The 143,779-nt window shown below is 45.0% G+C and overlaps 3 protein-coding genes and 1 long non-coding RNA gene across 22 annotated transcripts; 2 read left to right on the top strand and 2 right to left on the bottom strand.

Moving 5' to 3' along the window:
* Window positions 1–13,066: 13,066 nt before the first annotated feature.
* Window positions 13,067–51,160, bottom strand: TMEM44 (transmembrane protein 44). 19 transcript variants are annotated; one of them, XR_006732673.1, is made up of 12 exons: window positions 50,781–51,156; window positions 48,132–48,258; window positions 46,527–46,620; window positions 45,289–45,455; window positions 45,026–45,112; window positions 43,194–43,364; window positions 41,423–41,569; window positions 38,881–38,985; window positions 33,628–33,786; window positions 25,464–25,496; window positions 20,864–22,035; window positions 13,067–13,926 (listed from the first exon to the last, which is right to left on the bottom strand). XR_006732673.1 is itself a non-coding variant. In XM_045539973.1 (11 exons), the coding sequence occupies exons 1-11, from the start codon at window positions 50,915–50,917 to the stop codon at window positions 21,925–21,927; spliced, it is 1,305 nt and encodes a 434-aa protein (XP_045395929.1). In that variant the 5' UTR covers window positions 50,918–51,160; the 3' UTR covers window positions 20,773–21,924. The 19 variants fall into 19 exon arrangements, 18 of the variants coding, with proteins under 18 accessions (XP_045395929.1, XP_045395926.1, XP_045395925.1 ...); XM_045539973.1 differs by lacking the exon at window positions 13,067–13,926 and having other exon boundaries at window positions 20,773–22,035; window positions 33,628–33,782; window positions 41,423–41,540; window positions 50,781–51,160; XM_045539970.1 differs by lacking the exon at window positions 13,067–13,926 and having other exon boundaries at window positions 20,773–22,035; window positions 25,464–25,493; window positions 50,781–51,157.
* An 80-nt stretch (window positions 51,161–51,240) lies between these two features.
* LOC123630410 lies at window positions 51,241–68,788 on the top strand. The gene is made up of 3 exons (XR_006732674.1): window positions 51,241–51,471; window positions 51,568–51,668; window positions 67,609–68,788. It is a non-coding gene; the product is annotated as an uncharacterized LOC123630410 (long non-coding RNA).
* Window positions 64,514–88,162, bottom strand: LSG1 (large 60S subunit nuclear export GTPase 1). Its single transcript, XM_045539968.1, has 14 exons — window positions 87,999–88,162; window positions 86,363–86,489; window positions 84,529–84,649; window positions 83,971–84,057; window positions 83,333–83,419; window positions 80,352–80,412; window positions 79,401–79,577; window positions 74,972–75,376; window positions 73,733–73,834; window positions 73,499–73,642; window positions 71,346–71,469; window positions 69,009–69,088; window positions 67,507–67,680; window positions 64,514–65,034 (listed from the first exon to the last, which is right to left on the bottom strand). Exons 1-14 carry the CDS (start codon window positions 88,095–88,097, stop codon window positions 64,855–64,857), a joined length of 1,968 nt encoding a protein of 655 aa, XP_045395924.1. The 5' UTR covers window positions 88,098–88,162; the 3' UTR covers window positions 64,514–64,854.
* A 14,795-nt stretch (window positions 88,163–102,957) lies between these two features.
* On the top strand, window positions 102,958–106,180 carry FAM43A (family with sequence similarity 43 member A). The gene has a single exon (XM_045539989.1). It carries the CDS (start codon window positions 103,976–103,978, stop codon window positions 105,245–105,247), a length of 1,272 nt encoding a protein of 423 aa, XP_045395945.1. The 5' UTR covers window positions 102,958–103,975; the 3' UTR covers window positions 105,248–106,180.
* Window positions 106,181–143,779: the final 37,599 nt, after the last annotated feature.

Genomic DNA, 143,779 nt, shown 5'->3' on the forward strand with positions numbered 1-143,779 from the left:
TTTGTCCCCTTCACTGCAGCCCTGGCAGCCTCAGTGATGGTCTTTCCAATTCCTGACACTGATCTTGGAGGACGGGTCTTCCTCTCCCTATTTTAGACCTCAGAACCTGAGCAAGGGTAAGCAGTTCTTTTCTCAAAGCTCTAGTGATGACCGCAAACCCTGTAGAGTTGGAAGTGTGGAAAGTCATGCATGTGTCCCTTGCCTCCAGACTTTGTTCTTTTGCCCTGAGTAGAAGTCTGGGCCTCCCTACCCTACAATCATGTGGATGTCCCTTCCTTTTCTAACATTACCCTTTTCTCCCTTCTCACATTCCCTCTTTCTTTTTCAAGCCCTCTGGAATCCCTGCATCTCCCAACCACACTTTTATGAGTTACCAACATCCATATTAGAAATCTGCACGTCCAAGTCCCCTGTTGTGCCTGTAAACTGTGCAGCCTCCAGCATCTCTCTTTTCTGTCCCCACTTTCTGCCACTGGGTACAGGGAAGAGGTGGTTCTGGGACCCAACAGTGGACATAAAGGACATTCGGGATAAAAGGGACTCCCATTTCAGAGTATAGTTGGCTCTCACCCAAATGTGTCAGAAAAAAAATTAGGCACATCTTGCACCTCAAGGATTAAACTTTCAGAGGGTCTACATAAGTACTTCATATTCCTTTCGTCAACATAGCTTTAATCTTTCATTTTGCAGAGGAGCAGAGGTCCCGCTGTCTTCCCAACTGTAGGTTTTCGTTACACTGTGCTTCTCCATTAACTTGAGGAAATTATGCCCAGGTGCTCCTGTCTAATTCTTGGGCTTCTCCAGTGGATGGGAAGGTGGGAAAGGAGAGGGGCTCTGGAGAGAAAGGTTTTTATGTCTGTATGTCAGGATTCAACCAGAGAAACAGAACAAGTAGGAGATATATGTTGATGTATTAAGAGATTCATTACAAAGAACTGGCTTGCGCAGTCGTGGAGGCTGGCTAGGTAAGTCTGGAATCCACAGCCCGGGCCATCAGGAAGGTCAGGCAAACCCTCAAGTGGAATTTCTTTTTCCTTGGGGAAACTTTAGCTATGCTCTTAAGGTCTTTCACCTAATGAAATTACCTGATTATTTGGGAAAACTTTCCTTATCTGGTTATTTGGGGAAATGTTCGTTACTTAAAGTCAACTATTATAGACTTTACTCACATCTGTAAAATACAGTACCTTCACTGCGACATCTAGAATAGTGTTTGATTAAATAACTGGGGAATGTAGCCTAGCCAAGTGGACACATAAAAAAGACCATGACATCCCTTAAATACTTATCTTGGAACTTTGGAAATAACTCATTTTATACATAGACACACACACTTATTTTTCTTTTTCTTTTTCTTTTTTTTTTTTTGGTTTCTTACAAGAAGGACTGATAGAAAATGTACCCTATGTATCAGGTTTCTTTAGCAATGTTCTTATTCTTTGCCCAGGACAGTAACCCCCTCTTTGCCAGTTAATACAGAGGCATAAGGAGCCTAAAGTGGTTGGATGTCAGTCTTAACTTCCAGTCCAGGGGAATCATTGCTGTGTTCCCTGGTGGAAGCATTTCTCCCTTTAAAGCTAAGACTTCCGGACTTTTAGACTTCTAGCAAAAAAGATTTGGCAGAATTTAGGGCTTCAGTGTTCCCAACTTTATCAGGATTTGCCCATATGTCCCAATTCCAATTTTTAGGATCCTGCTCCTTCCCAATGGATACCGTTGCTTTAACAAAAGTTCCTGCAAAGTTGGGAATTGAATTTACATTGTAATTTAGCCACTTGGAGGAAGAGACTCCGTTTTGTTTTCAGAAATCGCAGCCCTGAAGCTACAGAGATAAGGCTTTTCTTCAGGGCAGATATGGAAGCTTGCAGATCATTTATACAAAACTTGAGCAGGGAATTTGAAGCCCTGAGCTCATTCTTTTCTTTTCCCACTTTATTCAGTGCAGTTAGGGACAACTGTTCAATTCCGTTATAAAAGTAGTTTGACTAAAATGTTCTAAGGTAGCAAACACATGGTCATTCAGGATCTTGCCTCCTATGGGAATTTGATTAAGAGCACCCTATGGCGGTATTTTGCGTATCTCTATTGCCATATCATACCACGGATTTTCAGTGCCTTTGCTACCACTGGAAACAGAGTCATTAATACCTTTAAATCTAATCAGATTAGAAAACCAATTCCAGAAAGCACAGAACCAAATTTTAAAAACTCATCTTTAAGATTCTGTTCTAAGGCCAGAAATGGTGGCTCACACCTGTAATCCCAGCACTTCGGGAGGCAGAGGTGAGAGGAATTGCTTGAGGCCAGGAGTTGGAGACCAGTCTGGACAACATAGTGAGACCCCTTTTCTACAAAAATTTTTTTTTTTTGAGACAGAGTCTTACTCTGTTGTCCTGGGTAGAGTGCTGTGGCATCGTTGTAGCTCACTGCAACCTCAAACTCCTGGGCTCAAGTGAACCTTCTGCCTCAGCCTCCCAAGTAACTGGGATCATGGGTACGCACCACCACTTCCATCTAATTTTTTCTATTTCTGGTAGAATTGGGGTCTCACTCTTGCTCAGGCTGGTCTCCAACACCTGATCTCAAGTGATCCTCCCACCTTGATTACAGGTGTGAGCCACAGCACCCGACCTTCAAAAAGTTTTTATTTTTATTTATTTATTTATATTTTATTTTCTTTTTTTTTATGAGACAGAGTCTCTCTCTGTTGCCTGGGCTAGAGTGCCGTGGCATCAAGCTCACAGCAACCTCAAACTCCTGGGCTCAAGCAATCCTTCTGCCTCAGCCTCCCTAGTAGCTGGGACTACAGGCATGTGCCACCATGCCCGGCTAATTTTTTCTATATATATATTTTTAGCTGTCCATATAGCTTCTTTCTATTTTTAGTAGAGATGAGGTCTCGCTCTTGCTCAGGCTGGTCTTGAATTCCTGACCTCAAGCGATCCTCCCGCCTCGGCCTCCCAGAGTGCTAGGAACACAGGCATGAGCCACCGGATCTGGCCGGTGCTCTTGGTCTATCAGATTTTCCATCAGCCCAAATAGCCTTCCACAGGGGGGAGAGTTTATAGTTTCCCTAAAGGGAAGCATCTGCTGCACCTTCAAAGCAAAGCCACACAAAGACCCGTTGCTGGGCTGGACACACTCTTTGCTTGTTGCACATCTATTAGATGCATTTTCCGGATGTACATTGTCTGTGGCTGCAAGTGGACTTAGAGATGATCGGGAAGGGGTAGTGAAACCACTGCAGGGCTTTAGCAATGATTTTTCACTGAGTAAAGCTAAAAAGAAGTCTACAGGACACAGGGGATTTGGATTAAAATAGTCTTCCTACCCTTTGTAAACAGAAAGCTGTAAGAGTGTGTGTGTGCGCCCGCGCATGTGTGTGTGCTCATGTGTGCGTGTGTGGTGATGTGAAATGCTCTGTAGGAACCGGCAGGAGTTTCCACTTTGGCATTGTGGTTGACTGTGGGAGCACCTCTGCAGCTGTTCCACTGACCCACAGAGCAAATGGAAGCCTAACATTTTTCCCTTTCATCACCTCCCCCACCCCCTGGTGAAAACCTTCCTGCTACTTTGCCTTTCCGGATGAAATTGTGCAGCTGGGGACACCCAAGATAGCTAGAGTCAGAACACGGGGAACACAGCGGATGGTTCCCAGAACACAGGGAAACCAGCGGATGAGCCGTGAAAGGACTTGGTAAACATGAGAGAGAGATTGAAGTGCCCAGAGCACAGACACAGAGCTGCCCGGCTAGAGAGGAAGTGTCGCCTAGAGTGCACTCTCCCTTCTCCTTCCTGGGACCACAAGAGGGCAGGAGCCACCACTGACAGGTGTGCTCCTGTGCCTCAGGGAGCTCACCAGAGCTGAGACCTGCTGCTTCTGAACAGCTAAGTCATGGTGAAAAAGAAGAAATTTTCCTCCAGGAAAACAGGACCTCTGTTTCCATTACACAGCCTCTGCTATTATCACACTGTGTGACCTGGGTAAACCTCAGCCTTCAACCTGTGTAGATAATTCATCTGTAGATAATAATACCTGCCTCTCTGGGGCTTGGACACATAGTTACCAAGTGCAGAAGGAATGATAAATATTCACCAAACTCCAAAACACCATTAGATGAAAGTTTTATGGGGGAAACTTAAGGCAAAAGTATTATTTTGCTCACCCGTAACTCCCCTGACATGGCATCATGGCAGGGGCACTGGCTTAAGAGCTGGGAGGCTGGACACTTGCTTGCTCTGCCTTGCTGGGTGACCTGGGACACGTCACTCCCCAGGGGACCTGCCACTATAAGATAAGGAATTTGACCTCTACAGTCCGTCCACTCTAGTCTTTTTGGTCTTGAGTCTAAAGGCTAGAGAGGCCACACAGTGCATTGTGGAATGCAGACCAGATGGAAACTTGGGTTGTGCCCAGCTCTCCAGGAGAGCTCAGAGATTGTCCTATCCTGAGTTTACAGTAAATCACCTGGGGGAGTGTCACCTGCCTTACCCAGGCCAGTTGATTAAGAGTCTGATGGTGAGGCCCTTGCTTGGGTATTTTTTAAAAAGGTCCCCAGGTGATTTGAATGTGCATTCGGAGCTGAGAATCACCTTCATAATTTACAGCTCTCAGCAGAGAGAGGCTGAGGTCCAGCCACTGACCCAAACATACTGTTAGTTGGTATCAGAGCTGGGACTGAACCTCAAGCTTGTGAACCCCAATCCTTGAAAAGTACCTCCAAGTGACTTCCGGAAATCTCTATCTTCCCCATCTATGGAAACAGATGGGTTTCCTCAATAAAAGCAACCTTCTATCCTAAAGGTAGTACTGGAGCCATCTCCACGTGGAGGGGTTGGGGCAGCTCGGATACACCCTGGCTCCTGTTTCCTGAGAACAACCTTCTCCTTGGCAATCCCAATTTATTACAGGTGCTAATACCAAGCTGGAAAGTGGGTCCCTAATTCCTAGCTAAATATAGCTTTGCTAAAAATTGAGGAACAACTGATGGGAAGTTGTCACAGAAAGTCACATCTATCAAGAAAATCTGCTCCCACTCCAGCTCATTTGTCTTCACAGAGGGACGCCTGTGGTCTGCCTCCTTGCCAAGGCCCATGTGGCAGAGGCCATTTGCTCTCCCAGTAGACAGGCAGCTCCGTGCAGTCTACAGAGTTCAGAGCAAGGGGAAGACCAGGAGACAGTCTATGGTGCATCTTCTAAGATGCAGCTTCCTCTCCGGCTAACTGAGTGTCAACTCAGAAGGGCCACCTTCCTCCCATCCCAGGTGACCCACAGCTGCGGGACCTCATCCCTGCTCTTCTTGCAGGAAACCCACTGAGAGTGAGTAGCAGGGGGATTGCTTTAATATCCTGCTTGATCGTTTCCTAGCCAAGAGATCCAAAATCCTGTAATGGCCGAAAAGGTTGATAGATCAAGATTCTGTAGGGCTGGATTCTGGTTTTGAGTGTTTGATTTACCTGCTATAAGACCTTGGATAGATCTTTTAATTCCTGAGCTTCTGGTATCTCAACTTCCAAATGGGGATCTGGAACCCTACCCTGTCTACCTTTCAGGGTTATGACAAAAATCAGTCTCATTAGCATGTGTGAAAGATCTTTGTAAGCTGGAAAGACTGCTTGAATGAGGGTCTTTATTATTGGGAAATTGAGGCTTGGATAGGAGCACCAATACTCAAAAGGATTAATTTTGCAGGGAACTGGAATATCTGCCCAAACCACTTGAAAGTAGGAAATACAGTATATACTCCCACAGATAAGAGGCAATCTGTTTCAAGGCCCTGGTGGATGCCTGAAACCGAGGACAGCACAGGACCTTAGTATACAGTCTATACCGTGTTTTTTTCCGGTACATACATACCTATGATAAAGTTTTATCCATAAACTAGGCATGGTATGAGATTAGCAACAATTAATAATAAAACAATTATAACAATGTACTGTAATAAAAGTTATATGAATGTGGTCTCTCTAAAAATATCTTACTGTACTGTACTTACTCTTCTTGTGATCTGTCCATCTGATAACCTTAATGAATAGTAAATATATTTTCTCTTCCTTACGTTTTTCTTAACAACATTTTCTTTTTTGTAACTTACTTTGTTGTAAGGATATGGTCTATAATCCATATAACATACAAAATAGGTGTTAATTAACTGTGTTATCAGTAAGACTTCCAGTCAACAGTAGGCTATTAGTAATTAAGTTTTGGGAAAGTCAAAAATTATACACAGATTTTCAACTGTGTGGGGAGTCAGTATCCCTAACCCGTGTATTATTCAGGGGCTAACTATAATACAAATTTATTTCTCACAGTTCCGGAGGCTGGGAAATCCAAAACCAAAGTGCTAGAAGGTTCAGTGTCTGGCGAAGGCCCATTCCTCACAGATGAGGCTAGGTGTCCTCATGTGGTGGAAGGGATGTAATAGCAAAAGTGGTGAACAAATGCTGTGTTCTCATGTGGCAGAAAGATGGAAAGGCAATAAAAGGGCCTAGTTCCCTCCAGTCCCTTTATCAGGTTGCTAATCTCATTCAAGAGGGCAGAGCCCTCAAAGCCCCACCTCCTAAGCCCCACCTCTTAATACTGTTGCATTGGGGATTAAATGTGAATATGAATTTTGGAGGGGTCACAAGTATTCAAACTACAGCAACACATATATTCATTGTAGCTAAGGAATAGATATTATACGTATGTTATATACACCCACAACAAAAAGAACTAAGAATGCAATTCAATTTCATAAAATTTTACTAGTAAATATTATTAATATGTGCCCAAAACTATGTTGGGCATTGCTGGAGGCAGAGTATAGAAAGAAATCATCCTCAATATTATAATCGAGGTAAAAAATTGGATGGCGCTTGGGGGGATTAGGAAGAGTTTGAGCAAGAGGTGGCAGAGAAAGAGTACTGAGAGCATTGTCCAAGCAGGGATCATGTGAGCAAATGGAAACTCTAGGGCATGCCATGGTTAAGTTGCAATAGCTACGGCTCACTGAGCATTTACTACACAAAAGCATTGTGCTAAATGCTTTACGTACACTGTCTCATTTGCACCCACGAGATAGGTATTCTTATTCCCTTTCTACGTATGAAGGAAATGGAGTTCAGATGATCGCGAAGCTAGTAAATAGCAGAAACAGATGCAGATGCTCGTCTGACTCCCAAGTCCTTGCTGTTATGTAGTCAAGCATGGGTGGGATTAACTGCTTATGAGCAACATGGTGGGAGAGTACACAGGGTGGAGAAAGTTATAGAATACTTTGTTTATGTATTCTGAGGAGTCTTAATTTGCAGGCGGGGTGGGGGGGACACAGAAGATTTTGAGGGAGAAGAATGTAATTAGAATTGTGCCTAGAGATCACTCTTGCGGCAATAGGGACTGGCACTCAGTTAGGAGGCTGTAGCCACAGTACAGGCTCAGGGTAAGCAAATCACCACTTGCCATCAAGCTTTGATACATGAAAGTGTGGTCCAAGGACCAGCAGCTCTGCTTTACCTTGAGCTTGTCAGAAAAGAGCACTGTTGAGCCTCTCCCAGACCTACTGAATCAGAATCTACATTTTACCTTGAAACCTGGATGATTCTAAGGCACACTGGAATTCGACCAGCATTGTCATAAAGGACTGAAGTTCTGCTTGGGGGAGACACTCCTTCTAGAGATTCATACCTTTCCTGAATCACAGAGCCCTTTGAGAATCAGAGGAAAGCCAAGGAATGCCCAGAAAAAAAGTGTAGATGCATACGAATATCACCCCACAACTTGAGGGGATTCACAGGGCCCTGAAGAGCCTTAAGAATCACTGCAGGGTCCCTGAATCTTTTTTTTTTTTTTTTTGGAGACAGAGTCTTCTCTGTCACCCTGGGTAGAGTACAGTGTCATCATCACAGCTCACTGCAACCTCAAACTCCTGGGCTTAAGCCATCCTCCTGCCTCAGCCTCCCAAGTAGCTAGGACTACAGGCTCATGCCACCACACCTGGCTAATATTTTCTATTTTTGGTGGAGACGAGGTCTCACTTTTGCTCAGGCTGGTCTCGAACTCCTGAACTCAAGCTATCCCCCCACCTCCGCCTCCCAGAGAGCTAGGATTACAGGCATGAGCCACCACGCCCGGCTAGAATCCCTGAATCTTAATTTGTTAATAATTTATTTGGGAGGGGTGGTAAGTTTGCAGTTAAAAAAACAATTTTTTTAACAGTCTAAAGCCATAGCTGTCATTTTAGAGATCTCTTCAGAGCCCAGGCAAGGCTTGGGTCACTGCAACCAGAGCCAGGTCTCTGTTCCCATCTCCCCTCACCCTCCTGGCATTGTTCTCCAAATCCCTTGGTGATCTGAGCAGATACCCTGGAGGGACCAAACAGGGCCCACCCTGGCTTCCTTGAGCAGGACAGGGCCTGCCTATGTGCTTTTCTTTAGTCTCTGAAAAGCCAAAATTAGCCTCACTTTTGTTTCTTTTCTCAGGAGCCTCTAAATTGTATCTCAGGAAAGGATTATTGTGCTCTGGGGACCCTATCTTATCGTGGGGTGTGGGGGAGGTGAGGAGTGAAAGGAAAATGGTCTTTGACAAATTGGTTCAATTCGGACAATCACATGACTTTCCAGTAATTGCCCACCGCTGCTTTAGCGAGGCTATTGTTTCAGCGCCTGCCTGAATATTTAGCCAAGTAGAGGCCTGGGAGGGTTGGGGAGCGGTCAGAGCTCTGAGAGCATGACCCTGTGGGGAAAGGGCCGTTTCTGGTGGTCTCTCTGCATTTGGTTGCGAATGCTGATACCCAAGAGACCCTGTCCACAACTTTCGTTCTTTTCCACTAACTTGGAAGGACTGATGACACTCTGGGAGTGAGGGGACACCTTAGGGCCACTCACTGCCAGAATGCAAGGAAAAGGGGGAGATTCCTCTTGTGGGGTGGGCTCTGCAGGTGGTAGCATTTGAGCAGAGTTTGCTCTTCCTGGCTTTGCAGCTATTCAGGCTGCCTTGCTGATCCCTCTGAAAGGAGATATGGAAATATTCTTTTACCTCTCCTGGTAAACACTGCTCAGAAAAACAAAATCATACACAGTGAGCCAGGGGACAAAGGAGACCTGAGCTGCCAGAGCTAAAAGTTTCATGCAAAGAATTCAAGGCATGACCATGCATTTGCCCTTATGCAACTTTTCAAAAATTCCTGGGTCTCTGGGGAAAGAGAACACGAGCTCCAGGCTGACCTCACTCTGCCTTGCTCAGCCTGACATCATGGGACATTCAGGGGAAGGGGGGCGGCAGCCACGGCAGCACGTGAGAATGTGTGTTATCGATGGGGAACACTTTTCCCTGTGCTCATGTGGTCATCGGTCTGATATGCCTGTGGGTGGAGGTGGGCAGAGGGGAAGGGAGTGTCCAGTCACCGGCGACAGAAAAGAGCCATGAGGTCATTGGAGCCTGAGGTTTCCCCCGATGACCATTGGCAGCAATTGTCTTCCCAGCTTCCATTCCCAAGGGTTCACCTCCTTTCCCACAGAGTGTTCTGACATTGGGATTCCTGCTTTGGACGTATGTTTTCTTCCATCTGAAAATATGCCCTGACAGCCAGACAGGGGTTTTATTATTTGGCAAGAGATTTGAGATTTAACTGAGAAGTGTGATTTGTCTCCAGCTTCTGATGACAATTTCCTCACACCTGATCCAATGCAAGGTGCTACCTTGCCTCTCCCAACCCCCTGCCCAGGCACCCCCCAACTCCCTGCCCACCTTGCCACACCACCCCCCAGCATCCCTCACTGCACATCGCACTAGGATTTGGGATTCCACCCACCCATCCACCCCCAACCTATTGAATCAGCATCTCTGATCAGGAGCTGAGACCTGAGAATCTGTATTATAAGCAGAACACCCCGGTGACTGTGCACTGAGTCTGAGAATCATTGAACCAGCTGATCTCTAAGAACCGATTTAGCTCCTATGTTCTAGGATCGAAATGTTCTGAGGGATGGCAGCCTCAAAGGAATACGCACACAGCCTCCCACTTGTGCAGGTGAGTGTTAATAACCATTAGGACTCAGGCTTCGTACCTCAGCAATTCTCTCTACCTTGGCTGCATATTAGAATCATGCCCGGGGTTTTAGAAAATTACACATAATACCATTTCCAAGCAGAGATTAGACATGTGGGCTTCCCATCCCCTTTCACTAAGAAAGCAAAAAAATAGCTTTGGAAACCATGGCAATGGTTTCACCAGAAGCGTAGTTATCGAGTCCTGGTAATCTCTTGGGGTATCTCTCTAGGATGGCAAATCACTTGGAGCCACAGAGGACAGCCTTCTGAACAGAGTGGGGTATGGGGATTCCAGGATTTATTGTGATAATTTCCTTTAAAAGGATAGCCTCTCTGTCTGGGGAAAAGAGTGCACTTGGTCCCTTTAGGCCCAAAGTTGGCCAAAGAAAAGCTTCGGATAGTAGGGTGGACCTCTGGGGAGGAGAGGGCAGGAGAGTGGAGCTGGAAGCGGGTCTGACAGCATTCTGGGGCCAGCTGTCCTGAAAGGAGGCTGTGTAGGTGAACTGCTATATTGGGAGCCCAGGTGGGGCTTCTCTTGGCCAAGATTAGCAAAGGGGGTGAGGGTGGTCTCTTCTTGAAGGGCCATAGCTGGTCTAAGAGGCTGCTAAGAGCAGCTGGTGGGCACCAGCTTAGGACAGGGCAGGACCAGTGTCCGACAGTGACACCATGAGGCAGTGAGAAGTCACAGCAGAGGTAATCATAACTGCTAGTATTTCTTTGATGTTGTTTGCCCAGCATTGATCAAAGTGCCTTACACTTAGCCATTCATTTAATAATATTTAATAATAGTTCTAAGAGGCAGTCATTATCACCCCCATTGTACAGAGAGGGAAACTGAGGCATGGAGGTTACACAATTAGAGTGGCTGCCAGGCCATGAACCCAGGCAGTCTAGCTCCACAGCCTATATCCCTAACCACTAGCCCTATTGCCTCATAGCAGTAGCCCTCATTTATTGAGTACTTACTATGTGCTATTATGTTCTCTGTGCTCTTTTAGCCTTTACCACAATCTTATGAGGTAGGAAATATTTCTATTCCCATTTCACAGATGAGGAAAGTGAGGCACAGGGAAGAAAAGTAGTAGACTGCTCATCATCCATTCTCTCCCCTCCGGGTATGGAAGCTGGACTAATTCCATTGTAGCTTCTTCAGTTTTTGGAATTTCATAGGCCTTTAGGGTTCTCAGAAAATTCAAGGTAGGTGGGAAGTTTCACGGGGGGATTCTGGACTTCCTGCGATAAAACATGTGCCCTCTTTAGTGCGGAACTGGAAAAACAAAGATGATGTGACACTATTTCTACCCCCGAATTTGTGACAGCAGATCATACCAATTACAGCCCCACCCCAGATTCACTGAATCAGAATACATGAAGGGTGGGGCCAGGAAATCTGAATTAAATCAAAACGAAAAACAAACCACAGGTGATGCTGGTGCACAGCCAGGGTTGAAAATGACTGCTTTATTTCACAGTCATAGTCACAGCCCCCACCGAGCAGGCAGCAGCGTTTCCAAAAACTGCTAGTTTTCAAATGCTCTTGCTTGGAAAGAAGCTGCATGTAGGACCTGGCCAGACGCCCCTTCTGTCATAAAGGGGGTGCGCTCAGCAGGCGGGACAACGAGCAGAGGAAGGAGCTGGCTAAGGACAGAGCAAACGAGCAAAGCCCACGGGCCCAAGACACACACCAGGCACTCTGTTCCTGCCCTCCTCTGCTTTCTCTACTTGGAAGTCACTGTTCTTAGAAGCCAGGCCCAAGCAGCCACATCTTCTTCTGGGGGAACACTTCCCCATCCAGCCTCTGCCTCTTCCCAGCCTCTCTCCCCACCAGGCTGAGACACATTTGGGTGTTTTTTACATGCTCCTCAGCCCAGCAGGGTCCCCTGGACATAGTGACCCCTCAGAAAGTATCAGTTGAATGAACATAAGGGAAAGGAAAAGAGGAGGAATGAAGATAGAGGGACAGGGAAGACAAAAAGGGCAAAGGGGTAACATGTTTGGAGGATGGTTAGTGAAATCCGATTTAATGCTGGCCCCTAGAGTAAATGTGACTTTTGCCCTGACTCATGGGACAGTCAGTCCAGGCACTCACCTGGTCACCCTTGAATTGTGGGTCACAGGCTACTGAGAGAAAGGTGAGAACAACATGCATAGTTTTACCAGGAATCATTTATTATCTCTGTTGATCCTTATTTCAATCCTATGAGATAGTCCCATTTTATAGCTGAGAAAACTTAGGCTCAGAAAGGCAATAAGCATGTCCAAGGTCACATGTCTACTAAGCAGAGGATCGGTTAATACAAACTCAGTGTTACACAAGAATAGCTCAGATTCTTAAGATTGAAAAAGCGCTGATGTATTCGATCCAACTCTCTGGTCAATGGTGCATCCTCCCCAAGCCATCTTACAGGAGGAGTGATGGGCCGTGTTGGAATTACTCTGGTAACAGGGAGCTCTCTGCAACCATGGCAGCTTGGACACAGCCAAATGAAAGCTCTCCCTTACACTGAGTTAAAATCTTTCTCTTTATCAAAACCCCATTAGCTCAATCCTCTCCTCCTGAAGACCAGTCCAAAGGCACCAGCTCCCTTTCCACTCTGGGTTCTGCTCTGATGCCCTGATACACCAGGGCCACATCCAGGACTGAGCTAGGCCCTGCTTCCCGGCCCTGGAAGCAGAGCACTGCCAGCACTCCCTCGGAGGGGACACTGACTCACTGGGACAGCGTGGGTGAGTCACCGCTTGCCTACGGGATCCACTTCCCGGTGAAGGGGCAAAGGGGCAACATCCTCTGCCACTCCCTGCTCACTCAGGAGACAGGGCAGCCTTTCCACGTGTCCTAGGCCTGCCTCCTCGGAAGTTCCCAGGGCTTTACTTATATGATCTCATAATAAAAACGTACTTGGGGAAACTAAAAGACATCCAGGTGAGTTTTGAGGAAATCTGGAACTAACCTAAAAAGGGGGGAACCAGCTGGGCGCAGTGGTCGCACCTGTAGTCCCAGCTACGGCAGTGGGAGGACTGCTTGAGCCCAGGAGTCTGAGGCCAGCCTGGGCAAAATAACGAGACCCCATCTCTTTAAAAAAAAAAAAAAGAAAGAAAGAAAGACAGAAACGTACAAAATGAATTGCTTCATGCTGAGGAAGTAATGATAATAACTGGTATCTTTCTGGCATTTAGGACTTGAAAGGCCCTTTCATGGTTCGTTTTCAGTTTTCACAGCCACCATCCAGTAAGGCAGGTAAAAGAGGGGTAAATCTTTTTTTTTCCCAAACAAGAATACTGGGAATCGGTGAGTGGTGGGAGTGAGGACTTGCCCCCTACCCCAGCTCTCTGGAGACCACCCGGTGCAGACAGCGGACAGCGCTAGACATTCCCGTGCTTGGGCTCAGGCCTGAGTGCAGGCTGCTTCCCCTGGGACTGGCGGCAGCACTTCTGAGCCTGGCGCTTTATTGTGTGCTATCTTATCTCAATAGGAAAAGGCAATTCAGGGGAAGAATTTCCTTGTCACGGTGCTCCAGACTTTCCATTGTCCAGCTTTCTTAGCCCCGGTTCATCCCCTGGGTCTGACCATTACTCATATCCACCGAGGCACCTTATCAGGGCTGGCTAAGATATGGGGCCTATTTTTTTCTCACTACCATACAAACTGGAATCTGTCCACCCTTTGCAGCCTGACAAAGTTAGTCAGCTCAGATTGCAGCCACACTTAGGGAAGCTGTTTGAAAGGCAGTTCCAAGTAATCCAGCTCTTTCCTTCACAAAGGCTTAGAATTTCAGGGTCTTCTACTGGCAGGTGTCATGGAGATCCTCAGAGAGCCATTCATGATGGAGCTGATTGTGAGAGTCTTTCTTTATTCCTATACTTTCTCCCTCAACCGTCTTTGAAAAACTTCCAACCTGTGGAAAAGATGAAAGAATAATACAATGAACATGTTTATATGATTCACCTAGATTCACCAATTGTTCCCATTTTGTCACATTTGCTTTCTCTCTATCCATGTACATATATATTCCTGAAAAATATACTTTTTTTCTGTTGAAACATTTAAAAGTAAGTTGAAAAATCATAATGCTTCCCTCCTAAACAGTTCAGCATGTATATCCTAAGGGGCATTCTCCTATGCAACCATAATAATACTATCACTCTCAAGAAATGAAATGATTAAGTTAGCTAACATACTGCACATATTCACATTTCCCTCATTGTCCCAATAATTTCATATAGCTCCTCCCACCCTACCCCCACTTTAGACTCTTATTTTATTTTTTTTGAGCAGGGTGTTGCTCCGTCACCCAGGCTGGAGGACAGTGGCGTCATCATAGGTCACTGCAGCCTAGAACTCCCAGGCTCAAGTGATCCTCCTGCCTCAACCTCCCAAATAGGTGGGACTATAGGCATGTGCCACCAGGCCTGGCTAATTTTCCTATTTTTGTAGAGACAGAGTCTTGCTCTTGCTCAGGCTGGTCTTGAACTCCTACCTCAAATGATTCTCCCACCTTAGCCTCTCGAAGTACTAGGATTATAGGCATCAGCCACTGTGCTCGGCCTTTAGACTTATTTAAAGTAAAATAGTTCTCTTCCTTTTTTCCGTCTTTCATGACATTAATGTTTAAAAAAATACAAGCTGGTTGTTTCGTAGAATGTCCCACAATATGGATTTATATGGTTGTTGCCACAAAAATACATTCAGATTAAAATATTTTGGCAAGAACACTTCATAGGTGATGATGCATCCTGCTCCAGATTTTACATCAGGAGACACGTGATGTCATTTTATCCCACTTTTGATGATATGAATATGATTACTTAGCTGATATCCTTATTAAGAAGATTTCATCATTATTAAAAAAACCATTTCCTTTTGTAATTCATAATATAATCTGTGGGGTGATAAGTTTGAGACCCTGTGAATATCCCATTCTCAATAACCTTTCACCCAGTGATTTTAGCAACTACTGAAGTCCTTGCCTGTTGATTATTATTATGGTAGTTGCCAAATGGTGGACTGATTTTCCAGTTTGTTTTTATCTATTTTAAAAAGAAATTATATATTCATTATGGAAAATGTGTAAAATACTGAAAAACACAAAGAAAACATCATTTCTATGTATACACAGAGAGCAAGATAAAAATACGTGCATTATTGTACAGCACAATTATTTATGAATTTACCCTTTCCTAATATGTATGTGGATTTTATTTGGGAGAGCATATATGTACTTATAACTTTCTTTTGTTTGTCTTATTATAAATAGATATATACTAATTGAAAAAGTTTATAAGGCATTATTTTTAAATTTATTTTAACTTTATTCTTTATTTCTTTTTTTTAACCTGTAAGGAATTGAGGGAATATAAGGCATCAAAAAGGGTAAACTTCATAATCATATCCATGACAAGTTTATTTTATTTTTCACAGGCTCTTTTCCTTATTCAGACTAAGGCCTCTAGAAAAATTCTGTCCTTTTTCTTCCCTGCCCTGACAGCAACTTGGCTATCATATTTTCCCAGGGGTCTCTCTTGCATATTTTCTCTGTTTTGGGCGTAGTTTCTATCAGGTCTCCTTGGCAATGAGCTGAAACTACAGCAGCTGCTTGAACCAATGGGCTTCTCTTGGAATAAAAGGTGTTTATACTGCAAACTTTAAAGGAAAGGGAATTTCAGGGAGAGGTTATTTTAATTGGAGGATGTACTTAAGTGCTTCCATATTTAACAAACGTCTACTCTAAGAATCCACATAATCTGGCTGGGTGCGGTGGCTCACGCCTGTAATCCTAGCACTCTGGGAGGCCGAGGTAGGAGGACTGTTCGAGCTCAGGAGTTCGAGACCAGCCTGAGCAAGAGCAAGACCCCGTCTCTACTAAAAATAGAAAGACATCATACGGACAGCTAAAAACATATATAGAAAAATTAGCCGGCCATGGTGGCACATGCCTGTAGTCCCAACTACTCGGGAGGCTGAGGCAGAAGGACTGCTTGGGCCCAGGAGTCTGAGGTTGCTGTGATCTAGGCTGACACCATAGCACTCTAGCCTGGGCAACAAAGTGAGACTGTCTCAAAAAAAAAAAAGGAGAATCCACATAATCCCTTTACAACCAAACTTAATGACTTAAAAGACTTTTCTGGTCTTATTATTAAAAATGTTTTTCTTACAATTTCGAATAGTGGCACATGCTCTCTTGTGTTCTATTTTATTACCTGACATTTTCTTGTGTAAACTTTTTTACCATGTGAGAACTCGAATTCATGTTGTGAGAATAGGCAAGGCACTCAGGCACTGCCCTAGATGATTGCAAGGTAATTGAGGTCTGTTCTTCAGTTAGTGGTCCTACGCTCTTTTAGGTTTAATGGCAAAATATTTCTTCATTAAAGTATAATGTTTAATATTTCCTATCAGTGTGGTTTGGGGGCTTTATCACTTTTTTTTTTTTTTTTTACTATTCTAAGTAGTTTTACAAGAACATCTCATACAAATAGATCAGTTATAAAAGTAATTTCCCAAGTATTTCTCAAAGAGTGGTAAATCCTCTGTAACAGAATCACTTGAGGAGCTTGCTTAGATTCCTCAGCCCTGTCCAGACCTAAGAAATCCTCCAGGGTGGAGTCTAAGAGTCTATATTTGAATATCAGAGCTTTAGGATATACATATCCCACAGTGTGATGGCTAGTGAGAAGGTAAGGCCTATAAAATGGCTCTTTTCATCTGTGGCCAGGCTGTCCTTGGGAAAGGTTGTGGTGGCTGCAGTGTATGAGGGCCCTTGCTCCAGTTGTGGGTTTAGAAAAATCCCTCAGACATGCACTGGAGACTCCCAGTGCTAAGACACCTGTAGGAGGAGAGGTGGAGGGGTGAAGGGAAAGTTCCAGTCCAGAGCGCAGGAATGGAACTCACCAGGACGCCCTGAGGGTAGATGTGAGTTGAACTTGGCTGGACTCAGAAGGTGGGTTCAAGCTCAGGAACAACAGGGTGGCCAGGGAAGCCCTGGAACGAGAACCCACAGACGTGAAGTCTTCTTAATGTGCAGTTCTCAATAGACCAGTGGGCCTGTCCTAGCTGCTGTGCCTCATTAGCCTGTCCTTAACGGAAGCTGGGGATAATCTAGCTCAGGGGGAAAAATATATATAATCTTAGAGCCTTATAGCTGGTTCGAAATCAAACATAATAGAGAAAGCCACTAAAACAAGCAAAACAGTTAAAACTGGTCATCTCAAAACTAAAAACATTAAAAAAAAAAAAAGCAAGCGGCTGCCTGGCAAGCAGGACTGGCAGGGCACTGTTGTTTTACTTTCTTTCTTTTTTGAGACAGGGTTTTACTGTCACCGAGGCTGGAGTGCAGCAGCTGGATCATAGCTCATTGCAGCCTCCAACTTCTCCGCACCAACGATCCTCCTGCCTCAGCCTCTGGAGTAGCTGGGACTACGGGCGCACACCACTACGTCTGGCTTTTGTTGAAACGAGATCTTGCTATGTTGCCCATGCTGGTCTTTTTTTCTTTTTCTTTTTTAATTTTTACAGCACCCCCTCCCCCAAGCCCCCTCCAGGCTGGTCTTGAACGCGTGGCCTCAAGCCACCTCCCATAGTGCTGGGATTACAGGTGTGACCCGCGGAGCCCGGCCTGTTTTTCTTCATAAACCTTTTGGCACAATCTTATTTTTTTTTTTTTAAACCCTGTACCTGAACTACTTTTATTTCAAAAAATATTTTTAATGTACTTAAAAACAAAGAGAATGGTTTACAGCACACCGTTGGGCTGTTGGGAGGTCTCATATACGCTCCGAACCGTAAGATAAGCTTGTAATTATCTCCTTAAAAGCCAGCGACGCGAACCACACACTGCCGAGCCGCCCTCGGACTCCGCGGGGCCGCGGCCGCCGCCGGGCAGAACCCGGATCCCGCGGCGCGGCGGGGCGGGGCGGGGCTCGTGGGACTCGCGCTCCCCGCGGGCGGCGGCGACGGCGACGGCTGCAGAGTGCGCACGCGCCAAGCCGCGCATTTCCTTTCTTCCCGGAAGTATCTGGGCGGTAGTTTGAAGGGACCGCAAGATGTCGGCAGTTGCGGCTTCTCCGAAAAGGAGGTGGGCTGTGGGAGTCGGGATTCAGTTCTGACGAGTGCCGACAGTGGGTCTCCCCGTGCCCTCAGTTAGAGGAGACCATTTGCTGTCCCGCTCGTGGATGAGCCCCGGCAATTGAAAAGGGTCGGGCAAGCACCCCTACCCCGGAGGACTAAACCCCGTCGCAATCACAGCGGCAGACCCTAAGGACAAGGAAGAGAAGACCCAAACCCTCTGCCAACAATACCGACAGCTGATGGACAATTTCCGACAAAATTGGGAGGAATCTGAGTTCTCCAAAAGACAGATTAACGAAGGTTCCTAAGGAAGTTAACGCAGTTTAATGACGTGTCCTGCTCAAAAGCAGCAGTTCTGAATGCCCGGTGCCTTATTTGGCTTTCAGAGTTAGGTAAAAAGAAAAAGCAAGTTAGATGCTAAGTCACTTGATTTAGCACCATTCCTTGGATTTCTTTCTTATCTTAAGATCTTCCCTCTCACCTTTGGAATATCCTACAGGCATATGTAAACTTCTTGAAGACATCTTCCTCAACAATGCACTATACCTTGGGTCCCTTCAAAGCAGAGCCCCCTCTGCCAAAGCATCGACCTGAATGTCGGGAAAAACAATGTAAAGTTGAAGAGAGAGCAAATATCTGCACAGTTGGAGAATGCGGAAGCTCAATCTTGGAAGTGTTGCAAAGTGAATACTATCTAAGACTCCTTTATCCTTTTTTTCGTTAATGATACAGATTTTTTTTATCTTAAATGAATAAAATCAAACAGAAGTATATATTACATAATGAAACCTATTTTTAAAGTATATCTGAAATTTGGCTTTTTAATGTCTCTTGAGAGTTTATACGGATGTCAGTTTTACATGGGAAACAAGTAGACTGGCATATTCACAAAAGAGAAAAAAGGAAAGAAATCTGGCCTAACTTTCATTTTAGAGAGAAGAAACTGACTCAGAAAGGGAAATGACTTGACAAAGATCACACTGAATCAGACCTGGGAACTGGAACCCAGCCATGTTCCTTGGCCTTGGCACCTCTCCTTACTGTAGGAGCTCATACCCCATTGTAACAAACATTTTATGAGTGTGTCATCAGGTGACGCTCATAAGTCTTTTCATACTAAAGTGCTGGAGGGAGATAGGGATTAGTTCTTCAGGATCTAGATAGGCTTTTAAGAAAATCTTAGTGATCAGAGCTCTCCCTAAATGATAAAGGCTTCTTTGGCAGCTGAAATAGGTGAAATCCTCCTTTTTAGAGAAGCTTAAGTAGGGGCTGGATAATCACTAACTGGGGTTGCTGTTAAGGGGATTCTTACCTCTGAAATCCCTTCCATCTGTAGGTCAGATTCATTGGTTACTGTCTCAGCACAAGTGCAGGAAGTATAGGGAGGAAGAAAACTAACCCCTCTTTAAAGTCTCCTTTGAGTCAGGTATTGTGTGATGCATTTGCATATGTTAATTAACTTAGTCTTCATCACAAGCTTTCTAGATTGGCATTATTCTCAGTCTCCCTCAGGAGTTCACAAAGGTTAGGTAACATGCTCCAAGCCATGCAGGTGATAGCACAACCAGACTATATTACACATCTCCAGATGGGTGGGCAGGAGAGGATGATTACATGGTTTGTTCCCCAGCCCCTCCCTTGCACCACTCAGTGGGTCATCAGGGAAAGTAAGTCCCATTGCCTTCCCAGCCAGTTCACTGGCTAGAGATCAAGCTGCAACAGAGGCCCACTCCTACTAGGAGAAAGGCATTTTGATTGGCACCTCTTCACAAAGGCTACACTGTTGCAGAGCTTTGCATACATGCAGATTCTCATTGAACAATGAAGCCAAACTGCTTTCAAAATTTCCAGTTTAGTGTTTCACGGTGGATGAAGAGACTTGAGTCTCAGCTTTGAGACAAGCTGAGACCACAATGATAAGAACGAGCTTGTGCAGGATGTAGGGTGGGATGATGGGATCTAGGGAGATAACATCTGGAACTCAAATAGTTTGTGCTACTCAAAGTCAGCAAGATTATTTGATATTCTTGGGTGGAGAGCCACTTCCACCAGGGTCCAACTGATTTCTGGTGCCCCAGGAAGCATGATCCAACCTTCCCTTGAAAGAGGGGATGTGCTAAAGGCAAACTCCAGAGATGTCATCCTAGCTCCATGACTTCTGCCTTTCTAAAGATAAGTCCTCCCTCCCTGCTGTTACCAATATACTCTTTAGATTAAATGTGTTACTCATGTTTGCTGTGTACCCATGACTTGTACATTTCTGCTTCCTGAAAAGTTGTAGACATAGAGATGAAAAATTCACCAGTTAGCTGTGGCCTCCCGGAGACAAGTCAGTCATCTTCCTACTCTGATAACTTCCATGGCTACCAACTGGCCACAGAATCAAGCACAACTCCCTAGCCTCCAGTCTGGTTCCTTTCCAGCCTCTTCTCTCACCCTCTCAGCCCACAGGGCACCACCCGTTCTAGCCACATCAGAGTCTCCTTGTCTAGATTCCACCTTTCCCTGCCTCCAATCCTCCCTACGATTCCATCTGCAGGAATGCTCCCCCCTTCCCCACCCCCATTCAAATCCTACTCTTTCCTCAAAGTACAGCTTCAGTGGTTAAGATCACAAAGCAAAGCTGACTTTAGCCAACTTTCCCTTCAAAGACAACCAGGGACCAACACAGTTCGGGTAAAGGGGATAAATAAGGTAGCTTTAAGTTCTCTTATAGTTCAGAAGTCACCCATGGGGTTTGGGTCTGTGCAGAGCACTGGAGAACCAACCTGCTTCCCCGAGGCACCCCCTTCGTGCTGCTTGCACTACTCCTCAGGAGGAACTGGGCAGCTGCAGCTGAGTCACACAGACGGTTGTGGGTCAGCCAGGAGCAGAGCTGTTTCTTGGCATTTCTCCCGGCTTCCCTCGTGGCAGACTTCTATGACTGTGCTGGGAGTCATACTGTACTCCACCGTGGGATACTTCATTCAGTCAGAATGTATTCACCCCAGTGTTACTCCCACCTTAGCCCCATTCCTTGCACCCTTCCCATCACTCATCACAGCATCAAAATGGTCCAAAAATGGGATTGTTGTGCTTGAATTTAACACCTCCCATCATGCCTCTTATCCTCTGCATGCATTTAGTTACCTCCTGAAGCACACAGTCCCCCTCACCTGCAAACCCTGCCTCAGTGCACACCTTGCCAGTTTGGAGGAAGTCCTGGTACCCAGAGCAGTTTGTTTTGTGTGTCCTTGCAATACCAGTGAGCTCACAAACGCTTGACCGAGCAGTTCTATCTGTAACTGCCAGCAGCTAACTCGAGTGGGTGACTGGAGGGCAGAAGCCAGAACTGTCAGTTCCTGTGTGCCCCAGACACCCCAGCATGTGAGTCTACCCCTCTCATTTCCTGGGCTTAGCCAGGTCTTGAAGAATGGACTCTGCTGAGATCCAAACACATTAGCTATTTGCTAGGTGAGCTCATTCCTGGCATCTAGCAGGTATTGAGTTTGTGGTTGAATCTCAAGGGAATAAAGGGAAAAGGTCCAATGTCCTTTGGATGAAGGCTTATCTTTACAAAGCAAGAGCCGTCTGTGAACTTCTAATCTTCAGAGCAAACTCTGGGCCTATCCCAGTCTGTCCACAGGACCCAAAGTCTTAGCTCCATGCTAAGCCATGATGTAGGTGAGCCCAGTTCAGTGACAGCTCCTGATTCCTCACTCTCCTGGGCAGCTTCTGCAGCAGCTTAAATTCCTGCCACGGGTGTTGGAGCAGATTGATCCGTGCTCAGTTACTGACAAACACCTGACTGGGCTCACAGCTGATGGGCCGGCTCCAAAAGGTGTTAGTGTTAATCATCAGAGGTCAAGTCTACTGCCCTCAAAGAGCCCCTGTGCACCTGGGATCCGAGCATCTCCATGCTGTCTTTGTGTCTTTCAAGGTTCACATCTTCAGGGTCCCACTGTGGAGAAAAGACACAAAGGGTACCTGGGTGGAACAGATCCTTCCCATCTATTACAATTCCCCACCCCAGGCAACAGCTCCAGTCCTGCTTCTCACGACACGACCTGGGCACAGACAAGGACAAATAGGTAAGGACGAGTGACCCAGGCCTGTGTTTATAGGACCTAAGGGAGCAAGTGTAACTTTAAATGAAGGAATTAATGAACAGCCATCCTAAGCAGCCCAGCCCCACTTGCCTTCCCACCCTCTTTTTCCACTGTTCCCTGCCTTTACCAGGTCCTTATCTGGTGAGATCGGGTCATGTACCCTTTATCCTGAGAATTCTTACCTCCACACATCACTCATTCCTGGAAAAGATCAGGCAAACTCAACCCATTCTTTATGGCCCAGGTAATACCTCTTCTTCCAAGCCTACCCTGACTGCTTTAGCCCATTGAGCTCTCGCTCCTTCTCTCTTTGTATGACCTGTACCACTCATTTGCACCTGAGTGTGGACTGCCTGGCCCTTTGGACATCTGCCTTGTTCTCTCAGGTGACGAGCTCCTCAGGAGCAGGGCACAGGTGTTTCCTGCCCCCATGGTGTTTCCTCCATACTTGAGACGCAGCAGACTTGTCAAAACCCAATTCAGAGTGATGAATATTTCATCACTCTTAGAGCAAGTATGGAAAATTGAAATTTGCTGGGGTAAGAGGAAAAGTGGGCACATAAACATTGATGAAGCTGTTTTCAAAATTCTATTGTTCTACTATGATGGATTAGTGAGAGAACTTTGCACCTGGGTCAAGATTAAGCGGATTAGTGCTACCTTTTATCCCAATTTTTTTTTTTTGCTATTTTTTTTTTTTTTTTTGAGACAGAGTCTCACTCTGTTGCCCAGGCTAGAGTGCTCACTCACAGCAACCTCAAACTCCTGGGCTCAAGCAATCCTTCTGCCTCAGCCTCCCAAGTAGCTGGGACTACAGGCATGTGCCACCATGCTTGGATAATTTTTTCTATATATTTTTAGTTGGCCCGCTAATTTCTTTCTATTTTTAGTAGAAACGGGGTCTCGCTCTTGCTCAGGCTGGTATCGAACTCCTGACCTCAAGTGATCCACCCGCCTCGGCCTCCCAGAGTGCTAGGATTACAGGCATGAGCCACCGTGCCCGGCCAGTGCTACCTTTGAAGTTCCAGCCACAGAGGCAAATGGGGATTGGGCTTGAGTCCTCCTCCTGTCACTAACCTGCTGCTTTTGCTTTGGGCCTTGGTCTCCTTATGTATAAGCTGTGGTGTTGGATCAGCAACTAGATAATAACATCTCTCCCATTTGATCTTCTGTGACTGATGATTCTAAGGCACAAGTCACATTTGACAGTATCAGGAGACGCGGGGAAAAAACAAGCAAGGTGACACAGCATGTGTCAGTCTGGGCCAGGTGATCTATTTGGGCAAGATAACAGAGCCAAGCATGGCCACGCACTCCAAGACAGACACTCCACCAGCTGCTCAAACTTAAGCTGAATCAAACAGTCCAGTCCTTGGCAGCCCCAGATAAGGTCTTCAAGGCTCCCGGAGCCACTGCAGATAATGGCTATGCCATGCCAGTTATAAAACACAAACTGTGGCTTTGTTTTTGAACAGAAATTAAAAGCCCAATTCAATTAGTGATTTACCAACAATAACTAAGCTGAGTTCTAATACTTAGTGATTAAAAAAACCATCATGTTAAAAAGACCACCTCATCCCCAGTGACCCTGCAGGCCAGGGACTAAGATGACTTTGTTCGTGCAGCTCAGCCCCCTGTACGTGTTCAGGGCTGTGCCAGCCACTGCCAGGGTGAACATCTCACATTGGAGTTGCAGACTTGGCTGGACACCTTTAACCACATTCCCTCCTGACATTATCAAAGACCCCAAGTAAAGGAGCTCACCAGGCCCCTCAGGCTATGTGACCCATGTGCCCAGTAGCGGAAGTAGGGGCCCGTTCTGTTTGAGGAATGGCTGTGTGCTCTTTGATGAATGCTGTTTTCAAGCTGAGGCCCAAGGCCTAGATCATTGTCATGAGAGTGTGTCCCGGACCAGCCACACCAGAAGCACTCAGGCTGCTGGAGAAAAAAACTGATGCTGGGGGCCCACCCTCACCCCTATCTGTGGATTTAGACCTAAGATTTGGCATTTTAACAAGCTCCTAGGGTGACTCTTAGATGCCCTGATGATTGAGAACCACTGCTCCAGCTTCTTAAATAGCTTCCTAAGAGTTATTCTTGTGAATCCGGAAGCCGCCTGCAAATAGAAACAACTTGCCACTTTAATCAAGTGAATTCTTTAAAGTGGCACAAGCCTTAGAAAATATTAAAATCTCTTTCTTCAGAATCCCCATAATAATGTGTTTTAAAACCTCATTTTAAGTAATCAAAAGCATTGCTGGAAACCAGGCATAAAGAGAATTTGAGCAAAAGATGATCTATTTTTGGCCAGGCGCAGTGGCTCACGCCTATAATCCTAGCACTCTGGGAGGCCGAGGCGGGAGGATCGCTCGAGGTCAGGAGTTCAAGACCAGCCTGAACAAGAGCAAGACCCCATCTCTACTAAAAATATAAAGAAATTAAGCTGGACAACTAAAAATATATATACACATATAGAAAAAATTAGCTGAGCATGGTGGCACATGCCTGTAGTCTCAGCTACTTGGAAGGTTGAGGCAGAAGGATGGCTTGAGCCCAGGACTTTGAGGTTGCTGTGAGCCAGGTTGACACCATGGCATTCTAGCCCGGGCAACAGAGTGAGGCTGTCTCAAAAAAAAAAAAAGATGATCTATTTTCATATCGGAAATAATCTTGGGAGACAACAGGCACAGATAGTTGTCAGAAAAAATGCTCATCTGTCACTTGGAGGCAAGGGTGGCATGGAGACAGCTGCCTGAGGTTTGAGAATGAAAATGTGTGGAATTGTTTATTCCAACAGCCACTGCAGCCACACCCAGCACTGTTACCATTAGTGACCTGCAGCTATTCTGCTTGCTCATAGACCCTTGTTCCAAACTGTTTCTTCATGTTACACACCTCTGAGACCCTACTAGATAGTTTGGGGTTACCTGAATATGCCCCCAAAGCAGAAAGAACTCTGAACTGAGAGAGCCCTGAAAATCCACTGATCCTCAGACTTGCCTCTCGTTTTTACATTCTTTTATTTTTGTTACAGACGGGGGTCTTGGTATTTTACCCAGGCTGGTCTTGAACTCTTGGCCTCCAGTGCTCCTTCTGCCTTGGCCTCCCAAAGAGCTGGGATTATAGGCGTGAACCACCATGCCTGGCCTTTTACATTCTTTTCTTACTAAAGGAATTTGTCATGGGCCCAGCCATCCCAGGAGGTCTAACAAAAACAGGAACTGAAATCAAGCCATCAGAAGTCCCTCCTGGAAGAGAGAGAGAGCATGATTGTCCATACCTGCTCCGAGTTTAGGGCCTCCCAATACTTCTGCTGCAGAATAGAAAGAGATAGAGAAAGCGTTGGACAGATTTTGCCACCATCACAGAGCAGAGCAGAGCTCAGTGCCAGCCCGTCTGCTCAGTGAGCCAGAAGACAGGCCCTCAGATGGTTGGGGGACGAAGGGACAGCTGACTTCAGCAAGCAGCAAGGCAGCAGCTATTAGCAGTTACAATTTAGTTAAATGATCAATAGCATAATTGCGATAATTATGAGGGGCTGCAGGTCCTGGGAAAAATTATAATCTATAGAGATTTAAAAATTACTATTATTAGAAATGATTACTATTAGGAGTAGCAGTAATAATAATAAATCACCCATTTATGAACCACATGGCTGAGATGATTCATCTCAAACCCATAAAACTAAGAAAGAGAGTTGCCAATAAAATCCCCACCTTGCAAATATGGGGTATTTGTTACCAGCCAAGTCTCATTTGTAATCAGCATTTACTGCATGGTTGGTTCCTCTCCAAACCTCAAAAATGTCTGACTCAAGTTCTTGAAGGGCAGGCACCAGTGTCTGCTGTCATTGCTCCAGCACCTCATGCGATGCCTGGGAGACGTGGATTTCTGACATAGAGCTATGAATCTTCAAATGTCTGTTCTCTTGATTTGTGAATGTCTATTCAGTTGAATAGCTGCCAATCTGAACAGGCCACATGGTTACGGGTTATCACTACATTAAAACAAAGCCTCTACTGTTCAACTCTTTTAAATTTTCATTTTAAATGACTCTTCAGTTATAGGATTTTCCATCATACACAAAAGCAAAAGAATGATCTAATGAATACCAAGGGATGTATCCTGTTTTATTGATCTAGCTCCCCAATTATTTTATTTGCTGAAGTATTTAAAGTCAATCATTTCATCTGTAAATATTTCAGAATGTATCTTTAAAAAGGATCCTAAGCACAATGTCGCTATTACACCTAATAAAATTAGTGACAATTCCTTAGCATTCATCTTTTAATAACATCCCACTGGGGGAACATAAACTGAAAAAAAAAAATCAGAAGAGATACAAGTTACTAAAAATGATGGTTCCACACACACTGCAAAAAGCAGAAATGTAGATGACATAAAGTAGGGGTTGAAAAGTTAAATAACTTACACATGTAATGGAAATAAATGAAGAGATTAAAGGAAAAATGCTAACTTTCACCTTTTTAGAAAATATAGATCTTCATGCACAATATAAATTGTAATTTGAGGTTATTATAGTTAGTGGGTTTTTGTTTAAAAAAATTGCTAAATGCAACGTGGTCTCCTGGATTGTATCCTAGAACAGAAAAAAATTAATGAAAAAACTGGTGAAATCCAAATAAAGTCTACAGTTTAGTTAATAGTAATGTACTCATGTTAATTTCTTAGTTTTGATAAATGTAGCATGGTTATGTAAGCTATGAAGCTTAAGGAAATGGGCAAAGTTCATATAGGAACTCTGTACTATTAATACTTTTGCAACTCTTTTGTAAATCTAAAATTATCCCAAAACAAAAAGTTTATTTAAAGGCAGGCAAACAAATAGGCTTGGGTCCCCCAACTGCATTGAAATGAAACCTCGCCTTTCCAAATCTTCAGCCTCACAGGAGTCTAAAACTTAAGAAGAGTGCCCTCTAGTGGAAGCAGTAGTCAATTATTTTTTTAAGTTACTTTTTAAACCACTAATGATAATGTGCCTAAGGAGTACAATTAACCCAGATCTTTGCAAGTGAGGCCTCCCCGCCCAAAATAAAAGTAAGTAAAATGTTATAGTCTTTTCCCTGTTTCATGAGGAAAATGTATTCATTATAGAAAATTTTTCAAAAAACAAAATAAAAATCTCCCATAATTCTATCCCTAAAAGCCTCTACAGTTATTGATAGTCCTCTGAAGCATATATAATATATATATATAATATAATCAAATTGTGCAAATGGCTTTTCTCCCTCAACATACAGTGAGTATTTTCACATATCCTTAAATTGTTTTCAGGACCATGATTCTACCACCTCTGTGAACTACTGCTTGTAGCATTTTATTAGTAATCCATCTCATTTCTAAAAGCACACTTTTCTATCCTTCTGAAATCAAGAAGCACCCTATAGCCCTTGTCTATTTGGCATGTAATAACATTTCCTTCATTTCTGAAGAGTTTGGGTCATTGAGCAAATAGGGTCAGTAGGATTACAGGCGTGAGCCACTGTACCCAGCCCTTGCTCTGGGGGGTTTAACTACTCAAACCTCTCTCTGTTCAGGTCTGAACAGGCCCGTTGTGAACTGGATCAATGAGAGAAAAGTTCTGACCCACGGTGGATTGGCTTCCTTTATAAAAATGACACAGCTTCACTTTAGAAACATCCCCAGGTTGGAAGGAGAGGGCCTCAAAGCAGAAGCTGTGGTGTGTAAAAGTGACAGGCAGCACGGCATAAGCCAGCATCTCTGAGCTCCTGTCACAGCAGATACAAACGCCGTATTTAGGCCCAATCCCAGGACCCCCAGTGGGAAAGGCCTTGGCAGCCACGGCACCTGTTCCTGACTGGGAGAAATTTTGCTGTTCAAATGCTGCTCTGAGGAACTGAAGAAGTGGCCCAGGGAAGGGTTAAAAGTGGGCACGATCAAGTTTGATTCAGCAGTAGGGTTGCCAGATAAAACAGATATTCAGATAATACTCAAATATTCAAATAACAGTTCAGATAAACAACAAACAATTTTTTATTGTAAGTATGTTTATCTGAAATTCAGATTTCACTAGGTGGTCTGTATGTATTACCGGCTTAATCTGGCAGCCTTACTCAGAAAATCAGGAAAGGTTTCCCAGGGGCAGGAAGTTTAGCTGTGAAAGGTAAAGAAGACAGAGATAAGCAAAGAGAGGGAGAGCGGGCTGGATACGCGGAGAAGGACCTGGAGTGTTTGTATAGATGGGGACGTGTCCTGGACTTAAACTGTAAGCAGCAAGGAGCCGCGGAAGGCCTCAAGCAGGGAGGCCATCGGGCTGGGTCGAGTGCTGAGATCTCTGCTGTACTGCGTGTAGGGCAGAAGTGAAAGGAGGCAGAGAGCTCAGGAGTCCCTGCACCAGGCCAGGTGGAAGTTGTCAGGCTCTCACCTGGCTTTGGGGCAGCAGGATTGGAAATGCTTCCAGAGAGTGAGGATGCAGAAGAGATTTTTCAGAGAGTGGTATCTGAGCACCACTGTTTGTAAGAATTGACTCAATATAATTAACGTCTGTCTACCTTCTCCAAAAATACACTTCCACACTTAGGGTCCCCTGCTGAGTGGGACCTTGAAGAAGGCCCAGTCCAAAGCTGGAGTTTCCCACTTAGCACCATGTGACAGTGCTCTACTGCATCAAAGCTCCTTCACAGTCTGAGCTTGTGGGGGCCTCACCACCCTCCCTGAGCTCATTCTCTCTACTTGCAGAGCAGGTCCAGAGAAATGAACAGTTTCCATGGCTGTCAGGGCCAGAGCTGGAACTGGAGCTAGGCCCCCCACTCCCAGCCTGTTTCCCACTGTACCATGAAGAGCGCCTTGGGCAGTGTTGCAAAGAGCCAGCAGCACCCGTTTGACCCTCCCACTCTGTAGTAGGGGGAGGGCAGGTCTCATGGTTCCCATTTCCACAGGGAGAGACCAAAACCTGAGAAGTCCCTGCAGGCCCAATGCCCAGACAAGCCCCTGTGCGCATCTGGCTCCTGGGTCAGGGTTCTTTCCCTGCACAGCCCCGTTCCCCTTTGGGGCTCTGCCTCACACACATTTTTTCTCCCTAAAGGACGACTGGTTTTAAGAATGGCAAATGTCCAAGGGACTCTGTCCTGGTCTGCTGGTGCTGGAAAGGACTTGGAGAGGGCACAAGCAGTGTCGGTTATCAAGAGTAGGCAGAGAATTGGACACACGGGCCTGGGACTTTGCCCTCTTCAGACAGAGCAACCTGGTGTTCGGTGCTGTTCTCACGCCCCACACAGCTGCACCCACACGCACCCACCCACACACGTACGCACACACGCACACGACTGCACCAGCTGCAAGTCACAGTCATCCTCCAATAGGCGACTTGGTTCCAGTGACAGAAACAGCCTCCTTGCAGAATCTCTGCAAAGCTTATACCAGGGCTGTGACATTGCTGGTAAACACAGAAGGACAAAAATGACTACATGCTCCAAACAACCGTTTGTCACAAAGGTGGACTCAATCTTTTTTTGAATCCCAGAGGCTAAAAAAAAAAAAACACACAAAGAAACAAAACCTTTAAAAGGAGCAGGAGTCATGACTTTCATTATACAAGTGTTTGGTCCTTTGCCAGATTTCAAAGTGTCTCCCTGCACATACATCCCTGTGCCCCTTTGGGTAAAAACTCGGATGAAACGTGGTTACCGTTAGCAGTCCCCATGCTGGGGGCAGTCCAACCTGCACCCGTAACACAGGTTCTGGCTGCCCTAGAAAGGGAGAGGCCACTCCTGCAAGCCCTGCTCCCGCTGTGCTGCCATTCCCTGCATGTGCACCCCGGGCACAGGGCTCCTGTCCCACACCTGTTCAGTGTGCACTTCCACTTTGCCAGGAGGGGCCAACCCCGTGGGTGGCGAGTGAATGGTCCACTCCCTGTGGAGTTTGCCAGCTCCTGTGCAGATGTCCAGAATCTGCACGGCCCAAGCAAATGGCCCTGCTGCCTGGCCACTGGCCACACCGAGGCTCTCATGTCATTCATCTGGTGCCCTCACCAGTCCAGCCAGGGGGATAGTTGAGGAAAAATGAAAATAATCCACGTTCTCCCTCCATGCGAGCTCCCATGGCTCCCATGGTCCTGTCTGTCTCAACCTTCTGTTCTGCCGTCACTGGAATTATTTGTAAATCCCAGCGTTTTGTCCTATCAGGACACTCCCTGAGAGCAGCGTCAGAGCGCAGGTAAGTGGAAAGACCACTGGGAAGAGAGTCCGTTTTCTCATCTGTAAAATGGGATAATGGATGACGAACGTGGTCCTGTGTACCTCCTGGGTGTCAGTCTCTGCCAAGGCAGTGGAGTGTAGTTAACAAGAGAGGCTTCAGAGCAGACAGAGCTGGGTTTGAATCCCAGGCCTGCCACTTCTTTTCATTATTATTTTTTCTTAAGCAAGTTACTCAAACTCACTTAGCCCCAGCCGCTTGCCTTAAGGCTGTTAAGACAAACTGTCCTAGTAAAGTGTAGACCATCCCGTGGATTTGAAAACACTCCGTGAACTAGACTGCTGTGGGTACCATGTATTGTTGAGGCACCTGTCACTTCACTTCCCCAAGTGCACTGCAGGAAGTAGGCACTCAAAATAGTCAGTACATGGACATAAAACCACCACCTCAGAGTTAAGTCACAAAATGACAGAGGACCGTGGCAGAGAGAAACACATCACCTTTAAAGACACAGAGTGGCTCCCAGGCCCACCAGCCTCGACAGTGGGAGTCTGAAAGCCTTCACTTACCAGCCCAGGAGGTCTAGCAGAAGCTGAGGTGGTCAGCAGCAAGGAATGGGGGTGGCTGAGGGGACGGCAGCCCACCTCAGAGGACGCCAGCGCGGGGGGCAGTCTAAGAGTAGGGTAGACACCCTGGGTTGTCTGAGCCCAATACCATGAAGTATTTGGATTATGTTTCTCTTGGGAGCAGGAGAAGTCATGAACCAGAGGAGGTGACCACCTGAGGCCCTGACATTAATCTCTGTGCTTCTGTCTTTCAAGAATATGGTCCGGAAGAGTGAGGCGGAGGCTCAGACTCTCAGCTGTGGCCAGTTTACCAAGGAACCCACCCCTGTGAGGTGGGTTTGGGCCAGACCATCTGTACTCACTCGTGTGTCTTTCAAATTCCCACCCTCAGAAAATGTTGGTGAAGGAGTGACCTAACGGCCAGGTGAAGCGCACTGTGACACTCATCTGCTCAGAGACACCTTCTGGCTCAGGTTCAGCCACCAATGACCCAGGACCTTCCAGGAATATTGCTTCAGGAAAACAGAAGCGTGTCAAGCATGCCCAGCCCCACCACCTGGAGGCAGCCTTTGGTTGGTTGGTGAGCTTGGGGGTTATTTTTAATTTTCTTCTTTACATTTTTCACATTTGCCAAATTTTCTACCAAAAACATGTATTACTTTTAAGAACAGAAAATATAGATGACCAGAAGGCCTAATGGATCACATACCTGAACAGAAGGTCTCCTGCTCATATACTAAACAATCTATATTGGGAGCTTTACAATCCTGTTCGATCTGCTAGCATCTAGGTTTAGTTAAATGTTCAGCTGTCTCTTTACAGGACCTGAGTGGCTTTGTCATTTGTAGTGTCTGTGTATCTTAGGGTGTGAAGTAGAAAGACTGTGCTGGGAGGCAGGAGGGATTAGGGGAGGGTAGGCCAGGGCAGCTGAGCTTGTAACAATATATCCCTTTAACATAGGCAAAAGCATTCATTTCCATTTGCCCAATTTAAGACTGTGACCCTGTCCCCTTGGAATTTATGTATTTTAAGCAATAGATTTCAAGAAAAGAGAGAGATAAGAGAGTAGAGGAAGAACAAGAACTGCAAAAAAGAGAAATGGCCCAAACAAGCTATAAGGACAAGTTTTGGAAATTTTCAAGTTCACTGTCCAATCCTTACCTCAATTGAGGGCAGGTGGCAAAAACTGCCCATTTCCACTGAACAAATGTTGCTTCCCCCTCCCCCCAGCCCCTTCCTGACTCACCAACTTAATTGTCCCTTCTCCTCACTGAACACACTTTGCTGTCAAGCTCATTCCTTTCCCTGTTAGCCTTAGATCTCTGCCAAGACTGCTGGTTCCAGGCTGCCAAGACATGGGCCTTGGGTGCCCTACAAATTCTGAGACTGGATCCAGGAAATACACAACACAGAATGACACAGGAATACAACCCCAAAGGATGCAGAATTCCTAACTCAAACCCAGCTCTCAGTGGCCAGCTGCATCCCAGGATGGAGGGTCAGAGAAAGTTGAAGGCGACCCAGGCCCCACAGCTCACCAGGCTACACGGCCAGCACTGGAAATTGTGTAAGAGAAGTATGTGCTCACGGCACTTAGAGGAAGGAGCGCTTCATCTCTGGGGGGAGATTAATCCTACCCATTACTCTCTGGGTAGGCTTCTGATCCATGGAAATGGGGCCAGAGGGAACTCCAGGAAGAGAGGCCCAGAGGCCTGAGGACAAGAAGGGTCCCCAGCCAGGGCGGAGGGCTAGGTGAGGGCAGGGTGGTGCGCGAGGCTGGCCAGGCTGTGAAAGGTCTGGAACGTCGTCATACTGAGGAATCTGGACTTTACCTCACAGTCAGTGGCTCTGAGTTTCAGATCTCAGGGTCCAGTATAAGTTCAACAAATTTGGGGGACTTAAGATGGCTAATTGAGTATTTTGCCAAATAACGACATTAAAAGCCAAGCCAAAAACTCAACACCAACTACCACTTACTATTACCACCATTTCATAAAAGGGCATTTAACACCAAAAGAGTTGGGAGGACACAAACTCAAAATGAAAGACAGTCCTTCCTCCACCACCAAAATAGACAGCTGGCAACTGTCTCCTGACATTCAAGTGGCCACTACGTTGTCCTTGTTCTCATTTTTCCATAGATAAATGGAAACTTCCTCACGGAACGGGGCTGGGGAGCACAGCTGTGGGACCCAGCGCGCCAGGACGGCTCACACCTGAGAGTCATGCCTGTCTGTGGATCCGAGATGTGACATGCGTTTTGTTCACAGATACAAAAACTCAAAATGAAGTAAAGTTTATAAAAGTGCTGGGCACGGTGCCCACCACAGGGCCCACCTGGGTATGACAGCACTAGCGCAACAGGACATAGCTGGTGTTCCTCAGGGGGGAGAAAGCTTCCACGGATGGGCTTGGGAAACCCCGAGACTTTTAGAAATTTATTATTCAGGTGTTTATCGTGTAAGTGACTCACGAGGACTGGATTCCAATAAGCAGTGTCCCCCTGACTAATGTGACGGTGGAGACCTTTCTCAGTACTGACACGGACCGTGGGAGCCCCGCAGAGGTTTGTTGGTTATTTAGCGTGCGTGAGCTTAGCGAGGGCAAGGTTAGAGCACAGCCGCGCAAGCCGCAGGGAGCCCCTGGAGAGAACCGGGGAAGGACGGCACCCACGCTCCCGCCCGGCAGGCAACAGCCGTGTACCTCCAGGTCGGAGTTGATGGAGGACACCTCGGAGGAGCTGCTGGAAGACACTCGGGCCCGGATGACCTGAATAGGAGGGTATGAGGGGGGCTCCTGCAGGGGTGCATCTCCAGCGCTCGTCTGTCCGTCGCCGGGCAGCCTGGTGGCACCGCAGCCTGCCTGCAAGGTGTGTGGGAAAGGACAATTAGTTTACCTTTTCACTGCTGAATTGTCAAAGCATTCACAGTCAGAGTACTTCAGCATTCACAAGGCATGAGAGGGTGTGCAGGACAGCGTGCACCTGCACTCTCATCTCCTGGCCTCCCAGCTCTCCTCCCAGAGCCAGCCAGGGCTCGGTTTCTTGTGTGTCCTTCCGGATAGTCTGTGCACATACAATCCAATACACAGATGTGCGCTTCCCCCTGTTTCCCCAAATGGTAGCACGTTCTATACTCTCTTTTTTTAGAATCTTGCTTTTTTCACCGAACAATATGCCTTAGAGATAGTTCTATATTAGCAGTTTGGAGTTTTTTGGTAGCATCGTAGGTGTTCACAATCTATTTAACTAGTTCCCTACTGATGGATGTTTAGGGTGGTTCCAATCTCTTGCTTTTGCAATCAACACTGTACCTCCAAGCTTTCCAAGCATTTAAAGGACAAATTCCTAGAGGTGGAGTTGCTGGATCAAAGGGCATGTGCATTCGAAACCTGGGTAGCTATTGTCAAACATGCACTCCATAAAGGCTTTCCCTCGCCTACCTGCAGAGTATGAAAGTGAGTTGGGAAGGTTTAATGGAGGAAGAAATTTGTGACATTTTCTTCCTGTTCATCTACCATCTATCTATTAATATCTATCTAATTAATATCTATCTATCTCAGACCAGAGCTTCCTCACGGTGTTTCCTCAGAGATCACTGGACTTTCCAAGTCACGCAGGATTCAGGGCATTCCACCGACATATGACAGGGTGAGCAACCTGCTTCAGGACCAACAGCCTCCACTAAATAACCATGTGGCCTCAGAAAAAAAGCTGTCCTTTCTAAGTCTCAGTTTCTAATCTATAAAAGGGGGTGATAATCCCTGCTTCGTCTCCCTTGAAGGGGTGTCTGTCGTGGAGCTCAGATGTAAATGCCCTGGCCACAAGAGAAGAATGGTTCCATACTGGACCCCAAATCCAGCAGGGCTTCAGCCCTGGACAGGTTAAGCGCACAGTTTCAGTGAGAGTCAGCTGGAGAGCACAGAAGCAACAAGGGCAGCACTCTGGAAGCAGCCCGGGAACACAGGTGAGGTGCCACCCTGCTGCCCACCTGGGAAGAATGTCCAAACAGAAACCTCTGGGTGGGGTGGGGAAGTAGGTGTCTCCCAGGAACAACAATGATAAATTTTATAACTTCCCAGGGCCTGGCCACCTGAGTCAACAGACAAAACGGAGTTTTCAAACGCTGTAAGCCGATGATGAGGCAGGTGATTCACACGGCTGCACACCCCTCTGCCCCCCTCAAGGCTTGGCCTGAACGACAGGGCTGCTCTCCCGGCATCTCTTGGAAAATCCTTCTGACCAGTGCTCGGCGGGGGGCGGGGGGGGGCTGCTGAGAAAGTGGGGGGCACCCCTGCGGCTCCCGTTACCCCACGTAGGATAGTATCCATGCACAGCAGGACGTCTCCCCCAGCCGTGCCCACTGGGACACCCGCATTAGCTGGGCGGGAGCAGAAGGGCAGCGGGAGAGCTGGCTCTCTGTGTAGGAGCTCGGCTTCCACAACCAGACAGGCTCAGTCTGAAACCTATTTCTGTGATTTTCCAACTACGTATGGAATCTTGGGCAAATTAACCTCTCTTTGCCTCAATTTAAAATAATATTATTAATTGTTAACAAAATAATAATAGAAGTAATAGTGTCTACCTCATAGGGTAGATATGGCAATTTTTAACAATAATATTAATAATGATCACCCATCTGTCGATTGCTTACTTGGTCTCAGCCGTTATGCCAAGTAAGAGGCCGTACAGCAGAGAGGTCAACGGCACAAACTCAGGTCGACACAGGTCTGCAGCCTGGTTCCATCACTGACAAACTGTGTGACCCTGAGCAGGTCGTTTAACCTCTATGTGTCCCAGTTTCCTTACCTGTAAAATGAGAATAATAGCTCAGGGGTTGGCTGTGAGGGTGAAAGCTAATCTATGCAAAGCACTTAGACCAGTACGCCAGCCCACCACAAGCACCGTGCAGGTGTTGGCTGCACTCAGGGCAAGTAGTTGGCCCTCAGTAAACAGGCTACAGGGCGATGAACGGTGCCCCTAGGGCGGAGGGAGGCGCGTCCTGCCCAGGCTGGACAGCGGGGCTCGGCCCCCTCTCGCCCCCTGGTGGACACAGGAGGAAGAGGCCGGTGGAGGCTCAAAAACGTGCTAATGGCTTCAGTGGAAGGAAGGAACATGGCCTTGTGTCATGGAGTCTGTTCCCAGCAAGAATCTACTCAAGACTGCGGTACTGCAACGGTTGCAGTGAATACAACTTCTGCACTGTTCTTTTTCAGAAGTTCCATGAGTTAGAACTTTCTAGTGCAGCTAGCTGCTGCCAGAGCTCCCTGTGCTTCCACGAGGGCTTCCCACCCCACCCAGCCACCTTCCCTGCCATCAGAACGGCTTAATGGCAGGCCGACGTGGGCTCCTAACTGGAAAAGCACCAGTGCATCTCTCTGAACATCGTCACGTCACACACAGGGGTACCTGCAGCCGACATCCCAGGAACAACATCAGCAAAGAGCAAAACCTATCTGTCAGGCCCAGACTCTCCCAGCACCAGGTGTCCCTGTGCAGCTGACAGGGCCCCGCCACCGTGTGTTCAATGCGTATGTCTACTGGGAGCTCAGGACTGTGGGTTACAGGCGCTGGAGTGAACGAGGCAGGAGGCAAAGCTTACATCTCAGCACGAGACAGACAGCAAACAAAAGTGTACTATAGTGATTAAGGGCTCTGCAGAGGAATTAAACAGGTACTAAAACAGAGGAATAGGCGGGGCATGGGGGCTACTTCCGACTGGTGGCTGGACAAGGGCTTTGGAGAAGGTGAGGTTTAAATTGAAGTCTGAACGATACGAAAGAGGCAGTGTGTGAAAAATCAGGAGGAGCAGCATTCTGGGCAGAGGAATGGAGAGAAACCCCGTGCAGCCAGAGAGGAGTGGACAGGTGGGAGGACAGGTGGGAGGAGTGGACAGGTGGGAGGAGCAGACAGGTGGGGAGGATGGGTGGGAGGAGTGGACAGGTGGGAAGAGTGGGCAGGTAGGGAGGGCAGGTGGGAGCAGTGGACAGGTGGGAGGAGTGACAGGTGGGAGGAGCAGACAGGTGGGGAGGATTGGTGGGAGGAGTGAACAGGTGGGAAGAGAGGGCAGGTGGGGAGGATGGGTGGGAGCAGTGGGCAGGTGGGAGGAGCAGACAGGTGGGGAGGACAGGTGGGAGGAGTGGATAGGTGAGGAGAGGGGGCCCAGCCAGGGAGGAGCAGCCCTGGGCTCGAAAGTCTTCCGTAGCAGTTTGGATTCTGTTCTGCCTGAGGGGAAAGCCAGAGGAGCGTTTGAACAAAGACGTCATGTACATTTGTAACAGAGCTGCTGCTGGTCGTGGTGGGAGGAAGGCCCGTCAGGAGGCTGCTGGACTCCAGACCTTCTTAAAGGAAGCATCTATAGGACTTTCGGATGGGCTGGATGGGTTGGATGGGCATGGGGGTGTAGCGAGGGAAGAGAGGGATTTTTGGCTTGAACCACTGCACGGACAAGTGGGGTCTGGGCACGGAAATCCAGAATTCCGTGTTGGACACGGCAAGTGTGAGACGCCATATGGTGACGCTGACTAGGCAGCTGGGCAGCCAAGACTGGAACTGCGGGGAGAGAAGGATGGGGACACGAAACAGGGAAGTCATTAAGAACTGGCACTCAGGGCTGGGGGACTGTGGGACTGCAAGAGGACAATAGGAGAAGGCCCTCCTAGGACAGGGCTTGGGGCACTCCCGCTCTAAAGTCACGCTTACGGGGAGGAGCCAGCAGAGGCCATGAGGAAAGGACAGCCTGCAAGGGTGGCAGAAAAATCAGGAGGGTGGAGAGTGAGTGGGGGCCACGGAAGTCAGAGGCAGCCAGTGGCCGGGTAAGTCGAGTCCCAATTAGAACAGAAATGACTGGATTTAGCGACTTGGAGGTCACTGGTGACCTTGACAAGAACAGTCTTAGTGGAATAGTGAGGCGATAGGGTGAACTTATTGTCACCTCTTTCCTAATCTCTTCTTCCTGAGGACCCCTGTGTGTAAGCCAGACCCCCGGGAGGCATCCAGAGCCCTCCCTCCCTCACCCCCACATCCCAGCTCTCTCAGCTCCATCTCTGCTTCTCCATCTGCCCCAGCCTCGGTTCAGGTCATGCTGTGTCTTCCCTGACTGCCTTGCTGCTATTCTCTCCCCCAGGCCACTGCGTCCCAGTGAGGGCTCTGAAATGCACATCTGACCTTGACCTTGAGTCTTGGCCACTCAAGCCTCCCTGCCCCCCACCACCTCCAGAGGACAGTCAGGCACCAGGGTGTGATGATCTGACCCTTGCCTCCCCTCACTCCTCAAGTGTACCAGAACATGCCACCCCAAAATATGCCTCTTTGGCATATGGATTATTTTGAACTAATGGCAACTGAAAACCAGCAAAAGCAGAAGCTACCTCCTATAATTGCTGAAAAATACAGTATAGAGCAGATTAATGCTTATAAAGATGTCTGTACCAGGAAGAGAGCTATTTCCAGAGTCCCTTATCACCTGAGACACCTCTTTCATATCGTTCATATCATGCGTAACCAGATAGCCCTTACTGACCACACCGTTCCTCCTCTCCCCTTCCCAGAACTCGCCTGTCCACCCCGGAAGCCCCAAGCCCTTTTCCTTTGTTTAGCCTAAGACGGTCCATAAGAGTCAATCACCTGGCCACCTTATTGAGTTACATTTTTCTTTGTGAACTTCCCTGTACAAGTAGTTAAAGCTGTCTTTTTTTTTCTCTCTTGTTAATATTTTACCAGTTTGATTCACAGGTCCCAGACACCGAACTTAGGAGGGTAGCAGGGAAACAGATTTTTCTCCTTTTCACTTTCCTCCATCTGCCCCCCCACTGCAGCCTTGGAGAGCTCCTTACTATATCACACACGTCCCTGCCTTGTCCTGCCCAGCCCCCAGCTAAGGGAGCGCCTCGTCCAGGAAGCCCTACATGACTGCTTCCCACCCTCTTCCACACCCGGGTGTGCCCACAGCCACTCACCTGCTGCACGGGCTCGACGGTCAGCTCCATGTAGTGACTGATTGCTGCCATCGTCCTCAGTGACTTGTGGTGTGACAGTGTGGTGAGAGGCACCCAATCTGAACTCTTTCAAGTAGAGACAGAAAGGGGAATTCTTAAAGTCAGGAGGCAAAAATTAAGGCCCCATTTTATTCAAGAGAACCCTCAGGATATATATATTTTTTTTAACAGCACATCTCATTCTCTGCTTACTATAAAATGTGTCTTACTTCCCTGAGGTCACAGGTCAGTGTTCCCCAACTGTGCAGCATAGCAGCATCAGCTGGGGATCTTAGAAAACAAAACAACTGATGTTTAGTTCTCCCTCCCAGACATTTAACTGGTATGGGATGTGACCTGGACATTGGATAGTTTAAAAGCTCCCCAGATGATTCTGATCTTGTTAGTCTTTTACCAGTTTGATTCACAGGTCCCAGCCACTGAACCTAGGAGGGGAGCAGGAAAAGGTTCTTCTCCCCTTCACTTCCCTCCATCTGCCCCTCCACTACAGCCCTGGAGAGCTCCTTACCTCTCACACACATCCCTGCCTTGTCCTGCCCAGCCCTCAGCTAAAGTAGCGCCTCCTACAGGAAGCGTTGCATGACTGCTTCCCACCCTACTGCACACCCAGCAAAGCTTGGGAACCTCTGCAGTAGGTGCCAAATAAATGTTTTTGTAAAGCATTGGTTCTCAAACTTTAGTGTTCATCAGAAGTACTCCGTGGGCTTGTTAAAATATGGATTTCTGGCCGGGTGCGTGGCTCACGCCTGTAATCCTAGCACTCTGGGAGGCTGAGGTGGGTGGATAGCTCAAGGTCAGGAGTTCGAGACCAGCCTGAGCAAGAGCGAGACCCCGTCTCTACTAAAAAAAATAGAAAGAAATTATCTGGCCAACTAAAATATATATAGCAAAAATTAGCCGGGCATGGTGGCGCATGCCTGTAGTCCCAGCTACTCGGGAGGCTGAGGCAGAAGGATTGCTTAAGCCCAGGAGTTTGAGGTTGCTGTGAGCTAGGCTAACACCACGGCACTCACTCTAGCCTGGGCAACAAAGCGAGATGCTGTCTCAAAAAAAAAAAAAAAATATGGATCGCTGGGTCCCACCCTCAGTTTCAGATTTGGGGGATTTGGGTGAAGGCCTAGAATTTGTATTTCTAACAGTTTTCCAGGTGATGCTGGTCTAGGGCCTAGGCTTTGAGAACCATTGCTGTAAAGGGTGCTGAAGGAGCTCCGAAGGCTTCCACTTCTCCCTTCAGAATAGTAAGACACACAGAACTCCCTCTTAATAATTAGCTCCCTCTTGGAGCTAAACTTCGTAATAGTTGCTAGAATGAAATGAAAATAATTTCCCACTAGGGCCTTCATGGGAACTTGGCTCTTTGGTCCAAGCACCCATATAAATGCTTTTACCTTTGTCACATGCCACTTTCTTCTATTTCATTAACTCAGATTACATTGTGAAGCCATTTGGAGAACATATGGAGGAGTAGTTTTCGCTTTTATCCATCCACATGCACCCTCCCACTTCCGCTGTCCCGGCCACGGGGAAGTTCATGCACGGCCTCATTCCCACTCTCCGTAAGAGGAACTTAAGGTAGTGAAGAGCCCAGGTAACAGGTGAGAAAATTTTCCCTAAAATAATTATCTTAGAAAAGAGGGAACTACCTTATATTCCAGTCCTTACAAGCTTCCTTGTATTATGAAGGACTTTCTCAATTATTTGGAACCAAGAACTTCTGATGAAGACAAACTGCCTCAACTAGAGTAAGTTCTGTCTACTTGGAGAGGTCACCTGTTTAACTCAGTAAAAGGAGACAAAACACATTTTCCCCAGACATGCTAACTTACTGGTGGTGTGACATATTTGCAAATGTTGAGTGTTATTGTAAACAACACTTTTAAAGATCAGCTTTTTAGCAATATCAACTAAAAAAAAAAAAGCAACAGAGTAAGTGGTTACATTGCAGTAACCACAAACAGCAATGGGTCTTGTGGCTTGGGATGAGTTTCCAGAGACAGCATCACACGCAGATTCCTGAAGGCCACACCCAACAGCTTAGTGTGGTGATGGGCTCTGGAACACTGTGTTAGGTGATGGTGACCATGTGGATGTCAAAGATGTGTATGAAAGTGGGAATACATTTTTTAATGGAATATGAGTGGAAAAATCAAATTATTTTAAAATTAATATATTAATGTATATAGTATGTGAATTTATATATCTGAGTAAATTACTCAATAGCAGGGACATTTGACTGTTTCATCCACATTGCTAAAAGTGTATTAAGTTCAGTAAGTGATCAAAAAAACTTAAAAAAAATTTTAACTAGGAAAATGGAGGATCCCATTGCATTTAGGGTCACGTTAGCTTTGGACAGGAAGAGTGGCTTTTTAAAGTAACCAACGGGCCGGGTGCAGAGGAACTTCCAGAATTCCCAAGCCCCAGCCCTCGTTGAGGCTTGCCACCCCTGTCCACTCCATGCCAGTATACGCTTTGGTGGGCCCAGAGGTTTCCAGCCACAGACCTTGTCCTCGTTCCTCGCCTCCTGGTTTTCTTCCTCTTTCTCTGCACAGGTCAAAAGGGCCTGGGTGTCGGGGCTCTCTCTGGCTTCGGTGGCAAATCCCAAGGCCCGTCTCATCTTGCTTCTCAGCACGCATGAAAGGAAAATGATCTGAGCCGGTGGTGGTTAAGGTAGAAGGAGGCAGAGCACTCCCAGCCACCTAGTACACCCTCTGCTTCTCCACCCCCCCCAACCCTGGGCTGTCATCTCTCCCCAGCACTGTCCTGCCTGGCTCTGCCCTGAGTCAGACATGTTCTTATTTGATGAAAGAGCCAGGTCTGACTCTATGTTCCTGTCCCCACAAGGGCCCAGCACCCTACAAGACCCTGTTCCTGGAGCTGGACATGGTGGCTCACACCTGTAATCCTAGCACTCTGGGAGGCCAAGGCGAGAGGATCGCTTGAGCTCCGGAGTTTGAGACCACCCTAGACCCCGTCCGTCTCTACTAAAAATAGAAAAAATTAGCCAAGCATGGTGGCACGCACCTGTAGTCCCAGCTACTTGGGAGGCTGAGGCAGGAGGATCACTTGAGCCCAGGAGTTTAAGGTTGCTGTGAGCTAGGCTGACCCCACAGCACTCTAGCCTGGGCAACAAAGCGAGACTGTGTCTCAAAAAAAAAATTAAAAAATAAAAAAGACCCTGTTCCTAACAAGTGTGTGGTAAATACATGTTAAACAAAAGAATTTTGAAAAACATCGTTCTTGAAGGGCCTGGCTTATAGTGACAGTACAGACAGTGGGTTGGATAGTGGCCCTGAAAATTAATGTCCGCCTGGAACCTCGGCACGTGACCACATTTGGAAGTAGGGTCTTTGCTGATGTAATTAGTTAAGATGAACTCACAGTGGATTAGGGTGGGCCCTAACTCCAATGACTACGACTGGAGTCCTGAGAAGGGAAGAACAGAGATACAAAAACGAAAGAAGGCCACGTGAAGACAGGGGCAGAAAATAAAATCATGCTGCCACAGGCCAAGGAACACTAGAAGCCACCAGAAGCAGGGATAGGCAAGAAAACATTCTTCCCTAGAGCCTTCAGAGGGGGGTGGCCCTGCCTTGCTTTGGACTTCTAGGTTATTCACACCGCAGCCCCCAACCACCACAGCAGAGCCACTGCCCCCTGTCAGCATCTCCTGCCATCTCCTCCCTCGCGCCCACTGCCTGCACTCAGCTTGCCCTTGAAGCTCCACCAAGGTCACCTGGGTGTCAGCACATCTGGCAAAAACTCCCTGGGGACCAGAAGGCTGCTCAGCAGTCACTGTCAAATGGCGGCACTTGTCAGCTTTTGTCTCTGCCTCTCCAAGGCAGGCCCATTATCTCAGAGAGCAGGAAGGGAACAACTCCCCTGCCCGGGGGCAGCTGGCAAAGCCCTGCCCAGCCTGTGAGGAAGGCAAGGATGAGGAGAAGAGGCCATAGGACGGCAGGGACCACCCAGGATGAGATGCCCAGGCAGGGAACAGGACTGGGACTGGAACCTGGGTCCTCTCACCTCAGGGCCAGGAACCTTCACACTCCCCCTTGCTGTTTCAGAGAGCTCCAACCTACGGATAATTTCTTCTTATAAAAAAAGGGAAAACACAAAACTGCAAATAACTGCATTTGTGTCTGTCTGCCTCAGGCTGCAAACCACCTCCCTGACTGCTGGGAGAGTTCCATCCAGCAAGAGGGAAGGAGGGGATGAGACACAGGCTTCTGGTGGCTGCAGGCAGGTGAGCTCCCCAGCCCAGGGGTGGATACCGCAAGGTCCAGCGCAGCTCGGCCGAGGGAGGTCAGGAACCAGGGTGTGGCCCGCAGCAGGTACTCGGGCTGCCGGTCATGGGCCACAATGGCCGAGGCGTAAAGGAGGCCAGCCAGGGCCGACAGGAGCCGCGTCCACAGGTGGATGGAGGAAAACGTCTTCCCCTGGCACTGGGCAGAGAGAGAGGAGGGGGCTGGGCAGCGAGGAACGCTGGATCTTGAGACCCAGGGCACTCAGTGGTGTAGCAGGGTGGGGGCAAGCCCTCTGCCCACCGGCAGTCCCCAAGGGCACTACTTCTGTTACATTTCCAGCTTTTGCTCAAGTTGCTTCTTTTGCCTGTTGAACTCCTACTCATACTTCAGAACCTTAACTCTGGAAACTTCCCCTTCTACCTCCACTCTAAGGTGAGCAAGTAACTCCCTCTTCTGGGCCCGTCACACCTGACACAACCGGTAGCGGAGTGCCTGTTGCTGACCACCACTTAGCTGTCTTTATAAGGGCCAATGTCCTTCTCAACAGGGGAAAGTCGGACACAGAAAGGTACAGAGGGAAGGAGATGTGGGGACACACACCTGGGAGAACACCATATGAAGCCTGGAGTTATGCTGTCATAAGCCAAGAAACTGCAAGAAGCTGGGAGAGAGGGCTGGGACAGACCCTTCCCTAGCGCCTGAAGGGGTTTTGCCCTCTGGCACCTCGACGTAAGAAATTTCTGCTGTTCAAAGTTTGTGATGCTTCCTTATGGCAGCCCTACAGAGCAGCTACTGGTGGTCAGGGCACTGTGCCAGCCCCTTCAAAGGTCTTCATGTGACATAGCTCAGCCCCCACCCTGGAGTACCCAGGGGGCTGCTGAGCCAGCCCAGTGCTCCTGGCTGCCTCCCTCATCTGCTGGGGAAGTCCCCCCCACCCCCAGAGGTTTCTGGCATTCTTGGCTCCGGCTGAAGCATCAGACAAACCACCACTAACCACCTGCCACCCCCCAATCCTGTCCCCTGGCACTGCTATGGAACCGTGATGCTCTTGGGCAAGTGCTTCTTTTCAGACTAAATGATGGGCCTGTTACATTTCATGGTGTTAGGTTTGGCCACTGTCCTGTCAGCGAGACGGAACAGTTGTCTGAGTTGTCTGCAGCGAAAACTTGGCAGAGCAGTTGCCACATGTCCACAATGACTAGCTGTCCCAGGTGCCATCCCGCACGGTGGCTTTTCCTGTGTGCTCTCCTCTGCCTGGACTGCCGTCCCAAGCCTCTGCCCCCTCAAATCCCACTTTCCCTTCTGAGCCAACAGGACACCTCCCCACCACCTGCGGCCAGCAGTGTAAACAGCTTTCACCCTTGCTCATTTGAATAGCATAGCAGCCTTCTCTCTCTCTTCCCAAACCCCAAACATTTGTTTCTTTCTTAGAATATTAAGAGATCCAGCTTCACATTTCCACATTTTCCACCAGACCGTGAGTGCCCCAAGGGTGAGAACGTATCTCAGCTCCCATCTGTGTCCCCCACAGGGCTGGCCAACAGGGGGCTTCCCTCACTCCAGAGGCTTGGAAAATAGCCACCAAGGAGACACTTGATCTGCGCAGAGCTGCAAGACCTGACTGCTCTCTAAGGGGACACTTGTCTATGCAGCCCCAGGGGCCCTGTCCTGAGCACCTGCTTCTCATTCCTACTGGGAGTGGGAGAGAAGGTGGTGGGCTTTCCCTGAGAGGCTCTCGCAGTCCTTAGGACACCCTGAGTCGCCAGCCCACTCTCCACATACCCCCTCCTCACTGTCACACACAGTGACACCACAGCTCCGCCCCAGGACCCACAGCCCCAGCCCTGCCACAGCCTCACGATTCTGGAGAGAGGGGGGATCCGGGAAGCCCAGGCGCCGAAGGCAGCGACACTGCCCAGCAGGTAGCCGAGGAGTTCGGTATGTTCCTGCGAGAACAGGTGACATGCTGTCAGCACTCTGCACAGACTGTCCCTGTGTCCCAAGAAGCAGCCAAACCTGAGGAGTCCTTTTCTGCTTTTAGAAGCTTTCTCCTAACAAAGGCAAGGGCCCACCCCAGGGCATCTGCACCACCCCACATGCTCCCGTGGTGGCTCAGCCTCACCTGCAGCACACTTGCCAGTAGCCTCCTCTGCGACCCTCGGATGGGGGCTGAAGCCTTTGGGACAGCGGCCCAGAGAGCCCAGCACGGGCCCAGGCTCAGCGGCAGAGCCAGGGCAAATACACTGGCCCTGAGCCGCTGCCTCCTCTTCCTGCCTCGGGAGCCCCGATCTGCAACAGACACCAAGATCCCACATGGCTCCTGGAACCCAGAACTCCTCAGGTAGCTGCGTGGGAAGAACTGGTGTTGACTTTATCCGATGCCAGAATGGGTTCCCACGTTGTTCTATAGGCCAGATCCTCCCCACCCCCCAAGGCCCTGTGGTCGTGCCACCTCTTTGAGAAGCCTTTCCTCCCCACTCCCACAATTGGCGCTGTTCTCCCTCCTCAGGCGGGGATGATGTTATCTTTTATCATATGCACCTGCGTGCAGACAGCAGCGCCTCTCCTAGGCTAGAATCCCAAGGACGGCACAATGCTCCGGCAGTTCCTATGATCTCTGCAGAGCAGAACCGGCACACACTTGGGGAATGCATCAATGAGTGCCTGTATTTGTGCCAACACACCTAAACTGAGCAGGACAAAGGGCAACAAGCAGCATCTTTGAAAGTTTCCTTGAAATATGAGACAGACACTCCTCCGAGCAGTTCTGGTAAGAACATTTCTCCCCTGGGCAGCAGTGAGCAGCCGAGGGCATGCTACCTTACCCACGGAGGCAAGCATTCCCTCCTTTTTCGACAAGGGTCCAGGCACATTGCTGTACCTTCTCCGGGACTCCCAGTCCCAGATACTCAGGGCTACTCAGCCCGTCTCAGGCACTTCCAGTCCCTGCTCTGCCTGTGATGCCCACGCCTAATCCCAACATCCACTTCCAGAAGTTGTGGGGCTTCATTGAGCCACCCTGGCCTTGCATGCTGAGATATCATTGTTCACCAGCAAAGCCATGCTGCAGCCTCCTCCTGGCCTTTTTCACACTGTCCTGTCCACCAGGAATGCCCTTGCCTGGTCCAGCACCCCGAGCTTCCCTGACCCCTGCAGCCCCTCCCCGACTCTGGCTGCCCACGGTATGCACACATCTCCCAACCAGCAGCTCTAATGACTGCTTAGGGCCCTCTCCCTCATCTGGCTGGGGTCGGGGACCTCACTCGTTTGTCTGCCTGGCAGGGGCCCAGCTCGGGGGCATGACAAGGAGTAGCCACTCGGTGTACCAATGAAGACAGGGACAGACAGCCACACACTCACCTGAATTAGACTTGAATTTGGATCCACAGACTGGGAATAGAATGAACACAAAGTTCACCAAGTCAATAGCTGCTAGGTAGGCACCAGTGAAAACCTGGGAGCAAATGGAAATAGTCTTGGCGGTCAAACATCTTTTTTCCACAACTGCAGTGCCTGTCTTCCTGGGATCCCTCAACCTGGGGTTACACTGATGTGCTGCTTCCACATATGATAGTCCCGTGGTGCCTCCCACCAATCCTGAGAAAAGTCTACTAACATCTCATCTGACTGACGAGGTGACAGAGTGTTTAAATGACAGATCCCAAGTGATGCAGATGCAAGTCAGTAGAGACAGGTTAAGAACCCAGCTCTCCGCTTCCTGTTCCACACTCTTTCCCCTGCATGGGGCAGTCTCTGCTGTGTAACTTGGGCCCAGCCACTGAGCTTCCTGGGCCTCAGTTTCTTCATCTGTAAAATAGGCATAATAATAGGGCCTTCCTCAAAGACTGTCAAGCAGACTACTTAACACAAGGAAGTGCTCAGACCAGCGCGTGGAGGAAAGTAAACTACCTGTAAAGGCTCCAGCAGTGGGTAAGAGCATGCAGCGTGGAGTCTGAATCCTGCTACCGCTACTTACTAGACAGACGGGTGCCCTTAGAGATGCTATTTAACCTCTCTATGCCTCAGTTTCCACATCTGTAAAACGGATAATGAGAGCACACACGTCATAGGCTGGTGTGAGGATTAAATGAGTCAATACATAAAAAGTCCTTAATGCCCACTATGTAGTTAAGTATTTCATCTTAACTATTATTATTGGACTTGAGCTGGGCCCCATGATATTCTGTCAGCTAACGGGGACTCAGAATGAAAGACGATTTCCTTCTGAGATGACACGGCTCAGAGCAGGGTCTAGAACACTCCAAATCTGTGCCCTGACCACGAGGCTGCCCTCCTTCATCCTACCTGGATGGGCACGAGGCCAGGACCAGCCCCATGAGTGTGGCCCCCCACAGCGGGTCCAACAGGTTTCCTCTGGGATCTGTGTTTTGGGATACGACCCTTCTACACAGGTTTGTTGGAGGGCCCAGACTTCTGGGAAATTTGAAACTACTCCTCACTTGCCCCAAAGCCCACATCGCCACCTGGGAAAGGACTCAGCCACCCCTGTATGAGCTGGAGCTCACCTAACTGTGACAACAGTTATTTACTGAGCATTTACTAGGTGCCAGGTGCTGTTTTAAGTGATGGGGACATGACAGTAGATAAATCCTTGCCCTGTAGAACTGACATTCTAGTGGGGTTAACATACAAGGGACACTAAACATAATACGTAAAGTATATGATGTATTGGGGCTCAAGCTAGTGGAAGAGGTAGGTCACCATTTTAAACAAGGGGGGCCTTACTGAGAAGGTGGCTTTCGAGCAGAAGGAGTGAGCAGTGAGCCATGTGGACTTGGGGAACAGAGCACTTGAGGGCAGAAGGAGCAGCAAGGGCACAGGCCCGGAGGCGACACTGTGCTCTGCACGCTGAAGGAATGAGACAGAAGGTGCCATGGCTGCAGCAGAGAAAGGGAGGCCAGGCCTGTGCTGGGCTGAGCACTGTCACCTGCGGGCCCGACATACCTGGATGGTGAGCTGTCTGGCTAGGACAGCCCCCACGGTGTCACACAGACTGGTCAGGAGGCAGCACGCGGCGCACAGTGCCGACTGGCCCTGCCGACATTTCTTTGCACATCTCAGATAGAGAAGCCTGGGGTGACAGGGGTGCAGAGAGAACACAGGAGCCGTGAGTTTGGGGACAGACCGAGTAGGTGTCTGAAAAGGGCAACTGTGACTTTGCATCCTTATGGAGCACCTGCCACAGGTAGTTAGCAGGTGTTTTGGAACTTAGTTTACGGATGGGAAAAGATCAAAAGACTACTGAGCCTGCGGTCAGCAAGCCCATGGCAGGAGCTAGACCTCACACCATGTGGGGACACCCACCTCTCTAAGGAAGAATTACCTTCCTCCTCCTAATCAGGCCCACACCATCTAATGACCTACCACCCAGCACTGAAAAACTAGCTGTCAGGTTTTATTTTTCAAAATGGAAGCAGGAGGGTTATAAACATAACCCCACCACTGCCGTTAACTTCAGAGTTAATTGCCTGCATTTAAAAGGCAACTTGTTTCTCTGAAATCAAAGTGAAATTCTTCTGCTCCATCCGTGCAGTGGGGTGGCCTGGCTCCTGTTGGCCTGCATCCAAGCCGAGCATGTTCTTTACATACAGGGAGAGCAAACTCCTGCCTTCTGCCACTTCGGAGTGCCCTCCCCCAGCACCGCTGCGGCTTCTCTCCCTAGGGCCCTCCTCCACTCCCCAGCCACCCAGGAACATGGCAGAAGGGCAGGACAGGCTAGAAGGGGCCAAGGTCTCTCTGCATCGATGGGATCTCAGAAATGTTTTGTTCTAGATGTCTCCCTGCTGCATTTCTAAGGAGAAACCAAGGCACGACTGCAGCTCTGGTTTCATTTCCTTTACCCAGAGGGTGGCCCTCCACATCCTCAGGACTGTTCGGCTGGTTCTGAGCGTCAGCCTTCGGGAGGCACAGATGAGGGTAGAAGGCTCCCGGACTCCTAAACACTGCCCAACCTGCCGGCCAAGCCCGAAGCTCACGGTGGGAACATCACCCTTTAGTCTGGGCCCTAGGCTCCTGAAACTAATTCAAGGCCAAAAAGCAGAGACTCTTAGAGATTCTCAGAGTTGGACCCAAATTAGAAATAACTTATTTCAACCCTCCCATCTGAGAGAGGAGAAAACTGAGGCCTATGGTGATAAGGTGAGTTAACAGCAGGTCTTTGGCTCTACATGTGGAGGCTTTGCTCTGAACCCTGTTGTTCTCAGCCACTACCCCAGCTCTTGGGGCCAAGGATCCTGGGCGGACCTTAATCCAGCCCACACACTGCTCGGAAGAGACACGTTCCACAAAGGCAAATGGAGGTTCAGGAATGATGAGGTCCTCAAATGCCTCTGTCCAGACCCCAGGCAGGGTGAGAAGGCAGGCGCTCTGCTCTCAGGCTGGCCAGCCGGGACTTCTTCAAGGAGCTACTAAACCTCTCCAAGCCTTGGGTTCCAGGCTGGTAAAATGCCTGATGGCGCTGACTTCAGGATGGCTGTGAGGAACAAATGCGCTAACGTACGTACAGCGCTGCAGCAGCTTCCAGCCTCTGATCTGGATAGTTTCAATCTTACAAGCCAGACCCCCTTCGGTAGGATCTGTGGTTTCTGTTCTTTCTGTTCAGACAAGCTATTTAACCTCTCAGGAACTTAGGGCTCATTGAAAGTGGGGTTAATAACAGTACCCACTCCATGGGGTTGTGGCAGGGACTGAATGAGTTAATAAATGCAAACTGAACCCACAGTAAATGTGCTGAGCGCTTGTGTATTGGTATTCCAGTCACTGGGTGCTGGGCTGCAGCATCTCTGCACCATTCAACGCCTGAGGGGAATATCCTTTGAGTGCTAAGGTGAGTCAGTTCCAGCCTCCCCTGGGGCTGTTCTCCTTTCTCCCCAACCAGGGAATACGTGGGTGGCACCACCCCTGGCCCTGCTTGTGGATTTCTGTGCTTGGGACAGGGTGGCTGAAGACCTGGCGACTTCACTCTTAGAACTCAGGCTATGGCGTCCGCCTGGTCAAACCACTCCCGGTGTTGGACAGACCAAGGCAAAGATTGTGGCCAGAGTCAGATCGTCACCACCCCCCTTCCAGCTGAGAGGGTCCTGGGTAAATTGAAGGCAGAAGCACTGAGGAACTTACCAAGGTCCCAAGAGTTGGTGGCAGAGCTGGAGCAATAAAAATGATCTTTAATGAGCACTTAACTAAGTGCCTGGCTGGTACTGGCTCATTCACCCCATCCGCCCTGCGAGGTACCATCCCCATTCACACGAGGCAGAGGCTTTAGAAATTGTGCAGCTCACACCGCGAGTCAATGGGGAAGGGCTGACAACCCAACTCAGGACTCGTGGTGTCCAGTCCAGGGCCCCATCCATTGCACCACCCGGCCTGCTCCTGTTGGCTCACAGCCCAGCTTTCCCGTGCATGGAATCCGGAAAGAAGTATCCGACTTCGGTCTACAGAGAAATGCTAGATCTGATCGTAAATCGTGCAGCTTCCTCCATCCCCCCTTCCGCCCGTTGCTCTAGGGTTCCAAGAGGGAGTACCCGGGGCTTAGCGCCCACTTCCCCCCACGACACGCCCTTCACCCCCTCGCGCCGCGGTCCCCGGCCCCCTTACAGCGCGTGGGCGGCGATCCAGCAGGAGGCGGCGCAGATCCACAGGCCGAAGGAGATGCAGACACGGTGGCGGGCGAAGCAGCGGTCCAGGTAGTCCCAGTCCCAGAGCGCGGGCGCGGGGCTGGGTGCCTCCCCCATGGCGCGGCTCGGCGCGTCGCGCTCCGCCTAGCCGGGTGCCCGAGCCTCCCGCGCGGCCGGGGACCCGGGCGCAGCCACCCCCGCCGCGGGCAGCCCCGGGCGCTGCCGCCCCGCGCCCCCTTCCCGGGGTTCCGTTCCGCCGCGGCGGCCGCAGCCGGGAGCACTGACCGCGGGCGGAGATGGGCGCGCTCCCGGCGCCAGGGAAAAGTTTCCGGGCCCGCGCGGCGCCCCCCGCCCGCGCTATTGTCGGGGTCGGCGGGACGGAGGCCGCCCCCCAGCGGCGGGAGCCGGCAGCGGCCCGGGCACAAAGGCTCGGCCCCCGCCCCGAGACAGCTGCGGCGCCCGCTCCCCGCCGCCCCTATGCGGGCGCCCTCCGCCCACATCCCGCGGCCGGAGCCGGGCGGCCCCTGGGCTCTGGGGGCCGAGTCCCTGCCGGGTCGCCGTGAGGCACGCTGTCCTTTCTTTAATTCACCGCAGTTCTCGAGCCAAACAATACACACAGTTGCGCTGGCGAGGCGCTGGGAGCGGGGGATCCCGAGGTGATCGTGAACCAGGTAGGATACAGAGGGTGGGTGGGAAGCCAGGAAGGAGGAGACAGGCGTGCGGGGGAACAAATCCCCTACCTCAGCCTGTCGCTCTCCTTTCTGAAGCCGTCAGCTGCGCCCTCCGCCCCAACCCAGTCGCCGCCCGGGAGCCAGGTTATCTTGGGACTCTGCAAGCCCCCACCCAGTCACACCGGCGCACAATTCAGGTAGGCAGGACTGCTGTTCTTGAAAACAAACTATTGGCATAATTTTAGTAAGTTTGCTTAAAGCATTTAATAAATGATACATGACTGTATCATTTCATTTTTTTCCCTTTTAAAAATATTATAACAGCTTCACGGAGACATCGTTTATATACCATAAACTTTACCCTTTTAAAGTGTTCAGTTCAGTGATTTTTAGTGTATCCGTAGAGTTGTGCAAACAACCTTACTGTCTAATTTTAGAACATTTTCATCACCACTCCCCACCCCTCGAATAAAAATCCTGTCCATTAGCAGTTACTGTCCATTCCCCTTCAACACTCCCAGCCCTGGGCATCACAAACCTGCCTTCCACATGTAGCCTTGATTTACCTATTTCGGACATTCCGCATAAATGGAATCATCCAGTATGTGACCTTTTTGTGGCTGACTTCTTTCCTAGACATTTTTAAGGTTCATGGATGTTATGTGTATTAGTACTTATTTTTTATGGCTGAATAATAATACATTGTATGGACATAGCAGTTATTTTATTTATCTCTTATCAGTTGATGGACATTTGGGTTGTTTTCACTTTTTGCCTATTATGAATAATGCTGCTATGAACATTGTGTGCAAGTTTTTGTGTGGACATAGATTTCCAGTTCTCTTGGGTACATACTTAGGAGTAGAATTGCTGGGTCATATGGTCACTCTATTTTTAACGTGTTGAGGAGCTGCCAGACTGTTTTCCAAAGTGGCTACACTATTTTACTTGTTCAGTCCTTTTTAAAAGTTATGACCACTCACAGGAGAAATGGAATACAATATGTCAGGCATTGCTATGGCCTGAATGTTTGTCCCCTCAAATTCCATATGTGGACACCTAATCACTAATTTGCTGGCATTAGGAGGTGGGGCCTTTAGGAGGTAATGAGGTCATGAGTGGAGACACATGGAGAAGGCACAGTCCATGAACCAGAAAGCAGGCCCTCGCCAGACCCCAAATCTGCCAGCACCTTGATCTTGGACTTCCTAACTTCCAGAACTGTGAGAAATAAATATATGTTGTTTATAAGCCACCCAGTCTAAGGTACTTTGTTATAGCAGCTCAAATGGACTAAGACAGGTGTTGTGCTAGGAGCTGGGGACCACACTGTTGAGAAAAACAGACATGTATCCCTGTGTTTGTGAAGCTTACAAGTAGAAGAGAAAGACATTAAATAATCCATTGAACAATGAAAGGCAAAATTAAAATATATTAACCAAAATGGACCAAAATTAAAATAATAAAACCATTAAGAGGGAGTGATATAAAATGAGTATTGGTTAAAGAATGATTCAAAGGGTTAAATTAGAAGGAAAAATGCATAATCCCGTAGCATCTTTCTTGCTGAACCACTGAAGGAACCCCTGGCGGAAATCCCTGCCTTCTGTTTCCTCAGGGGTTCTGGTATGTCCAGTGTGATTATAAATGGTCATGTCTGCCTTTATCTCCCTCAGATACCGACCTGTGACTGTCTAGATCCTGGCTTCTCTGGTGAGGTTGTCTACCTACCGTTCCCAAAAGATAATCTAGTCACTAACCATCTTGCTAAAGTAGGGACATGTCTTGTGTCACCTCTCCTCACGCCCTCGGGCAGGGCTACCTGTATTCTCAGTTGCATAGAGACTTCAAGATGTCACTCTTAATCTCATTCACTCTTTGTCACGGCTTCCCTCTCCCTCCAGCCCAGCATAAGCCCTCAGAGGCTTCATTCCTCCCCACCCACCCTGGACCTGGTTTACACACCTCAACAAGTTGTTCTTAGAATCATATTAATAGTTAGTTCTTAACCTTTTCTGTGACCCCTTTGAGAATCTGAAAAAAACTTACTCTTGAAAAATATGAACACGTTTGCACATCCACACACAATTTCCCATACAATTTAAGGAAATGTATGGCCCTCCCACCCCGAAATTCAACTATGGATTCTATGGAGGAATGGAGCCCAGACTAAAACCTCCTAGGTAAGGGGCTTAAGTCCTTTCCTAGGAGTCCCTGCCTGAGTGGCCAGGGAGTGTGGTCCATGGATGGTGGGTGTCAGAATCACCCTGACTGCCTGTCAGGAGAGCAGATGCACTAAATCTAACTCTCTGCACATGTGTCCTTGGAATCAGCCTGGATTAGTTTCCTGTGGCTGCTGTAACAAATTAGCACAAATTTAGTGGCTTAAAATCATAGAAACTGATTCCCTCACAGTTCTAGAAGCCAGAAGTTTGAAATCCATTTCACTGGACTAAAACCAATGAGTCAGCAGGGCTGTGCTCCTGGGGGCTGTAGAAAGATAATTTATTCTTCCTCTTGCCTCTTTCAGAATCTGGTGCCTACCAGCATTCCCTGCCTTGACTGCATCACCCTGTCACTCTCTGCCTCCTGGTCATATCGCCCTCTCTTCTTTGTATGTCATACCTCTGTCTGCCTCTCTTGTATAAGGATACTTGTGACTGTATTTAGAGTCTACTCAGAAAACCCACGACAATCTCCACATCTTTGGATCCTTAACTGTATCACAACGGTAAAGACCCTTTTTTCAATATAAGATAACATTTACAGGTCCAAGGATTAGGACCTGGTATCTTTGGGGGCCATGATTCAGCCTGCTATACTTCATTTCCACAAGCTTCCTGGTGGATTCGTATGAGAAACTGGGTTATGGAGATGGCCTTCAGTGGGGGAGCTGCTCCCAGTCACTGGACGTGCTGGCTCCTAGAAGGATGCAATGGGAAGACTGGGGGTTTGGAGCCTGCAAACCTTGGACTGGAATTCTCCCCCTGCCTTGTTGTAGCTATGCTGTGACTTGGGGCAAAGCACTGGTCCTCTCTGCACTTTTGTGTTCTTACCTATAACACGAGCAAGGTCCAGTGGTGGGGAGACACATGGCTCATTTCTTGGTTGTCTTCTCTTCCCTACCTACCCTCTCTGGGGGATCTCATGTTTCTGGCTTTAGCTACTATCCCTGTGCCTGCACCTCCTGAATGTGTAGCTCCAGGTCACACCTCCCTCTCAAACTTTGGACTCACATTTGCAACCGCCTAATCAGCATCTCCACTGGCATGTCTAATTGAACATGTCTAAAACCAAACTCTTGGCTCGCCATGGTGGCTCACACCTGTAATCACAGCACTTTGGGAAGCAGACGCAGAAGGATCTCTTGAGGCCAGGAGTTCAAGACCAGCGTGGGCAACACAGTGAGACCTTGTCTCTACAAAAAATTTAAAAATTACCCAGGTGTGGTGGCATGTGCTTGTAGGCCCAGCTACTCAGGAGGCTGAGGCGCGAAGATCACTTGAGCCCAAGAGTTTGGGTTGTAGTGAGCTATGATTGCACCACTGCATTCCAGCCTGGGCAACAGAGTGAAACCTTATCTCAAAATCAATCAATCCAAACTCTTGGTTTTCCCTCCCAAAACTCCTCCCCTTCAATTTTCTTCACCTGGGCTGATCAGTGTCCTGGTCCTGTAGGGGCCAAGCCCCTGCGCTTGCTCTCCTCCTTGCTTAGGGCACTTCTTAAAGGGTGATGAGCGTTGTCTTCCCACCAGACTGTGAGCGTTTTGCAGCCAGGGTTGTTTAGTCCATACCTGTATCCTCAGCCCCTAGCTCAGTGCCTGGCACATAATAAGGCAAATATTTACTGAATGAATAAACTGATTTTTAAACAGTCCATAAAAATGTGATATACACTACAGGAGGGGCATGTTTGAAGTGCTTTATTGACACCTAACATCGTGAGTGGGTGTGTGCTAGAGAAGGCTTTCAAAAAATAACACATGAGCTGGGTTTTGGAGAATGTTTGCCTTTGGCAAGGAGGCCATGGCAGCAACCCTGCAGAGGCCCTCCTGGAGGCAGGAAGAGGTGTACGGAGAAAAGCAAATAGCAGAGGAGCTGCAGAACAGGCAGGAGATGAGGCGAGAGAGACAGTGGGCAGCCTCGTTGTGAGGGAATCAGTACTTCATCTTGTAGGGAACATGTGTCTTCTAACCAACTTCCTCCCTGTCATCAGGACCCCTCCCCGGTTCTCCCAGCACCTCCCACAGGGCTCTGCACGTGGTCGGCCCTCAGGAAGTGAATCAGTTCCTTCACCAGGCTCCTCAGAGGTCCAGCGGCTGCCCAGGAGCTAAACATAATAGTTTTTGGCTGTGGTTCAGAGTTTGCCAAAAAGAAAAATTAACAAGAGGACCATAGCACTTGTCCTCCCGGGCAGCCGGCCTTGTCACTGCTCATAGGCATTTCCTGCCCGCAGAGGCAGCACGACCTCCGGCATTGTCCTTCTGAAGAAGGAAGGGCTGCAGCAACCCGGGCAGTCCTGCAGGAGTGGGCAGCTAATGGTGGCCATAAATCCCAGCCCCGTGGAGGGAGACAGGCCAGCAGTTCAATGCCTTTCTCTTCCGGGAGATCACGTTGCTTCCTGACAACGTTCTTGTAAAACACATGATTTAGAGGAAGGGCTTGTGGCTACTACTCAAACAGTAACGTCAAAAACTACATCTGTCTGGTTTACATGGTATAGGCAAATAAATTCTAAGAGAAAAGTAATGGCCTTTCCAAATCTTAATCCCATTGTGGACATGTTGGGGTGTTGTGGTTGAAGCAGGTGGCAGGACTGTTGGGGTCCTGGGCTCTATTTAGAACTCTGTCATCAACTCACTGTGTTTTCTTGTGAAGGTTTCTGTCTTAGTCCGTTTTGTGTTGCTATAACAAAATACCCGAGACTGGGTAATTTATAAAGGAAAGAGGTTTATGTAGCTCATCGTTCTGCAGACTGGGAAGTTCAAGATTGGGCAGCTGCATCTGGTAGCTTCTGGTGATGGCACCGTGCTGTGTTAGAACATGGCAGGGAAGTGCAAGGGGAACCAGCCTGTGCAAAAAGAGCAAAACAGAGGCAGCCTAGCTTTGTAACAACCCACTCTCACGGGAACGAATCCGGTCCTGAGAGTGAGAGCTCACTCACTTCTGGGAGACTGCATTAGTCCCCTCCTGAGGGCGGCTCCCGCATGCCCCACACGCCTCTTAAAGGTCCCACCACCTCTCAACACCTTATGTCGGCAGTAAGCCTGGTGGGGACGAACCATATGCAAACCGTAGCAGTCATCAACTCCCTGCATGATCTTGTGAACCTTTCTGTACTTTTCCCCCTCAAGTTTGTCACTTATGACATCTGACTGTTGAAGTCTACTTACTTCATGATGCTTAGAAGCTAGGAAAGGGCTAATGGAACTGACAGCTGTCGAAACGGTCCATCAAGGAGAGCCCTACATCTTTCAAGAGACGAACATCCATGAATGCTATTTAACAGCAAGGGAACCAACTTTTTCTTTTTTATTTTATTTTTTAAACATTTATTTTACTTAAGATGGGGTCTCGTTGTTGCTCAGGCTGGTCTCGAACTCCTGAGCTCAAACAATCCGCCCGCCTCAGCCTCCCAAGGTGCTAGGATTACAGGGGTGAGCCACTGCACCTGGCCACAAACAACTTTTTAAAGAGCCCAGTAAATAGAATTCAGAGCTGGTTGCGGTGGCTTACGCCTGTAATCCCAGCGACTGGGGAGGCTGAGGTGAGACGATTCTTTGAGCCCAGGAGTTCAAGGCTGCAGTGAGCTGTGGTCACGCCACTACATTCCAGCCTCGGTGACAGAGTTAGAGCCCATCTCAAAAAAAAAAAAAAAAAAACCCAAAATAGAATTCAGTACCTGAATATTTGCACTGAAGTAATTACTTAAAAGAAATATAAGTTGGCCGGGCGTGGTGGCTCACGCCTGTAATCCTAACCCTCTGGGAGGCCGAGGTGGGTGGATCGCTCAAGGTCAGGAGTTCGAGACCAGCCTGAGCGAGACCCCGTCTCTACTAAAAATAGAAATAAAAATTATCTGGACAACTAAAAAATATATGTATAGAAAAAATTAGCCGGGCACGGTGGCGAATGCCTGTAGTCCCAGCTACTCGGGAGACTGAGGCAGGAGGATTGCTTGAGCCCAGGAGTTTGAGATTGCTGTGAGCTAGGCTGACGCCACCGCACTCACTCTAGCCCGGGCAACAAAGTGAGACTCTGTCTCAAAAAAAAAAAGGAAATATAAGTTCACACTGCAGTTTACAATTCAGAAAGAAACCAGAACCCTGCCAAGTTTATACGTGTCAATATGAGAGCTGGAGAACCCCACTTCTCAAAAGAAAATGACTGGCAAAGGCAAAGCTTGAAGATAGGAACTATGTGTTTGTTTACTGTGATAACTGCTTGACTCCAGTCTTTTGGTACAATTCTGTCTACTCTTGATCTAAATGGCTCCTGGGCCCTTATGGTATTTTACTGTCTACTTTTATGTTCCCTTACCTCCTAATTTTTCATCCTGAAAAATTTTAAATCTACAGAAAAGGTGAAAGAAGGCCCACTACCCACCTAAATTCACTGTTAACATTTTGCCACATTTGTTTTCTCTCTTGCTCTGAACCATTTGACATTGCAGATATCATGACATTTTATACCTAAATGCATCGGTGTGTGTATCTCCAAGGATGTTCTCTGACATAACCACACTTCTACTGCCTTGATACAGTGATACTATCTAATATGTAATCCATACTAAAAGTTCAATTGTTATAGTAACGTCTAATATAGTGTTTGCATTTCTTCCCTAGTTCAGTATTCAATCACTGAGTTGCATGTCTCTTTAGTCCAGGTCTCTTGTCTTGTAAGATATCCCAAATCTGGAACTATCTAATTGTTTCCTCGTGATTAGATCGAGCTTAAATGTTTTTGCAAAAATGGTACAAGGAAATATTGGTTACTTCCCACATCAGGGGCACAGAATGTCAGCTTGTGATACTATTGGTGATGACTTATTTTAAGGTGATGCCTGCCAGATCTTTCTGTTGTAAAATGCACTTTTCCCTCTGTATTTAATAAGTAATGATGGGTGATACTTTAAAACCACATGACTATCCGTTTCCCCAAGAACGTTTTACACTCAGTGCTTTGAGCATTTATTGATAATCTTTGCCCGAATCAATGATGTCATTAGGGGTTACAAAATGGTGATTCTATCTTTCCTTCTACATTTACTAACTGGGATTCTTTTGTTAAAAAGGGCTCCCCTTCCTCTCTTTGTTTTTTTTTTTTGAATATCACTATGGACTCAAGAATCCTTTTAAAAAAATTCAATGTTTTATTAATTCATATAAAACATTGTAAGTATTTTAATACTTTTAGTTGCCTACTTTAGAAGTAGACCAGATATATAAATTAAAAATAGGAAATCCATCTCTCTAACTCCCCCAAATGTCACCATTCTGTTCTTTGATTGGGTCAGGCAGGAGTTAGCGGTCAATACCTTTTGCAGTGAGCTTCTGAAGGTGTCTATAAGCTTGCTACTCGAAACGTGGTCCCTGGACAAGCAGGAGCAGCAAGAGCAGAGAGTTTGTTAGAAACGCGGAATCTCAAGCCCCACCTAAACTTCAGGAATTAGAATCTGCATTTTAACAAGACTCCCCCAGATGCTCTGTATGCATATTAAATTTGAGAAGCCTTGGTCTCTAGAAGACCCTTCAAAAGTCCTGGATTGAAGTCTATAGAGACTGAGTCTTAAGCAAAGAAATAGCCTGAGTACAAGTGGCTGCCAAGTATTATGTGAAGACTTGAGTAGCAACTGACATAGCACATGTCTGTCATCTTGCCTACTGGATTCAAATCATATTTTATTTTCCTGAAATCATCATTCTACTTCTCTATGCCCTGATAGGTAAGAAACCAAAAAAAAAAAAACCCCAAAAAACAAAAAATGAAGAAACCGAAAACTTGAAACCCCACTTCAATTTAAAAAAGGACAGCAACTACCCAAAACAAATGTTAAAAATGCTCAGTTTTTTGAAAACCATTTTCTAACATGATTCTGTAAAATATTTCTCCCTTCAGTTGCTGCTGCTTCCAAATCCCCAACAGCCACGGCAATCTCGCTTGTGTTATTTTGAACATACAAACCAAATTGTTTGGTTTTGGTTCTGTCCTGGAAGGGGTTCAGCATGGTTAGCTGTGCTCTAGAAAAAATTATGATAGCCACTTTTTATGTTTAGTAATTTACATAAAAGAACAGAGAAGAGCATAATGAAGATAAGAGGTGGAGATTAAGAAAAGAAAAACAGCAAAGGACATATTTCATTCCGGAGTGCTAGCAGTACTTGCTTGTCCTCTGTGGCCACCAAGAAGAGACTTAGGAAGAGACCTAGCCAGCGTTTTCCCAAAGCTCAGGAGTAGGGCTTAATGTCATGGAGCACTTCCCAGGTCTGTCTGCCCAGGCACTGGACACAGTTGGAGAAGGGAAGATACACTCGAGTCCAGACGCTGTCTCATGGGCACCCTAGGAGGACCCCGGACACTCAGTCTCCAGAAACAGAACTGGGGATTCTACCTACACCTTACTGAGAAGAACAAAAGTACAATGTGGATTTACAGATATTTCAGGTTTAATGTCACCACCTCCGCATCCCTTCGCCCCACAATGAAACAGATGGGAAAAACTTGGGATGATCTTGCCGGCCTATGAGTCAATCAAGTGCAAGTTCACATCCACTGGCAACAGGAGGAGAGTTCCCTCTACTCAGAAATACGTGGGAGTGGCCAGACGCCGTGGCTCACGCCTGTAATCCTAGCACTCTGGGAGGCCGAGACGGGAGGATCGCTCGAAGTCAGGAGTTCGAGACCAGTCTGAGCAAGAGTGAGACTCTGTCTCTACTAAAAAGAGAAGGAAATTATCTGGACAACTAAAAATATATATAGAAAAAAATTAGCCGGGCATGGTGGCACATGCCTGTAGTCCCAGCTACTCGGGAGGCTGAGGCAGAAGGATTGCTTGAGCCCAGGAGTTTGAGGTTTCTGTGAGCCAGGCTGACGCCATGGCACACTAGCCTGGGCAACAGAGCGAGACTCTGTCTCAAAAGAAAGAAAGAAAGAAATACCTGAGAGGAAACTGAGAGGTGACAATCCCATCCCTTACCACAATTTCCTTCAGTTCCAACCCCTATGAAATAAAAAAACTCGAGAGGTATATATTTCTTCTTCACATTTTCTATAAAGATTTATATAGAAGAGGAAGGAATGAAAGTAAAAGTCATCAAGGGTCTTCTTCACATTTTCTATAAAGATTTATATAGAAGAGGAAGGAATGAAAGTAAAAGTCATCAAGGGTCTTCTGATGCTGAACATACGCACATGTGGTGACTCAGCAGTTCTCCTAGATAGACACCATCAGAAACTCATCCAGTGTTCGCTCTAAGGCATATATTGGAACTGAGCTGATCAACAGCCACCAGCCACATGTGGCTATTTATATAATATTTAAAATACTTAGAATTGAATACAAATAAAATTTCAGTTCCTCAATCACACTGGCCACATTTCAAGTGCTTATTAGCCACATATGGCTGTAGTTATTGGACCACACAGATTATAGAACATTTCCATGACAACAGAAAGTTCTACTGGACAGCGCTGTATTAGAACACCTATGGTAGTACTTGGGTTTTAGTTCCTAAAAACCCAAACCTATAAACCATCCACATGGCCATCAATAGTAGAACAGATAAACTGTGATATATTCACACCATAGAACGTTATACAACTATGAGAATGAACGAGCTACCATTTCTTACAGATAACAATATGGAGGAATCTCACAATGTTGGCTTAAAGAAGCCAGACATATAGAGTAAGTTTATGTACAATTCAAAGTCAGAGGAAGGTCATAATAGTGGGGTCACCCTTGGGAGTGCGCAGTGACTGAGGGGAAGCACAGGGGCTTCTCGGGTCTGGCCGTGCTCTGTGCTGCCATCCGGGTGCTGGCTGCCTTGATGTGTTCTGAAAATCTGCTATCTCTACACTTATGACTCGTGCACTTTATGTACATATTACACTTGAACAAAACATTAGAAAATTCAGAGTCTGCTGTGTGCTGAGGACTCTTCACTTACATAATCCTTTGCTTTTAGAATTCGTTTCCCCCTTAGAATGCCTCCCTTTATGCAGGAGAGTTGTAAAGACAGCCTTTTCCTTCCCGTCTGTCCTCGTCACACTCAGCTGGACAGAGTGCGTTGAACACAACATACAACAAATGGTTATTAAGGGTGAGAATTTTGAATGATTTTCCTCACTTCTCCAGAGACTGGAGAGGGGAAAAGTCTATGAAAACAAGGTGGCCTTAAGTAGATTTTTGCCACATTTTCCAGTTTACCCACCAAGAAAACATGTGTTATTGGCTTCTTGACAAAAACCTCAGCTTCTTTTTAATTTCCTGAAGGTAAACAGATGACATATGTAGAGCAGGTTCTGCTTAAAAAGGGTGGTACGTTTCTTGTAATAAAATGCTGGAAAAAATTGAAGTGATAATGATAATGACTGCAATTCATAATTCTAGAGTACTAACCTCCACAAGGTGAGGGAATACTTTAAAAAGTTGCAAGTGATGCTTAACAAGGCACATTTGGGGCAGAAGCAAAGGAGAAAATAAAAATTCCCCATCTGCGGTGTCCTACTTGGGGTCCTCAGATTCTAAGCAAGGTCTTGGGTTCAGGTAGCTTGTTTGGGAGGCAGTTCAAGAAAGCAGAGGTGAGGGAGTGGAGAGAGTGATGGAGGAGGGAAGGGAGGAAAGAAATGAAAGGTGAGTTAATGAAATGGTTCTAGCTCTGGGCAACTGGGGCTCAGTTTAACTGAGGATCTTTTAAGGAACTTGCAGAATGTACCCACTGGGTGACAAGGAAGCTGCGGCATTTACTAACCAGTACCCATCCTTACCGGTTATTCCATTTATGTGAACTGCCCAGAATAGGCACATCTATATAGACAGAAAGTAGATTTAGTGGTTGCTTAGGGCTGAGGGGAATGAGAAGATTGATAGCTTATGTCTAAAGGGTACAGGCTTTCTTTTTAGAGTGATAAAAATGTCCCAGTCCCAGCTCCTTGGGAGGCTGAGGTGGAATTGCTTGTGCTCAGGAGTTAAAGACCAGCCCGGGCAACATAGCCAGACCCCATCTCAAAAAAGTAAAGAAATTGTATAAAAATCGATTGTGATGATGGTTGCACAACTCAGTGATGATGATAAAAATCACTGAGTTGTACATTTAACATGGATCGTATATGAATTATTTCAGTAAAATTGTTACAAAAATTAATCAAAAGCATGAAAGCACTATACATGATTAGGTTTTTTCCAAGAAGTCTTATGTTTTAGCTGTTGTCACTATTACTAAGGCAAAACTTATTCCATGAAAGTACATACTTTATTCATTCAATATGAAACTTTCTGCTACACACTTGTGCTTACTCTTCAGTAAATGGAATGAAATTTGTTTTCATATGCCAATGCCAATACTTGTTCCTCTTCCATCATGAGCTTTTTATGCTCACTTTTCTAAGAGAAAAGAGAATGCCTGGAAGGATGTTGCAGAAGGAGAAGCATAATGGTTAGAACATCTTCAGCTTTGCCTCTTCTAAGTCTGCCTCAGCCTTGATCTGGAAGAAACTTACCTGATACTTAAGTGAAGGATAGGAATACATCTCATTACTCACTTGTATCAAACTCTTCCTTGGCTCACCCACTGCTTTTCAGAACACATCCAGAATCCCCTCACAGCTCTAAGGCCCCATGTGATCCAGCCCTTTTGGACCCTCCAGAGCTCCTTCCTGCTTCAGGCCCTACTCAGGGGTTGTCATTTTCCAGACTGTCCTTCCTGCCACAAGGTAGCTGGCCAATTAATATTTGGTAAATGGATGAATAAACATAATTTTTAAAATTCCCTGACGTTATGGTTTGAATATGTCCCCTAAGTTTCATGTTAGAAACTTGGTCCCCAAATTCCTGTGTTGCTATTTGGAGGTGGGGCCTTTAGGAGGTAATTTGGATGATGTCATCAGTGTGGGGCCCCCATGATGGGACTGGTGGCTTCATAGGACAGACCTGAGCTGCAAGCTCTTGTCCTCTGTTATATTATGACACAGCAAGAAGGCCCTCACCACAGGCCAGCGCCATGCTCCTGGACTTCCCAGCATCCAGGACTGTGAACTAAACTTTTCTTTATAAATTACCCAGTTTGTGGTATTGTTATAGCAATAGAAAAGGAACTAAGATATCTAGATGCAACATTTTCCCTGGAATAACACATCTTAAATATATTATGATCAGTTAAAGGCAGGGCTTCTTAACTATGAATTCATGGATGACCCTTAAGTTGTCAGTACATCTTCCGATGTTTTGCAAAATTGTTTATGTGGGAATGTGCATTTTTCTGGAGTGTCCCTAAAACATTTATGATACAGAACAAAGTTAAAGACCTCAATTAAGGGAATAATGAGGCTCAGAGAAAAAGGGAGGGGTTTACTTCTTTACAAAGTAAAGAAGTGAGGGGCTGAGTAGCCATAGTGTATTATAAAGTGACTGTACAAGGCAAAATGTCCTCCATCTCACTGTGGATAGTACTAAGGACATCAGGGATCCCTATGCCTAAAATAAAAACTAGCTGATTAACTGCCTCTTCTTATTCCCTGTGGGTCTCTCAACAAATGGGTTAGCTATGAACACATACTTTCCTCTGTAGCAGTGGCTCATGGTGATGGTGGTTTTCTACGTGGAAAGTCATGCTCCCCAGGGGCTTTTTAAAACTACACACACCAGCTCTCCCAGCCCCCTGCCATATCAGGGATATTAGGGGTGGTGTATGAGGTTGAGAACCACTAATCTAAATAATGTACTCAAGAGTCCATCTAAAATCCCAGTCAAGTTTTAGCAAACTGTTAAAAAAATGTACAATGTCCAAATGGCAGTTTATCTACTTAAACCAATAAAACATCTGTTAATGGCAATTTAATTTTAATATCTTTTCAAAAAATTTCTGACTTATAAATTACTTACAAATTAGTATGCATTTGTGAATATGTGTACACAAACAAACACATCATTCATTCCTTTAAGTTCAGCCTTCTATAGGAGTTTTCTGAGGCTCTGAGATGACTACTTTTAGTCAGAGTTGGTGTTTCCTGGAGCCCCTGAGCCTTGACATCAAGACTGTTGGGCGCTCTATGAGAGCAGGGTCCATTCTAGAGTGCCAGTGTCTTGGAAAGTTCCACAGGCACAAGCAGCTTCTATTATTTTCCATCTGCACAGTACAGATGCCATTTCTACTGCAGCCCAAGTTCACATATCCAGGTGCTTGTACAGTCTACGACTTTTCTCTTTTTTATTTCTGTTGCCATGTTTTTTCCAGGGCTTCCCAGCTACGGTCTCAGAGCTCCCGGTAGCTGCAGTTGCCATGCCACTCCCAGGCTTGTAACCCATCACAGCCTGGACTCCTTTGGTCAAAGCTCTCACATTCTCCTAGTAAATAAGAGAAAACATCATTTGAGAGATCAACAGGCTATCCTTCCAGGCAGTGGTCCCCAATCTTTTGAGAATTGAGGCGGTGATGCAAGTGATGGGGAGTGGCTGTAAACACAGATGAAGCTTCGCTTGCTGGACCGCCACTCACCTCCTGCTGTGCGGCCCCCTGGTTCCTAAGTTTCACGGAAGACAATTTTCCCATGGACAGGGGTGGGTGGTGGAGCTCTGCGGCCCAGTCCCTAACAGGCCCAGGGGTTGGGGACCACAGCTTTAAGGGATATGAATGGTACTGTTTATGGACCACTTCAAGATAAATAGCACTAGTAAATCACTCAGTGAATATCCACCTCTTTCACTGGTCCTCTTTCTCTTCCTAGCATTCCGTATTTAGTTTATCTCTTTTCCCTCCTCATTCCCTTGTCAACTTTGTTTAGTCCCATAGCTTCAAATGCCATCTGTACCTCTCTATAACTAGACCCATAATCTGTCTTAATATCAAAACTCAACCTGCCTCACCCAAATTAGAAACTGATTCTAAACAGATTTTAAGTTTACTTAGCAAAATAAATTTAATCCAATATGATTTGCAAATGTAAAGTAACATCCAACAATCTTCTTATAATAGTAAAATATTACTCTAGAGACTAAAGGTTAGACACATGAATTATATTATAGTTAATGATAAGTTTTCAGTTATAAACATTATACAAATTCAAATTAAATGTCCTGCATGACAGCTGTAGGCCCAAGAAAGAGCTTGTAATCTTTCTGCATGTTGGTAAATTTTCTTCTAAATATTGGCACAGACTTGGAAATAATTCAAACTAGGAGCCATAAATATCTAAGTTCTATCCTAGCTTTGTAATTTAAAACAAGTGCCCTTAGCCGAGTATGGTGGCTCACGCCTATAATCCTAGCACTCTGGGAGGCCGAGGTGGGAAGATCCCTTGAGGTCAGCAGTTCGAGACCAGCCTGAGCAAGATGAGACCCTATCTCTACTAAAAAATAGAAAAATTAGTCAGGCATGGTGGTGTGCAGCCATAGTCCCAGCTACTCAGGCGGCTAAGGCAGGAGGATCGCTTGAGCCCAGGAGTTTGAGGTTGCCGTGAGCTAGGCTGACACCATAGCACTCTAGCCCAGATGACAGAGTGAGACTCCATTAAAAAATAAAATAAAATAAATAAATGAGAAAAAAATCCACACGTGCCCTTGGCTAAGTCATTTAGCCTCTTTGTGCCTCAATATCCTCGGTGGTCTAAATGAGGATGATAACATTTGCTTGGCCTGCCTTCTCGACTCATCATGTGATGCACACAGATAAAGCACCGGATAAATATGGAAACCTCCTCTGGATACAGCTGACATATCCCTCCCTCCCTTTTTTGCTATAGTGGTCACTTAAAAACATTTTTAAAGTATATTAGAAACAACTGTATGATTTAACTTTCCTGCACATAAATTTGTCCTTTAAAATGCTGCCTACAAATTATAGCTGTGTATAGGCAATTAAAGTTATTAATATTTTCAAAGTGCAGAAGACATTTGTGAAGTCTGTTTCTTTAGCACTTTCTATCACCAAATGTGTTGGCTCAGAGAAAAGACAACTGACAAAATGGGTGAAAATATTTGCAAATCATAAATCTGGCAAGGGACTTGTATCCAGAATATAAAAAGAACTCTTAAAACTCAATAATAAAAGACACTTCTCCAAAGAAAATATACACGTGCCAATGAGCACATGAAAACATGCTCAACATCATTAGTCATTAGGGAAATACAAATCAAAACCATAATGAGATACCATTTCACATGTATTAGGATGTCTAAAATAAAAAAATGCAGAAAATAATAAATGTGGACAAGGATGTGGAGAAATTGGAAACCTCATACACTGTTGGTGGGAATGTAAAATGGTACAGTCACTTTTGGAAAGCACTTCAAATGTTAAATATGGAGCTATAATATGATCCAGGAACCCCACTCCTAGCTATATACGCAAAAGAATTGAAAACCCACATTCACACAAAAATTGGTACACAAATGTTCACAGCAGCATTATTCCTAACAGCCAAAGGGTAGAAACAATCCAAATGTCCATCAGCCGATAAATGGATAAACAAATTGTGGTGTATCTATACAATGAAATGTGATTTGGTAATAAAAAGAAGTACTGACACATGCCACAACATGGATGCATCTTGAAGATATTAAGCTAAGTGAAATAACATAGTGATAAAAGCCTACACAGTAAGTAATTCCATTGATATACAATGTCCAGAATAGACAAATCTATAAAGAGATCAGTGGTTGGCAGGGTTGTGGGGAGAGAGGAATGGGGAAAGAATGCTAATGAGTATGGGCTTCTTTTTGGGGTGATTAAAATTTGTTTATGGTGTGTGAATGATACCTCAATAAAGCTGTTAAAAAGGTGTGTTGGATCAGAAGTTAGAGCAAAAATTTAAAACTTACTTGATGGAAAAAAGTTTTGTCAACTACATTTTCAATCTGCTTTGCTTTTTTATTTCCAGCTGCCTGCATTTTTATTTCATCACCATTTGTTTTATTCTCTAGGAGTCGCTGGTGTTGGTACTGAAAGGTTAAAGGATCTCTTCCAGGAGGAGGATGACAGTACAGCAGCTTACCCTACAAAGACAACACGAATGATAACAGTGCATCCTAAGTAACACCTGTGTCCTCAGAGGAGATATCTCCAACCAGTCACACTCTGATGGAGCTCTGCTTTTTGATTAAGCCAGCTGAGTTGGGTTTCGGTCTACTGTAACTGAAGAGTCCTTACTCTAATACACCAATGATGAAAGTGTTCTAGAGACCTAGCTCTTCCCATGGCCCCCAGGCTAGAATGAAATCACTGTCTTCTCTGTTCTTTTTACCTTGTTTGCATTTCAACTAAAGTATTCTTCAATACATTTATATGATTATACTTATGGTGAATATTTTCCAAACAAAACCCAGGACACAACTGGACAGTTATGACTGTAATAATGGGGACACTGGGCTAGAATACTGAAATTAAGATAGTTCCCAGATTCCTGTATGTGGGCTGCAGTTGCTCACTGGATACAAATTTGCCTCTTTCCACCATAAATGCTCTAAAAGCTCTATTTTAAACTCATCTTTGCATCCTCCACAGTTAAATAAATGGTAAATTAATAAGTGACTTATCTATACCAATAGTATTAACCACTTTCTTCCCAAACGGAAGGCAAGACCATATGGCTGCCCACTTTTATTTCTATGCTCCAAGAGCTCCACTAATATGGTTTGAGAAAAGGAGCAGCAAAATCCTCACAATTAGTAATTACACCAGGGCCCTGTAAATGCTTATTTGTAGAAAGAGTTAAACGTAATATGTAACAATTATTGGGGGCTCATTATGCATCCAGCACTGAGCTTAGTGTTTCATTTATTTCCCATAATGATCTCATGGACAGGCACTGTTAACTCCCATCTTACTAATAACGAGAACTCAAAATAGCACCTTCTTAATTGTAATAGGAGAATAACCTCACAGATTTGTTATGTATTTTTACTTAGGTAACACTTGTAAAACAGAACTATTCCTAGCAGAGTTACCTTTGAAGAAATGTTGGCTATTATTACTGTGTACAGAGATAGGGATGTAAACAGCTATATTACAAGGAAGACTGCAACAATAATTGCAACTGAAACAAGCAAAAGGCTGTAGGAAATCAAAAAACCAGATGCATAAATTGAAAATTTTCACTCAAAATAGGTTCAGAAATCTTCACCTTTCCTTTCATATGTTATTAATCACTTGTATAATTCATACGATGTTAACTACCCTGGATCAAGAACCCAACCCCAGTTATAACACAATCTCAATGAAAAAATATCTCCTTTATAACTTAATAGGTTGCCATTATCTAAGAACACAGTATGTGGGAAAAGACTTGCTTATTTGAGAGCAATAAGAAGCAGGGTTCACTCACATTGACGTAATCCTTCAGGATATAGCGTGCAGATCGAGGCTGGTCTGGCTGCCCGTGTGCGGTCATGAATCCTCGCATATCTGTGAAGAGAAATGAATTTTGCAAAACCACAGAAGACAGACTATCACAACAAAGACAACTGAGATGATGTACATTTAGTCATTTAGTCTATTACTACACTAACTATGCATTCCTACTCCTACTTTTTAAAAATTATCAGTGTAGAATATATTTTGTTTAGCATTAAAAACATTTGATAATCTAAGAGAATAGACTCTATAGTTATATCTGATATTCTAACAACCACCTAGCACCAAAAGTAGGACACGTTCAATTTCTCTCTACTCCAGTTATTTCTTTCACCCTTTCAGTTGTTTTTTTTTTTTTTTTTTTTTAAGAGATGGGGTCTCACTATGTTGCCCAGACTGGAATGCGGTGGCTATTCACAGGTGCGATCATAGCTCACTGCAGCCTCAAACTCCTGAGCTCAAGTGATCTTCCTGCCGCAGTCTCCTGAGTAGCTGGGATTACAGGTATGCACCACTGCACCTGGCCTATCCCCTTCATTTTAAACATTTATTCATGGAGGCTACAGGTAGGAGAATGCTATGTTGTCATTATTAGCAACACAAACAAGAGTAGAGCAAGTTTTCTTAATTAATGACACACCTACATTTTTCCCAGTAAGATCCCTTTAATACTAATTCAATTAGAATAGAGTAGCACAGCATAGTGGTTAGGAACACAGGCTTCAGCAGACAGGCCGGGTTAAAAACTCAGCTCCTTTACATACTAGATGTGTGTTGTTGGCTTTTTCAATTTAGAAGAAAAGAGAATCCTAATTCACATAATACACAAACATAAATTTAGGTAGATTAAAAATCTAAAAGTTAAAAAAAATATTACAGGAAGATGGTTTTATCTTTTTGGGATAAGGAAGGACTTTACAAATCAAATACCAAATGCTGTCAAGCCAAAAAGGAAAAAATAGTCTATTAAAATTGTCAACTTCTATAGGGCCAAAGAAACCATAAACAAACTTTGGGAAAAACATGTGTACCACACATAACAAATAATTTCTACAAATCATTAAGACAGAAACAATGCATAGAAAGAGGTGATTTCCAGAAGAAATATAAATGGCCAACACACAGGGAAAGATGCTCAATTTCATTAGTATTTAAAGAAATACAATGTAAAACGAGAGTAATTTGGCAATGTCTTTTAAAATTTACTGCCAGAGACTTTATTCTGTATGGACCTGCAGATAGTGATCTTAGAAACTGTATTTAAGTGGTCATCTGTTTTTATAAACTGGCCTTTTCCTCACTCTAATTTTATCAGGTAGCATTAGATAAAAATTCTTCAAAGACTCACATAATTTTCAGTTTTATCTGGAAGTCAAATTAAATTTAAAGTTTGGTTGAAGTCCACCTTTCCTTATTTTTCAGGCTAGCATCATGGAGTGAGGTCTCATCTAGGCTATGCCACCTCACCTTGGGCAAGTCATCTCCATGCTCTGAGTTCAGATTACTTGTCTTAAAAAGCAGGCCTAGAAGGTGGGTGATCTTTAAGGTCTTTTCTTGTTCTGTAATTACAGGAGTCTTACCACAAGCGGTCAGTATTTATTCTCTTTAGAGTCTCTAAGTTCAAGGTCTGATTTAAGTGTGGTTCATATCAAATCACCTTTCTCTGTCAATAAATACTCAAATAACTTATTCCTTCCCAGCCAGTGACAGTCCCTTTAAAGATAAGCCACACAGGCACAGAAATGTTTCTAACATTGCTATTTGTTTAGGTAGACACAGATTCTCCAGACCACCGTTAAAGTTTGTATTTAAGTAGGAAATGATAGCTTCCCATGTAGAACTGGGGTAAAACGAGGTGGGAGAGCTATGGATTCACTTTAATGTCAAATGAAGTTTATAAGGGGCTGATGAAAGGGGAAGGGGGATGCTTTATGCCCCTATCCTACCCAAGTTCTTCCCTGTCCCAATCTCTGGGGGAATTGCTTTCTGATGCTCCCCTTGTAGCTTTCCTCTCCAACTCTGATAAGCATATTCATTTTTTCCCAAACATCCCTTTTCTTCTCTGTCTGGGTGAAGACTCCAGAAAAAACCAACACAGCTTCAGACCAGAACTCCTGTGCCTGCACTTGGGTACCACCAAGGCAGCAAAAGGCCTAAGGGCTTTTGCTTCAGGCTACTTTGTAGGCAAGACCAGCAGAGACAACAAAAATATCAACCCTGGAAGATAATGTGAAAAATGCTAAAGAAAAATCCTAAATTTGTATCTTTGGAAATATTTGTTCATGTTTTACAATAAATCAAGACTCACATCCATAAGCCGTCAACAGTTCTTCCGACGTTGGAGGTCGATGGGGATCTTCGTCCTCTCTAGGCTTTATAATATTAATGCCATAGGTAGCTTCTAAAACATGTCTGGGAATATTCTGGCAAACATAAGCTTGTTAAGGAATCCATTCTCTTAAACCAACCCCCTCCTCCCCAGGGCATCCGACACGTGCCTGTAAGAACATGGTATTTTACCACTTCTGTGACAAACATCCTTTCTCTTCTCCAAAGGACGAGTACAGTTATTCAGCAATTTTAAAAGACACAGTTGTTTTTGTCCTTTTAAAACAAAGCCTTATGCACCAATGACCACTTCCAAATGAATTATTTTAAAATAACAAGTATTAAAATATCTGTAATAGACCTTAAAGATGACACATTTTACCACTGAAAAGCAAGATTCTGAATAAACTATAAATCTGTGAGATAATCCTAATCTAGAGATATAGCACAGTCTGTGTCTAATGTCTACAGTTACACAAGATTATTTTTCCTCCCATGTCTAATCCCCCACAATTTATCTATACTTTCCTTAAGCCACTAACAATATTCTACCTTGAACCCCAGTTATTCATGTACATGCCTCACATCAGCCACAGACTGATCTTGAAGGGCAGGATCCACCTCCTATTTATGCCTGAATCCTCCATAGCACTTAACCTAATGTAGCTTATACTAAATGCTCAATACGTGTCTGATTATTCATTTACAGAGGGACTTAAAAAATATAGAGTATAATACCTGTGTTTCCAACTACTGAGAATTAACAATATTTCAAATAATTTATATTTTAAAAATTTAAGCTTTTAAAACATTATAGTAGGTTGAGCATGGTGGCTCATGCCTTTAATCCTAGCACTTCAGGAGGCCAAGGCAGGAGGATTGTTGAGGCCAGGAATTTGAAACCAGCCTGGGCAATAGTGAAACCTGGTCTCTACCAAAAAAACCCCACAAGAGTTGTTGTAGCCTCTTCCCCCATCCAGAGTTAAGTAGTTTGTGGTGCATCCTTCAGTCCACTTTGCATACTTTTAACTACATACATATCTATAAATACAAAGTATTTTATGAGATGAAAATTTTTACAGAAATGGTATCGTACTATATATGTACGTATACTGTTTTGAGATTTACCCAGGTTGCTATACGCAGATTTAGTACAATTGTAGAGTATTCCATTTTAGTCATCTGCTATTTTTAATTTATCCTAGAGAGAAACTAATTCTTACTCATTTCTTACAGAATGGGGAAACAAACTGGAGTAAACAAAAAGCTGTGGTCTTAAATGTAGTCATTCAGCATCTTGTCAAGGACTGTGCAAGGTCTAGAATTTTACTCTACTCAAAAGCTAACAGATTAGTGTGCCACAGGCTCACTGAGTGGATGCCTCTCTTCTGCCAGCATCCACAAAACAGTAACAGATAAGCTTGTTAGCCTGTAAGTAGGGTACAATTGTAAGACCTTGCACAGTTCTTAGCAGATCTAACTTTGAGTACTTTTTTCATGCCTGTGTAATAGTGATCCCGGACACTTCACATAAGTTAACTCATGCTGCTGAGAGGTGGCAGAGTTCCTAATCTACTACTTACTAGCTGTGAGACCTTAGGCAAACATTTTAACTACTTTGTGCCTCAGTTTCCTCATGGAAGTGGGAATAGCAGCAGTACCCACCTCAAGAGTTAAGGAATAAATGAAATACCACTTGGTAAGTGTTTAGAAGAGCACACAGCAAGCATTCAATACATGTTAGCTGTAACGATTGAGTACTCATAGTCAAATAAGATATAGATGATATCTTCCTCATTTTATAGAAAAGCAAAGTATTTGGAAAGTTAAGTAAGTTTTCCAAGGTCACTCAAATAGTCAAATGGCAGCGTAAAACCAGTTTGCAACATGGGGCTGAGTATCCAAAGCCTGGACTTTTCCATTTATACCGGGCTACACTGCTGAAAAATCAGGATATAAGGTTCTAACTCTGAAGTCCTGACGCGATCTCACTGTATAAACTTGTGCAGTTCACTACTATTTTAGATTCTCCATTCTTAAGATATAAAACCCAAATCCCTCAAATGTCCAAAACAAACATGAAGCCCTAATGCACATGTAACAACCAGAGTGTTTCTGAAGCAGAAAGGATATCAGTGATACAGGTGGGATGTGATCTCTCATCCGGTCAATTGGGAGGATTCCATTGCAAGTCATTTCTGCCTTGGTAGACACAAAAGATGGCATCACTAGGCCTGGGCAGTCACACAAGCAGAGGCCAGGCTCCACATAGAGAGTCTGAAAGACAAGTAAGAGGTTTCTGCTGGGCATACAGCAGATGAAGGGAAAGAAAAGCTGTGTGTGAGTGGTAAAGAACTGTAGAAATACCTGGAAATGCTTGGTGTGACCAGGGGTGGCAGATACAGATACTTTCTTATTGCCCATGATGGTGTTGATTGTTGAACTCTTACCAACATTAGGGTAGCCCACCTAGAACAGATTCAGAAGTTACCAAATAGACAAATGGCACATCTATCAAAGACCCTAAGATACCACATAAATGGTAGCAACACTAGCATAAGCATCTCGTTATTTCAGAAGATTATTTGAAATAGATGCTTTGTCTCTTGACAGACATCTTGTTTTTCTCCTGTGGTGTAGGTATATTAATTCAGACACAGCGATGAATGGTCAAGCTATGTGCATTTTGTTTTTATAGGTTTTGCTGTTAGCAGCAGATGCTACAGTAAATCTCACCCCCTTGTCCCTGCCTCCTTCACTGCCCCATCTGCAGTCTTCCACACTGGCTGAAGCTGAGTGGACATTTTAATAATCACAACATACAACTGTTTTTAATTTTCAGTAACTTTTTACTTAGGGCTCAGCAGAATGCCTAGCATGTGGCAGGTGACCAATAAATGTTTGTAGAGTGAGTAAAACCTATTCCAACCTGCCATAATCTCCTTTCCTCCACTGTTTTGTTCTCCTAGATGGAAGATCTTTATAATAAATACTTTCTCCAACATCTCACATTTCCTTAGCTAAGGATGTGGTTACCTGGAGCCATGCCATATCCTCTTGGAGCTTGGGCACTTCCATATCCACTTTTGGAATTGGGGTGTATATAGTCAGAGATGTGATCTCCTTTTCCCTATATGCTATGTAGTGTTTACACAACTAAAGCATCTGTCATATTTTGCCTGGCCCCAAGATGTTGGGATTCTTCCTAATATGGATCTGGAACATTTACAGTTTAAATTGGCAAAGATCACAGGATGCCAAAGGAACGCTGGACCAGAAGTCTGGAGACAACACTAAAAGCTCTCTCATTCTAGTCTCTCTTAGTAATTCACATGATAGGAAGAGCTGAACTGGAAGGAAACTGGAGAATATATTTAATATGAACAGGTATGTAAACAATATAAGCCTTGAGGAAGTTCATTCTTTTGAGTTAGGTTCTGCCTGTCACACTGCCTGATCCCAAGACGCCAGTGGGCAACAAGAGGGCAATAATGTTCCCTATGATGGCAGAAGTCTGACTGTTCTCTGGGGTCATTATGTAGCTACCAAAGGATGGGGAATAAAGACGCTTGTGTGGTAACAATTTTATGATGCATTTCATCTTACCAGTCCAACAGTAAGTTGTCCATCTTTCACCTTCTTCCCAGTGTGTAGCTGCTTAAAGAGTTCCAGTAATTCCTGCTTCGACACTAGGTGGCTAAAATTGTGTATCTGCCTCTTCTGTGGGGATTTGCTGCCCTGAGCCTCAGACTCTGCAGCACAGCTTTCCTTCCAGTCCTGGCCACAGGCCTCTTCCTCATGGATGCTGCCTTCTTCTGAACATGTCTGCCAATCTTCCTCCTCCTCCTCCTGACAGTCCTCGTACTCAGTGTCGTCTTCATCTGTAGTGGAATCTTCACCAAGTGAGAGAGAATCCCGTTCGGTCTCACTGTCTGGAATTTCAGACTCATCAAAACTGGAATTTTCAAACTCAAGTGTGCTGCCTTCTCCATCATTTCCATTTACTTGTTCCTAATGAAATAACAGAAACCACAAAAGCTCAGAAGTATGTAACAACAGCACTTTATACTCTGGTCAAAATACTCAATGAGTTGGCTTTGATGAACAGAGGACAAGCAAAGTTCTGATGGAGTCTGGAAAAGGTGAATACAGGGAGGACACAGTGCAAGCCTTTTGGAGCAAGGACAAACCATCAACAATGGTGCTCTGTGGGAGGGGACAAGCAGCAGACCTTCACTTTTTACTTCATATATTTCTGCATTATTTGAATTCTGTATAAATAACGTGTTACTTTTTTAATTTAAAATACTCTTTAAAGAAAGCAAGGGGAAAAGCCCATGTTAAACTGAACTCTTTGGCAGTACCTTATTTTGCAATGGGCTGCAGAGTAAAGCAAAGCATTTCTCATTAATAACATTCAACATTCTCTGCACAAAGCAAGAAGGACATAATTTGTAATTTGTACTTTATTTTACATTTGCATTTTTAAAGACAGTGGTTTGCATGTTTTCAAAAATTGCTATTCTTTTATAATTGCCTTTAATAAGGCAAAGCACCATGGAGCACAGAAGCCTGTGTGTTTGGTGCAGCAAAATTCAACTCCATATGTGGAAATTATTTGCCAATGAAAGATTTCCTTTGGAAAGAGAAAGGTAAAAATCATTTGCCACACATGGGTGTGTCAATTCTCCTGAATCTCTACCGACAACAAAGCAGAAATAAGCCAATTTACAGCATTACTAATTCTTACCAACAAGGCTGAATCTGTTGGGATTTGAAAGTGACACAAACCTTGTATCATCTGCAAATAAATTAGCATTATCATGATCAACAGGAACAGAAGGAGACACAATGAATTCAGTCCCACATGTATTCAAAATTTTAGAAAAGCAGAAATAAAAACAAAATGTCAAGAAAAATAGGTATGATTTCATGAGCATGCTTGGCAACTCAAGTAAAAACCTGGCTTATAAGAAAATCAAAAAATTGGAAGAACTTTCTATGATAAATGAGCAATGAATGTAAAGAAATCAGGGTGTCCTCACCGTGAGCTCTTTTAAATCACTTTAAAATATGAAAGAAGCATAAAAGCAAGAATGTGAACTGAATATGATTGTGCAGTAGAAAAACTACAGCTAGTCTATGGCTGTAGACTACTGCCATACCACCCTGAATGTGCCTGATCTTGTTTATCTTGGAAGCCAAGCAGAGTTGGGCCTGGTTAGTACTTGGATGGGAAAAAAAATCTATGGGTAGAAGCAGTTCAGCTTCAGAAAATTCTTAAAAACAATAAAAGGACATTGTAGTTAAAAATTAAAAGAGCTGGGCACGGTGGTGTATCCTTGTAATCCCGGCTATCAGGTGGCTGAGGTGGGAGGATCGCCTGAGCCTAGGAGTTTGAGTCCAGTCTGGGCAGCATAGCAAGACTCCTGTCCCTTAAAAAAAAAAAATTAAAAGAAAGAAGGAAAAAAGCCAATCTTTTGAGGAACACGGTGCAATTTAAAGATAACTAAGGGGCTGGTCCCATAGTAGTGGGTTATCAGAACTTATTAACATTAGTGTCACTAAAGTTGGTATTCAACCCTCCACTGCTAAATTTGACTGGCTTAAAAAAAAAAAAATAACGATAACTAAGGGAAAACAGAGCTACTCAACTCAGAAAAATGTCAACAGTTTTTCAAAAGTTGAACTGTAGAAGAACCAAACTCTGATAGAAAAGGAAACAATAAATATAAAGCTATTTTAAATAAAGTCATGTTTGGTACCCAAATGTATGCATTCTTTTATAATTGCCTTTAATAAGGCAATTATATGTATGTATATATGTATTCTTTTATAATTGCCAAATGTATATGTTCTTTTATAATTGCCTTTAATAAGGCAAAGCACCATGGAGCACAGACCCCTGTGTGTTTGGAGCAGCAAAACTCAACTCCATGTGTGGAAATTATTTACCAATGAAAGATTTCCTTTGGAAAGAGAAAGGTAAAAATCATTTACCACTCATGGGTGGTAACCATAAAAACCATACAGATATGGTTACAAATATGTTATCATAACCCAAGAAATCACGGAGAATAGCAGAGATTTCAGAAGACCTGAGAGAAGCAAATAGTATCAAACTTTTAAAAACAAAGAAGGAATATCTTCCATGAGCTATACAGTTAATCCAGAGATTGATATTAAAACAATTCCTCAAGTTGGCCAGTGAGCCCTAAAAATCAGACATCATCAACAGAAAGCAACAGGGGTTCCTTGAGAACAGATCATGCAAACAGCTCCATTTCCCTTTGGAATCTAGTAGATTGAGGAATGTCACAGACATAGAAACTAATCCTTTTTCCACTTTTGATAGGGTTATTGGGTTGGTGCATCAGGGTAGCAATATAATGATAAATATTTATTTAAAAGCTTCAGCGAGACGGTGACTCCCAGGACAGATCTGAAACAACAGAAATAATGGTTTAAGATGGGAAACCATGAAGCCAGACTGCCTAAGGATAAGTATCCATACTTATTGCTGAGAAGATTAAATGAATAAAATATGTTAAGTGTTTAGAACAGTGGTACCTGGCAGAGAATTATCCTTGGTCCTATCCTCTTTAAAAATGTATCAGTGACTTGAAAGAGTATATAGAAGGGTAAACACACAAAATCTACAGATGATTCAAAGCTAGAAGAGGAGAAAAGCAAACTGCACACCCAAAAATGAACTCTACTTTGGTCCTAAACCACTAACATGACATTTAAGAGAAACCGTGCTATCCTAAGTTTAGGTAGAACAGAACAAAAAACTTTTTCCACATGTAGAGATTGGATGATGTCTGCTTAATAAGTCTGTTTGAGGGATTGGGTTGCTCACAGGTTTAATGAGCCAAGAGTATAATTAATACAGGTCCTGAAAGGGATGAATTGGCAGAAACTCTAAATTAACGAGACTATTTTGATCACAAGAAATATAAGTCCCTCTATAAATGCCCTAGGCAAATACTACCTATTGAATAATATATTCAATTAGGTGCAGCCAATTTTAACTGTAATCCTGACACAAGCAGACAGGCACACAGGAGGAATGCCCTAGAGATGGTATCTTTGAAAAATATGAAAGCAGAAAATATACACTCTGCAGAAGACAGAACTAAGGGAACAAAAGATGACTCCTCAGATCAAACGTTAAGGAGGCTGATTTAGCTTCACTGAATGGACGAACTTTCTAAATGAATGAGTTCCCTGGTCTCGAGAGCCCTGTTATTTAAAACAGTCACAGAGAAATAACAGAACTGTTCAACAGGGAGGTAGAGGAAGGAATTCCTTCACAGAGTTAGAGGCTAGAGTTCATTAAATTGTGAGCTCACTGAGGGGAGGGTGTTGTATTCACTGAACCTAGTTCAACACATGCTAAATAGTCAATAATCAAAAATAGATGTTTGATAAATAGAGGGCAGGAGAAAAGGAAAGGAGGACAGGGAAAAAGATATTACTTCTAAGTCTCTTCCAGCTCTAAGATTCTATTACTAATTTCTTCTCATATTTATTATTTTGTTATAAAATAAAAATAAAGCCCAAACTATTTTTGTAAAATTTGGGTTAAAGGATAAAGAAAATAATGTGGTGTACCTAAATTTAGCATTACTTAGTTTCTTTGTTTTCAAAACAAAGTCAAAGAGATTCTGATCAAGTCCTGAGAAGTTATAATATTACATCCTTCAGTTGTACCCTTTTGTTGACTTCTCTTAAAAGTAATTACAAGGTCATTGTGGAACTTCCTATACAACTTCCTGCCTAAAATTTTTTTTAAAAATTAAAAATTATAGCTAATACCAGTGTGCAACACTGGAGATGTCTGACTATTTAACAATCACAAAGAAAGCAGCCATGTGATTCACTTTTTTATAGGTTGTCCTAATATCACAGCACATAGGGAAAAAAAAATTCCCACAAATCTTCAATAAGAGAAAACAAAACATAAAGCACATTATTCAGAAATCAAAATCCTCCTCCCTGAAACCCAACCTGAAAACATGCTCCAGGGTACCTTAGAGTCACCATTCAGTTTAATGGCTCCAGCCAAGGCTGACCAGAAAATGACCTTCACATCTTCTTTTTCAAAGTATGTGGCCCAGGCACTCCGCTGCTCAGCAGTCAGTAAGTCTGCCTTGTTGATCAGAATAACGTTCTCCTTACTGGCATCAATCTCTTTCACATAACATTCCTAAGCAAGACAAAGGTATTTAGAGAGGTCTCTTCAAACAAGTAAAAAAATTAGGCTAATTACACTAAAGATTCCAATAAAAGTTTTTACTGCCCCCAGTTTTAAACCATTTCTGAAGTTGAAGATTTTTAATCATGGTGTATTCTAATCTTTTCAGTAAGCTTTGAAAAGAAGTTTCACCATTAAGATTTTTGTTATTCACCAGTGGATTTAAAAATAATCCGTACTATGGTCTTCAAACAGAAATATGAATACCTCACATGTGTGCAGTGTTTACCTCAAAGCCTGCATTGCATTACTTCATGTGATCCTTACACCTTATTATCCCCTGTGGTGTTTTATAAACTCAGTTCACCACTTGTGAAATACCACAGGGAGTAATAACTAAAGTGTGAGAAGAGAGAACTTAATGGGATGAATTAAGAAGTGAAGTGACTAGGAACATGCTAAAATAAATAAAATACTATTATTTCAATTGGTGTCTCTTGAAACATGGGAAACTGGCAAACATCTATTGACAAAGTGGCTTCTAAACTAAAGCCTGAAAGTTCACGTTTGTGTCTCCCTGCAGATGGAAACAATTGTTTGAGAAGAGAAAACATCTGTCTAAACAGGGGCATTATGCAAGCCCCTGACCTTGGGACAGAGGGAGGCCTAATTAAACAAAGCTAGTGGAGAGTAAGAATGCTTGCCTACAGTTATTGCTACAAGTGGTGCTGTCCTCTCATTGCTACACAAAGGACTCACGTTCCAATTGTGTCAAACTTTACTTACCAAATCCTCACATCTAAACAGGAGTGGGTTTCGCGCATCTACTATTTGGACCACAATATCACTGAAAAACAAACACAAGATAGTCCAAACATTGTGAAGTGAAAGGGATCACTGACCACATGATAATGGCAAGAGTAGCAAACATATGCCATGTATTAGGCACTTGACATATATTAATTTTTTAAGGTACCATTATCCCCAGTTTATATATGAAGAAACTGAGGCTTAGAGCAGTTCAGTAATGTGCCCAAGGCCACCAGCTAGTAAGTAACAGAGCCAGACTGGAACCAAGCAGTCTAGACCAGGAATCATGCTCTTAACTGTAACACTCCACTGTTCTGATAAGGCCTAGAGGGGCTCAGATGATGTTTCATAGCTAAAACTTCCCACTGTAACTTACATTAAACTCTCCTGGAGAGACAGGGTATCACAAATACTTCACTCCAAGGCAAAGTCTACTAAGTATTCAGTCCCTAATCTGTACTCATGTTAAGGCCTCAAAAGAAAACTAATAAATCACTCGCTGACAGCTACCACTGAAGCCAGTATCTTATTTAAGCCCAGAAATGACAAGGAAGAAAGCATACACTTAGCAAACAATCATCCACTGATTCCAAGAATGTGTTTAAATGGCAAAAATACAAAACAGCAAGATATCAACTTAAGTTGCCACACTGAAGCAGGAATGACAAGTCCAACCTCTTCTATTACATATAAGAAGATGCAGCAGTAAGGAAACTTTCTGCAGTGATGACAAGCCTCTCAAATTCCTCACAAATGTAGTGGGGACAACAGAAACCCAGCATTGCAAGGAAAAAAACTGACTTCCAGGGAGGGGCCTCCCGCTTCCTCCAGCCTCTGTGGCTAGGAAGACTGCCACTGGAAGGCAGTCACAGCTGGAATCAAGGTTATCATTTAGAACAGAGCTTCTGACAATTAAAAGTGTATTTTCTTTCAGAATAGTTAAAATTTCAGCATAATCTTGTGATGTAAAAGAACTCACAGACTTGCTCATTTTCGACTGTTTTTAAGTTATCTAACTAAGCTGGTTTCAGTACTTCCTCCTTTAAGGTGATATCTCACTTTCAAACTGAATATTTATCAGTAAATGCAAAAATGATTACAAAAAATGGACAAAGCCTAGTAAACTAAAACCACAATGTCCACAAACATGTCTGCCTACCAAACATGTAGAAAGAACAATAAGCTTATAAACCAGTAAGAAAAGACACTTCAAGACAGCTTACTTCATGCACTGAATGAGGACGCAGAGCAAAGTGCCAACCATGTGGCAGGAAGGTTTATGCAATACAATGGGAGTGCCTTATCTTACTGGAATACAGTGTTCTGCCCTCAATGCCTCCACAGTTTCCTGCATTTCAATGACATGTTATACATCAAATCTTTTCTGATAACTGCTATTGGAATTAAAGAGGCAGATGGCTTAGCCAGCATGTTACCAAACAGGAGACATCTGCTGTGGAGAACACATCAATAAATATTTCCTGTTAAAAGATGTGGCAGCAGTCACGTTATTAATAATATTTCTATGTAACTCAGATCCATGTCTATGTGGTATAACTGTATTCCTTGAGTTAGAAACACATTTCTCCTCTATATAAAAAAAGAGAAATATCACATAATAAAAATAAACAAGCAAGTAATATTGTAATGCAATTGAAGCTAAAAGTTTCAACAGGAATAGGCTCATTCTGGGGAAACCTGTTGCTAATTTAGGGGCATAAAAAGTGCAAAAGGACCTTCCTGTTAAAGTGCAAGGAGCTGGTAGAGCTGGTAATTGCCAGCAAGCTTCCCTTTCTTCAGGTGCTCAGAGATTTGCCTTGCTACTCTGACCTCCCACGTCCCACCCCAAGAGCCCTTTCTCTGCCCCCAGAGAGCAAAAGGGAGGGAAAGTAAGCAATTTTTTAAAAAACTTGATATTTTCATCACCCTAATAAGAAATTTAAGTGACTTTTACAAGGTTAATCCAAGTCCTGTTTTCTTAGCAACACTGCTAAATGTTATCACATTCTTTTCTGAGAATCCTAAAGAATCCTGTTTCCTAAGTTCTTACTAGCTTCATTTTATGGATTTAAAAAACAAACAAACAGAAAAAAACTACAGCTTGAAAGTTCCTTGCTAAAAAGCATCACTTCAAGTCCAAGATTCATTTATGGAGTCCCTGAAAATAATTCAGAAGCTCTCTGAGGAAAACAAAAACCTTTTAACTACACACCAAAGAGATGAGAGAAAGTTGATTCATCAACTTCTATCAGGAATTTTTCTTAGTGTTACGTGAAAAAGAATGAAAATCTCGATTTTGTCAAAATCATTTTTTTCAGAGCCCAATTAAAAAAAATCACCCCTCGATTTCCCTCAATCCTTATCAACTGCTCCTTTCTCTGCTACGACATGGCCCAGTGCCTTTGTACCTATAAAAAAGTAGGAAGCATACTATCCTTTGCATTTTTACTAGGTATTGAGTTCTCTGAGTGCAAGGATTGCATTTCATTTATCTGTGTGCCTCTGGTGCCTGGTGCTTTGCTTGGCATTTAGGTGAACCCTACAAAGGTCTGCTGAGATGAGCTTTAATATCTGCCTCTGCCCCATGACATATACGCTCTTTACAGGTAGAAACCTACTCTTTTTCATATCCATGTTTTCCATATTATCACCAGGAACTAATGTACATTTGCTGAAATAACTATGTAAGTGCTTCAGAATTCATCTTATACAGAAAATGTTCTTTATTCTCACATATTTATCAATGTACTCATCTAATAACAAAAAACCTCTATATTTAAAAAAAATATGCAGTAGTATTATTCTTTCAGTTTTCATAATAATTCTCAATAGGCCTTTGCATAGGTTAATTCCCCATCCAACAGCTAGACCCTGTGCCTATAAGCATGTATCAATATTCAAATCTAATATAACACCATTACAATACCTTCATTACACAAAAGAAAATGGTAACTCACCTTCTCTCAATGACTCTCCAGAGCTGGCGCCAGAAGTCCAAATTTCGCTCAAATGGAGTCAATATTAGCTTTTGTTCCTCTTCTAGCCTGGTTTTTAAATGAGAAGTTTATATCTTTGCCAAAGTATAATGAACAATTTTAAGCAGTATAAATGCTCAAATTTATTACATTAAAAAATAAGTACTATACACAAATACTAATAAATTATTTTTATATACCTCCTGGTAAGTCAATATGAAAATGATATATATTTATATCACACTCTACCAAATTCAAATTTTATCCTTAAGCCATTTAAGCCCTGGAAGTTTATCAAAGTGACATTTCTCTCTCACAACTCTTACTGAAACAATCCTCAGAAGAGCAGTGATCAACTTCGGGGCACCCAATGGCTGAAGAAGGGAATGAAAGAAGAAAAGGCCAGGAACCCAAGAGTGACCAACCCACCATCTTTGTGCAAAGGATGTACATGCACCCAGCAATGTTGTGTTTACACACCCATCAATTTGCACTTGGTAGTATAACACTCTCACTTCCTTTTTAATGTCATTAAAATGTCAAATGCAAATAGCAATGTAAGCATGACAAAATATCAGAACTCAGGATTTCAAGGCAAATCTTCAGAGTCTAACACTCACCAGACAAGTTGACGTCTCCATTCTAGGAAGCTATCTTTCTCTGCTTGTTTGAGTTCTTCTGGGCTAGTTTTTTTGTCCCACTTTGGTCTGAAACAACCATAAAGGGGAAAATATTCCACATACAAGTTATCAAAATAAAATAGGGAATTTGAATCTAATAATGGCAGTTGAGAAAAGGAAGCAGGAAAAATGTGAACACTGACTTAAAAAATTTATACTCAGCGGCCTTGTATGCTTTGTAACATTCTAAATTTTTTTTTTTTTTGAGACAGTCTCGCTGTCACCCTGGGTAGATAGAGTGCAGTGGCATCACTGTAGCTCACTCCAACCTCAAACTCCTGGGTTCAAGTGATCCTCCTGCCTCAGCCTCCTGAGTAGCTGGGCCTATAGGCGCATGACACCACGCCTGGCTAATTTTTCTATTTAGTAAAGACGTCTCACTCTTGCTCAGGCTGGTCTCAAACTCCTGAGTTCAAGTGATCCTCCTGCCTTGGCCTCTCACAGAATTACAGGTGTGACCCGCCAACCCAGCCCATTCTAAATTCTTATTCAACTCACCTCCTTGGTATACACAAGAATTGTTTGTTTTCTTCGTGGAGCTTCTTAATTCTCTGGCTCTCCTCAAAAGACAGCAGTCCAGTTGCAGCCCCAGGAAACACAATGTTAATGTTAAGTTTCTCTGTTCAAAGAAAAGAAAAGTACTATTAAAGTGCCTCTTTTTTCTTTAAAAAATAAAATCTCGTATAGCCATTAAAGATATCTGTACTCCCATGTTCAATGCAGCATTAGTCACAGTAGCCAAGATAGGGAATCAACCTAAGTGTTCACTAACGGATGAATGGAAAAGAAAATGTGGCATATGGTATATATACAACGGAATATTATTCAGCCTTAAAAAGGGAAATCCTGACATTTGTGACAGTATGAATGAGAACATTATGCTAAGTAAGCCAGGCATAGAAAGACACATACCGCATGATCTCACTTACATGTAGAATCTAAAAAAGTCAAGCTCACAGAAGAAGAAAGAATAGTGATTACTCAGGGGTAGGGGAAATAGGAAGATGCTGGTCAAAAAGTACAGTTTCCACTTAGGATGAATAAGTTCTGGAGATCTAATGTACAGCATGGTAACTATAGTTAATAATATACTGTATTATATACTTGAAATTTGGTAATGGGTATGTTAATCACATGGTTACGATAAACATTTCACAACGTATACATATAAGCAAACATCATATTGTATACCATAACTATATACAATTTTTAGTTGTCAATTATACCTCATGAAAACTGGAAAAAAGTCCCCCCAAATAAAAAACGACCAAAAAATGAAATCTGAAATCATGTTGTGCACTTGCAAACCCTGTAAAGCCTTCCTTAACCCTTTATTCTCTCCAGAGTCTAGCCTCACCCACCTCTCAGTGTCTGTGCTCATGACATCCTGTCCTCCTGCACCAGCAAAGCCAAACTTCTAGCCATTATTTTCTGAACAAAGTTGGCTGCTGCTTCACATCTTGGCTTGAGTCCTCTGCCTACCTGTATAAAAGGTCCTGTATCATCTCACCTATTCTAACATCTACTCATTGTTCAAGAGTCAGCCCCAGGGTCAGATTTTCCCTGACTGGCCTCACCCTTCCTTCAGATAGAAATGATAACTAACTTCATCTTTTATGACTCCATTGTCTTCTACAGACTTCCTTCATAGCACATGAAACAAAACCTTGCAGAAACAAAATTCGTCTTATTCAACAATGTACTCTGAGTAGCCAGTACAACGTCTGAGAGTAGCTAGTGTCAATAAAAATAATCTGAATAAATGAACGATTTACTAAGTAATGTAATCACATTTATAATAGTAAGAGTGGAAAGAATATAATACTAACTGTGTGCCAGGCACTATTCTAAATGCTTAGAACACAAAATAACAACAGAGAATAGTGACTAAAACAAATTTCATGCATGGAAAAATTCACTATGTTAACTAGTGCTTTAAAATACAAGCCAGATTGCCTAACTAACAGCAGCAGACCCAGGATTTTGCCTCTACTAGTGGTATTAGAAAACAGTTTCTGGAAAATGGCAGTACTACCCACCATAATGTTGACTGGTCTTTTTTCTATGAGACATTGAGTTTCTTGAACTTTATATGAAATATAATCTGAAGTTTTTAGAGCTGAATTTAAAAATTGTGGTACATTCTGTACCTCACAGCTGGAGTTCAACTGGATTTTTCCCATACTGCTTCTGGGATATATGCCTTTGAGTTAAAGATAGCTCATTTTTTGAGTTTAGTAGGGTTCTCCAAACACTTCCAAGTAGACTTGTATCTAGTCAGCAAGACAGAAACGTGATCAGTGTCATATCCACTCAGCAACAAGCAACTCACCAGCTGTGAACTCTGTTCCTGCAAGTTCTGCAGTTGCAAGGAAGTCATCAAGGGAGCTCTGCTCAGTCACTGACTGAAGATTAAGACGACCCCAATCATAGCCATCATTGAGTTCACTTGTATGCAACTATAAATAAGACACAGGGTAATAAATACAGCTGCTCTCAACATCCAAACAAGTCCAAACTTCCTTGAAACTATTCTGTGGTCTTCAGGATGGTTATAGTCCCTTTAGAATCAATACAACTAATAACTGTTAACATCTAAATAAGCACTTTCTTACTTCATGATAGTCACTCCCCCTTCATCATTTTGTTAATTTTCAAAATTATTTGAAGTAAATTTTATTCTATCTCCATTTTACTGATGACGAAATGGAGGCTTAAGTAGACAAAATTACTTGCCTATAATCGCAAACTAAGTGGTAGGGGTAGAACTTGAACCCAGACTGTACGACTCTGCTAGCCACATTTTATAGAGTCCCACAATAAGAAATACATTTTACATAGCAACCCAAAGGTGTGTGACACACATAGTGATACAAATGTGCAAGTACTTTAGTATAGTAAAATGGAAACAAAAGAATTCTGAAACAAAAGTTACCTTATTACAAGTAACACACTCTGATATTTCTTATTCTATTTTACTGGGGAAAAAAATGCTAGCTGTAAACTACTAAATTGATTTCCAGACACAATCCAGAATTTGATAAACACCATCGTAAGCTGTATGCTCAATACAGGTACAAATAAGTGAAAAAAAATTAGGACCAAAAGTTTATATAGTTTTCGCTAGGCTATAGAATCAGCAAAAATTAAGGATTAGAATCAAATTTTTTAAAATTCATATTCAATCTTTCCACTATTTCCTAAAGGCTACATTTATGACAAGTTTAAAATCAATTAAAATTACCAGTAATCTAATGCTTACAGTAACTCTGACCTGATGAATACTCATAAATACTGTATGCTGTTTATTCTGCAGACTATATGGAAGTCAGATGGTGTGACAGTGGCACATGGATAGTTAGCACCAGGTACATACTTAACTTTAGCACAGGCTCTGAGGAACTCAGAACTTCCTCAAATACCGGGCGGAATGAATGGTGAAAATGACGACCAAAATGATTAACACAAGTCAAATCGCTTCATTCATTTTTTAAGGATCCTACTATGACCTTCCTTAGATCTAGGGAAATATTAGGTCCTGTCACACTTTGTAAATGAGTGGTATATGTGTGAGTTAAACTACTAGGAGGAACAACAAAGGTAAAGCAGGAATTTCTGGTAGCAACCAACCGCTTCTGAAGTATCAATTCTTTGAACAAATCAATACAAAAATAATTTTTGTCTTTTTCCTGCTCAGATATTCTCAAGCGCTCCCATAGCTTCCAGGGCAAAAACCAAACGTATAAGGCATGTGGTATTCAAGACTTCATATGCCTAGCCCTCCTTTCAAGCTTTTACCTCTGTGTTCTGTGCCTTGCTAGGAGGAGGACCTGCTTCTTGGCCTGGCAGAAATTTCTACTCACCCTTCAAAAAACTCGGACTTGGCGTCACTGACTTTGGACCCCTGCAGCACTCAGGCTCTTAAAGCTAGACTAGAAAGGATAAGAAAGATGAAGTATCTGTCTTACCCAGGAATCAGTTTGACGCTGGCGATGGCTTCGGTGAGTCTGATGGCGGATAAGGGCCCGTCCCAGCGACCCACCACCCGAAGCTTTCCTCCGGCCCATAGCAACACGGCGGTCCCAGAAATCACTTAGCGCGTGCGGTTTCCGGTATTCATAGCTCGACCCCCGGAAGTGACGATTGAGCGAGCCCAAGTAATTCAGGCCCGAAGTTGAGAGGGAAAAACGGAATGATTTGTTCCAAAATGCTCTTTCTATATTTTGAGCTTCCCAGTATTATATACTATAAATGCGAAAGTTGTTCTGGGAAAATCCCTATAGATATATTTACGAATGTCTCAAATTTTGATAGAATGAGCGAGTTAAAAGAATGGTACATTCCAAATTTGTACGCCGGTCTCTAGCGTCCGGCAAAAAACTAGGGCACCTGGAAAATACGGCCGTTCATAGTCGTGGCGCTGACCCCGCCTCTGGCTGTTTTCGTTCGGAGGAGGTGGAGACTGGGAGGAAGAGTGTTGCTGTGCGCGAGGTGGGGAGAGCGTCCTAGCGCGTCCCATCTTGTGGGTTCGCGGAGCCCAGCAATTAAATATTTTTTTTGTTTACCTAGTCCTCCCCAGCTGCGAACTGGCAATAAAAGTTCCCGCCTGGATGGGAGTTCAGAATGGGAGGTTAAATAATATTTCCAGAACTTGTTAAGGTTGCAAGGAACGTCAACAGGGACTGACTGATGCTTTATTGCAAATAGAAAATGTTTAAACAGTTCTAGTTACAACTTCATTAACATTTTCCTGTAATTAAAATTAAAGTGAAAACAATGGGCCGGCTCCGGTCCTAGAGGCCTGGGCTGCTTCTATTCCTCACTTTATCGTTAGATTTCCCAAATGGGAATATAAGTCAGTTTAGAGTGGTGTGTGTGCAGGTAAACTACATTCTCGTGAATCCGGAGAACCACCTCACTGTTATGCTCAGAGAGAGGAACCAGCTTGCCCAAGTCATAGACCGAATATATGCAGTGTCAGGAATCAAACCCAAGTCTTGTCACTATCCTATACATTCCTGGGGGTTAGGGTGGGGAATTAGGGTTGTTAGCATGTGTTTTAGAAATCACTGGATGAAGGTAATGAATATGTTACCTAGCATAGCTTGACTTAGTTATTCTACAATGTATACATATATCAAACCATCATGTTGTGCACTGTAAGAAATATATAACTTGTACTTGTCAATTAAAAAAGAAATTACAAGATCAAGAATCCATTTAACCCAGGGTTTCTCAAACTTAATGTACATAGAAATCCCCTGGGAATCTCATTAATATGCAGATTATGATTCATAATGTCTTGGGTGAAGCCCAGGACTCTCTGTTTGTAACAAACTTCCAGGTGATAAGCTACTGGCCCATGGAACAACACTTTGAGTAGCAAAAGTAGTCTACTCCCTTCTGGTACAGATGAAGACACTGAAGTGGACTGGCTAAAAGTCAGTAACAGCAAGTTAGCAGCAGGCAAAACTGGGACCATACCCCCTCCCCTCCCATTTCTGAATTCCCTGCCAAGCCCTATGTGTGCTACACCTCAGTGCTGACTCTTACTCAATTGGAGTGAAGCACCCAAGCAATTGCTAACAAGCTGTATAGTAGTTGGCAAGGCTTTGAGAAGTCAGTACTCCCAGATCAGTGAAGGAATGCATCAGAACATGATTTCTCCCATTTCCCTATTTAGAAACAGTATATCTTTAAAATCCCTGAATACAATCTCCAAAAGTAAGATATAAAGAAGACCGATGGAATAGAATTAGCAGATAGCTCCTGGCAGTCTCTCCGGAGATGAGTGGTTAAAGATAAAACTGACTCATGAAGTAAGAATAAATGGATTTTACATTAAAAATAATAACAATAATAGGAGACAATATAAAGAAACTTGCCATCTCTTATTCCTAGGGCTCAAGCAGGAACTTGGGACTTCACCATAGTTTCCTTTTCTAGATTTTGCCACCTCCAGAAATTTTGAGAAAGCAAACACTTTGGGTTTCTATTGTCATTCTTCTAAGGGCTCAATCTTGACCCAATAAAAATAAACTAATAATTTAATAAGGACTGGCGAGGAGTCAAAAGGACATTGACACTGTAAGATTAATTAGCAGCAACTATTCCTAGCTGACAAATAAGTAAAGCACAGATAATTCTAATATTTTCCCCAGGACATTACTCAAATATACCAATGACAAAAGAACTGAGTCTCAATTTTCTTATCTGGTTAATGGGGATCATAATAATTCCTGTCCTGCAGAGTTAGCAAATGAGAAAGTTCTGCAAGTTTATTGCCTAGTAGTTTGTGGGGTTACCAGCTGGCACAGCTATACAAACTTTTTCCCCAGCAACTGAGCAATGAATGTGAGAACCAACTGGATAATTGTTCAGTGAGAGGGCAAGGAGGAAGGGAATTGAGGGTGTTGATGAGCCAAGACCATGGGACCCAGATTAAGAGGAACGAAGTGAGATTGCATGGGGAATGATGATGATGGTGGTGGTGAAGGTCGAAGCAAGGTGCTGGCTGCTGCCCGAGTGAGGGAGTTGCAAAGATGAATCAGTCCAGGTCCCTGCCCTCCAACCGCAGAAACCATTCCACCCACACATTTCAAGCATCAACACAACCCAGCCGAACTCCCCTCACTGCTTTGTCACACCAGTGGGAACACTCATCTACCAGGCTTGTCTGAAATACTGGTCAGATCTTCCTGATTCCCCAATAGCTGAACCCTTCCTTTGAAGCCAATATTCTCTGAATTGCTGACCTCTGGAGGAGGCTGCATTGATTTTGGGAACAGAACAAAGCTTCATATCCAGCTTCCAAACAGTGACAAAGGGAGTATTCCTCATTCATGGTGTTGCATAATGCTTGATTTACCACGTCTAAACAAATATAGTTACAAGCCCTGAAACCCACACCCAAAACCAAACTTTGGAGTAGCTTTCAGCTCTCTAATTCCACACTGTTGTGCCTCTGGGCTCCACATCTGTCTGGGGAGGGAGAAAGAAGAGTGGGTGGGTTTCTGTTTTGTTTTTCCTTTCACTCCTTGGTCAGAAATATATCAGTGGCAGAAAAATTGTTCCAACACAAACTTACAGCTCTGTTCCTCCATCTCTCCCATACTCTACAGCACCTCCTTCTACAAGGACATTAAAGCAGTTTGCATAAGGCTGAGAGTTGTGAAAATAAAAGTCTGGCAGTCTCTGCAGAGTGCCAATGAATCAGTAGTGAAACTCCCCATTATTATCTGCCATTCTCAGTTTATCCCTATTGAAAATGGGTGGATTCTCACACATAAGTGAGTTTTAATAATTCAGCAGACTCTTTTAGTTTTGTTTTTAATTGACACATACTAATTATACAGATTTATGGGGTGCAGTGTGATGCTGTGATACCTCATGTAATAATGAAATAGGGGTATTTAGCATATTCATCACCTCATACATTTATAATTTCTTTATGGTGATAACATTCACAATCCTCTCTTCTAGCTGTTTTGAAATAAACAATACAATATTGTTAACCAGTCACATTATTATCAGTAGACATTTATTGGTGGTTATTATAAATGATTAATTTGAGTCACTGCAATCAAACTGATTATTTGCCTGTGCAAGTTATTGTGCACCCAAGAGGAATGTAAAAGACCTCTTGCTTGGTTGACACAGGCTACAACCGCAGTTCCCAACCTTTTTGGCACCAGGGACTGGTTTCCTGGAAGACAATGTTTCCACAGACCAGGGTGGGGGGATGGTTTCAGGATGATTCAAGCACATTACATTTTTTGTGCACTTTATTTCTATTATTATTACATTGTAATACATAATGAAATAATTATACAACTCAGTATAATATAGGATCAGTGGGAGCCCTGAGCTTGTTTTCCTGCAACTAGACAGTCCCATCTGGGGGAGACAATGACACCCAAAGTGTGTTGCTTATGTCCAGTCTACTCCGTAATCTCATTTTGGTTGCTGTCACTGCAGAAAACCCTGCTTCACAAAGATAGGAAGTAGGCTTTTCAGTGCTTTTGTGGCAATCTCGGGTATTTCGCCTTGACTTTAATCCAGAACGTATGGAGATTTGAAGTTGTTTGAAACATATTTTTAAGGCCACCGTCATTTGTGACTTCAAGCAGTTGATCCTCTTCTAGCATGGATGAAGTGGATTCACCTGGCTTATTCAGAAATGGGTCTCGGATCCTTTCTTTCCCTGTTCCAGGATCTTCTGTGCTTGGGAAGTAAGCTCAAACTTTTTGAAAGCTGAGATAGGTGATCATGCACCAGCTGGGGGAAAGAGGGCCCTGGCTCAGTCTCTTTCAAAATCTCTGCTAATGTTCGAAACATGTCAAAAATCCCAATGTTCACTTGTTGTCCCCCATAATTCCAGTTTGCCTTTGAATGCAGCCACTTTATCTGCCAACTTAATCACGACTGTCATTCTCCCCTGAAGTGACAGATTGAGTTCGTTGAGCAGGTTGAATATGTCATACAAGTAAGCAAGTTTTGCAACCTATTCTGTATCGCTGAAACATGCTGCCAGTGGTGACTTTTACTAAACGAAATCTCTGGAGCGGCTCTCATAACTCAAAAATTCTTGCCAGTGATCTACCTTTAGAAAGCCATCTCACCTCTGTGTATAAGAGAAAATGTGAGGCCAGGCATGGTGGCTCATGCCTGTAATCCTAGCACTCTGGGAAGCCGAGGCAGGAGAATTGCTTGAGGTTAGGAGTTTGAGACCAGCCTGAGCAAGAGCAAGACCCCCGTCTCTACTAAAAATAGAAAAAATTAACTGGGCAGCAAAAAAAATTAAAAAAAAATTAGCTGGGCATAGTGGCACGTGAGGCTGAGGCAGGAGGATTGCTTGAGCCCAGGAGTTTGAGGTTGCTGTGAGCTAGGCTGATGCCACAGCACTCTAGCCTGGGTGACAGAGTGAGACTCTGTCTCAAAAAAAAAAAAAAAAGAAGAAGATGTGTGTGCTCTGTGTCCATGTCCTCACAGAGCTGTGCAAACAGACATGAGTTAAAAGCATGTACTTTGGTATGGTTGATAATTTTAATCACATCCTGCTAAACATTGTTTAGTTCAGGGAACATTTTTCATCCAGCCAGCATTTCTCTATGGCTGACACAGTGCATAGACTCACATTCAGAAGTGACCTCCTCGACCCAAGTAGTGAAACCAGAAAGCTGTCCAGTCATGGCAGCTGTTCTGTCCATGCATATACTGACACGAAATGACCAATTCAGTTTTCTTGATATGTAATCATCCAAAGACTTGAATAGTTCTGCAGCTGTGCTGTTGGTTGGCAACAAAAGTGCACATAATATATCCTCATGCACATCCTCCTGAAAAATATATTGCACGAAAACAAGCATTGTTGCCTTGTTGTCAACATTGGTAGACTTGTCCACCAGGATTGCATACCACAGTGACTCATTAGTCCTCTCTAACAAATATACCTCAATATCCTCTGCTATTTCATCAATTTGTCTAGTTATGGTGCCAGCTGAAAGAGGAACATGTGCCAACTTTTGAGCTACAGCCTCTCCTAAAAGTTCACAGCAAATGTCCTTAGCAGCAGGCAGGATCAACTCTTCACCAGTAGTAAAGGGCTTCTTAGCTTCAGCAATGTGGTTCGCCACTAAGGAGGATGCTCTCAGTGCAGACACATTTGATGAGGTGGTGGCCTTCAATAACTGCTTCTGTTCTTCGTGTTCACATTTTTTTCTTTTGAAAAACTCCAAAGCCTTGTATTTTAATGCAGGGTGCTTGGTCTCCATGTGGTGAAGCAGTCTTGAAGGATTCACAGCTTTGTTGGATAGCTGGTTGCCACATATTATGCAAAGCGGGCTTGGAGAATGTGAGTCACTTGTTACAATGAACTTGTAATTTAAGTAGGATTCTTGGTATTTTCTTTTAAATGCATTTATGCATTTAATGCTTTCATTTTGTCGGCAGTCCTAGAGTCCTCTGCTGTCTCATCATTGGGTCTTTCTCCCTGTTCAAAGAAGCTCTCCAGTGACATTTTGTTTTTATTCGTTTTTGCTAGGGTTAGCTTGTGGGCTTACTAAAACTGTTACTGAGACAAGTGCTCAGTGCAGGAAAGAGGCATGGATGGAAGTGGTAAGTAAAATAATGGGTGGACTACACGTGGACTAAAGTGCTGGATTCTGACATAAAGCCTGCCACTAGATGCAGCTGTACAATTGAAGCAAGATGCTCATTTGCCACTATAAAGCCTGCCACCAAATGCAGCTTAATTGTCACTTGCCATTCACTGGTAGGGTTTTGATATGAGTCTATAAGCAATTGATTTATTACGGTCTCTGTGCAGTCAAACCTCTCTGCTAATGATAATCTGTATTTGCAGCTGCTCCCCAGTGCTACCATCATCACCTAAGCTCCACCTCAGATCATCAGGCATCAGATTCTTATAAGGAGAATGCAACCTAGATCCCTCGCATGCACAGTTTACAGTCAAGTTTGTGCTCCTATGAGAATCTAATGCCACTGCTGATCTGACGGGAGGCAGAGCTTATGTGGTGATGCGGGTGATGGGGAGCGGCTGTAAATACAGATGAAGCTTCGCTCACTTGCCTGCTGTTCACTTCCTGCTGTGCAGCCTGGCTCCTAACAGGTACTGGTCTGAGGCCCGGGGGATGGGGACTGCAGGGCTACAAGATCCTATGTACACTGTATCTGACCTCATGAATTTTTTCTCAGCTCTCATATGTGAAATATCCAGGGTCTTTTATTCACAGGGAACTTTGCAATTACTTTTCCTATCATAACAGTCAAATGAGAAAGAGTATTGTTATTTTTCTGCACTTTTAGTTGAAGAAATTGAGACCCAATAAAGTTAAGCAAAGTCAAACAAAGTAAAGGAAGCTAGAAGTAGAATTAATAATCACCAACTCTTAAATCTGCAGATAGAAAGCACCGGGCTTCTCCAATCCATTCATTTATTCATTCAACACTGGACAAACTCCCTGCCCCAATGAACTTACACGTTGATGGTGATCAGCCTAACAGAAGGACTCAGCCAGGGTTGAATAGCTCAAGTTAGCAGTGGGGCCATGAACTATGCCACCAGGTAAACCCTACTCCATTAGGAGGGCTTCTGAGCACCAGAATTTTACTTTTTGTTTCCAAAAGTAACCCCTCTCCTTATATCACTCTAATAAATATATTAATAAGTGTTAACACGTCAACCTAGTGATGGTGATGGAATGCAAAACTATGTAGTATGAGGAAAAGGCGAGGGAAGTATGACTAGCCTGAGGAGGGGGACTCCAGGAGTATGTGGGACCATTTCCATTATGTGGCAGACTATAGTAGGGAAGGGAGAGAAGATTGTTCTGAGTAGACACAAGGCAAGAACAGCCAGAACAAATGGGTAGAAACCACAGAGTTGCAATTTTGGGTTCAATTTGTTTGAACCTTCTCACAATCAGAGTAGTCCAAAGATGGAATGGACAGCTTAGTAAGGTAGTGAGTTCCCTGACACTGGAGGTGTTCAAGGAAAGGCCAGATAACCAAGTGTCAGATGTTCTAAGTCAGGTTCATGCCTCAAAGTGGGTGCTGGAATATACAACCACTAAGGTGCTTAACGCACTCCTGACCCTGGCAGATTCTTTTCCTCTTCCTGCTACCCTTTGTCTCACCTCAGTGTTGCAAATAGCAGGGGAACAATGATGGTCTCAGAAAAGGTGCCTAGATTGGCAAAAGCAGGGTGGTGCCTTCCTGTAACTTGGGGAGAAAGCTCTATCTCATCCTCTTTGTCATGAGAGGGTTGAGGATAACTTGAACCACTATCTAGCAAAATTAGTTATCATTAGTTATGAATACTATTATTACAAATGAAAAGGTTAAAAATAACCACTTTTTTTTTTTTAAAGATCCAGAGTTTCTGCTTTAAAGCTAACCATGAAGGGGTAATAATTTTTCCTCCCTCGACATTCAGAAGGGACAAGCCAATCTGCTTTTTCTTTACTGGTCCTTGCCTTTGGTGGCACTGATGAGACGGCTCACTCGGAAGGCTCATAGTTTCACTTCTGTTGGTTTTCTTCTAGTGCCTTTGCATTCCTGCCTGGGCCCTGTCCCAGTGACAAACATTCCAAGTAAGCAGCCCATGAAGGGAGAGGCTCCATGGCAAGGAGCATGGTGAGAACATTACTGGGGGCTTGGGACCTCCAGAGTTTGTAGACTGCTGACTTTGTTTATTGTCCTCTCTTACTCCTGTGATTTCCTGTCATGGCCTCTGTTTTGAGTTAATGGTGTCCCTCAAAAAGGTATGTTCAAGTCCTAACCTTGAGTACCTATGGATCTGATCTTATTTGGAAAAGGGTCTTTGCAGAGGTACTCAAGTGAAGATGAAACCATAATGGATTAGGGTGGACCCTAATCCAATGACTCTGTCCTTATAAGAAAAGAAATATTGGATGCACACACAGAAGACAGAGAGGGAGACGGCCATGAGACCATAGAGGCAGAGATTGGAGTGATATGTCCATAAGCCAAGGAACACCAAGGATCACAGGCAACCATCAGAAGCTAGAAGGGACAAGGAAGGATGCTTCCTCCTTCTCACCTCCAAAACTGTGAGAGAATAAACTTCTTTTGTTTTAAGCTATCCCATTTATGGCAGTTTGTTATGGCACCCCTAGGAAGTGAATACAGCCTTCTGTGATCTTAGAACTGGAAGGAAATTTGTTCAGCTCACAAACAAGGAGGCAAAGGCCCAGAGAGGGACAGCAGCTTGCTCTGGGGCCCTCAGTGAGTCAGGGCTGGGGTGTGGGTGTCTGGCTATCTTCCCTGCTCGCTGGGCATCTGAGCTTGGCTCTGATCATGGCAGTCCCTGCTCCAGTGCCTCCAGTGACTCATCACAGTTTGGGAGGCGCCTCTGCCTGCCATTCAAGGTCCTGAGGAGTCAGGCCCTGGCCCAATTCAGATGCAAAGAACACAGGCTTTGGGGATCTTGGGAAAGTTTCCTAACTCCTTCAAGCCTTAGTCCTTTCCCTCTGTAAAATGAAGAGACTAGCACAGACCTGTCAACACTCTTAGGAGGATGAAATGCTTGGATAAATCTGAAGCACTTAGCACGGTGTCTGATACATAGTAAGGGCTCAATACACAAGCAATCCCTGCCTTTGTCCAGTCATTTAGCGTTCAACACTAACTGCCTTCTTCTGCATGAGCCATTTTCTCTCCCTCTGGAGTTGGCTCTCCTGTCTCTCTTTACGGCAATCTGCCCACCCTTCCATGCTTAGCATGAAATCCACCCCCTCCATAAAGAGGGCCCTGGTCTCTTCACTGTTTGACTACAAGTTATTTTCCCTCTGAGTTTCCAGAGTACTCTATGTTAAGTTCAACCTTCACTATCTCAGATGAAACTTATTCGCACATATGGTTCATCCCCTACAGCATACCAAAAGCTACCCCCTCAGGTCCTCTCTGAATGAGTGAATACTAGATGATTTAAAATCCTTAAGGAGGTAACCTGTGCATCTCTCCAGCACCTATTGTAGAGAGGCCAGTTAAGTTGATGTTTGTGATTGAACAGCTATTATCTTGCTCATTCATTTGCATAGCCCAGCTACAGATGTGCTGGGCCCACATGCCCAGAGGGAAGTTCAAAAACAAGAGACAAACTAAAACACTGGCTTGCCTAGTACCCTCTCTGCTCTTAGTTTGAAAATCTCCAAGTATTTATCACATACATTTAATCTCATTTGTACCTTGTACTATTTCCTGAGAAATAGGAGCTGTTACAGGTCTCATTGTTTTTGAAGTGAAAACGCTAGAGAGGTCAAGGTTACTAGGCAGAGCAGAGGAACCCAATGGGCCACCATACTTTCATGGACCTGTGTGCGATCTGGACCACTACAGAGGTCAAAGTCTCACTGGTGGGGTCCCAAGGCAGTCTTGCTTGACTCCAGCCTCTTTAGGGGCAGTGAAAGCCATTAACGAGTGGACTTTTCATTAAGGGGCCCAGAGAGTGACTACACAGTCAGGTCACAGGGAGAGAGATGTTTGGCTGGTGAGGGCTGCTCCCGCTCAGTTTAACAATTGAGCCTATGAAGCCCTCAAACATAGCCCTTCATAGAGGAGGAGCAAGTGAAGAACATGAGTTTTATATATTTATGTGTTTAAAAGCTTTTGGCCTTATGTTTAGCAGAAGGAAAGTGCCCCGAATTGAGATTCAGGCCACATGAGTTTTAATCTTGGCTTGGCCACTAAATCACTGTATGGCCATGCGCGTGCACTGTCAGGCCCTCAGTTTCCTCATCTGTAAAACCAGGGGAGTTTGACTAGATTATCTAGAAGGGTCCTTCCAGTTCTGATAGCCTGTGCTTGTGACAGTCCCGTTACTGTGAAAATAAACACATGGTTAGTGTACATTGCACAAACATTTACCATACATTGACTTGGTGGCAGGCATTATGCTAGGAGCTGGGGACACAAAGAGTGAATAAAATATAGTCCCCACCCTGAAGGAGCTCCCAGTCTAGTGGGGGAGGCAGAGAGTTAAAGAAAATATTATAATAAGCCAGTGCAGAAGTAAAGGTACACACAAGGGAGCACGGAGAAGGAGTTAGCTAGGTGCAAGATGTTTTCCTGGAGAAACTGCTATACCTGAGCTGGTTCTTTAAAAATGAGTAGGAATCAGCCAGGGGAAGTGGCAAGAGGAGGTCATTCCTTATTAATAGATGGAACCACACAAGCAATGGCAGGCAGGGAAGAGATAGTCTCACAAGCACAGGAAGAAGTACAGGGTATTTTCCTTTGCTGGAGCATAAATTAGGGGGCCGGGAAAGAAGAATGAGCATATGCCAGACCTGCAAATTCTTGTGTGTTAGACTGAGGAGCTGGGAGTGCATCCTGTGGCTGGTGGGAAGCAACTGAAGGGTTAAAATGGGAAGAGGTTCCAGGTCAGATTTGTAGTTTGGTAACAGTGTGGAGGCTGGCTTTGGGGGGGACAGGTTCAAAGGAGGAGAGACTTCTGAGTCTGGAGGAGGGGGGTGGGCATTGGTGTGGATGTGCTGTTTGTAGATTAGCTGGGGCTGGAGGTTGCTCTCACTGCCCCCTTTTGTTGGGGAAGCGCCTTGTCAGCTCCGCTTGGCTCTGGGGAGAGCAGGTGGCTTTGGGAAACTAGTAAAGATTTAGGGTACCCATTGAGGAGAGTGGAAGAGGGAACAGAGCCAAGATAATGGAAAAGATGACTGGATGGGAAGACAACTGCTACTGTAACAAATCAGCACAAACTTAGTGGCTTAAATCAACACAAATTTACAATTTCTGCAGGTTAAAAATCTAATACAGGTCTCATTGGGCTAAACCAAGGTATCTAGTAGCCACATTAAAGAAGCAAAAAGAAATAGGCAAAATTAATTTTAATCATATATTTTATTTAACCCACTATAGCCAAAATATTATCATTTAATATATAATTAATATAAAATTATTTAGGTCTTTTACATTCTTTTTGTCTAAGTCTTCAAAATCCAGTCTGTCTTACAGAGATGAAAGCAGCTAAAACCAAAAATTAAATAAAGAAAAAAAACAAAAACAAAAACAAAATCCAGCGTGTCTTTCAGACTTGTGGCATGTCTCCATTTGGGCCAGCTATGTTTCAAGTGCTCAGCAGCTGCACGTGGCCAGTGACTGCCATACTGGCCAGCACAGGCTGGAGCGTGCTGTCCCCTATCTCTTTGCACAGCTGGCTCTGTCTCATTCGAGTCTCTGGCCAGGCCACCTTCCCTGACCATACTGTCTAAAACAGCCACCTTGCACTCTTAACACTGCTTCCTTTTCTTCAGAGACTTGTCACTATCTGGTATTTATTAGTTATTTCTCTGTTTATTGTAATATCTGCCCTCTCTACCCATAGGCCATAAATCCCATGAAGGCAAAGACCTATCTGTCTTCTTTAGTGCTATGTCCCCAGCAACTGTGAGTCATCCACGGGAGACTCTCCACAAATATTTGCTGAATGACTTTGAAGATTCCAGATTTGTCATTTGTCATCTCTGAAGCCAGTGTCCAGTGAGTGGGATATTAGAGGAGGGTGGAGAAGGGCCACCATTCGAGACATAAGGTGGTCCAGAAGGAACCTGTTCAAAAGCCTTCCGTAAGCTGAAAGATGTCAAGTTTGGAGCTGGGACTCCTGGTCATAGTATTTCCTTCCCGCTGTGACTTGGCTGCGTGTTGGTTCAACCACTGGCTTATCGGGTTTTATGAGAAGCCATCCCATCACGTGGCACTTTTGCCAGCTACCAGTAGATGGGGCAATGTCATTTAAAAAAAAGTAGTCTGCAGTTTCTAACCCGTTCCCAATTCAACTTTGCTAATGTTCTGTTCTGGAACTGCCCCGTCTCAAATCTGTGGTGTGGACTCATAAATGGTGCCGCCAGCTGTCCCAGCTGAAGAACCGCAGCCCCAGCTGGAATGTATGCTTTCGCAGGGGTGGCCAGCTTCTCCATAAGGTGAAGCAGGCCCCAGAGGCTGGCCCAGGCCCAGGCCCCAAGGAGACAGTGGGTTCTCTTCCTGGGTCTTTGAGCACAGGCACAGAGCATGACTCACACACTGGGGTGTTCACAGTGGCCTAGAATCTTTGTGTTCTCCCGAGGTTGAAAACAAGCTTATTAAGAAGGCAGTCAAGGCGTGACATAGGCTAGTCAACAGGAGCTGCTCTGTGGGTCTGTGCATCTGGGCCTGGCACTGTGGCCGCTGCTGAAAAGCCTGGCCTGCCAGTGAACTCCTCCCTGCCACTGTGGTCCACTGGTTTCCCTGCCACCACATGAAGCACAAGGTGGTATCTCTTGCAGAGGCTGAGACCAGCCTTAGCTCCCTCTTAGACCTCCAAGCCACTTGGAAATGTAAACTGCTTGAACATGATGTCCGCTTATGTAGAGTTTAGATTTGAGATTATGGACTAGCTGAAGGTCGCTTAGCACAGGTTAATTTGGTGGTACGTTTTTACCAGAACTTTTTATCTTTTGGAGCATGTACTGTCTACTGCATTGCCACTGCAAGATATTCCAGTAGTTTGAGGAATTAATGTTGGCTTAAATGGCTTATGATAGATAGTCTTAACTACCTCATTCCAATACTGTGTCTGGTATTTCTACATTAACTGATCAGTACAGCTGAGAAGTAAGGCATTATGGCTCTGACTAAAGGACACCATAGGACCAGTCAGCTGTGAAAAGGCCACTCCTTCCCTTAGAGACTAGGAGGGCCAAAAAGCACCATCAGGAAACTTTCTTCTTTCATTCTTACAATCATTAAACTCCATCTGAATCTGTGCATGTGCATGCATTTCTATGCTTCTCTAGTTTTGCTGTCCTCTATACTTGGAAAGCCTTTCAATCTTTTCCTGTTTGGAGAAATCCTGTTCACTCTTGAAATGTCACCACCTCCATGAAGCCTTTTCTGATTTTAGTAGTCCTGATGAACCTTTTCTTCCAGATTCTCATAGCACTTTGGGTCTTTCTTATTAGCATTTAGTCCACTCTGTCTTCTTGTTCACACGCATGTCTCATTCATTAATTCAACAGACATTTATTGAGTGTCTATTTGTACCACACACTGGGGATAAAGGGTACTTTCATTGAGCCTACATTCCAGTGGGAGCCCAGTGTTCAGTGGAATTTACATTCTTCACTGGCCCAGGAGCTTCTTAGAGACAGTAATTGGATCTGCTCCTAGTTCAGGGCCTAGCACCAAAAGGTACTCAGAGAAGTTAGTTAAATTGAAACTCAGAACCTATGACTCTGAGAAAATTGGGTTAGAGTTCAAAGGAAGGTTAAAAGTTAGCAAAGGTAGAGCATTAAGCAATTTCCAGGAGCGGCTGCAGTGGTTCTGACATGAGGATCTGGCATGGAGGCCGGAGACATCCAAGATCCCTAGTGGACTGGGCCTGTGGGGAGGGACCACTGTCCTCCTCCAGGAGAAGCCTGGGAGTTTGATGCAGGATCATCCAGACATTTATCACACATTCCAGCCAGAAATCTTTTTGCTTTGACTGAGCAGACCATAGAGGCAAGCAGGTTGTTTTAAGGGCCCAGAAATGAGTTATTACCCAAGGGTCAAACTGGTCAGATGACTAAAACTACGTTGTCTAGTTGGCCCATGAGAAAAGCATGACTGATGCAATTATCACTCCCACTGGAGGGTGGCCAGGCATTATTTGATACTCATATAAAAAATGTCATTTGAATTTTTACTAGGAATTCTCATCCAAAATGGGTCAATGATATAATAAAACCAAATGACTGGCCTGCCAAAGTAAACTGCATTCTAACCACACACAAGCATTACTTAGAAATTGTATATAGCTCAGAAAATTCTTCTCTCTGAAGCCTGAAAGCAGGAATAGGTGTTTGGGGGCAGGGGGGTGGTTAGGAGCGGGAAGCACCTTACTTATTGACTATATACTATATTGTTCACTCCAATCACATTACCACTCACCTCACTTTTCACCATCTGCTGCTTACCTGTGAATAAGGGGCTCCAAGATAGTGAAAGATAAGTCTTGGTGTTTTCTGTGCCTCTTTGTTTCCTTTAATCCAATACAATTCTGAAAATAATAATATTAAACAGCAATCCTTCTTAGAAAGCTGTCATACATGGGAAAGAAAACACTGCTTTTTCAACCATTTTGCATAGGACGTTCCACCACCTCCCCCAGAAGTTTCGATCTAGACATACATTTATTCAGTGAGTCGCAATTCAGCCTGGGGGTGGAGTGTCACAGTTCAAGTTCCTTTCGCTGCGGGGTAACCCCAGATCTTGGTGCTTTCTGTAGATAAAAGAGACGCTGGTAAATTTGGGATGTAATTGCCAGATTGGATCGGTCTCCGCCCTCCCTCCACCAATGGCTGCTACCCGGTCCCTTTAAGAGACCAGAAATTTGCCTGGCGTTGGAGCCCGAAACCGATCCTCTTCTCCGCTCCTCCCCTGTCCCCGCGCGGCGAATGGTTCGCGCCGGCCTATATTTACCCGAGATCTTCCCCTCGGACGGTAAGGATGTGAGGCGGGCGAGCCGGCCACCGCTCGCTGCACCGGAGAGGGCGCGCTGCAAAGGCGGGCAGCCGACCCAGGAGAGCCCGCGAGTGGAGTTGGACACCCCGAAGGGAAGAAATGAGGTAGCGGTGGTCCCCGGAGCCGGCCATGCGCGCGCCCCGCCCTCGGAGACCAGCGCTCCCCTGGCCAGGCCAGCCCGGGCAGTGAGGCGGCCGAGCGTGAGTCCCCGGCGTCCGGCCGGGGTGGAGATGCAGTGAGCCACCGCGGGACTGCTGCGCTGGGCCGCCGCGGCCGGCCGCACCCGCCATCCGACCGCACTTCGGGCAAGCTGCTGATTCTGGGACCAGCCCCGCCGAGGGGCTCTCCATCTCCAGCACCCCTTGCGGGTGGGGAGCAGTGGCCCCCACGGACAGTCGCTGTAGAGTTTCCGCGATTTCTGCCCCCAGGCCCGGGAGTTGTGTGTGTGTGTCAGGGGGCCCTTTTCACCTTCGCTGGGGAGTTTCTGCATATTCTCTCACCATCCCGGGTGCTTTTGCTGGGGCTCCCTTTATTTATTTGCACGCGCGCATCTAGCTTTTTTCTAAGACATTTTGCTCCACTCTCGTTCCCTCTCATTTTGTTGCTTGCCTGAGACTCTTCCCTCGTCCTTGCCCAGCCTGGGGTAGTTCTGTGTGTGTGTGCGCGCGCGCTCTTCCCTTCCATCCCCCATTGTCTTCTCTTAAAAATTCTACCCCCAACCCCTGCGGGGTGTCTAAACACTATCTCTCCTCTCCTTCCCCCAACTCCCTACCACTGGGCCGCTCCCAACAGAGTTTTATTTTTCGGTCTTGCCCGGGCCGAACCCGGGCCCGGGCGGGTGGCTCAGCGGGGCTCGCACCCGGCGCTCCGCCGCCGCCGCCCAGCTGTGCCGGGGCGCCCTTCGGAGATGCTGCCGTGGAAGAAGCACAAGTTCGAGCTGCTGGCCGAGGCGCCGCCGCGGCAGGCGTCCAAGCCCAAGGGCTACGCTGTGAGCCTGCACTACTCAGCGCTCAGCTCGCTGGCGCGGGCGTGCCCCGAAGGCGCGCTTAGCCGGGTGGGCAGCATGTTCCGCTCCAAGCGCAAGAAGCTGCACATCACCAGCGAGGACCCCACTTACACCGTGCTCTACCTGGGCAATGCCACCACCATCCAGGCGCGCGGCGACGGCTGCACCGACCTAGCCGTGGGCAAGATCTGGAGCAAGAGCGAGGCAGGCCGTCAGGGCACCAAGATGAAGCTGACGGTGAGTGCGCAGGGTATTCGCATGGTGCACGCTGAGGAGCGCGCGCTGCGCCGCCCGGGCCACCTCTACTTGCTGCACCGCGTCACCTACTGCGTGGCAGACGCGCGGCTGCCTAAGGTCTTCGCATGGGTGTACCGACACGAGCTAAAGCACAAGGCGGTAATGCTGCGCTGCCACGCTGTGCTGGTGTCCAAGCCCGAGAAGGCGCAAGCCATGGCCCTGTTACTCTACCAGACATCTGCCAACGCGCTGGCGGAATTTAAACGCCTCAAGCGACGGGACGACGCGCGTCACCAGCAGCAGGAGCTGGTGGGCGCGCACACCATCCCGCTAGTGCCGCTACGCAAGCTGCTCCTGCACGGACCCAGCTGCTACAAACCGCCGGTGGAGCGCAGCCGCAGCGCGCCCAAGCTCGGCTCCATCACTGAGGACCTGCTCGGCGAACAGCAGGAGCAGGAGCTGCAGGAGGAAGAGGAAGAGGAGCACCCCGTGGGCTGCCTGGAGGAAGAGGAGGATCGTGCTGGGGAGGGAGATCCAGCAGAGCAGGAGGCCGAGGCGCAGCGGGCGCTCGTGGTGGCCATGCACTTAGAGTGCGGGGACTTGCTGGACACGCTAGAGAATGGCCGCGAGGAGGCGCTGGGGGGCGACGGGGACTCGTTGGGCCCGGGAGCCGGGCCGCCGCCTCTGCTGCTGGGTAGCGCCTCCGACATGAAGGCCGAGCTGTCGCAGCTTATTAGCGACCTGGGCGACTTCAGCTTCGGCAACGACGTGCGCACTCTGCAGGCCGACTTGCGGGTGACGCGCCTGCTGTCGGGCGAGAGCACCGGCAGCGAGAGCTCCATCGAGGGCGGGGGCCCGGACGCCACCTCCGCCACCGCCGTGGACCCGCCCGGCCCAGCCGACGGCGCGAGCCCGGACGAGTCCCACTCGGGCTGATCTCCCAGAAGACTCCTCTGTGCGCCCCCGGCACCCACTGTGGGTCCCCATCCGTGGTCCTGACAACCTCCCTATCCCCCGCCCTCGCCCAGGAAAGGGGAAATGGGGCATGTGAGGCCCAGAATTCACCCTGGCTCCCCGCTCCCCGCCCCCCGTGCCCCAACACTTTAAGTTCTGTTCGAGGCAGGCTCAGGTTGCGCTTGGGGATGTGGGGAGACGTGAGAGCGGGAAAAACCCCTGCAAGGAAGGCGCGAGGCCGTCCTGTGGGAGGGGGGTGAAGGAAGGCCGGCTGGGCTGAAGTTCACAAAAGTCTCTCCTGCCGGCCAGTTTCCTGTTTGTGGGGCAGCTGGGGCCCGAGGAGGAGGGGTTAACTTCCTCCCCCAGCCCCCTGGGAGCGGCCTTGCACTGTCATTGACATGTTGAAAAAAAAAAGGATTTGCTCTCACAAATGTTTGAGGCTTCAATGCCACCCCTTTGCCCCCAGTTCTTTTTGGTGCAAGAGCTTGGGCTGTTTACCTCAAGACTCAGACCCTTGAAATTCTGCCAAATTCCTCAAATAACTGTTGGGGTGGGGGGAGATGAAAGAAAGTTGCATTTTGTTTACAGTTAAAGACATCTAATATCTGAAAAAGGAGTTTTCCTTTAGAAACACACACACCCCTTCCTCTTGCTCAAAAGATCTCACTCCATGATACTGTGTAAAATATTTTTGCACTGTTGTGAAGTATTTTTGACATCTTTATTTTGTACATAACTGTGTTCTCAGAGCTGAATGTTTATGTCTTTTGCTGTGCAAAAGAAACATGTAAAATGTTGTTCAGTTGTATATACAGAAATGTGTATAAAACATTTTTGTTATTTTTTAAAAGTAGCACTGTTCTTGTTCTGTTTGCACGTCAGTGGGGGGAAAATAAAGAGGAAAATTTACCAGAACAGGTGAGCCTCTGGAACTGCTGCGTGGGAGGTGGGGGGTGGGACATGTCAAATCCTGGGATGGCATGGTAGGACAGTCTTTGGCTTCGAGAGAATTAGGGAAGGGGGATCCACTTTATGCATAGTCCGGGGCCTTCCTGGACCTCCACAACTCTGGGTGCTGTGTCTGGGGCCAGCCTTCACAATATAGCCCATTTTCTCACTCAGTGTGCGAGTGTGACTTTTTCTGGTCTTTCTGAGTTAATTTTTGGAGAGGTGAGGGTGAATTCCACTTCCCACTGTCAGACCTGTGAGATTATTTATGGAGGAGTGACTTTCCGGGTCTGCTGAGGTTTTACCACTTCCTTCTGTGGGTCACACTAATGATCAAGTGTAAAGATACCACATAATCTTCTCCTTTATAAACAGCCAAGGAGCTTTAAAGATGAACTAGAAACCCAAAGAAAGTCCCCTGGGGCTCCCTGAGGAGCAGAATCATCTCTGTTTTTCCTGGGAGGAAAACCAAAGCCAGAGAAAAGTTGACACGCTCTGATCATGGTGTGAATGAGTCATGGTGCAGGTGGGGTGGTGGATGGGCAGGTTGCAGATCCCATTTCCTTCGCTTCTCCAGCCCAGCACGACCCAGTGGGGGAGTGGTGTGGAGGTCAAGGCAGAGAGGAGCGGTTAGCGCTTGGTCCGGGTGTGCATGTTTTAGTGTTTTCATGCTTTCCATGTGTTTGTTTCTGTTGTAAACTCCAAACAGATGTCTCTAGTTTGGCTACACCCGATCAGTTGGAAGTTGTAATAAGATGCTGCCAAAACTGTGCCTTCTGCAAATTCTATTTTCCCTCTGCCCTTTTGGGCCTCTTTTCCTGTGTTGCAGAAATGGATCTCACTCCTGGCCTTCCCTGCTGTCCTGAGGCCACTTTGCTTTGTTTTCATCATAAATACGCTCTGAGCAGCTAGACCCAGAGATCCTAAGGAGTCTGGAATTCACAGAACCATAGAGGAAAGGAGAGTTCAAGATTTTCTTCCTAATTAATGGGAGTGGGTCAGGCATAAGACAATTTTTAAAAATGAAAAGCAAAGGGGATGAGTGGGAAATATTAAAAAAAAATATTCAGTCTCTTCTTAAGGGCACTGGGACAAAGTCCAGGTCTTTGAATCTATTATATTTTGGTTTGGTTGAAAGTTTCTATTCCTCTCCCTGAAAACCTCATATACATGTCATTGAATGACATTAACCCCCCCCCCAGGTAGAGAGGTCAGCAAAGTCCAATCCTGGCCTCCCACCCACCCACAGTGGTGTGCCTCCACACCGGTGTTCTTGCTTGATCAACAGGCAGCTGTGTGGGCCATATCCATCCTGTGTGACTAGATTTCACATTTCAAATTATTTCTACACATTGCCAAGTTCCTCTGCTGTTCGAAACTGATGAAGAGATAAAACAGTGAGGATAATATGGCTAATACTTGGGGGTGGGGCAGGGTCTGTGAGTCTTCATTCTCATCCAGTTTATATTTCTGATGAGAATGCCAAGATTGGCTTTCATCTGTGATGAATGGGCGTATGGTGATTGGTCAAAAACTTTAGGCAAATGATATTTAAACCAACACCATCAATAAATATAAGTTAACTGTCCCTTTAAAGTCTGATTATTTCTCTTATTTGATTTATAAATTGGTGGGGGGGGCTTGGAGGCTGAGGGGATGGAAGGAGAAAATAATCAGGCTGTAAAAGAACCAGGTCCCCTCGCCACTCCGCCCCATGCCCTCCCCGTCTCTCCTTCTCCTCTGCTTTTTGGCTTTCATCCCCACTGCACCCCAGGGCTCTGACTGATGTAATTCTAGAAGAGATTCGAAGGTGATACATGATTCACCCTTTCTTATGTCTCAGTCTTCCAGGGATGATATCACTAGAGTAAGAAGAGATGTTTTGAATGAAAAACAAAAGCACTCCCCCCCCAAAACCTCAAAAATCTAATTTGCTCCTGGCACTTGGAGGGAAAAGAGTGGCATGATCAAAGCAAAGTTAAGTAGTTAGATGAAATGCACGTTCCAAAAAGCACCTGAAGTCTGGTTTGCTCATCACATTTAGCTTTTCCTTCATGCAAGGTGAGGCTCGTGTTTCTCTTTGACGTAACCTGATGGTAGTTTAAATGCAGTGAGACACTTTCACATTCTTTCCCAGCCTAAGTAATCCTCCGTGTCCAACAATGCAGCATTGACTGCATGAAAAACAGTGACTTCCGGTAGCAAGAGAGATGTCGCAGAGGTGGAGGCGCAAGTCTGTGGGGGAGGCATTCATCACGCTCTCTCGGCACACACATCCCATATTCGTTGCTACAATTTGTTGTACATATTGAGGGGGAAGGTAGGGGGAGTATTGCTATAAAATAAACAACAGTATTCCATACCCTCTCAACTGTTACAGTGTAAGAGAACACCCCCTACACACACACACACACACACACACACACACACACACACACACACACGCTCCTCCCTAAAGAAAGCATCCCTTTCACTGCTCCACAGTCAACAGAACAGTAGATTTTAAACAAATTAGAAAGGCTCTGTTATACTAAGAAGGCACAATTCCCTTCCCAGGGGACACAGCTGTTTTTGAGGGTTCTGCTTGTGAACAGAGAGAGAACTGGCTGGTAGAATCTACCCCTGGCACCACATTGGAGATTAAAAAGTCTCATTGGAGTCGCTGAGAATCACAAGAAACATAAAAATTCTATCAGGAGCAAGTTGCCCTCTTTTCTAACAGGATTTAGTAATTTAATAAGCAGAACTCTTTCCTCTGTGTGGTATGCATCAGTAGCCCTAGCATCTGCTGGTAAGTGATGCGTGACAGAGCTAGAAATGTGTGTGGACTGCTGTGGCTAGGAGCCACGGCTGACACATGGGAAACTCTGTACTCTGTGCTCCAGGCTTTTTGCATATGGTCACTGTCTTAGTCTGTTTAGTGTTGCCATAAAGGAATAGCTGAAGCTGGGTGATTGATTGATTGATTGAGACAGGGTCTCGCTCTGTGGCCTGGGTATCATCATAGCTCACTACAACCTCAAACTCCTGGGTTCAAGCAATCTGAGCAGCTAGGACTGCAGGCGCACCGCCAAACCTGGCTAATTTTTCTGTTTTCTGTAGAAACAAGGTCTCACTATGTTGCCCAGGCTGGTCTCAAACTCCTGGGCTCAAGAGATCCTCTCGCCTTGGGCTCCGAAAGTGCTAGGATTAAAGGCGTGAGCCACCACACCTGGCCCTGAAACTGGGTTATTTATAAAGAAAAGAGGTTTCTTTGGCACAGGGTTCTGCAGGCTGTACAAGAAGCATGGCTCCAGCATCCGCTTCTAGTGGGGGCCTCAGGAAGCCTTCAGTCATAGTGGAAGGCGAAGTGGACCCAACGTGTACAGGTTGCACAGTGGGACAGGGAGCGAGAGAGAGACAGGAGGTACCAAGCCCTTTGTAACAACCATCTCTGGAAGGAACTAATAGAGAAAGAACTCACTCAGTCCCCAACACCTCCCATTAGACCCCGCCTCCAAAATCGGGATCAGATTTCAACATGAGGTTTGGGAGGACAAACATCCAAACTCTAGCAGCCCCATCTGTATCTGGCTTTACTGTTAGCTGGGGCCTTTTCTATTCCTGCTGGCTTATCCCCGTTCATAACCCCAGTGTCCCTGGGATCAAACCTTTACTGCCAGCTCTGAGGTGACCCAATTTGGGCAGTGTTGACTGACCACCATTTTGGTAGTTTGAATGGCCCTGGAGCTGGCGCTTCTTCCCGTGTCTCAGGGTGTTCAGTGGCACCAGTGAAGGTCCTGTTTCTAACACCCATGGAGACTGGCCCTTCTGACAGCCTTCCTCTTCATCTCTCTCCCATCCCACTTCCTCCTGTTCACACATCACTACCCTCTGGCTTCTCCTATTGCCTACCTGGTCCTGGCTTCGTTTCTCCTCCTTTCCATAAACCCAACTCAGACCTTAAATCTCCCCAAAGAAAAGAAAGCCCAGACTTTAAGGGAAAATCAAACCATACATGTTGGCATCAGCCAGCACCAATCCTGCTGTTCCAGGGTATGCTCTGGCCCCGGCCCCCACTTACAGATGAACAAACTGAGGCACAGAGGGGTGCTGTCCTGCCTATCACACAGGAGGGACCACAACCAGGGGTCCAAACTCTCAAGCCAATGCTCTTTTCTCATGTCTATGATTCCCATGGCTTATAAACATATTTTTCGCTTTGGGATGTCAGGAACCAGCCGTTGAATTTCCACTTTCTTTAGTACCCCCTCATTTCATATGTGATAGGTGCTTGCTGATAAATATTTGCAATGCTATTCATCAACACCCATTCCCCACACAAAGTGTGAGTGGATATGTACTAGATGCATGGTGCTGGGGGCAAACAGGGCAGGCATGTGTCTCCCTGGGGAAAATGCTGCTGGTGCATGGGGTGGTAGCCCCCAGAGGAACTTGGTCTCCTCTTGCTTCCATCCTTGGGATCTGGTCTGGTGAGACTGCGCCCTAGAAGAGCAGGTCTAGTTTGAGGGTGAGGGAGTTCTTCCCATTGCATCATGGCTATTAATCATCTGTATCCTTCCTGTTGGCTGAATTCTTCAAGGGCAGGCATATGTCTTAGGCATCTCTGATTCACCACATTTAGCACAGGGCCTGGCACCTAGTAGGTACTCAGGAAACGTTAAGGAAGGAGTAAGGAGTGATTCCACTCCAGGATGGGAGAACAGGTCTGATCAAGCTCAAGGTCATCACCCAGATAGAGGAACTAAGGATTTAAGGATATATATTTAACAAGGAAGTAAGACTGGGATTCATTCAACTCCTCAACTCTGCATGAAGTAGATTCAATTCTCAAGATTGTCCTTGGCACTTCTCTGGCCTTTTAGGGAGGGGTGCTTCTGGTTTGGAAAAGGATGGCTTAGTTGGAACTGGCTTTGAACGAAATTGGAGCCTCATCTCTGCTCACTCCAACCCCAAGGTTATTGTCCAGATCTCTCTAATTTGTGAAAAATGAAGACTTAAATGAGGTGGTGTGGCAGGAAGCTTGCAAGGAGAGACCTTCAGCATATGACCCAGTCAGGTCACTTCCCCTCTTTAGCCTCAGAATTCTCCCTGGTTAAGTTAGTGGGCTGGATCAGAAAATAGCAAGACTTTCACTACTAATGTTCTGATTTGAAGAATCAAAGGCTAAGGTCAAGTGTTTTTCTGCCTTCCCCATTCCCTAGTGGAACAGAAGAGAAGAAACCTCTGACCATGAGCCAGAAACTGTCTAGGGATCTGGGGACAGTGCTCATCTTTAGGATCTATTGTGCCTGGATCCTCACCAATGACTGGTTCGGAAGTGACATTCCCTTGGCCAAGCCAGGAGTCACCTGTTAGGTATCCATTTTACTATTTCAAAACTTAGAGGCCAGGATGAGTCCTGAAGTAAGGACCATCACTGAATCTAAGGGCCAATTTAGGGTCCAGAGAAGTGAAATGACTTGCCTAAGATTACTCAGCAAGTTGAGACCAGAACTCAAGTCTCCTGACTCCAAGTCCTACACTCTTTTTCCTGAGTCCTTTGGGCTGGGGATAAGTTAGTTTGGAGGCAACCCAGGTACTATCTAAGGAAACTTGGCAGTGCCCTCTCTCAGAAAGCCTCAGCAGTAATGCAGGGAGCCCCACTGCCCTGGGGATATGAGCCAGTCATATGTGTGTGAAACTCAGGGCTCTTCCCCTCCCCACACTGGTAAAGTCCCCACTTTTGCCCCCTCAAGCTCTTGTTCCTCAGCCTACGGTCAATATCCCAAACTCTTATCTAAATGACATTTTCAGGGACTTGACATTTTCATAGGGGACTACTGAATATTAAAAGTCTTTCAGATCTGAAAGGTCAAATATTAAGGGTATTTCAGGCACCAGGATAGGAGGAGGTTAGCGTAGGCAGTAAGAAATATTTTGGTGCAGGGAGTACCTCTCATAACATTCTAAATGTTCTCCTAGCACCATAAACCACATTCCTAAAGGTTTTACTCTTGCAGCTAAACTCCTGCACAGAGAAAGAGAAAGTGATGTTTCCAAGGTCTCTTGAGTTCAAGGAAGGAGGGTGGGTTGGGCCACTGGGTCCTGCATTAGCACACTCTCAGTTCTGTGTTCCAGTTCAGGGTTTGAAAAGGATTCCTGGCACCACCTACAGATCTATAAAACCATGAGCAGTTCCTTATCCACAGCCGTTGTTCTCCCTGGAGGCTTCCCCTGCAGAGAAACCTGTGTTAGCCTTTGCATGTCAACCTGCCCCAGCAGCCCTGATTCCTAGGGAAAACCTTCACTGGTGCTCACCACCTGATTCCCAGCAGAGGAGCTCATCTCTTTAAAAGAGCAACATGTGATTAGGCACTACTGTTTGTGCCTAGACCAAACCACACTGCTTGTCTGAAAGAGATGTACAGACACACCAAGGTGTGTGGGGTCCCTCCTCTCTTACCTCTGCAGCAGTTGCTGTAGGTGAAGGAAGTTCAAAGAGTCCATGGCTGGTCAGATCCTTTTGGAGGTGTTCACACTGATGAGATCAAAACAGGTTTCAGCCATACCTTATAAATCTGCCACTCCAATCCTTTGACCCAGGTCCTAGCAAGTGTCCAATGTTAACTAACAAATGTGGGACTGAGGGGCTAGGGTGGGGTGAGGGGCAGTATTCCTGTGGGTGAGGCTGTAAGGTACAGCTGAAGGAGAAATGGACTTGAGACCCAGTTCTAGCCCTGATTTTCCAACATGTTAGCTCTTTGGCCTTGGGCAGGTTTCCTTCTGGCAAGGCACCAGTTCTTTCTGTGAAATGGAGATAGTAATACCTAACCAAACTCTCACGTTGTTTTGAGGCTCAAAATCTAAATATTGATAAGTAAATGCTTTATAAAGTGCAGGACAGGAAAGGAGTGGTTACTGCTGGAATATTCAGATTGAAATAACACAGTCCAGCCAGGCGGGCCTCAGTGGGGCTCCCCCTGCTCCCCAGAGCGAATGTGCCCACAGGCACGAACATTTTCCATGAAACATATTCCAGGGCTCAAGAAGGGAAAACCTGCAAAAACAAGGAAGTAATTTATTAAAAGTAGGAAGCAAGAGGTGGGTATTTAAATGGCATGCTTCATGCAGAGATGTTGCGGGCTGACTTTCCATCTGAAGCGTGTGTTTTGTGGCCATCTCCAGCCCAGTCTCCTCCCTCAGCCTAGCAGGAGGGCATGGTGGCTGCCCTGTGCTCTCTGGCTGCATTTTTATTTGTTCTGCATAATGGGATTCATTTCGTCAGCATTTGATTATCAGCCCAGGTCAGTATTACTGGTGTGATTAACGTTCTATACTCACACATACACCCACACACACCCCTCCAAAAACTTTCCACAAATATTTGCAATTGTGATTTCATTAACCTCTCAAATAGATGCCCCTGAAATGGATGCAGATCCTCTTAAAGTAATTCTTTAATTCTGAAATGTGGAGGTTCTGAGGTTTTTCTTGGAGACGTTATATGTAGACAGAGTATACACGAGAACACTGAGAATCCTCTTGTCCTGCTTGAATGGAGGCGTGTGTGTGTGTGTGTGTGTGTGTGTGTGTGTGTGCTTGTAGGTATGCCTGGGACTGCACTCAGGGTGAATATGAGCTGTACTGTAAACTCAGACTGTTGTGGTTGGCGTCAGCATGTAACCATCAGTGAAAACTCATAGCGCAATGAGAGAGCTATGCTGATCTTCCTAGATTTCCGCCAAGAAAAACTTCAGATCACTCATCCTGACCTTTCCATTGTGCTCTGAGTTTTCTTCTTTGTTTGTTTTTGATCATACAATGTCCTTAAACTAATTGAAACCACCAATTCCCTTTGGGAATGCTCTCTATTGCTGCAAACTATGGTCCAAAGAGGCCTACTGCTAGGACCATAAATTCCAGTTTGCTCAGGACGGTCCTGATTTACACCCAGTGTCTTCATGGAATTATAGTGGAGCCATATTTCACTCTCAAAGTGTCCTAGTTTGAATGATACATGATATAGTTTCCCACCTGTAACCTAGGCAATTTTTATCTGCATATGTCTTCATTTCCATTCTCTCCTTCCCTGAAGACACATTTACAATATATCTACCGGGTGCCAAGCACTGAGTTGGTTGTGGAGTGAAGTAGGAGAGTGTAGGGTAGGGGTAGAATGGGGGGATGAGGTAGGGCGATGGAGGATGAACCTAGGGAGACAAGATGCTTCTTGCTCTCACGGAGCTTAAATCTAGCAGAAAAGGCCAAAATGTGTAATACCAAGCCAACCTAAAAAGAAGTATCAAGGGAACACAGAGGGCTGGGCACGGCAGCTCACGCCTGTAATCCTAGCACTTTGGGAAGCCAAGGCAGGAGGATTGCTAGAGGTCAGGAGTTCGAGACCAGCCTGAGCAAGAGTGAGACCCTGTCTCTACTGAAAAATAGAAAGAAATTATCTGGACAGCTAAAAATATATAGAAAAAATGAGCCGGGCATGGTGGCACATGCCTGTAGTCCCAGCTACTTGGGAGGCTGAGGCAGAAGCATTGCTGAAGCTCAGAAGTTTGAGGTTGCTGTGAGCTAGGCTGACGCCATGGCACTCTAGCCCAGGCAACAGAGCGAGACTCTGTCTCCAAAAAAAAAGAAAAAAGAAGGGAACACGGAGGAGGGGCAGCCAACCCACCCAAGGAAGAATGAGGTGATCATACAGGTTCTCACAAAGCAGAAGATCATTCTCTTCATCTGTCAAAGTGGGTCTCCTCAAGGGCTCTGACCAGAGTCATAAAACTGCCTGACCTAGGTTCTAAAGGAAGTGTAGTTCTCTGGAACTTTTTTGATGGTGGTGGGATAGGTGTTTTGAAAATCTACCTGCAACCTCTCTCCAGCCCTACACCTCTACAGGTTATTTCAGAAAGACATTCAAGTTTTTTTTTCTCCTTGGTGCATTTCTTGACTTGCAAACCTGACAATGAGAAGGAATCAAATATGGTGGGTATAATGAAATAGAGTAAAAATACTAGCTGCTTTAACAAATCCCATATTCTTACTAGTTTGACATGATAAAAGTTTATTTTTTTCACTTATGTGATACTCACTGTGAATACTCTTGGTTGTCGGACAGTCATTCAGGGACCCAGGCTCCTTCTACATTGAGCCTCCACCATATCCTAGGGCAAGAGCCATGGGCAAAATTGGGCCTGTCAGCTGTTTTTGCATATGAAATTTTATTAGAGCACAATCATGCTCATTTATTGACATAATGTGTATGACTGCTTTTGCTCTACAACAGCAGTGTTAAGTAGGTACAACAAACACTGTATAGCTCACAAGCCTAAAATATTTACTATCTGGCCATTTACAGAAAAAGTTTGCTGATTCTTATTCTAAGGTCTTGGAATTCTTTCTGAGTTATCTACATCTGGCCAGAGAATGTTCTCCAGTGGACAGAGAAAGAGTTTGTATGATCACTTAGGAAATCTTAATGGGCCAGGTCCAGAAGTAAAACACACAACTTCTGCCCATGTTCCATTGGCCAGAACTCAGTTGATGGCTACATGTCACTGCAAGGGAAGCTGGGAAATGTAGTCTAGCTGTGTGCTCACAAGGAAAATGAAATGGGCTTGGGGAAGAGATATATAGACTGCAACATGGTGGAGGGGGCACACCTGGTCACTCCACGTCTACTCATATACTGGATATTCAAATCTTGAAAGCTACAACTTTAATTGGCCCAAACAGGAAAAATGCCCACTCTTTCATCCTCTCTTCATTTTATGACAACTGGCTCAGGTTTATATGAGCTAAGACTTTGGGAGGATCCTGGGGAAATCATTTATTTATGAGTTTGTGAAAGTGTTCATTATTCAGTTTGCACGTAGTCCTAAGGGCTGCTTTGACTAGCTCGGGACCCACAGCCCAAGTAACTTCCCAGAAACAGAAGCTGAAAACATTAGCTCAAGACTAGAAGGAATGTTTGAGGTGACCGTCTCCCCTGGGGAGAGGGGGCCCTTTGGAGCAGATCTCTCTTCCTCCTGGGACAGCCCAGCCCCTGGAAGGGCAGCTCTGATTCTTGGAAGGTTCTTCTGAGACCTGTCTCCCTGTGACCTGTCACACTGGTACCTCCTCTGTCCTGAGAGGCTATAGATAGTGAGTCAACTTGTTCTTCCCCAGCGCACAGCACATCAGAAGCCTTGCATCGAGGGTCCCTCTGCTCCACTTCCTTGTCCTCCTGAGGGGAGGAGCCTGTGCTCTTCTCTTCACAGCGGCCCAGCTACCTCCCACTAGGGAGCCCAGACACCTGGGGAGCAGGAAGGCTCTGCTTTCTAGATGACAGGGGGACATGGATAGATGTGTGAGTGGTGCTCTGGGGAGGCCGTGAGTGAATCCATCCCCTGCCATGGCACCACTGAGATGTATGACACAGGTACCACTATCCCTTGTCCAAAACACTTTTATTAACTAGCTAAATCTTCTACTGGCCTGGAGGGTGGGCAGGGTAGGTGGACTTTTACTGTGTACTTTATACTGTACTATACTGGTTGGATTTTTATGTTGTTTATTAGCATGTTACATTTATAATAAACTAATCTAATTAAAAAGTAAAGAACTATATAATGCCTTTTAGGAATATTTTGATTCAAAGTGGCATTTTTAGAAAGGCTTATCGTGTCTACCAGGATTATCTGGAAAGCATACTAGTATGAATTTTAATGGAATGCAACATTACTTTATTATAGTTATTCTCCTTTGATAACATTACTGGTAAAACCTGTAAATTGTTGAAATAAATGTATCATTATCAAGGAAAAGAAGAAGAAGAAAGGAAGGAGGGGAGGAAAGGAAAAAGGAAGCCAAGGAGACAAGTCGCATCTCTTCCGGCGGCACCACCACCTGGAAGAGAAGCACAGGATTCAGACTCGGAGGCCTGGGCTTGCACCCCGTTCTCCAAGGCTCCCTGTGACTTTGCACAAAGCTGTGCAATTCTCTGAGGTCTGGTGCCCTCATTTATAAATACAGATGATTATGCTACCTTATGGCATTGTGCAAGTCAAAGGCAATCAGGAATATAAGCCCCTGCTTATGGAAAAAGTGTGGTACGAAGTGAGGTCTTTTCCCTGCTAGCCTCCTGGAAGAACCTGGGGTCAGGCTCGGGTCGGGTGTCAGCAGAGCAAGGGAGCATGCAAGAGACAGAGTCCGGCCACGGCAGCTGAGCTGCTGTTTCCCTCTCTAATTGCTTCCTGGGATTCCTGCTTCCCCCAAAACATCTTGAGGATGGAGACTCAGTGTTTCCCCAGGACCTGCATTGTTAAAGGCCAGACCCACTGGACTGTGGTGATGTCACCGAGGGACTGTCACCCTGGGAGGCTGTGTCTGGCCAGTGATCCCACTAGCTCTTCAAGCCTCTCTCCTGAGGACGTCACCCTTCTGTGTACACAGCCCCTTTGAACTTATAAAGGATGCTCTCGGACGTTTTCCTTCCTGATGTCTAAACCACTCAGCAAGAGAGGCAGAGCAGCATTAATAACTCAATTTTCAGGTGAGAGACCTGGGGAATTAAAGAGTGAAGTGGAGTAGAAAGGAAAGCAACAGACAAGTGTTTAGCACCTGCTGTATGCAAGCAAAGTGCTAGAGACTTCAAGTGCGGTTATCTCGTGGTGGTAGAGTAAGTAATGGGCAGATCCGGGCCTGGAGTCCAGGTCTAGCGATTCCGAGTGTTCTATAAGCACAGGGTGGCCCAGGCAGAGGGAGTTATGGGTGAGGGATCCTGGAAGACTGGCGGGTAGACAGGCAGGAGAGTCAGGGAGGAGCAGGGGGTGGGAAGGGAGGTTGGCAGCTGGCAAGTAAGAGGCAGCGGGTGGGGTTCAGGCCATAGCTCCCATTATGTGGCTGTCATCAAAGTGCCCAAATAAATAAAGGTTTGCAATTACAGGGAGACATGGGTTTGGGAATCTCCCAGCAGCAGGGCCCAGATGTTAATTAAGCCCAAGATAGGTCATTATCTCTCTCCATTGGACTGAACAGAGGGAAACTGATGCAGACGGCAGGTTAAGGACTTGCCCATGTGGCTGTTATGTGTTATTATTTCGAGTTTTTAAGAGTCACCCAACCGGGGCTCTGGGGCACAGCCGAAGGGAAGGAGGCCACGTCTAAGTGCTAGTCACTGAGGAGGTTTCCCACTCCTCCCTCACAGCTAAGGAAAGGCCTGACACAGCACTCAGCGTTTGCCCTGTGGCTGTTCTGGAGCCACCTGACTTGTGTTCCCACACTGGGGCCACTGCAGAGGCAGAGAGCAGAGCGCGGGGTGCAGAGCACAGGAACTTTGCAGGCTGTTCTGCCCTAAGCGCCTCAGTGCAGATAGGCAAGGGAGATGGCGAAATATTAAACAACCAGCATGGGGCAGACACCCACCAATACGAATGGACATTGACCTTAGCCCTGGCTTGGCATAGGTCCTGGCCCCCCCCCCCCCCCCCCCCCCCGCGCTGAGCCAGGTGTTAACTCTTTGACTGCTAGATCTTGGAGAGGTGTGTGCATGCGTGTGGCAGAAACGGTAGTCCCAGAGAAGAGACATGGTGGCTAGGTGACACAAGAAGGAGTACTATAGCGAGGCTTGGGTCACTGGCTATTTACAACAGGTGTGGAAGTAATTTGATGTTTTACCAAGCAGAATATCAATCATGTGAAAAGGACTTTTTTTTTAACCTGTAAATTAATTTACAAATACCAAAGATTTTACAATAACAACAGTATTATTATAATAATGCTATTTAGTTCTTTCCCGAAAGCATCATCGGACTTTACTTTCATGCCTACTTTCTACTGGGCTGCCTTTTAGATCCAAAGAGGATGTCCCTGATCTGCTGCTCAGTGGACTGACTGGTGGCCTTGGCTAACTCTTGCATTTGGGTGGTGGAAGGAAGTAAGTCGTTCTTCCTTACTCAGTATCTTCTATCAGCAGGAGTTTTTACATTGTTGCAAGGTAGTCATCTGTAGATAGGCCATCTGGCCATCTGATTCTGTCCACCTGGTAGGTCAAGTAACTGTACATTGATGAAAAAGTGAGTTGCTTAGGATTCAACTTGTTATTCTAAACATCAAATGGCATGACTAAAACAGAAGCTGCACTTCCAATATCATTTGCAAAAGATTCTCTGCTAACTGGTCTGTCTCTTTGTCTTTGCTTACCTCTGAAGCAAAGTTAAAGGGGGTGTCATTCCTTGGCCTGCAGCTTGGAGTACTGGTTGGCAATCATTTTTAGGCAAAAGCCGTGGTGTGACTTGAACTCTTTCTGCTGTCCATGGCTTCAGTCACTCAAGGTGAACGAATTCTCAAGGACACAATAAAGATTTTCTAATTAGAATTTTATTGTACGTGGAGACGTGAGGATGAAGGCTGCAGGGCAGAGTGTGGCCATGATCTTGTAGATCAAAGTGAGACCTGGCTTCCTTCTGAATCTTGACTGTGTTTTTGAAGAGCTGAATAATAATAATAACAAAGACAGAAAGAAGAAGCTTTGAAATATTGTAGTGGCCTAGTTATGCTCTACCTGGGAAAGGCAAACAACCATGAGTTACTTTAATTCTTTTCAGCACATCTGTTAAAAGGCTGAATGAACATTCAGGACAAGCCTTAGAATAAACAGGCATGCCTAGATTTAAATGGCCAATCCTTTGTGTAGGTCTCGGGGAATAAAAAACAATCATGCAAACTATTGATATAGGCCTGGCCCGCCATGTCTGTCCATAGCTCCCCCAGCCGATGTTGTCTGGTTTCTGAGTCTGCTCAGCCATAGGAAGAGTCTCCACTAAGGAGGACCTGCCTTAAATGTGTTCTCACTTTTCTCCTAAATTAACATTGACCATGATGTCCACAGCCAGGTTAAAATCTACTTAAATTACAGAAATGCTTCTAAAATACTCATAACACACAAATTGAATTTCACAAATGAATAATATTTTATAGTTATAGATTACAATGGTATTTTTATATCCATTATCTCATTTGATCTTAAATGGCCCTCTGACATGGGTAGAGATTATTTCTCCATTTTGTAGATGAGGAAATTAAGGCACAGAGATGGGGTATTGGATTAGAATCATAGTGTCAAAGATATTAGTGATCATCTGGTCACAAACTTTCTTTTTTAGATGGAAAACTCAGCCTGAATGAATAGACTTGCCCAGGTCCCCTAGTAATTGGTACAAAGCTAACATGCGAAGGTATTTCTTTGCATTTGTTTTAAGGAAGCTACCTGAAATCCAAGACATTGTCCGTTTGATCAGTCCTTAAATTTGAATGTCTGGGGAAAGGAGACTGACTGCCCTCCACCCTTGGGGTCAGGGCCTGGACCAGAGACTTTAGCATGTGATCAAGGGAGCTTGTGGCTTTGGGAGGGAAGAGAAAGTCAGAGGCATGCAGAACCAGCCATGATTCCCCATGGTAAGTGAGCTCTATAACACTGAGCTCTCAGGAAAATGCCACAGAATGTGGAGACAAGAGGACAATGCTGATGAGCCCAGAGGGCGGAGTGGGATTTATGACTGGGAAGAAGGCATTTTAGGCTGCAAGAATCTCAAGGGGGCACAAACACTTCCATGGTTCATCAGAGAAGTTCCTTGGGGTTAAGTGTGTGCATTGTGTGTATGTATGTGTGAGAAGATAAGATGTAGACAAGGGTTGGTCATTAAGAGCTTGGATATCCAACAACTTTGACCTTCCCATTGAAAACCACGGCTTGAAGGATTGAGCCCTGAGATGGTGGTGCAGGAACGCTCCCCTGTGTGATGTGGAGGAAGGATGGGGAAGAGGAGGATCCAGAGGAAGAGAGAACAAGGAAGAGGCTCTTGCAATAGTCAGGCAAGAGGAAGTCCTGGGCTGAGGGAGAGATGCTGGGCATGGGGGTAGGGGAGGAGGTCCCAGGATATTTCGAAATAATCAAGAGGACAGTTAAGGAGAGGGAGGAGTCAGAAATGCAGGGGAATGTGGAAACAGCTGGTACTGGCTTGGGAGACTGTGCACATTTTTTCCACTTCTACTCTCAGGGAAGTGATGCTGGTAGCTTCAAATCAGCCACGGTAGAAGTATTAACACCACAGGAATCAAGAAAATCTTTTTCTCCTGAGAGAAACGGTTGTTCAGCATTTCACCAGCACACCTCTGTGGCGACACCGAGGCTCCTCCTGCTGTGGCTGGTACCGAGGGCCGCGTCAGAGGAAGTTGCCTAGAGAAGCTCAGAGACATGTGATATGGGCTTTGGGCCAGGGATTGGTGTGGTAGGTGGGGGGTTAGGAAAGGCATTTCAGGTGCACCAAACAGTGTGAGAAAAGGCCCACCTTCTTTGGGGGTATCTTGGCACAGAGCAAAGAACATAAATGATGCTCAGTGACGATTTGTGGACTATTGTCACCAGGGTCCTCAGGTAGATTTTCATGAGTTGATAGATTGGATGCACAAAATGAAATGCCCCTTAAATATTTACAGGTACATGGTGCAGGTTTGCCATGAACTAGCCCATATGTGCCAGGAGTTCATCTTTACACAGAGCATTCCCTGAACCCAGCTGTCATGGTTCATTAGTCACCGTAAGAATGACTCTGAAATTAGCCTAGATTATTATTTAGCAGGGGAGGAAACAGAGTCCAAGAGAGTGCTTCAAAGGCTTTCTTAAGATCACAGCCAGTTAGCGACCATCAGGATCAGAGCTTTGGAGTTAGAACTTGTGTTATTCATAGTATCTACAGTCACATTACAAATTTCCCCCAAACGTTTTTTAAATAGTTAAAAAGCTGTTTGAAATGGCTTAAAACAATAATAAACATTTACAACCTTACAATGTCTGTGAGTCAGGAATTCAGGAGTGATTTAACTGGGTGGATTGGCTTGGGGTCTGGGACGAAATTGCAAGCTAGAAGTCAGCTGGGGCTGCCGTCGTCTGACTGGGGCTGGAGGAGCTGCTTCCGAGGGGGCTCACGTGCACGCTGGCAAGTCAGTGCTGGTTGTGGGCAGAAAGCCTTAGCTCCTCACTGGCTGTTGGTGGGAGGCTTCAGTTCCTCACCAAGAGGGCCTCTGGTTGGGGCTGCTTGAGTGTCCTCACAGCATGGCCGCTGGCTTCCTCCTGAGGGATCCAGGGGAGAGGAAGAAAGAAGCTGAAATGTCTTCTATGACCTAGCTTCACAAGTCACACATCATCACTTCCGCCACCTCACAGTGGTTATCCAAGTGAGTCCTATTCCATGTGGGAGGAAACAACACAAGAGGCAGGATCACTGGACACCAGCTTGGATACTGGCTATGGCAGAATCCAGCACAGATGAGGAATTAAAGTCACGAGACTCTTAAAGTGAGAGGGTATGGTTTTGCCATTTAGTAGGCAGAGAGCCTGTTAAAGGCTCAGCTTCCTCATCTGCAAAATAGAATTATAGTCCCTGCCTGGTTTGCTGTGATGGGTTGTGATGAGGAACAAATAGCAAAGAATGGTACAGATGTTAGTTACAATGATTATTCCTATGCCACCCATGGTAAAAAAAAAAAATAGCAAGATAGAGAACCCTAAATTGCTGCTTTTTGACTGCTATTCAGCAGAGTCAAGGGGACTTTTGTTGCTCCTGGAGAGCAGTCATAGTGTGGGCTCCAGGGTGAGGCTCCCTGGGTTGCAGGCTCAGCTCCACCACTTGCCAACCTCGGGCCAGGCCCTGAAGCCCTTTGTGCCTTAGTTTCCTGACCTATTTCCATGGGTGACAGTACCTACCTCATAGGGTTGTTATGAGAATGAAATTAGCCAATTCAAGTGAAGCATTTAGAATGATGCCTTCTGATACTTAGTGACTGCTCGTTGTAAATAATAGCTTTTGCTACAGAGTAGCCATGAAGTCTGGAAATACAGACATTATACTATCATGCCTCATAATGTAATATCAATAAACCATTTATTATATATTCACCTATGTTTCCAGACTTGGAGGCCAACCTGTATTATTCCCCTGTTCCTGGATGTCCACGCAATTTACTGTGTTCTTTAGTTGTCACTGTAATCTGGTTTATCATCTGGGATAAGATTGTAATCTCTCGTGAGAGAGGAGACGACCTTCATTACACTTATTAACGTTGGCCCAGCCTCCAGGCTGCCCCAGATGTGAGGTGCTGTTAAGGCTGCTCTCAGGCGTGTTGCTCAGCCCAGGGGGGCCTTTTATTACACGAGCACACAGGGAAGAACAGATGTCTCCGTGCTATTAAAGTTGGTTTTGCAAACTGCAGTGGCCGACCACAGAATGGCATAAAGATACACCTTACCCCGAAGCGGGCAGGGTATCAGACGTCACATGAAAAGGGTTCTGAACAACCTGTGAGTGCCTTGGGAAAAGAACGCTCCAGAGAGGGAAGGTCTGGAACTCAGAGATGTACCCTGTATTAATAAAACATGTAACTCTGAGCACGCAAACCCCCGTGCCTAGAAACTGGTAGCTTTGATGGTGTTCAAATTAAGTTATAAAATGACTCTTTGCAAATAATTTACCAGTTTCTATGAATACCCAGCTCTCTGGTTTGCTTAAACCTTTTTTTTCTGCTTTGCTTTCTTTTTTCGAGGATTTTACCCACATCTTTCTGGAGAACATCTATCACCATAGAATGCTTTCCCAAAATGTATTCTTAGAACACTACTCCCATAGAGTGTTAGTGGGCATTATATTAAAAAAGGTTTCAGTGATCAAATGGGCCTGGGAAACACTGGATTAAACATAGCTAAACAGATTTCCTTTTTACAAGAATTCTCGGAGCCTTTAATATGCTAATATGCCCTATGAATCTCTATGGGAATGATAAAATCTATAGTTTTCCCCACATTTATTTGACTACGAACCCTGTTTTTGGGAGGACATATTTCAGAATAAGTATTCAATGAGACACAGGAAAATAAAGACCTATCACTGGAAATCTATGCTTTGTCTGCCTGGCACACCCTCTTATTTCTGATAACACCATATCCCTCTTCTGAGAACTGCTCCCAGACTCACTCATGTGGTCCCTAAGAGAACTGGTGTTTTCTTATGTGTGCTACCCCTTGGCCACAAGTGACCTACCTTGTAACTAACTATGGGGGTGAACAAAAGAACCGGGCTGGGCCACTGAGTCCTTTCTCTGGAAGTTTTGCATTTGGGACCAATAATCCTTTCTTTGGTGGCTGAGGCTGTAAGACATAAAATGCAAAGAGCTATTGGTTATTGTGTTTTCTATTATCCAGAGAAAGCCATTCTGCGGTGGGGTTTAAGAGTACTAACAGGCAGAGAGAAAAACATATGGGAAATGGAAAGTCCAGATGCATTTGACAGCTTGGTTCTAGTTGTTCTAGACAACTAATTCCATACCCATCTTTAAGCAATTTGGACAATCCATGACTGTGCTACTCCAAGTGTGGTCTGTGGATCAGAGCCCTTTCTCAAACTATGAGTTACTAGTCCACGGTGAGGTCAGTTCAGAAACTGAGTGTTGATTGACAACTAGAATGCCAACAAAGAAAACAAGAAAAAAAAAATTAAAAAATTAAAAAAGGAACTGAGTGTTGAATAACTTATAATTGACATTGCTGAGACATCAAGTGGCATTTCATTTTTCTAGTAAGTCATGTTGATTTAATTTACTAAAGTAGTGATCTACAATGGATTTAAATAATAACAATAATTCTAAAATTTTGGTCCTTCAGCACAGATATTTTGAGAAAACACTGTTCTATGAGACACTCCAACAGGACTGCCACATATGGTTGTGTAGGCAGTGCACTGCCCAACTTTAGGAGGTGTAATTCACATAGATGACAAAGTGAACTATTCTCCCACTGCCTGAATTGTGCCATGCACAACCTGCCCAACAGTACACAGCCCCTTGACCCTAGTATCCTTACAATAAATTCCTTTTTGTTTTGCTTAAATTACTCAGACCCTTTTTTACTGTTGTTGTTGTTTTTCAACCTCAGGAAATTTAAATAATACATCTTCTACTGTCCCAGTGGCCTATTTCAACTGTCTGTACTATAAGAGACCTCGTTTGGAGTCTGACTTTCCCACAGTATGATTCATCCATTTTGCTGTCTTGTTAGTTCTCATGGAAGGAAGCAACTTAATACACACTGCTTGGGAGGATGCCAAACATTCTTCTCCACCAAAAACAACACTTTGTGGCTGGGCACACCAGCATTTAAAGATTCCCTTTCCACTTCTGAGCCCCAGTGTAAAGAGATATCACCATTGGCTGATTGAGTAAAGCAGACCGGCTGGGCGTTCTCTACACCTTGTCAGTGGCCTGTAACATGGTCATCTTTCTATAGAACAGCATAGTGATAGTATCAAAAGCTTTGAAAATGCCCTTTGCCTTTCTGAGAATTATACTTCTAGGATGTTCTTATAGGGATCTGAAAGGCCATCAAAGATTTATACCCAAAGATACCCACTGTAGTTTAACTATAAAAATAGAATTTAGGAATAACCTAAAAGTCTAATATATAGAAACAATTAAATAGATAACAGAAAACTAAGTAAAAGGATGATCCCAATTCGTTAAAATTATATTTATAGTGTTTTTAGTAGTATGTAAAAATATACACATATTAGGTTTAAAATCAATATATAATAGATCACCTATGTACGGAAAAATCACTAAGAAAAAAGACTAGAGAGAAATAGGATAAAATGTTGATAGTGAATGTCTCTGAGAAATGGTATTTTGGGTGATTAACATAACTTAAAAATATTTTTCTAAAATTTTTGGAAGAGCATATTTTATTTTGATAATCAGGGGGAAATGAAGCTAAATATTTTAAAAAGGAAAAATTAATAATAGGATAGCTATTTGTTTTAGGTTGGGCCCCATCATGTAGCTGGTGGGTCACCTCAGGCTTAGGTACAGTTTCAGGTCTAAGTTTAGCAGTTTTATTTCCAGGCTCCTCCAAGAAGTCTGGGCCAGAGGCCCTGACTCACACTGACAAGCACACACAGAGCCTGACTCACAGCGGGTGCTCACATTGGCGCTGAGTGCCTGTGTTTACCTGTTCCTGTTTCAGTGGGTAGTATTTTCTGATCACATCCTAGGTTTCAGGAAGGCCTGTATCTGGGGAAATACCTGTGATAGCAAGAAATCGGCAAAGGGGACCAAAGGAGAATGTGGCATAAGGCTGAGGCTATGCATTCCTCACAACCCAGAAATTTCACTCCTAGATGTATAACCTAGACAAACCCTCTGCTGTATTTTGGATGTTTCCCCCAGCCCGCAAACCTCGTGTTGAAATTTCATCTCCAGTGTTAGAGGTGGGGCCTGTTGGGAGGTGTTTGGATCATGGGGGCAGATCCCTCAGGAATGGCTTGGTTTACCTGTAATGAGCAAGTTCTCACTCTGTTAATGCCCACAAGAGCTGGTTGTTAAAAAAAGGCTGGCACCTCCTCTCTCTTGCTTCCTCTCTGGCCATTTGGTCTCTGCACATGCTGGCTCCCCTTCCCCTTCTGCCGTGAGCAGAAGCAGCCTGAGACCCTCACCAAAAGCAGGTGCTGGTGCCCTGCTCCCTGTACAGCCTGCAGAACTGTGAGTCAAATAAACCTCTTTTCTTGATAAATTACCCAGCCCCAGGGATTCTTTTATAGCAACACTAAACAGACTAAGACACCCACACATGTGCATAAATACTCATTATGGTATTATTTGTCACAATGAAAAATTGGAAAAAAATTAGAAAAATTGCCTATCAAAAGGAGAATGCATACATCCATTATGGTATTTTCATACAATGGGATACTATACAGCAATAAAATAAATGAAGTAGCATTAACATGGATGAATCCCAAATCAAAAGCGTTGGGCAAAAAACAAAGCAAGTAGCACTTTGATTCAATTTATGTTAACATTATATTTATTTATTATATTTCATATATTATCTATTTATTTATTATATAAATATCTTATAATTTATTAATATTATATTAAATTATATTAAGTTTACAGTGTGATTTCATTAAAATTAAGTTAATGCTGGGCACGGTGGTACACATCTGTAGTCCATGCTACTGGGGAAGCTGAGGCCAGAGGATTGCTTGAGCCCAGGAGTTCAAGGCCAGCCTGGGCAACATAGCAAGACCTCATCTCTTAAAAAGAAAAAAGATTAAGTTAAAATATGCTAAAACGCTATTGATTACTTATGCATACCCATGTATGTGGTAACAGTTAAAAGTCATACATGGGGAATAGTAGACATCGGATTCTGGACAGCGGCTGCCTCTGAGGACAGAGGAAGAGAAATGAAATGAGGGAGTGGTACATGGAGGCTTTAGCAGTATTTGTGAGGTTTTTGTCTTTAAAAGAATCTGGAGCAAATATGGAAAAGAATGTTAAGATTTGACACAGCCTGTTGGTGGGTACATGCTATATTATTCTCTATACTCTTCTGCATTCTTGGAATATTTCATAATACAAAAATAAACAAAGTATAAAAGTAGAAAGTAGGGCACCAACTCAGGAAACTCCGAGCATGAGACAGGTGGGGATGACTGAGTAAAAATTTTCTGAAAAGGAATTTGGAGGAGACTTTATTCCAGTGAACAGTTTGCAAACCAGGGAGACAGCATGGGTATAAAATGAAGGTGGTCCAGAGCTCAAAGGGAGGGTTTGGGTTTTATGGCAAAATTTCCAGCCCAGGTTCTCAATCAGGTCCATTTATGCAAGTGAAGAACCCAGACTTACTTAGTTGTGATTGGCTGATACAGCTGAGCACCGATTGACTGAGGCAGGTGAGCTCTGGTTTGTTGGCTCTGGTGAGCTCTGAGAGTCCCAAAGTTGGACAGAGGTATGGGTTTTGGGGGAACTCAGAGTAGCATGTGACTTCTAGTGAGCAAATGGCTGTTTGGCTCTATTTTAAATTTAGGTCCAGTTAGCCACTCAGGATCTGTCTGGAAGGACTGGCTCTTTCAGGGTCACATTTGTTCACGTGACCCAGGGGAGGGATGGGTTGGCGAGCCCTCATGGTATGAGTCTGGATATGGTGCCGTGGAGGGGCATCAAGAGGCCCTGGACACAGGAACTGCCCTTCATGGTGTGCCTGCCCAGTCCTGCCAACCACGCCATGCAGTGCCTCTTTCCCTTTCTGTTCCCGGTTGCTCCTCTTGGACCTGCTGTCTGCTGGAAATTGAAGACCTCACCAGCAAGGCTTTTGCCCCGGACTGCCTTGGTACAGGTATACTGCCCACCCTGAGCAGGCTCTAGCCTTTGCACTCCAGGGGTTTGTGTAAGAACAACACAAGTTCACACCTACCTCCCATCAAGGGATGGGGGAATCTTTGGGGCCTGCAGATCTTGATTTTATTTTTATCTTCCTCAGGCTTTCCCAGGTGCTCATATGGTTCATGAAAGTCTCCACTGTCTTGGTTTTATGCACTTATTGATCTGTCTGTTTCATCTTTTTTATTCTTCACAAAAATGTGTTCAGTCCAGGTCAAAGCCAACATTCCAAGAAAATCCAAACTGGGCCTCCTCACCAGTGCTCCTATCTGGTCTTGGAGTCAGGAGACCTGCTCTGGAATCTTAGCTCTGCCAGCAAATAGCTGGATGACTTTAGGCAAATGACGTCACTTCTGGAGACCTCCCTTTCTTCCTCTGGCAAATGGGGCATGGTCCCTGCCTCACCGGGTTGGTATGTCATTACGGCTGCATAATGTATCATTTGTCAAAGTTCCTAGCACAATGTCTGCCTGACAGCTAGCAGACTGGGTTTGCCTAACATAGACACAAGGCATTGATTTACCTTTTCCTAGGGTCAAATTTAGCAATGACTGTTGCAGGCCTTTCAGATTTTGATTGTTTCTTCCTCTCACCAAGTTACCTTCCTTCCGCCTTCCTTCACTCTTCTCCTCTCCCAACCCCCCTTTCCCAGGTTACCTCTGAGCCCTAGGTTCCTCCAGAGAAGCCCGATCCTTGGCCTCCAGTCCTAGATAAGATTTTCTAACAGTGGTTCTCAATCTTGCAGAAACTTAGAATCCCCTAGGGAGCCTAAAAAACCCAACACCCAAACAACAATAAAAAAGCTCTCCCCCTGTCCCAAGCCCCAGTCCTGCCCCCAGAGACCCCAGGCATAGTATCTTCCTCCCAGTCCCGTCAGGAGATCCTAATGACTGATCTGCAAGCATCACAACTTCCTCTTGGGCTCCTCCCCCTACCCCCCAGGTCATCGGCAGCTCCTCTGTCATCCTAACAATGACATGGAACTATCACACCCTCATTTTTTCTGGTTTCTAAGATTCTTTGTCAGAAAACATTTTGCAGGTTCTTCACAAAATCCTTCCCTTTTACCTTGGATAACTTGTGTGGTAGGTAGAACAGAAATAACTCTCCTTTTGCCATGAGTGGCAGCAGCCTGAGACGGTCACCAGAAGCAGATGCTGGTGCCATGCTTGCTGTAAACTGGGCTTTCCTCCCAGGGCTGACGGGTACTTCTGATCTCCTTGCCCTGGGACCTAGTCACCCTCCTGCCTGTAGGGCTCCCTTTTCCTTTGCCACAGGTCTGCGAGAAACAGCCAAAATCAAACCCAGCTACACAAAACCGTCATCTGAGACTGTGCAGAATCTGTATTGGAGGCATATGGGGCTCATCTGTCCTAAGACACTGAAGCTTGAGTATGGCTGAAGACTTTGAGCAGCCCATGGTGTTTGGCCCTTGCAGGCATTGGGGGCTTCAGGGTCCCTCTGGAATCTTCCACCTTAGCCTTTACCCTTCCCTCTGCAGCTCCTTCTGGCTCAGTGGACTCCTCCCCAGTGCATGACACAGCAAGCTTCTGCAGCTCTGGGTCTGTCTTGGGCTGCTCCTCCAACTCCAGGCTCAGGCTCCAGGCTCATGGAGGATCAAAAGTGACTTCCCCAGGGTCACACAGCAGTGGGCACAGCAGTTGAAAATGGTGTGGTTGGTGGGGCAGTGCTTGAAGTTCTTGGCTTCAGTTCCTAGTTGTCCAGAGGGTTGGGTTGGGAAGTTGGGTCCGGAGCCACACAATTATCTCAGAGGCAGTTAGTTTCCAAAGAGCAGTGTGGCTAAAGTCTAACTTCTGGTTATATGAGGTGGCGATTCCCTGGAAGTTTCCACAGGCCTTTGGCTAATATCTGGTCATAAAAGGTGGACACTTTAATATTCATCCCAGGATGGGGATAGAGGAGTCTTAGAGAGAGGAAACAGAGCTGAAATTTAGGGAAAATACTAACAAATTGAATATAACTGACTACATTTTTTTTTTTTTGATATTTGGTTAGGTTCTTGATGGGTAGGCAGAATTTCACTCTTTGCTTCCCTACTGGTGAAAAATAACTTTCTGTGTAGCATCTTTTGATGTCGTATGCTATTTGAGCCTCACAACACCTGTAGTTGAGATTTTCATCCCTATTTTATGGATAAGGGCTGAGGGTCAGAGAGGGGCTGGGGTCTGCCCAGGGGTGCAGGCTGAGTTGTGGGAGAAGCGGGGACTACCCCTGGCTGTTTCCTCTTCAGCGTCCTGCCTCTAGTTGGTGAGCAGTGGACCCTCAGACCTCCAGGTGTCTGCTTCACCCCTGCACGTCAGTCCAGCTTCAGAGCAAGGATTACCTGCTGCTATGACTCAATGCCATCCAGCAGACAGCTTGACCCACAAAAGAGACATACTCAAAACCACGCTGAGAAGAGAGATTTTGTCTCAGGCTCTGAACCTACTTTTAGGTCCCATTCCCTCTTCTCTGGCCTTACATTACTATAGCAGGAAGCACTAACCGATTAAATATTTGACTATACACTTGATGAGTACCTGCTACACACAGCATCTTGGAAAGGAGGCTTGGGAAGAAAGAGATGAATCGAACACGGTTCCTGCAGGAATGGCAACTGTGTGGCTCCAGCAAAACTATTCTTCTTTTCCACCCAGGGCAGACGTCACTAATTTATTAGGCCATTCCTTCCCGTGAAGCCTGAACATGACCTCTCAAGACTCTGATCCAGGCTTCCATGACCGTTCAGCAGAAGTGGCACTCGAGTTAGTAAGGGCCAGCCTTTCCTGAGGGCTTACTGTGTGCCAGGCATGTGTTACATTCACTGTCACGTTACTTCTGCATAACTCCATAAAGCAGGTGCTCTCATTATTCCCATTTTACAGACGAGCCAACAGGCTTATAGAAGTTAAGTATCTTGTCCCCCCAAAATGAATCTAAGATTGCAACCCAGGCTGTCGAACTGCAGAATTCACATTGCTGTTTTCGGCTCTTTACTGCTTTCTTTCTGTTTTCCATTTCTAATCTGCTGCTGGCTGCTGCCTTTCTGAGCATAAAGCCGGTGTAACTTGAAGGCAAGGATAAGTTCACACTTCCTGGCTGGCTCCTCTGGCTTCCCTGATGTTCCACAGCCAATGGTCATGGGCCTCATTGCACAGAAGGAAGCATGTATGGGCTGTGACATCTCCAAGGAGGCAGCTCACACGACAGGAAGAAATGGAAGTGGGAATAGAGAATTCCCAAACTCAGACCTCTAGGTCAGCCCAGGCACCCTGGGGACTTTGAGAGTTTTATAAATGCCTCTTCTCATTTCTCAAAGCCTAACATGGTTTAATTTTGCAAATACACCTGGGGCTTGGGGCTGAAGAGCAAAACAAACAATAGATCTGGCTAAAACCTGCCTCTTTGTAAAATAACGTTATTGATGAAGTAGAAGCGACTTGTATTAAATGATCATCTCAGGAATTTCTACAAAATCTGACCCTCAGCCTGGGCTCCCCTTTGTGTCTCCTGAGCCATCTAAATTACTAATAATAGTTACAATGTTAAATTGAAAAAAGAAAACAAGGAGTTTGCAGTTCAGTTCGTGTGTGTATGTGGGGGGGGGTAATAGTCTGTCAAGCTTCGTTAGGAGGAAAAAACTCAGTAGATTACACTTTAAATATTACACTTGCTGTTTATAAACAAGCATGGAACAAGCTTAATGGTTAAAAAAGTGACATAAAACCTGAAAAAATACAAGCATAGTGTCTTTTTCATCTCTGTCTTAAAAACGTTTAGAAGGCTAACTTAATTTTTAGGTCATTAAATATGAAATGTCTGATTTTGAGTCAAAACCATAGTTTATATTAATATATCTCAAACAAGAAACAATACAGTTAAACAAAGTATGCACCTAAACTATTGACGCAGCTTTGTCATCTTAACGGTAGCTTATTTATGCCATCAGTGAAGAAGCCCGGAGAGCTTCTGGAGTGGCGATGAAGTCTTGAAAGGGGTTTTCCACAGCTTGTTGAGAATTGAATATTTTTCCTTGCAAGAAGTCTTCCAAAGCCTGGAAGAAGTGGTAGTCAGTTGGTGCAAGGTCTGGTGAACACAGTGGATGACAGAGAGTTTCCAAGTCCAGCTTCTGTAGTTTGAGCAGCATTGCTTTTTGCGACATGTGGTCTTGCAAGAGGATTGGCCCATCTCTATTGACCAATCTCAGCTGCTTAATTGCAAGAATCCTCATCATTTCATCCAATTGGTTGCAGTAGACATCCACTTTAATTGACTGACCAGGTGTCACGAAGCTGTAGTGGATAATACTGGCACTGGACCACCAAACAGACACCATAGTTTTATTGATGAATATTCGATTTTGGACTCTGTTTCGGCACTCAGCTTTATCAAACCATTGTGCCAAACACTTGCAATTATCAAAAAGAATCTATTTTTCATTGTATGTAACAATAAGGTGTAGAAATGGTTCGCCTTTATGTCGTGACAGCAAAGAAAGGCAAACTTCAAGACAATTTCTCTTCTGATACATGTTTAATAGATGGAACCCATTTATCCAGCTTCTTTACCTTGCTGATTTGTTTCAAATGGTCCAATATTGTTGGAATAGTGACATCAAACCTTGCTGCTAATTCACACATAGGTTGAGATGGATTTGCTTCCACTACAGCTTTCAGCTCATCATTATCCACCTTGGTCTCAGGTTGCCCACGTGGCTCGTTTTTAAGATTAAAATCACCAGAACAGAACTTCTCAAACCATCGACGTTCATTAGCCACATGCTTCCCAAACACTTCATTGATATTTTGAGCTGTCTGCACTGCATTGGTTCCATGACAGAACTCATATTAAAAAATAACACACATTTTTGACTTACCCATGGTTTCACAAAAATTACTCTAAAAAATGTGAAAGATAATCACAAGCCAAACATGGGTTTGAACAACTGAGGATGTACCTTCACAATAAACATAAAACAAGAGGTGTCAAAGTGAAATGTCAGAGATATCAACTGTCAAACTTAGTACTTAAGGAAATCAGACATTTCATACTTAATAACCTACAAATAGCTACATCATTTTCTTTTAGGGACAGATGGATTTCTTTCTAATATTCTAGAGAAGGATTAAGTATCTAAATAAATTTGCAGGTAGACTTGGATAAATGTCTACTGTCTGTATTCTGGGGACACTGAACAATAACAACACCCACAAGTAGTTTATAAGGTACACTGGGTTGAATGTGTCCTCCCAAAATTCATGCTCTCCTGAAACATGTGATTGTGACTTTATTTGGTAATAGGCTTTTTGCAGATGCAATCAAATTAGGATAAGGTCATATTGCATTAGGGTGGACCCTAAATCCAATGATTCGTGTCCTTATAAGGGAAAAGAGACACAGAGACCCAGAGATGCAGGGAAGAAGGCCATTTGATGACACAGGTGGAGACTGGAGTGATGCAGCTACCAGCTGAGGAGTGACAAGGATTACTGCCAACCACCAGAAGCTAGGAAGAGCCAAGGAAGGACTCTTGGTTTTGGGCATCTGGCCTCCAGAACTGTGAGAGAATAGATTTCGGTTGATTTAAGCCACCAAGCTTGTGGTACTTTGTTACAGCAGTCCTGGAAATTAATATATAAGGGAATTCAGGATGGAATTTGGACTGACACTCATTCCAAACTGTCTTTCTCAGAGACTTTTAGAGGAGGGCCTTAATGTGAGTGAAGTGTGTATTGCCCAGAGAGTCTCACGTTATACCAAGTGCTGAGAAAAAGGAACCCAAACAGAGCGTGACAGTTTCTGGAAGTCAAGAATAGGCAACATCCATGAAGGCTTTTCTCTTGTTACCTGATTAACATATTAACCAATAACTGGAGATTAGAATCACTTTTACTTGGGAAAAATGGCTGCTCTGCCTAGAGATTTGAACTGACTAAATGGAATAGCATTGAGAGGTTTGCTTCAGGTGTGGACAAGTATTTGTTGAGCAGTCAGGAGGGACACCTGCGTGCTTCTACTTAGGAAAGAGAGTCTGGCAGTGATGTTCAACCTGGGCACATTAGAAGCACCTGGGGAGCTTTAAAAACTAGTAACACCTGGGTCCCAACCCTGAGATTCGGATTTAACTAGTGTGGAGTGCTGCCTGGAACCGGGAGTTTTAAAAGCTCCCTTAGGTGATTCCAATGTACAATCAGGGCTGAAAAGCACTAATAGAATACCTCTAGATTCCAGGCCATTGGGGTGAAACTTTCCAATAACTAAAGTTAATTAAGAAAAATTCATAACAACTTTAAAATATATGTCAAAGAGGGAGAAGATAAACAAAAAGGTGACATGCAGGATGCAACTCAACTCTGTAGTAAGATTTCAAATATTTAAACAATGCAACAGCTATTTTGGAAAGAATGGTCCCAGCAAGTGCAGCTCTGAGGTCAATGGAATGAGTTTGAATCAGGGGTCCCCACCCTATGGTGAGTTGTATAGTTATTTCATTATATATTACAATGTAATAGTAATAGAAATAAAGTGCACAATAAATGTAATGGGCTTTAATCATCCCAAAACCATTCCCCCCAAGTCCGTGGAAAAATCTTCCATGAAAATTATCCTTGGTGCCAAAAAGGCTGGGGACCACTGGAAACGGTTCTGTTTGTTGGAGCCCCCAGCACAATGCCTGGCACAGAGCCATCTTCAAGAAACATTAGCTAGTGTTGTCTCTTTAAGAAAAAGAGAAAGCCATAGTTCAAATATTCCTTGGCAGCCTCTTTTTATCTCTAAAGAAGTCTGGATCATCCGAATTATCCCCCAAAGCCTTCTTAATTCCTAAGAAGGCAAACCCAGTTCTTTTAAATAGTTAATTACCATTTGCTGAAGTTCCTATATCCATTTTAGATGGGTTAAATTGGTGACTAAGGGGAGTGGGGAGCTCTTATGTGGTATGTGAGCACTTTATAAACACTGACTAATCCATATATATAGTATACTTAGGCCCATTTTAAGGGACTTTAAAGTTTTACAATTTAATTAATCCTAGGAAGCTATTGTTGGATAACTTTGCTTGTATGACATATTGTTGATCATCTTTGTGATTTATTTCCTGCCAAGTTCTTAATCAGGAACAAAACCTCCAATTATTCTGTTGTTATTATAAGAAAATACAATCCACTTGTAACATGGTTTTCAGGTAAGGAAGTGGGAATTGCCAACTCACATGAACTATTAGGTGCCATGTGGACATAGATTAAGAGAGGGATGAGTGTGGGGTGGAAACATCTGCTACCCTGAAGGAGCTGGTTGATTTGTGAGCTTCGTTTTCATGATATAAATCATTGCTATCATATCCATATGTTTTGGTTTTTGAGTATGTATGTTTGACTATACAAATACTTGGTAAAGACCAGACGAGGGAAGCCAACTAGGATTAAACATGTTTGCCAAAGCTGACGGATCAATTGTGGGTGACTGCTTGGGCTACTGGGTTGAAACTAGTTCTGAGGCCAAATCCACACTTAGAAAGAAAGAGCATCAAGATTGATTAGCAATGTCTTAGAGTACCATGGGAGGAAAGAATGGAAGCAAGAATGCCAAGCACTTGCTATGATCTTAGATCTTTTTTTTTGAAAGACAAGAGCCCTTAGTTGGCCAATAGGCCTTGTCCTACTCACACAAAGTGTCGCTTATTTTCTAAGCAACTGTGTACTCATGTTGGAAATTCAGTGTGATGCAAAGCCAGGTGACCCTTGGCTAAAAGCCCCAGTTGAGAGGTTCCTAATAAAAGGAAGCATTTAGTACAATCACTTACTACTTACTCTATTTCACTCATTCATAAGAAAGAATATTGCTGTTTGTGAGGTGTTTAAGAACATGACACAAGAAGCCACATTCTGTTTCAAAGGACAATTGTCCATGCCCATCCCCCACGTCCAGCTTGTGCTCAGCAGTCCTTTAGAGAGAGGCATGTGATGCTACGGCCCCACCCCTCTTACATCCCACCCCTCAGCAGCACGATGCAAGGGCAGTACCAGCCTGCACCACAGTGGGAATCTGGACAAGGCACCTCCTCGAGGAGGTTACAGCCCCACAGGCACTCAGCTTGGGGAGCAGAGCCTGGGTTGGTTTTCCTCTTCTACTCGTCCCTCAGCCGGGGTCCTTGTGCATGACACAACCAGCATGACCACATATGGCCACCCTGGCTTTACGCAAAGAAACTGAATGAACCAGATTTGGATCAGCTGTTATTTTAATTAAAAAGTAATAGAGAATCTGGCCATCTGGAGAGTGTGGCAGTTGAAATGAAGCTATAGTTTGCACAGGCAAATTTTGAATGAGGGAGTTTTGGAGTCAGATGTCTATGGAATGGCTCCAATGGTTTGGAGCCTTAGGCTGGTGGGACCCAGGCTTTAGAGACTGGTCATTTTTTAACATGTGTGTTGTATGGATGTGTGCATGTGTGTATGTGTGCACCCGAACATGCACATGTGCATGTGACTTGGGTGTATAAGCAAAGAATTAGCCCACATTTATCCCCATCATGGGCTAATTCCCAGTTAATGGCTCCATCATCCCCTCAGTCCTCCAAGCCAGAGATTCATTCAGAAGTCATGCTTGATGCTTCCTTCTCCTCACTTAATCTGTTACTTGTAACTGCCTAATTTATTTCTTGAATGTTTCTTGACTCTCTTCTCTTGATCCCTACTCTTATGGTTCCTAGTTCAAATCTCATTACTTCTCATCTGTATCATTGAAACAGTGTTCTAGCTGCTCCCAGTCTTTCCACACTAATCCATCCACTCCACAGATGATCTTTCCAAATGACAGATCTGATCGTATCACTCCCATTCACTCGCTATGTGACACGCACTGTTCTAGACCCTGCAGGTACAGCAATGGCCGAAACAGCCAAGATTTCTGCCCACCTAGAGCTTACCTTGTTAGAGATGGAATACAGACAATAAACAAGATAAGTCAGTAAAGTATAAAGTATGTTGGAATAGTGAGAGGTGCTACGGAGAAAAATAAATCAAGGTCAAATACTGCTGATAGGTCAAGGAAGACGAAGACAAGAGAACTGACCACTGGGTTTAGTAATGTGGAGGTCATTGTTTTGATGGAGTTCTGGGGGGGAAAACTCAGTTGAAGTGCATTTAATAGAGGATAGGAGGACAGAAATTCGAAGCTGCAAGAATTAACGATATTTTGAGGAGTTTGGCCATAAAGAGAGAGCAGTAAAGTGGCAGCTGGAGGAGGAAATGAGGTTGAAAGCACTTTTTAAAACGATGTGAGAAATAATTTTGTGTTTGCGTGGTAGTGGAAAGGTCCAGTGGAAAGAGAGAAAGTTAATGCAGGAGAGGGAGGGAGCATGGCTAGAGCCGTGTTCTTGAGAAGGCGAGAGGGATGGGGTCTGGTGGAGGGGTGGAGGGGCTGGCCTTTGCTGGAGAGGACAGTTTATCTGTAAGTCTAGGTCAATGTGATGGGGGTTGCTTTCAGAGATCTCTGCTGCTTAAAGACCCTTCAGTGGCTCCCTGTGGTGCCCTGCAAAGTAGAGTCCATTAACCTTAGCCTGGGACACGAGCACTTAAAGCATAAACCCCAGGCCCCAGCTTCCCTCTCCCTGCTCATCAACCTTTGCCCCTTCTTAGCTCCTGAGGCCCCCTCCCCGTCTGCATTACACACGTGGTTCTCTCTCTGTCTAGAGTGCTCTTGCATTCTTTATTGACTTATCCTTTAAGTCCTAGCTCAAATGTTACCTTCTCCGTCCCTCTGGGTTCCCACAGCAATCTGCTCAAATCTGCATCATAGCACTTTATGGCTTTGTAATTGTTGTCTTCCCTCAGAGCTGTGATCTCCTTGAGGGCAGATGTTCTGTCTTCTTACTAGTCTCTGTGTTCACAGCTGCCTCTACTCACCCCTTCCCCAGGACAGTGTCTGGCACAGAGAAAGAAATAAAATTGGGTACCCTGGAGACCACAGATGATTCTACACATGCTTTTTATGTAAACTTTCTCTCTTACTGTAACATACTTGTATGTGTTTACACATGCACACACAAACTATACACGTACAGCTCTATGTGCTTTCAAAGTGAACACACGTGTGTAGCCAGCACCCACATCAATGAACAGCACCTGACCAGTATCCCAGAAGCTCCCCTCGTATCCCGGTCAGTCATCACCCAAAGGTAACCAGTGTTTTACCTTCTAACATCATAGATTAGTTTCCTTAATTTTGAACTTTATATAAATGGAATAAAACAGCATATACTCTTTCATGTCTGACTTATTTCAATCACAATTATTATTATTATTATTATTTTTTTGAGGCAGAGTCCCACTCTGTCACCCTGGCTAGAGTGCCGTGGCATCAGCCTAGCTCACAGCAACCTCAAACTCCTGGGCTTAAGCAATCCTCCTGCCTCAGCCTCCCCAGTAGCTGGGACTACAGGCATGCGCCACCATGCCCGGCTAATTTTTTCTATATAATTTTAGTTGTCCAACTAATTTCTTTCTATTTTTTTTTTAGTAGAGACAGGGTCTCACTCTTGCTCAGGCCGATTTTGAACTCCTGAGCTCAAATGATCCGCCCGCCTCGGCCTCCCAGAGTTCTAGGCTACAATTATGTTTACATGATTAACCCACTTTGTAGTGTGTAGTATCACCACTTGTTCATTCTCATTGCTGTGTAGTATTTCATTGTGTGACTATATCACAATCTCTCTCTCTCTCTTTTTTTTTAAAGGACAGAAGCTTGCTCTGTCACCCAGGCTGGAGTGCAGTAGTGTGATCATAGCTCAGTACAACTTTGAACTCTTGGGTTCAAGTGATCCTCCCACCTCAGCCTCCCAAGTAGCTGGGACTATAGGTGCACACCACCGTGCCCACCTACCATAATCTCTTTATCTACTCCCCTGTAGTTGGACATTTGGGTTGCTCCTGGTTTCTGCCAGAAACAGCACTGCAGTGAATGCTCCTGGGTACACTTTCTGCTGGGTATGTACCTGAGCCTAGAATTGCTGGGCGTATTCGAGTGCTATACATATTTTTGACCACAGGAGCATAATTCTAGGCACTAGACCCATATGTGTTAGAGTGTCTGAGCCTTATGGCTTCTGAGCCATTTGTCCAGCCCCTTCATTTTCAGATGAGATTCTGAGACACAGGCTGGGAAAGTGACCTGTGCAAAGTCACATGACAAGTCAGTGGCAGAGCTGGGACTCGCTCCAGGTCTCCTCATTTCTGGGCCTGTATGAACCAAGACTAATGTTGGTTAAACACCTCCTCGTATTCACATGAGGAAACTCTCCTTTCCAACCAAGGAATGATCACATGCCATTCCCATCTAGATAAGCTACCGTTAGTATCTGCAGTGTGCGGGGCATATTGGGTCACATGTTTCCAAGTGTCATATGTTTACATTATGTATTATCTCTAATCCTTACAACAACACTTTAAGCCAGGTAATATCAAGCCTATTTTTCAGATGGAAAATGAGCTCAGAGGGCATGAATAACTTGCTCAGGACTCCTGCTTTCCACCGGAAGTGGCAGAGCTGGCGTCTGAACGCTGTTGTAACCACTTGGGGGATGGAGGAGTGAACTTCTTGTAAAGCCATTGCTTCCTTCCCACCAGGTGAACACTTTCTTCCCCTCATTCCCTGGGACTCCTCCCCAAAATAAAAAGTCCAGTTTTCTTTTCTTTTTTTTTTGTGCCCATAAATATTTATTGGAGAAAATCCAGTTTTCTATGTGAGTAAAAGAAGGCAATTCAGCACTCAAGCCCTAATGTGCCTGTAGCCCTTGTGATAATAATTTCTATTTTAAAGTTACAGAAGTTATGAACACTTGCCCCCTCAAGATCTCCCCAGAAGCATCTAGGACAGTGAAACTCAATGTTCAGAAACTAACTGCATCCATTTCAGAGGTACTAGGATATGGGCTTCATTATTCCAAGACTTTTACAGATACCTACTCTGGTTCCTGTCCCATAGCCTATATGAGATCTCAAAAAAACTGGTAAAAAGATAAATGACAACCATTGACATGTATCAGGTCCTTATATCATGCCATGTACTGAAGAATTGCTCTGTATGAGTTATTCTATCTCATGTGACCCTCCCAACAACACTTCAAAGGAGATACTATTTTTGTTCCCATTTTAAGGGTTAGGAAACAATGCTTAGAAAGATGAAGCAACTTGCCAAGGGTACACAGTAAGTGCATAAACTGGGGCTGACCAGGGCCTGGGCAGCAGCTATGCTGTCTTTATTCTTGCTGGCTGTCTGCATGCACAGGGCTAAGCACTTGGTAGGTGCACAAAAAAATGTTTGTTGACTGATTGATACTTCCCTTCCATTAAGGTGTTAAGTGTTCTTCTCCTTTGCTTTACAGATGGAAACTCTGCATCACCAAGTGATCCATCTCTTGGGAATACAAAGTATCTGTTAATTCCAGCCTCTGCACTTTGCATTCACTAAAGAGCCTCTGCTAGGCAGGCAGCATTAGCAGGTGACTCTGTGGGCCATAAGTCCACAAAGACAGCTGTTTTACTTAAATTCATTGAAAGGGAAGTGCGAAAGGCACCTAAATGTCTGCTGGCTTATCTCCTCCCCCAAATTCCCTCAGCTACCTGAATGGGGAGAGGGGGGGGGGGGAGGGGAGAGGGAAAAGTGGGGAGAGGGAAAAGTGGGGAGAGGGAAGGGGAACGGGGAGAGGGAGAGGGAGACTGCACTCGGCCTTTTTCTTTCCAGGTGGTCTATTGCACACAGCTAAGAACTTCCAGTCTTTTACAATTCTTTCTGATTTTTGCCAATGCTTGAAATGGTAGAGATATGAAAAATGTTAAAAAAACGTTTCCCAAAGCCATGTATTTTTTTGTTTTGTTTTTTAATTTTTTAATTTCCGCATATTATAGGGGGTACAAATGTTTAGGTTATGTATATTTCCTTTGCCCCACCCGAGTCACAGCTTTAAGCGTGTCCATCCCCCAGATGGTGCGCACCATACCCATTAGGTGTGTATATACCCATCCCCTCCTCCCCCCGCCACCTGCCTGACAGCCGATGAATATTATTACTATATGTGCACTTAAGTGTTGATCGGTTAATACCAATTTGATGGTGAGTACATGTGGTACTTGTTTTTCCATTCTTGTGATACTTCACTTAGTAGAATGGGTTCCAGCTCTGTCCAGGATAATACAAGAGGTGCTAGATCACCACTGTTTTTTGTGGCTGAGTAGAACTCCATGGTATACATATACTACATTTTATTAATCCACTCATGTATCAATGGGCACTTGGGTTGTTTCCACATCTTTGCAATTGTGATTTGTGCTGCTATAAACATTCGAGTGCAGATGTCTTTTTTTATAGAATGTCTCTTGTTCTTTTGGGTAGATGCCCAGTAATGGGATTGCTGGATCAAATGGTAGTTCTGCTTGTATCTCTTTGAGGTATCTCCATATAGCTTCCCACAGAGCTTGTACTAGTTTGCAGTCCCACCAGCAGTGTACGAGTGTTCCTGTCTCTCCACATCAATGCCAACTCAACTCATGGTGGATAACAGACTTAAACCTAAGGCATGAAACTATGAGAATTATAGAAGAAAATGTTGGAAAAACTCTCATAGACATTGGCCTAGGCGAAGAATTTATGAAGAGGACCCCAAAGGCAATCACAGCAACAACAAAAATAAATAAATGGGACCTGATCAAATTAAAAAGCTTCTGCACAGCCAAGGAAACTATCACAAGAGCAAACAGACAACCTGCAGAATGGGAGAAAATATGCACATGTTACGCATCCAATAAAGGGTTGATAACTAGAATCTATATAGAACTTGGGAAAATCAGCAAGAAAAAATCAAACAACCCTATCAAAAAGTGGGCAAAGAACATGAACAGAAACTTTTCAAAAGAAGACAGACTAATGGCTAACAAATGTATGAAAAAATGCTCAGCATCTCTAATCATCAGGCTAATGCAAATCAAAACCACAATGAGATATCACTTATCTCCAGTGAGAATGGCCTTTATCAAAAAGTCCCAAAACAATAAATGTAAGCCATATTTAAGGAGAGTAATCCTGGAAAAAACACTGGAGAATTAAAAAAAAAATTGTTTTGTGTTTCTCTTGCCTCTGAAAATCTCACTTCACCACAAGGCACATGAGTATCAATCAACCTGGTAATGAAGTGACCCCCACATAGTGGCTAAGAGCCAGTGCCCTGGGAGTTACAGCCCTGGGTTGGGCGGTAATTAACTGCATGACCTGGCATAGTCACTTAACTTGTCTGTATCTTAGCGTCCACATATGTAAAACCTATTTGTATACTGTCAAGAGCTATTCAGATGTGAGGGATGAAGGTAGTTAAATGTTTAGTGCGTATTGAAAGAAGAGTAGGTGTACGTGTTGCAGTGCCATAGATTTATTGTCACCCTCCACAGTGATCCTGTAGAAATTTTGCAACAGAGATTTCCAACTTTTTTTGGAGGAGAAACTGTCCTCTGTTTTCCCTAGTGCATGGCAGGGATTCAGTCACTGCTCTGATTAAAATCTAAATGGCTACTTCTTTCATGATAATGCCCACATTTCTTTGATCTGCCCAACAGGGATGGAAGAGGACACCACTTTGGGACATATTTTAATTTTCTTTTGTGTTCAGGCTTTAGATACAAGTTACCTGGATCAAATTATTTAAGCTAAAAGAGTTTTTAGGAGCCCAATAATAGATAGAACTTCCTTAAAATGCCTGAGAATTGACTCAATGGGGGCTGATCGTTGGGAGCACATGTTGTCACAGTGCCAGGTTCAAGACTTGCCCTCAAGGGTCTCACAATGTGGGACTGGGCCAGGGGAGCTGTGCTTCTACCCTTAAGCTTATTTGATATGCATAACTGCAAAGGAGATGCCCTTGAAGTGTTAGTGGGGTGACTTCATTAGAAGAGCTTGTCATCTACATGCCTTGCTCTGGGCCTGGATGGCCTCTCATGTTGTAGCACTCACAGCAAAGAGAGCTTTCAAGCAGGAAAAACTGTTGCAAGTGTCTCCGATGCTGAGTGTCAACCCCACAGCCTGTGTCCCTGGCAGTATGCCAGGCTTCTTGGAGGTTAGTTTCAATAAGAGTGCACACACAGACAATTAATTCCTAATAAGCCGACTGTTCCTCCTGCATATAAAACACATGATACGGGAAAGTGCAAATATCAAGTGCCTCTGAATTGTTGAGAGAAAATGTCTTGTTCAGGGAGTGACCGAACTCAGATTCCTGTCTGATCCTCTTGCATTACTCTATTTTCTCTCTGTTGCATTTAAATGATGTTTAGAAATAAGGATGTGCAA

Source organism: Lemur catta, chromosome 1 (genome assembly GCF_020740605.2).
Source record: "Lemur catta isolate mLemCat1 chromosome 1, mLemCat1.pri, whole genome shotgun sequence".
NCBI classification, from domain to species: domain Eukaryota; kingdom Metazoa; phylum Chordata; class Mammalia; order Primates; family Lemuridae; genus Lemur; species Lemur catta.

What these genes read in the sequence shown, in the direction of transcription:
- LSG1 (XM_045539968.1), bottom strand. Translation starts at nt 88,097, where the DNA reads ATGGGCCGGAGGAAAGCTTCGGGTGGTGGGTCGCTGGGACGGGCCCTT. An exon ending in AGGAACAGAGTTCACAGCTG is followed by an intron (nt 84,650 to 86,362) that starts GTGAGTTGCTTG and finishes TTCTTTGAACAG; the next exon opens with AGAAACTTAACATTAACATT. An exon ending in ACATCCCACCTGTATCACTG is followed by an intron (nt 71,470 to 73,498) that starts ATATCCTTTCTG and finishes TAACAAGCTTAT; the next exon opens with GTTTGCCAGAATATTCCCAG.
- FAM43A (XM_045539989.1), top strand. Translation starts at nt 103,976, where the DNA reads ATGCTGCCGTGGAAGAAGCACAAGTTCGAGCTGCTGGCCGAGGCGCCG.
- TMEM44 (XM_045539969.1), bottom strand. Translation starts at nt 50,917, where the DNA reads ATGGGGGAGGCACCCAGCCCCGCGCCCGCGCTCTGGGACTGGGACTAC. An exon ending in TACTGGCAAGTGTGCTGCAG is followed by an intron (nt 45,113 to 45,288) that starts GTGAGGCTGAGC and finishes CTGTTCTCGCAG; the next exon opens with GAACATACCGAACTCCTCGG. An exon ending in TCCCCCCTCTCTCCAGAATC is followed by an intron (nt 43,365 to 45,025) that starts GTGAGGCTGTGG and finishes CTCTCTGCCCAG; the next exon opens with TGCCAGGGGAAGACGTTTTC.